General features: G+C 46.5%; 7 protein-coding genes across 13 annotated transcripts; 4 read left to right on the top strand and 3 right to left on the bottom strand.

Moving 5' to 3' along the window:
- Positions 1-1,456: 1,456 nt before the first annotated feature.
- On the top strand, positions 1,457-12,476 carry LOC108937072 (uncharacterized). The gene is made up of 7 exons (XM_018756823.2): positions 1,457-1,697; positions 7,175-7,319; positions 8,285-8,398; positions 8,707-8,851; positions 9,700-9,848; positions 10,809-10,948; positions 11,569-12,476. Exons 1-7 carry the CDS (start codon positions 1,580-1,582, stop codon positions 11,769-11,771), a joined length of 1,014 nt encoding a protein of 337 aa, XP_018612339.2. The 5' UTR covers positions 1,457-1,579; the 3' UTR covers positions 11,772-12,476.
- A 1,899-nt stretch (positions 12,477-14,375) lies between these two features.
- On the top strand, positions 14,376-16,337 carry LOC108937073 (uracil nucleotide/cysteinyl leukotriene receptor). Its single transcript, XM_018756825.1, has 2 exons — positions 14,376-14,399; positions 15,368-16,337. The coding sequence occupies exon 2, from the start codon at positions 15,381-15,383 to the stop codon at positions 16,335-16,337; it is 957 nt and encodes a 318-aa protein (XP_018612341.1). The 5' UTR covers positions 14,376-14,399; positions 15,368-15,380.
- A 1,254-nt stretch (positions 16,338-17,591) lies between these two features.
- nphp3 (nephronophthisis 3) lies at positions 17,592-37,758 on the top strand. 2 transcript variants are annotated; one of them, XM_029254698.1, is made up of 28 exons: positions 17,592-17,843; positions 18,987-19,397; positions 20,550-20,675; positions 20,777-20,927; positions 21,453-21,605; positions 21,712-21,845; positions 22,137-22,297; positions 22,912-23,068; positions 23,280-23,354; positions 24,109-24,285; positions 24,784-24,887; positions 25,039-25,153; positions 25,938-26,081; positions 26,355-26,452; positions 26,785-26,887; positions 27,488-27,570; positions 28,687-28,816; positions 29,602-29,766; positions 30,481-30,575; positions 31,453-31,575; positions 32,638-32,827; positions 33,807-34,048; positions 34,134-34,209; positions 34,536-34,663; positions 35,671-35,911; positions 36,374-36,499; positions 36,960-37,075; positions 37,225-37,758. In XM_029254698.1, exons 2-28 carry the CDS (start codon positions 19,074-19,076, stop codon positions 37,406-37,408), a joined length of 3,921 nt encoding a protein of 1,306 aa, XP_029110531.1. In that variant the 5' UTR covers positions 17,592-17,843; positions 18,987-19,073; the 3' UTR covers positions 37,409-37,758. The 2 variants fall into 2 exon arrangements, with proteins under 2 accessions (XP_029110531.1, XP_029110530.1); XM_029254697.1 differs by having other exon boundaries at positions 17,592-18,058.
- A 253-nt stretch (positions 37,759-38,011) lies between these two features.
- On the bottom strand, positions 38,012-43,629 carry uba5 (ubiquitin-like modifier activating enzyme 5). 5 transcript variants are annotated; one of them, XM_029254702.1, is made up of 12 exons: positions 43,152-43,629; positions 42,746-42,836; positions 42,587-42,649; positions 42,322-42,431; positions 41,501-41,587; positions 41,291-41,375; positions 40,787-40,891; positions 40,340-40,467; positions 39,211-39,346; positions 39,037-39,118; positions 38,687-38,793; positions 38,012-38,607 (listed from the first exon to the last, which is right to left on the bottom strand). In XM_029254702.1, exons 1-12 carry the CDS (start codon positions 43,325-43,327, stop codon positions 38,521-38,523), a joined length of 1,257 nt encoding a protein of 418 aa, XP_029110535.1. In that variant the 5' UTR covers positions 43,328-43,629; the 3' UTR covers positions 38,012-38,520. The 5 variants fall into 5 exon arrangements, with proteins under 5 accessions (XP_029110535.1, XP_018612350.2, XP_029110533.1 ...); XM_018756834.2 differs by having other exon boundaries at positions 42,582-42,671; positions 42,791-42,836; positions 43,152-43,625; XM_029254700.1 differs by having other exon boundaries at positions 42,322-42,671; positions 42,791-42,836.
- Positions 43,630-44,880: 1,251 nt separating this feature from the next.
- On the top strand, positions 44,881-96,009 carry acad11 (acyl-CoA dehydrogenase family, member 11). 2 transcript variants are annotated; one of them, XR_003797904.1, is made up of 22 exons: positions 44,881-45,416; positions 45,538-45,637; positions 46,456-46,581; positions 47,317-47,478; positions 50,480-50,644; positions 50,786-50,927; positions 51,018-51,139; positions 51,353-51,459; positions 51,605-51,731; positions 54,519-54,596; positions 55,934-56,072; positions 57,362-57,469; positions 59,388-59,486; positions 78,363-78,432; positions 80,852-80,937; positions 81,090-81,161; positions 83,016-83,170; positions 84,984-85,100; positions 85,329-85,438; positions 87,857-87,995; positions 94,673-94,760; positions 95,329-96,009. XR_003797904.1 is itself a non-coding variant. In XM_029254699.1 (20 exons), the coding sequence occupies exons 1-20, from the start codon at positions 45,292-45,294 to the stop codon at positions 87,969-87,971; spliced, it is 2,325 nt and encodes a 774-aa protein (XP_029110532.1). In that variant the 5' UTR covers positions 44,881-45,291; the 3' UTR covers positions 87,972-90,618. The 2 variants fall into 2 exon arrangements, 1 of the variants encoding a protein (XP_029110532.1); XM_029254699.1 differs by lacking the exons at positions 94,673-94,760; positions 95,329-96,009 and having other exon boundaries at positions 87,857-90,618.
- Positions 65,733-71,766, bottom strand: ackr4b (atypical chemokine receptor 4b). The gene is made up of 2 exons (XM_029254704.1): positions 71,516-71,766; positions 65,733-67,481 (listed from the first exon to the last, which is right to left on the bottom strand). Exon 2 carries the CDS (start codon positions 67,471-67,473, stop codon positions 66,382-66,384), a length of 1,092 nt encoding a protein of 363 aa, XP_029110537.1. The 5' UTR covers positions 67,474-67,481; positions 71,516-71,766; the 3' UTR covers positions 65,733-66,381.
- LOC108937078 (uncharacterized) lies at positions 90,627-99,030 on the bottom strand. The gene is made up of 7 exons (XM_029254859.1): positions 98,884-99,030; positions 96,223-96,300; positions 94,059-94,136; positions 93,550-93,585; positions 93,066-93,170; positions 92,867-92,977; positions 90,627-91,457 (listed from the first exon to the last, which is right to left on the bottom strand). The coding sequence occupies exons 1-7, from the start codon at positions 99,028-99,030 to the stop codon at positions 91,155-91,157; spliced, it is 858 nt and encodes a 285-aa protein (XP_029110692.1). The 3' UTR covers positions 90,627-91,154.
- Positions 99,031-106,421: the final 7,391 nt, after the last annotated feature.

The following is a 106,421-nucleotide window of genomic DNA, read 5'->3' as shown; positions in this document are numbered from 1 at the left end:
TGTGTTGAGACAGAACTCTGGCAGGTGTGGTAAATAAAAACCATAGTGTTTATTTTTGACCTTCGAGGAAGTCGCTTGATGCCTCAAGCACTCGCACTTCTGTAGGAAAGACTTATCAGAACCGATGACAAACATGGGGCCAAGAACGAGATTGGTGGTCATGTTCAGTATGCATCTGTTATTTATGCCAAGAAAAAGCTTTACTTTTTTCCTTCAATAATCAGAGCTTGCCACTTGTTGAGTATACACTACTTACTGGTTTCAGTGAATATTCTGCTTAAACGTTGAGTAGGAGGTACAACATGAACAATACGAGAGCCGTATGAATACTAATAATACGGGGCACTTCCTCTTTGAACTTTTGCCGTCTGGCCGGCACTACAGAGCACTGAGCACCAGGACAGCCAGGCACAGAAAAAGTTTCTTTCCTCAGGCCATCTACCTCATGAACAGCTAAATGCCCCCCTAGGGAGTAAACTGGTGCAATAAACAATGCTATTAATACTTATATTTATTTTTCTCTTGTTTACTTTCCTTTGCATTGTGTATAACATACCTGTACAAACATATAATGTCTAGTGTCTATTTTGTATATTGTGTACTTTATACTCTATATATTTTTTTATCTTTTATTAGCCCACTCTACTTTTATTATCTGTGTCTTGTCACTGTCATTCTGTCTGTGCTGTAGAAGTTTCTGTCACCAAGACGAATTCCTTGTATATGTAAACATACTTGGCAATGAAGCTCATTCATTCATTCATTCATTCATTCATTCATTCATAATACAATGCCTCCTCAATTTAAGAACTCAGTAACGGCTGTTATTCTGTTTGTAACTCTAGTCGCTTTTACTTCATAACTCACAATGAGTAAAAGTTTAATAATAAAGACCGGTCTCCATTTATTTGCTGATTCACTTCTACTAAAAGAACTTGGATATATCTACGGTAAATAAAAAAATATTCTGCAAGATTATTGGTATATATATATATTTTAACATCAAGCTACATATACACACACACACATTTTCTGAACCGCTTGTCCCCTACGGGGTCACAGGGAACTGGAGCCTACCTGGCAACACAGGGTGTAAGGCCGGAGGGGGAGGGGACACACCCCGGACAGGACACCAGTCCATCGCAAGGCACCGCAAGCGGGACTCGAACCCCAGACCCACCGGAGAGCAAGACCCAGTCCAACCCACTGCGCCACCACACCCCCTGACATTAAGCTGTCTATATTGAAACTGAAACTAATTCAAAATGACTAATTTAAATTGCCCCTCCCAGTCAAAATCAGTGCTGACTTTTAAATATGGGAGATTACGTCGCTGCTCACCCATAATGAATTTCTTGCTGTACACGTGGTGTTTTGTTATCAGTGGTGTTGCATAAGTGGCAAAGCCCAAAGCTTTACTCTGATATCCACTTTCCCGCATGTTTTCCTGCCACTGACAGTGCTGGGGCACATGGGTGGAAACTGGCGAAGAGCAGGGAGTAACAGCAGGCAAACGAGAGGAGTGCAAAGTTCGAAGTCATACAGGGGGGCAGGTATAAAGGTAGGTGAACTGTGAGCTATGGCAGATTACACACTGAATATGGAGGTGAGTCCTGCATGGGTTCACAGTGTCTTCATCGTCCTGGCCGTGTTGAGCCAGATCCTCTCTGAATTCTTCACCACAACCTTCATCAGCGGTGAGTCGCAAGCGGGGGGGAGGGGGGGAATGTGTGAGTTGTCTCATATACACACCTGTCAAGAAAGGACAAATGTAGACCTGTGAACATCTGAGATACAAACTCTCTGAGATACAAACAAGAAGCTGTGAAAATGCACATATTTCATAGGGCTGGTTGTTCTGCTCTAGTAGATAAGGTGAGTGATAGCACCTTGATCATCCAGGAGTTGTAAAGACATTTAAGTCGCAGTCTCATATACTTGCTCTGATCTTTAGCAGCCATATCTTACTGAGTGTTTCCTCCTACTCATCTTGAAGCGTCACAGTACCCTAGTGTTTGTTTGTCTTACCTTCATCTGCCGCGACACTGGGAATCCTACCTGGAAATGCCCCAGCTTTTAGGGATCTTTCAACCAGCACAACTTTCTGGGTATAAACAGCCTAGTATAAGTCCTGTTCATAATGTATGAGGACTGATGTATGTATCAGCCTGTATTGAATTCCAATGTACAATTGATACATGTATCAATTTTAACAACAGGTTAAAAACAACCTAATACAGGTGACTCTATATGTCATAATATAAATGCATTTGAAATGCTTGTTATTGTTGTTATCATGGTTTGTGCAATGTGTACGTATATAGAGAATAGTGATGACTGGTGTGCCTTGGAGTCAAAGTCAATTCATAACGACAACTCGCGTGGTTTCCATGGCAAAAGTGAAAGCAGAAGTGGTTTGCCATCAAATTAAAAGAAGAGAGGTTCCCAGTCACACGACATCAGTCTTCAAAGCACATTACTACACATATCACAAGGCCAGTCTATGAATACATCTGAACAGTGTAAACAAAATATAACTTTCAGTTAGAACAAAGTTAATGTGATCTAACTTCAAAAAGGAAAAAAAAATTGCTTTTACAAAGCACTGATGATGGCGTATTGAGTACGGTGTGTGTGTGTGTGTGTGTGTGTGTGTGTGTGTGTGTGTGTGTGTGTGTGTATCTGACGGAATTAGTGTGAGTGTGTGACTGCTCAACTTTGGACTGGTGTGACATCCAGCATGTATCCTGCTTCTCACCGTATGTTTCCAGGATAGACCCTGGACCACTGCAACTCAGCAGTGGAAAAGCACTTATTGATAATGAATGATAATTTTTTCAGACATTTTTCTAAAATTTTAATTTTATCTTTTATGTTATTATATAAGGGGGGTGTGGTGGTGCAGTGGGTTGGACCGGGTCCTGTTCTCCAGTGGGTCTGGGGTTCAAGTCCCGCTTGGGGTGCCTTGCGACGGACTGGCGTCCCGTCCTGGGTGTGTCCCCTCCCCCTCCGGCCTTACGCCCTGTGTTGCCGGATTAGGCTCCGGTTCCCCGCGACCCCGTATGGGACAAGCGGTTCAGGAAATGTGTGTGTGTGTGTGTGTGTGTGTGTGTGTGTGTGTGTGTGTGTGTGTGTGTGTGTGTGTGTATTATATTCCACATTTCCAGGCTTGAGGCATACCTTTCCAGTATTTCGCCTGTGCTGCACCCTCTATTGCTAGGACAGGTCTCTCTCTAGCTCTCTCGCCATGACTTCGCGAATGAAGATTAGGAAGGATAGGATCCACGTCTGCTGCAGGCACGCCGGTGGCTGATGAGGCCAATGCGAGACAGGCAGGGTCTGCCACAGCAGCTGCATGTGAGGGACTGGTTCATGGTTGCAGCTGTGGGGATAGGGTTCTTTCACTTTCTACTCTTCACCTCCATGCTGGCCCTGCGGTTTATCTCAAACTGTGCAGTAGCCTGCTGGACTATCAGCTGCCAGAAGTCTCTGTCGGTGACCTGGGATGTCCACTGACAGTGATCTATACCACAGAAGGAGGGACTTTTTCAGAGTGTTCTTGCATCGCTTCCATGGTGCCCCTTGGTCGCAATAACCTGTGGACCATTCGCCATAGAGTAGGATCTTGGGCAGGCGATGGTCATCTATCCTGGAGACATACCCTGCTCAGCGCAGCTGTATCCTGAGGAACATGGCTTTCATGCTAGTGCAGTCTGCTCTTTGAAGGACTTCGATGTCGGTGACATGATCCATCCAAAGGATGTTGAAAATGGTGCAGAGATAGTGTTGATGAAAGCACTCAAGAAGTCCTAGGTGGTGATGATAGGTGACCCGAGACTCAGCACTGTACAATAGGGTGGTCAGAACGATGGCTTTGTACACCCTGACTTTTGTGTCTGCTTTGAAGTTTTTGTTGTTCCAGACACGTCTGGAGAGTCTGCCAAAAGCACTATTGGCTTTGGCCAGTCTGTTGTTCACCTCTTGTTGATTTTTGCATCAGAGGATATCACACACCCCAGGTAGCAGAACTGTTGGGCTGATTTTAGCTCTGTCTGTCCGATGAAGATGCTGGACAGGTAGTGAGTCACATAAATATAACAAATAAGCGAACATCCCCTCCACCCCCTGCCCCCCGCCACCAATATTCATGCAAGCCTGTATTGAATTCCAATAGTAAGTATTACAGCTAATATTTTTTGGCACCCCCAGTACCTGGCAAGTTGTCACGCTGGTGTACAGTCAACATTCGTAAACACTCCAAAGAGTGTTGACCTGCCCTGGACCTGCCGATAGGACAGTGTCCTCCATTCACCCTTCCAGAAGCTTGCACAAACACCAAACTAAGAATAAACCACTGTATAAAAGGGCTTGTTTGTTTATCGGATGGGGCGTGGTGGTGCAGTGGGTTGGACCACAGTCCTACTCTCCAGTGAGTCTGGGGTTCGAGTCCTGCTTGGAGTGCCTTGCGACAGACTGGCGTCCCATCCTGGGTGTGTCCCCTCCCCCTCCGGCCTTACGCCCTGTGTTGCCGGATTAGGCTCCGGTTCCCCGCGACCCCGTATGGGACGAGCGGTTCTGAAAATGCGTGTGTGTGTGTGTGTGTGTGTGTTTATTGGACACCCCTGTCCATGTGGTCCTGCAGCTGTATCCTGTTGCACGGTGTTGTGGATGGATTAGGCAACCGATTCATTACCAACCAGTTAGCACTTAATTAGCATAAGTTAACCAACATGCTAACTTAGGTTAGCATAAGCATTTCATTTTTACAGCATTCAGAATGATGTACAGTATTGCAAGAACCCTAATACAATATCAGAATGTGTTCATTGTACCGTGGAGGGCTTCACCCCTCAGAACTTCAAACTTAAGTTCCCCTGAAAGAATCGTTCTGCATCTGTGATATTCAAAGCATGTGGTTTCTACGAACAGAGGATTTTAACGTCACGTCAGTTTTTTTGCTAAACTTTCCCGACCGGTGTTTTTCGCCTCCTTCCCAATAGTACTTTTTAACTTTGTCAGTGTTTATAAGAGTGTACGGTCTTTTATTTGTTTTTTACTGTGATGCAGGATGCTAAGCTTGCTGTGATCTGCGGAAAAGTGCAGATTTTGAATGATTGTGGAGGATGAACATGAAGCTGTGAGGCCGACGTGCTCTTCTGAATCATTTGTTTTGAGGCTAAACCTCAGCCGTAGTTCAGCATCGCAGAGCAGCTGCTGCAGGGGAGTTAGCAGCAGTTAGCTACCAGCTAGCACTAGCTAACATACACATGCTAACTAGCTAATAGACACGCGCTGCACCCTAAAGCTAAAGGTAATTTAAGATCCAGGGACAGTGAGCAGACAAATGCATATGGGATCACTTGCAAGACGTTCCCAGGCCTGTTCAGAGAATGAGCCCATGATGTGGGCTGTAGGAAACACAAGGAGAGCTCGCTGAACAACTCTGGAGCCTTTGCACTTAGATGGGCAACAGGAGCTACATGGTGTTCCTCCTCCCATAGATTTTCTTTCCTCCGTTTTATTGTAGAAAATCACCATTGTTATGTTCAGTACTTTTTTTTGTTTCTCCAAAGGTACATACAGTGTTAAGCTACTTACAGTGATTTACTCCTTTACACAGCTGGCTGATTTTTACTGCATCAGTATAGAGTATGTACCTTAATCAATGGTGGCACAGCAGGCAAAGCTGATGCCTCAGAGCTCCTGAGCTGCTGAGAAGGTGTGGATTTGAGTCCAGCTCAGGGTGTGTGGACTTTGTAGGTTCTCCATGTGTTTAGACCCCCATGTAGACATGCATGTAAGAAGACAGTAGCAAACAACCTCCATTCACGCAAGTGGTTTCCAAGAGTCGGATTCAACAAGTTGACACTTCCACACCCGCCTTGATCAAGGCTATGACAACTGGGATTCTCACCTATTTCATTTGAATGCAAGGTGATGGTTCTGACCATTGCACCACATACTGATTTGGTATCAACAACTAAGACTTGTTGCAGGACATCTGTTGATATACCTTTCTTAACTGACCCCAAGAACAGCTGGATGTCTTAACTGAATTAATTTGGGTGCCAGTTTAACAGCAGCTGGTGGCGTAGTGGTTGGATCCTCTCAAAGGATCCAAGTTTGAATCCCTCCTCTTGGTCTAGTGCTCTTGATCGTGGTACTTACCCTGAGTTGGTACAGCAAAAATTACCCTGCTGTATAAGTGGGTAAATCATTGTAAGAAGCTTAATATTGTGTGTTGCTTTGAAGAGAAAGTGTTTCCTAAAGAAATGGTTACAACAGTAGTGTTGTTTCTCGTTATCTGGCACAGGGTCTTTTTGAATGAAAATTTCAATGACACCCTGAGTGGGATGACCTAAAATAGGTTGTGGGTTGTTATTATCAGTCTGGTTTGGGTTTGCATGAACTGTTGGTTTCTGACAAGTTGTGAGCCTCACAGTTCTCTAGCTTTTACTGTTGAATGCAATAAGCAGCATAGCAATATGACTGAAAAGTGGGAATCCAAAAGCCTACAGGTTTGGACCTTGAGTTAGAGATAGTGGGAAATGAGCATTGTGGCATCTGATAAATAATCACTACCTTTGACCCGAACATACACTTGTGTCACTGCTCAGTACAACTGTGGTGAAAGCAAATTATTTACCGTGGCATTTCATGAAAAGTGCTTTATGAAACAGCTGGAAGTGTAAATAAGTTCTTTAGAAGGCTAAATAAACAGATTTGTTTTCAGACCAAATAGGCACATTGGCCAGTGATTTATACACGTAACATATGAATAATACAAATAAAAAATGAAAAATCAGCATTAAAAATAGAGAAAATTTCCTGATTCTTCCCAGAAATAAACTTTTACTTGAATTAATATAAAGTGATCAGTGTTTTGCTCTTCAGAGGTCTGCATCACATATAACATAAAAATTTTATTCATTCTTGGAGCAACCAAGAAGGTTGTAAAATGAAATTTTGTCAAACAAATTTCATAGGTGTCTCACTGGAACTCTTCTACATAGTCAGAAATGTTATCATATTAATATTTCAACAGCATTGTTTTCTTTTTTTTTACTGGAGTAACTGAGATCATGTAACTTTCTATAGAGTACAACAGAAGAATCCCTCCCTGGACAAGACCCAACAACCTTTTTTTGACCTTAGCCGCTGTGTTTTCCTGCAGGTGTGTACCACAGCTCCAGTGATAATGTCTCTTACAGCTGCTCCATTGATGCCTCCCTGGATGCCTGGGCCAGTTCCATGTGGATCATGCTCAGTGTGTGGAATTTGGTTTGGCTCATATACGCTTTCTCCACAGTACTTCGCAGGTATGAACACCTTTTTTTTTAACTTGCTCTTCGGTGTTGTTGTTTGCTGTTCAGTTCTGGGTCAGATTCCACAGCTTTTGATCTATACACCTATGACCCAGTGACAACTCCTGGAAGCGATACTCCTAATTCCACATTCGTGACACGGCTTTGGAACAACGCACTAAGTGGTAGTGGAATATAAATGAAAAAACTGAACAACCAGAATGTTGCAGGTTCTGATCCATGGAGTAGAATAATGACACTGTGCTCTTGAGCAGGATTCACTACTTATTGTGCTAAATCCTGTGGAATATCTTCAGTAAATTACAGAGCTCTACTGCAAAATTGCTTTAGATAAATCTGTCTCCTGATCAATAACATTACCGGTAAAATGTTATGGGGGTAATTTAAAGTCCAATTTCAGGTGGTGCACCTACAAAACCCAGTGATGTTATAAAACGTACCAGAAATATGTGTATGTGTGTGTGTATATACGTAAATATACATACATATGTATGTATGTGTGTGTGTATATATAAATGTATGTATGTATACATATAGTATTTCATTTTTTTATTTCTATGTGTATAAATCATTAAACGAATAATAATTAAATGAATAATATTATTATTCATTATTATTATAATGAATAATATTAAATAATTCTATTCTATTCTATTCTATAATGCTATTTCATTTTTCCGGTTTTACATGGAAGCTGCATTAGCCTATTTGCATCCGAGTGAAAATGTGGCCACAGGTTTGGACACAAGAAAGGCTTTTACTGGCTTTTCCTAGAGAGAGTGGATTGTTTTGCAGTTCTGCTTTATTTATTAGGCTGCGGAAATATATTCAAGGCTTTCAAAATCTCATTTAAAGATTCAACTTAGAGCTTCAGCTGAAGGCAAATGAGTAAATAGCAAAAGGTGTATTTTTAGAACTTGGCACGTTAGTCTGTGACCATTCTTTATCGTGTTCAACAGGAACGTTCTCGGCCCAGTGTGCTGTAATCCTGAAGTACACCCACCTCTCTTCTACATGACCTGGATTTTCATCGGTTTTGTGAGGGTTGCCTTGTGGTTTCTCGGGAATGATCCGTGAGTGACTTAAAAATCGATTTACCCTCTCTAATTATATGATGTGCAGATTCAAACAGCGTTGGCAAAATATTTGATTTGCTGCAGTTGGCTTTTTTACTGGCCGCTCGTTATTGACCACATCGACACATTTTTAGAACGCTGTATTAAACTGACAGTTATGTAGCAGTGCATTAAATTTGAGAAATGTTCGATATAGTAAACAAAAATATTGACAGGATAATGTAACATATTGTCGGTGATAAATTTGATACTTTGACTGCAAAATAAGGAGCCATTATGAACCATTTCATCTTACGTGTCAACAGGTGTTTGGTCAGAACCTTTGCCCTGAAGATGCTCATTCCAGTGTCAGCCAACGTGATGCTCGGCATTTCCTACAGCAACCTCCATCAGCATCAGTCCTGGCTGGCCGCCCACAGCCCAAACGACTACTGGTTTATTTGCTTTCTTGTGAGCTTTTGTGCTTTTTGTCTGTCTGCAGTTTTAGGGAATTATGTCAACATTATTATTATTATTATTTTTATTATTATTATTATTATTATTGTTGTTGTTGTTGTTGTTGTTATGTTTTTGTTCTTGTTTAGGACTAGTTGCCAGGATTAAACCAATCAAATTTACAAAGTGGGACATGAACCAACACAATTGTTATTTTCAATTTTTTTTTCGCTGAAAGGGATTTTTTGAAAGAGTTGGATTTTTTTACATTGTGCTGAACTTTAGTCCTTTTCCTGAACAAGCTGCTTACTATGCAATAAAAAATGTGCTGACATTCAGAACATTCATTATGAACCCCCTACAGCCATTGTTGAGTTCGGGGATTTACATATTTATCTGCTGCCTTTGTACAAAGTGACTTACAGGGTTAGATTTGCACACTGAGCTGCTTACGCTGATTTACTCATTCACACAGCTGGGTAATTTTTACAGTGTCAGCTCAGTGTAAATACTTTGATAGGGGCTACAGCAGAAGCGGGGAGGCAAATTCAGGATCGATGGGGAGTCAAATTCGGCTTTTGATTGCAAACACCCTCTAACCATTACGCCACCTGCTGCCTTTTTGTGGAGCGACCTCACTCACAATGTTTCAATAAATCTTCAGTCTGGTTTATGTCGGTCATACAGAACTGCATATGCACTATTATATAACTGGCAGTGTTGCTGCCTGTCAGCACAGATAAGGTCTGTTGGGAGGGATGATCTTCTTTCCAGTGGTCACATGAAGCTCACATTTTGTTCTGCTTTGAAAACCTCTTTGGTTTATGAGATTAAGCTGCTGTATTTGTTGGCTTTCTGTCCAGACCCAGAATGGACTGGCCATGTTCGCGACCTGGACGTACCTGGAAGCCATGGTGACCCTGGGTACTGTGCTCAATTACAACACTAGTCTTCAGGATCCCCTCGTCAGCACTGTCGTCCTCACGTTGCTCTTGATGGGCTTGGTTATATGGTGAGTTCAAATCCCAGAATGAACGGCCATCCCAGTTGGGCGCCCCAGATTGATAGCGTACAGGTTCACATCTCAGGAATGAAACTGCCATTGTACTATTGAACCATCATAGACAGGGCCAGCAGGTGGCACTGTGGTTAAAGCCATTCAGGATCAAATCCCACCTCCTGCTGTAGTACCCTTGACCGGGTACCAGAATTGGTAAAGTAGAAATGACCGAGTAGTATGAATAGGATGGAAGTCACTCTGAGGATAATTACCATCACAATGTGGACTTCATTTGTCTTTTAGAGGCAGTCTAAAGTGTGGTGAAGCTCGGCTTTGAAGGTCATAGGTTCGAATCCAGCCTATTGGTGTGGTACCCTTCATTAAGACACTTGCCCTGAGTTGCTCCAGTAAAATTTACCAGTTTGTACAAATGGGTGAATAACAGTATGTAGCTTAACAACACAAGCTGTGTCTAATAAGTGTAAACTTTTACTCCATTACATCTTGCTTGTTGCCTTCCCTTGTCCTTGGTGACTTCTCAATTCAGTCTGCCATGGAAATTTCCAGAATACCAGGCTTCCCTCTTCAGGAGGCCTTACACATTCTGTTTTGTGGGCGCGAGCAGATAAGGGAAAAGGGAGTCTACAAGGCAAGTGGGCAGCTGCAGGTGCAGCCAAACACGATGGGTAACATCCGGTGAGAATGGCACCAGACTGTAACATACCTTTTCTCAGCCTGCTGTGCCTCATTATTGAGACTCCAAAGAATCTCCAGTTGCCTGAAGATAACCAGTCCCAACACTCCAATATAAAATCTAGCGTTTCATCATAATTCTCATGCATTGCGGAAGATGTAAGCACCTTTTAGAACTTCTTTGACGGAGCTACATGGCCACTTCCGCTAAATACTATATAACCATATGTCGATTTGTGAGCTAAGTGCAACATAGCTGTTTTCCTCTTTTCTGCCCAGGTTCACTTTTGAAAGCTTCATCTTTGAGAAGCTCATGCGATACACGTTCACTGTGTATCCCACAATGATCCTGGGCCTGGGGTCTATCTTCACCAGAAGCTATCACTTTGATGACATCGCACCCAACACCGTTTACTGCGGTAAGGCTGTTTGGAGAAGGCAGAGATAGCAGCATTAGCCTGGCATGATCAAGAGGGCATGACAGGATTGCCATCCTGGAGGCAGTGGCAAGGATGACCGGAATTAGCTGGAATTACACCACGTGTAGGCCATGTGTCGTACCTTTGAGAAAGGTGCTGAACCTCAGGATTTTTAGTAATAATTTAACATACATGCAGATGAAACTGTACGAGTGTTATCTATATCTATATATTCATGCAAAGATACCTTCTAGTCAGAATGAATAAAGGCAACAGAAAGGGAGTCCCTGGAATACCAATGGCAGCCTCTTAAGTGACAAGTAAAGTCCCACATGTTATGGAGTTCAGCAGCATCCATGGGAGTCTTATTATTTTTGAGTTTATGTGACACCTTTCTTCAGGATGACCTACATTTTTTTGGCTTTTACTCTAAGCTACTGATAAGGATTTACCCCTTTACACAGCTGGGTAATTTTTCACTGTATCATACAGGATAAAGTACTACAGCAGGAAAATAATTCAAGCAATAAGCGGAATATTCAGTTTTTTATATAATAAGGGGGAATTTTAGCATAACAAGGCCGTGGTCATAACGGTTTTGTCCAACCCACCCCACTCAGGAGTTCTGATGCTCTTTGCCACGCTCCTGAACATCATCCGGTTGATTGCCGTTTGCTGCTACAAAGACAGGAAGCCCTCATTTCTCTCTCAAGACCGGGCTCCCCGGGAAGACGTCTGTGAAACGGTGGCTCAGGAGAAAGACCGTCAAGATGCCGAAGACGGCAACTGGGGCATTGTCAACAGCCAGTTTTCCAATGACTGAGGCCCTGCTGGATGGAAAAGCGTCATGCATCTCGGGCACATGATTGTGGGGAAGCTGAAGGTTAAAAATTCAGTTCCTCTAAGATACTTTGCTGCTACGTAATGAAAGAAAAATTATTGAAATTGGACCAAAAATATACCAACAGATCAATATGTAAAACAGAGTGCAAAAACGCTTTGATGCTTTCAATTTGCTTTAACAAGCTACCAAAGGAAGTACTGCTTTGGCTTCAAAATGCTGCAAGAACCGTAAATGAAAAGAAATACATGGCAATTTACAATTTCATTGTTTTTTTTAAATCATAAGGGAAATGTTAGATGTAACCACCTGATTTCATTGTTTCAGTACACATAAAATTTATTTGAAAATGATATGTACAACATACAATTTGTGAGGAAAGCATGATCTTGCAAAAGTCCGAAAATCTGTGGGGGAAAAAGGGTAAATTCTGTTATGTAAATACCATATGATCCATACCTTTGGCTTTTTATTATTATTTCCTGTGCAATACTTTGCTACGTTCCTTTAATCCACATACACTTTAAAAACTGTCCTGTCTTAGTAATGTAAATCTACGCCCTGAAAATCAAACATAGGCTGATTTAACTTATTTTAAACACGTATGAATTCTTCAGAATTGTCCAGAAATTTGTTGTGAAATAATAAAAAATGACCTTAGGCCTCAATAAAGTATCAGTTTGTAAACTGTGGGAGGTCACATGGCTCATACCACAGTGCCACGCCCACACCATCGGCATAACCGGACACACCTGGGACCCGGCAGGATATAAGGCAGAAGCAAACGTAGAAGAACGCGGAACCTTATTCGCTGACAGCTCACTCGTCCTGAGTCAGCCTACCTATCGCTTCTGCTCCTTGTTCCCTGTTCCTAGTTCCACCTCCCGAGTCCGTCTCCCTAAACCCCTTCCCATCCTGTGATCTGATCGGTTTTCTCGTGTTTGACCTGCTGCCTGTGTTCACCGACCACGATTCTGGATTTTCTGGTATACGACATTTGCAGTCCGAAGACCCAAGCCTGTCCCTGACTACGGTTCCTGTCCAGCCCCTGAATAAACTCCTGTGCACTCCGCAACTGAGTCCGCCTTCTCCTTCCTAGACGAAACCACGGCACACAGAAAGTATTAATAAATGTTGTGCAACCCACATTACTGCTGTCTGACGCTGCAACCATTACACCGTTTGCACTAAATGCTTATTAAAAATAGGATCAACTACACATTACATGAGCTCATACATACATCCATCCATCCATCCATTGTTAACAACCACTTGTCCCGAGAGGAATCGCGGAAAGTCCATGGGTGATCAATGCTCACCTGCTTGGAAAACCACCAGTGTCCTCCTGGTTCATGGCAGCACGACCACTGCTATATAAAAGAACATACAAAATTAATAATTAATATCAGGTATAAAATTTTACCCAGCAGTGTAATCTTTGAAGAACCTTGCTGAGAAATATATTTCAGATCAGAAGAGTTTTAGTTGTTCAAGTGACACGTCCATTGTGATGAATTGTTACAGTCCATATGACAGCCTTCTTCATAAGAAATGAGTAATCCATGAATTATTAAACTTTTTTCTTAATTTTCTTTAAGCATTCTTCAGAGGCAGGGCTCCAGTTGTGTAGAGCTTGTCCTGAAACACAGAACGTGAGCCAGGGTATGCCTTGAGTGGAACACCAGTCCATCAGAGGAGAATGTCACACACACTTATTCACTCACACATACACACACACTATGGGCAAATTAGTGTCACCAGTTCACCTGAAACTTGCCACTGGACAGTGGGAGGAAACCAGAGCACCCAGGGGAAACACACAAAGATGGGAAGAACATGCAACCTCCAGGCAGAATAAGAAGGTAGCAGACATGAAGTCCAGTTTCTGTCTGGTTATAAAATCAAACTTCAAAGCTGTGAACTCCAGATTTGAGCCCTCAGTCTAATATTTTTTTTAGTCATCTAGCTGACACTTCTTCCAGATCAGTTTACAGTGTTAAGTTACCTACCCATGTGGTTAATTGTTACTGGAGAAATTTCACAGAGTAAGCACCTTGCACAAGAGAACTATAGCAGTAGGTGAGATTCAAACCAGCAACCTACTGAGCCAAGGATGGAAGTTCTCACCATGACACTAGCAGGTGCACCTGTGCATCCCCTCTGCCCAAAAAAAGTAAATAAATTGTAAAATTAATACACTGGCTATTCCCTGCAATTTTTCATTGAATAAAGCAGTTATTCAGTAGCTTTAATGTCACACCTACAACATATCGCATGAATATAGTTCATGAATGTTACAAGGCCACTTCTGTTAAGCTTTGTTAATAAGTACTTCTCAGGAGGAGGACGGAGGGTACTCCTATGAAGCGAGAAAAGAGAGAGAGGAACCACATCTCTCTAAGAGATAAAACATCAAGACCGTTCACATGCAAATTAAGAGGAGAAAACAAACCGAATAGCCACTGTCTTTTCACAGCTTTTTTGCCAGAAAAGGATTTGCATTGATTGATCGTATCATAACCTTTTGTCAATAGTTCACTGTTTTGGGTATAAAGCATTTGAAGAGGAAAGCTGTACTATCAAGACTGCCTGCAGTTCCAGTACAACACGGTAAGTCTGCTCACAGATGTTTCCTTCCTGTGAAAGTACCTTGGGTGTATGAATATCCAAATATGGTCATCTTAAATTTTTCAATGTAGAAATAAGAGTAAATAGTTCAAAAGCTTTATGAACTTTCAAAAAGCAGGGAAAAAACTATATGTTTTGCTATATTAAGAATAGGTGAAACCTGCAAAACCAAGGATGCATGTTCATTCATTGTGACATTAAGTTCATGTTATTTTTCAGAACTCGTATCAAAGAAAGCAGAGTTCCAAATTAAAACTTCCTAGAAAATAATAAAGAGTGAATATTATTTTATGTTTTGCAATATATTCACCTGTGTTTTGGTAAATGTTCAGACAGGATCATTTGAGACAAATATTTCCTATTTACTTCCTATAAAGTCTGCACTTATAAAATTGTCTTTTGATGCATTAATAATGCTGTTGGAACTCTTCATTATTGACTGGCATCTTACATTCACATTTATTCATTTAGCAAGATGCTTTTCTCTTAGGCGGACATCTATGTAACTGTGACTTATAAATAACTATTGGGTTTCTACCAGCTGTGTTTGAGGATGTTTAGCCCATTGTCTAGGACACCTGTTGCGGATCTTGGGTTTAAAAAGAACAAAGTAACCTCTATATAAGGTAAGCTGAATAGTGAATATTCACAGAACTTGACTCGACAGGGTACGCCACAGGTTCTGAACCACAGACTAGAGGAAGTGGTAGAAATAGGTTTCAAAAAACCAACACAGCTCCTATTTGTTCAACAATAAAAAGGCAATGGAAAGGTCGTTCCTCTTTCCAGTTAAAATACCCACCTGAATCTTGCAGGACATCCATGGGTTCCTCAGAACAAACCATAGCAGTGTCTCAGAGGGCAGGTTTTTGCTTCCCATAATTAAACGTGAATCTCCTTTCGTTCCATTCTGCACACGCAATGAACTCCTCTTCTCCTTTCTCCAGCAGACAGAACGTTCCCATGATGCTCAACAGCAGTGGCGAGCAGCAGGTCAACTGGAACATCAAGGAGTCCCACCTGGAAAACATCTTCTTTGCCTGTTTCTATGTTGCACTTCTCGTCATTGGTGTGCCGGCCAACACCCTGGCCCTGTGGGTCTTTAGCCAGCAGAAGAAAAACTCCCCTTCCAAGGTGTTTATCACAAACCTGGCTGTGGCGGACCTCTTCTACGTGATGATCTTGCCCATGCGCGTGGCCTACCACGTCATGGATGGATTCTGGCCATTTGGAGAGATACTGTGCCGCTTGGTTGGATATCTCTTTTACCTCAATATGTACTGCAGCCTTTACTTCATGGCCTGCATCAGCCTTGACCGCTTCCTGGCCCTGGTCCTGCCAGTCCAGTCTTTGGCACTGCGGCAGAAGTCTGTCATCAGCCGCGTGATAAGTGTGCTCCTGTGGCTCTTCCTGGGGATCAGCATGATGCCACTGCTCATTACCCATCAAACCGTGAAGGTCAACAACTCAACTTGGACCGTGTGTCTCCAGCTCTACAGGGAGAAGCCGTCAAGCCAGGCGCTCGTGTCCCTCGCAGTGGCTTTTTCAGTGCCATCTGTTGTCATGGTGACCTCCTACACGCTAATCCTGCACAAACTGCGCAGCCTCAGGCAGTCGGAAAGGAGCCCCATGGTCAGGAAGGCCATCAGAACGGTCACACTGACATTGCTCATCTACATTGTGGCTTTCGTGCCCTACCACGTGAACCGCTTCATCTACATTGCATCGTTCGCACACCAAAACATCACTGCTGGTGAAGCAGCTTCCCTTTGGCTCACCAACCGCATCGCTTCCTCTCTCACTTGCGTTAGTGGAGTTTTGGATCCAGTCTTGTACTTCTTTCTGATTTCAAACTACCGAAAATCCGTGGTTCGGCTTTTTTGCCGAACCCAAGAGAGAGACCGGCAAAGTACAACTTGAGTAAAAGAAGTAATTATTAATTCGTTGCTTAGCAGAAAATTACTCAGATGCCTTCCAGAGGTGCATCAGTGTCCAACGAAAGTTTGAGACAGGTTTCTGAATCGGTCTGAATCTCGAAAACTGTGGAACCAGCAGGTGACAAAAATAAACACATAATCAAATAAATAAACTTTGTTAGCAATAATTCCATGGGTTCTTACTAAGTGGATTTTTATATTGTAAATCGTTTTACTGCTTATGTGTTGAACAAGATGCTTGAATGAATTGAAATACAAGGGCTAAATTTAAGGAAGGATAAATTTGGCGAGAGCCTTCAGATTTGCTTTGGAATTTGTGCACCAGACTACTGTAAATTGTGTACTATTTGGCAAGGTACTGGTTGCTGGTATTTGAATGTCAGTTTTCATGAAATACGGAAGCGGAGGATTTCGCACCCACAACCCACACACTGTGTAATTCATAGCTCTGTGTCACCATGCAGCTTGAAAGGTCTTATTATGCTTGTCCGGTTTTCCATTAACCCACATTTGCTGGCGATTAAATGAATTAACCTTTTACAACTTGAGCTGAGAACTGCTGTGTCTGACAGAGGTTCAAACTCTTCACGTGTTGTGTGTACATGCAGATTTTCTGCTGTACTGCCATGTTTCCTTACATTTGACATTATAACTGCTCATGGAAATTTCATCTTGGCCTAAATGTCCTACCAGAACATTTCTACTCCTTTTTCATTCTGTAGCTCAAGGTTTAGATGTAAGCTCACGCTGCAGTTTTGAAACATTTTAAAGTTACTTTATAAGACCATCCAGAAATGAGCAATTTTTAATGTTCATATGGACTGTGCATAACTATTTTAAATGTCGCGGAGGTCTCTGGTCTCTTTCCTCATTCTACTACATTTTAATTATTAAAATAAAAACTAAAGAGATGTGTTTGCTCTGAGTTTATGTGTTGTAATGCATATAAATAAAATGTTATTACACTCTGACAGTGTATCCTGGACAAGATTTATTGAATCTAGAAAACAAGCTGTAAAGTACAGATTCAAGTCTCCTTTTTTCGACCGTTTTAGACTGGTTTGTCCTCAGTGCGGATCCGTACGCGGAAGTGAAGGACCGTTACCGGGGCAACGTGGAAGCCCGACGAGACGGTTCTGCTGCGGGCCTCGCCCTGGTCCCGCGAAATCCTTGCTTAGCTAGGCTTCTCTGAGAACCCCTAGCCGGAAGTATACATTCGTTGCCGGGGCAACAGGGAAGTCCAAGGAGCAGGGGATGTGGGACGTTTTAGGAAATTCCATATTCACATTCCCGTTCAAGACACCATGATAACTGGTCCAAAAAAACTAAGTTTGTACAATTTATGTGTCGAATGCTAGTCGGTACAGTGCGAACGTGTGACGTTAAACGCTGAAGTGGCTTTAAACTTGAAAGTTGATAACGGTCGGGACTGTGGTGTGTGTGTTATCCGGACAGAGTTTTATTCACCCGTTATTCGCCACGTCCCACGGTACGTTTTCAAAACTGAAAGAACGAACCATTCATGTCCACATTTATTTTTTGTTTTATTCCTACTGTTGGTTTTTGGGTGAAAGAATCTCCCAGCAGCAGCAGGCTTGGATGTTAAGAAATTAGGCGAGGAGAGCCTTCCCATCATCCCTTGCCGTTCAGGAATTTCACGGATGTTATTCGTATTTCAGGATTATTTCAATGTTCTGCGTCGAGGTGAGTGTGCGTTGGTTGATGCATTAATGGGAGTTACTGAGGTGACTTGTTTTGAAAGTCTTCAGTTATGCTTTCTTACCCACCATGAATGTGATTATCATGATGGGTACAATTTCTACTAGAAAGGTGAGGGAGGAAGTGGGCAAATTGGTAATTTTTCTTTATTAATCAATAAGGCTTTTATCTTCTTACAAAAAAAGAGTTATTATTCTTAGATAACTTACCTAAGACTTAGTTTGTACAGAAAAAGAACTGCTTTATTGATTAATTTGTTCACGGGTGCCTATTCCCTCATTTTATTGCATCAATATTTGGTGTACGAACCATTTAGCATTTAAGGTTAATTTTTGTTAGGAGTGATGGTCCTGTGGTGCTGTTTTTTTTTTTTTTTTTTTAAAAATTAGTCCAGTGATGATAATTAGCACTAATGGGAGGAGTAGTGGTAGTATCCTTCTTGAATATCGAGTTGTTTCTCCAAGGTGATGTCAGTGCCACACATCTGGGCAGGTGATTCTCAAATTCACAACTGCTTTACTACATCCTTTTTGCACCGACACTCCTAAGATACACAATACCAAAATGCTTTGCCTGTAAAAGTCAGACTTTGATTTTTAAATTTTATTCTTCTCCTTAATCATCGGGGGGGGATGTGGCAGTGTAGCGGATTTAGCTCGTGCCTGCTCTCTGGTGGGTCTGGGGTTCAAGTCCTGCTTGGGGTGCCTTTCACAGACTGGCGTCCCATCCTAGGTGTGTCCCCTCCCCCCCAGCCCTGTGCCCCGTGTTGCTGGGTTAGGCTTCGACTTGCCGCGACCCTGGTTGGGATGAGTGGTTTCAGTCTGTGTGTGTGTTCTTAATGAGCCTTGTGAATGCACCTTGGTCAGGTGTGCAGAATTCACTCCACCTAAGAACTCTGTGTTTTGGTTTATAGCCTTGCCTCGCCCAACCTCTTCTGCTGCTGTGCTCATTGGGGGTCAGAACGTGACCCGGGTAACGTGTGTAGAAGAGTGGAGCCGGAATGGGCACGGCCTCATCCCTGGTGAGCCCCGGGGAGGTCATCGAGGATGCCTACGGGGGAGGGGGTGGGGAGGCCTGCGAGATCCCTGTGGAAGTGAAGCCCAAGGCCCGCCTCGTGCGCAGTTCCTTCCGGCGCGGCCCACGTGTCATCGGCGCTAGCTTCAAGTCTACCGGTTCGGTGGACCTGGAGTGCGCTGCTGAGCTGGAGCGCCTTCGCAAGGACTACGAGATCCTGCGTGTGAGCAAGAGCAATGAAGTTGCTGCCATGCTGAAGAAAGAGGCCAAGCTGGATGAGGAGAATAAGAGGCTGCGTGCCGAGCTGCAGGTGGGGTTTGAAAAAGGTTGTTGGTTTTATGTCCATGTCCAGACTGGGATGCAGTTACATCTTTATTTAATTGCTACAAGATTCTTTCATATTAGTGACTTAATCAGGTCAAAATTGACAGAGTAGTGGTTAGAGCCATGTTTTGTGCTTGAAGGAACTCCATTCCAGTAGCACTCCTGCTGTAGTACCCTTGGTCAAGGTATTTACCCTGAGTTGATACAGTAAGAATTATTCAGCTGCACGAATGGATAAATCAGTATAAGGAGTTGCTTAATATTGAGCATCACATTAGAGAAAAGTATTCATTAAAAAAATTAATAATTAAAGTGTTTAATCCTTCATATTTTACCCATGTTTGCAGGTGGGTAGGATAGGGTAACTGGCCTTGAGTCACAGTGGACTTGACAACCACATGCATGTTTCCATACGGACAAGAATTTTTTTTCCACTGCCTTCTTGCATATGTGTCTTTGGACTGTGGGGGGAAACCCAATCATACACGAGGAGAACATTCAAACTCCACACAGGCAGAGCTGGGTTCAAATGCAGATCGAAAGCCAAGCGTTGCCCCCTGCTCCACCAAGTACAGAGCTGAATATGCTACAGATAAAATTTTCATGTAATACAACAGGAGATGCTGATCTGGTGACCATTTGGGGTCTCCATGTATGGGAGAGGAAGGTAAAATGTGGAAGCTAGTATACTTGAGGTACTGCTTTTGTCCCAGATGGATGTGTTCTCACATTCTTCTCTATCTGGTATCGATGCTACTTGACTGATGAGGTGAATTCATGTTGGGTTCCACATGTGTAACCACTGGCCTGCTTCTAGCAGGCTGTTCCTGACCTTTGGTGGGTGTGACATGTCTGTTTTGATCCTGTCACTAAATGGTCTGTCCTCCCCTTTCTATCCCCTTTGCTTTGCATCCCCTTTGCTGGTGGTATCTGCCCTGTCCTCCTTTTTCTTTGTTCCCTTGATGTTCTCCTCAGTTGGACTTTTTTTGCTGTAGGTGGAAGAGAGCTCCCAGCGGAGTTAGAGATAAGTCTGAAAACCAACGGTAATAGGTCTGTGAGAGGGGGTGCAAGTGGGAGTTGGCAGCAAGGCATTGGCACTCTGTGATAGCCTTTCTGACCTAGCTTTTATCCTCTGCAGGCCCTGCAGAAGACCTACCAGAAGGTCTTGAGGGAAAGAGAGAGTGCTCTGGAGGCCAAATACCAGGCCATGGAGAGAGCCGCTACTTTCGAGCACGACCGTGATAAGGTCAAGCGCCAGTTCAAGGTGAGCAGCCGTAGCCACCTGTGGTTGACCGTGCGGTCTGTCATCAGCTGTCATGACCGTAGCTGTTCACCCATCCATCCTCTCTTGTTCTCGATGCTCAGATCTTCCGCGAGACAAAAGAGAAGGAGATTCAGGACCTGCTGAGAGCCAAACGAGAGTTGGAGGCCAAACTTCAGCAGCTGCAGGCGCAGGGGGTTCAGGTGTACGACCCCGCCGACTCTGACTCGGATGACAACCACACGAGAGTGGAGGGTACGGCCTCATGGGACCTTAGATCTCAACACAGACTGAGCGCCAGCGGGTGGTATAGTGGTTAGAGCCAGGCTCCAGTCCAGGTGCTTAGCTCAGGGGTCAAAGTACTTACCCTGAGGTGGTGCTGTAAAAATTACCCTGCTGTAAAAGTGGGTAAAACGGTATTTTAGTGTACAAACCTAACTTTGTAAGTTGCTTGTCAAAGTGTCAGATAAATGAGTAAACCGCAACAGTGCTGAGAAGAAAACCAAAGTACAGGAAGTGATGTTCCACACCCGCTGAATGCACATTGCTACATATTAAAAACAAAAATAAAAATGTCCCATCTTTAATTTTAGCTGTTTGGAGTGACATGATGTGGAGGCACTGTTTTGCTTCTTGTTTTTCTGCTGCCCTGAGCGATGCCACGGAGATGTATTTCTAAGGCCGATGTCGGTGCTCAAACCGGAAGTAGAGTTCTACGTGTGTGTTTTATTTTTGTTTAAGAAAAAAAAAAGGTGCGATTTCCTCCTCTTTGTTCTGAAGCTCCTGGGGCTCAGTGTGAGTACTGGAGTGGCCCTGTTTTGGGCAGCGAACCCTCTATGGGCAGCATGATGCAACTGCAGCAGACGTTCAGAGGCCCCGAGTTCGCCCACAGCCTGATCGACGTGGAGGGCCCCTTTGCCAACGTTAGCAGAGGTCAGAACCCTTACTTGGAGCGTATGTTGATCACTCGGTCAGTTACTGATGCCTTTCTGGCGCTGAAACTGAGCACTGTTTACGTGTGTCGGTGTGTTTGTTTCAGATGACTGGGACTCAGCGGTGGCCAGCTTGCTGCAGGTCTCACCACATGTGTCCCAGGTGTTGTGGAGCAACACAGTACGCTGCTATCTCATGCACACCTCGGAGACCCAGACTGAGGTGGACATCTTTGTCAGGGTGGGCATCCTCGATAGTATTTATACCTTACATCTCTAACTCTCAACTCCCACCGTAACCATGGATTATATTTGCACATTATATAATCCGTAACCATAACCCGGAATGATACTTAAGCATTATATCCTCTTCCTGTTATGCAAATTTATGTACATGAGACAGCCCCCATTGGTTGAAATCAGTGCTGCTGTGTTTCTGTTGATGCCAGTAAATCTGAGTATTTTGTCCTGCAGACTCTGTCCATTGGAGTGTGCTGTTTTGTGAGCTCATCTCCTTCTCTGTGCGAACCAGAGTTACTCAGCCAGGCTCCGGAAGCTGTGCGAGGGCCTGGGCCATTTCTACGTGACCGCCAGCTTCCCTGCGGAGAGCGCAGGTAGCTATGTGGCAGAGCGTCGGCAGGAGATCGAGCGCAGCTCCGTGTGCGTGCTGCTGCTCAGATCCTCCGTGACAAGGTACCGGTCGCTCTTATACGTATTTTTACACTCCTTAAAAACATCAAGTGCAAGGTTTATTGTCATAAGTACAAGTACCGTGTGCAAAGTACTGTGAAATTCTTGCTTGAATGCTTATCCACAGACTATAGACAACACAATAGATAGTACTATGCACAAAATAAGCAACAAATAATGCCAATAACAATAAATAGCCAGACTAATTAAAAGTTACAATACAAGTTATGTGCTTGGAGGGATCAGATTTGCAAAAAATGGCAGCGTAAAGTCCAATATCATAGTTGATACTGTACATTAGTGTGTGTTGAACACTCTTACAGCATTTAACCACCTTCTGCAGGGCTTTCCTGTCCTGCGTGGAGCAGCTGCCACACCAGGATCACACTGTTAAAACGAGTAAAATGTAAACTTTGCAGCTGTGTGACTCACCTTGGAAAAAGGCAGACGCTAAGGAGCTTAACAGCAGACAATATTTTTAAATGATATTTATGGGAAGAGGAGGGACATTGAACGAAGGAAATCTCTGCTGCCCCCTTGCTGCTAGAGGTCTCATGACAGTGCTGTGTTCAGTCCCAAATCCCAGCTTCTTCTCCCCTGTCCCTGTCCCTGTCCAGCTCACTGGTGGAAGATGCTGAGGAGGCTTTTGTGAAGAACCCCGAAGCTCGTCCCCTGCTGCTGTACCTCCGCGGTGGGGAGAGCGTCTCCCTGTCTGCTCCGGCCAGGGAGTTGGTCGAGAGGGTGACTGCGGCAGACAAGGCCGTCAAAGTCAAGGTGTGCCTCCATGTGGCACTGGGGGTTATGTCATTGTCATTTTCATTTCATGCCCTTATTACCATGGTTTTGAACCTGGGCAGCATCTGGAGTTTAGCATTATGGGTGAATACATACTATGTACATACATAACAAACGACTGATACGTAGTGTAATGAACTACTTGAAAAGATTGGAACTGGGTTGAGTGTGTCTCACATATTTGCTGCAGGTGATAGAGAACAGTGGGGACTCCGAAGAGGGAGCATCTCTCATCCATGCTCAGTTGGAGAAGGTTATCAAACAGGTATGGGGCTGGTGGAGTCAGTATTGGAGCAAATTTGAAAGTGGTGATTGGTGGAAAGGGTAATAAAGCTGGTATTTCATTGGTGGAGGGGGAAACGAAGCTGGTATGGGGTTGGTGTTGGTAATCATACATACAAAAGGGTCTCGTGAAGAAGATACGGGTGGAGTCATAAAGACAGGTGATAGCGTAATGGTTATAGTTGCTGCATTTGCATCCAAAGGTTGCTGGTTCAAATATCACCTGCTGTCATAGTACCCTTGAGCAAGGTACTTACCCTTGGTTTCTCCATTAAAATTACCCCGCTGTATAAGTGGGTAAATATTTGTAGATAGCTTATCATTACAAGTTGCTTCGAGAAAAGCATCTGCTAAATATGTAAATTTACAAACAAATGAAGTTATGAACAGACTTGTGCTCATGTTGGTGAACTGAGTAGGCAGGTTGCTCCAAAAGTCCTGCCTTAGAGCTCAGGCTGTAGGAGTGTGTGAAGGGATACAGAACTGAATCTTCTCATGTAAATTTTATTGGCCAGCTGGTAGCGTAGTGGTTAGAGGTATTGCCCTTGGACCCAAAGGTTGCAGGTTCAAATACCACCTCTAGCTGTAGTACCCTTGAGCAAGATGCCTGCTGTAAATTGCTCCGGTAAAATTACCCGGCTGTATAAATGGGTAAATAAGTGAAATAACCCTTTTCCACTAAGCTGTGGGAAGCACTGTTGTCATTTTGGAACTTATTGTTCCCTGCTCTCCGCCAGGAGCTCTTGGGCCAGGAGATGGCCGATGGAGAGAGCGCCGTCTCTTGCTTGGCCGAAGGGGAGGGGGGCGAGGAGGACGACTTTGGCGACGTGCCGTGGGATCTGCACGACGAACAGGAGCAAGCCGAGGCCTTCCAGCAGGCCGCAGCGCTGCCCACCCCAACGGGCTGCCAGAAGGTGGCGCTGCTGCCCGTGTCTGGCCACAGTAACAGATCACGAGTATTGTTTGGTTGTTTAATGAATGCCGTCACCTGCACCTTTAGACAGCTCGAAACAACACTTTTTACCTTCAACATAAGTTCAGGTTAAAACTTCAGTGTATGGCTACTTTGAGTGATATATTGATTTGTGTATTTATACATGTATATAGGTGTACATGTGGGGACAGCTGGTAGCGTAGTGGTTAGAGCTGTGACCTTTGGACACAAAGGTTGCAGGTTTGAATGTCCAGTAGCAGTAAGCATGGTACTTACCCTAAATTGCTCCGGTAAAATTTCTCAGCTGTATAAATGGGTAAATAATTGTAGGTAGATTAACATTATAAGTTGCTTTGGAGAAGGACATCATCTAAATGAATAGATGTTGCTGTATCTATGTATATATTTGCTGTAATTAACAGCAGACTCCTTGCATTGGAACCTCTTGCCCATAATGCACCCTGTGCTCCACCTGCAGTACATGGAGCGTCTGAACGACATGGTGGCCGCGCCCCCACCCATCCCCCCTCTTCTCATCTCGGGGGGGCCGGGCTCAGGGAAGACCCTCCTCCTTTCAAAATGGTAAACCTAAACCTGAGTACCTCTCCCTCCCATCAGTTTACCTCTGTACACCATCCAGCCCTGGTCTTCATTACATCGTATAATTTTGTGAAGCCTGAGCTTCCTGGAAATTTTGTAAGCAGATCCTCTTATCGAGTCCACTTGTCCGAAGGATCGAGTTCCAGCAGAAGCACTCTCCGGACACGCTGATCCTGTACCACTTTGTGGGACGCCCTCTGTCCAACAGTGCGGAGCCGGTGCTCCTGATCAAACGGCTCACGGTCAAGGTGAGGACCGTCTCGTCCAGCTCTTAGAGGCGAAATCAGAGTTTCGTTTATTCGTCAAGACGTTTCAAATAAAATCAGAACAGGCTTCTACATGTTTTAATCAGTGTGCAAGTCCCAATTTGATAATGTTACCACATAATATTTCTTGCATAATGTTTTTCCTAGAATCCTCCTTGATTGATTTCATCAGGATGTAATCTTGGAATAATTTTTCTTTTTTTTCCCCAGCAAACTTTTTGTATTATTTCTTCTGTGAAATTAGCTGTTGTGGCAGTTTCACTGTCCTTAGCCCAAGTAAAAGATGGTTTTATTAATTTCTCAGATTGGACACATTTTCAGGATTTCTAGAAGGTTGTCTAAGCCCCAACCCCAATGATGTGGTGACATTGAAGGGCATAGAATGTCCTCTACATGATGCTTTAGGACTCAGCACTGTAGAGTTTGGGAAGTACGCGTGAAATCAAAAGTCCTCTAGAGGGCTCAGAAATAAATAGCTAGGTCTCAGGAGGATATAAATTGTTCTATAGTGAAATCGAACCCAGGTTCTAATCCCCCCCATGGAGTAATTCCATTGAACAAGGGACTCACACTGATAATAGAGAGAAAACACCAAGCTTTCTAAATTGTCAAATCATTACAAGTAGTTGTACACTGTAAGTCACTTAGGAGAAAAGTATCAGCTAATTGAAAATATGTGAATTGAATCATTCAAACTTCTATTGATTGATTGATTGAATGATCGAAGGGGCAGATGTGTAAAATGTGTCCTCCTGTCTTGCCCCAGCTCCTGCAGCACTTCTGGTCCATCTCAGGCCTATCAATGGACCCCTGTAAGATCCTGGAGGAGTTCCCGCGCTGGCTGGAGAGGTTGTCTGCACGTCACCACGGCAACATCATCGTCATCATCGACTCCATCGACCAGATTCAGGTGCTGCATCTCATTTTGGAGGACCTGTGACGTCAGCAATGGGAGGAGTTTCTCTGTGGACCAGGGATGTTCACACCTGTTTTAGATTTTCACCTTCCCGGTCATCTTTTTTTTTTTTTAAACAGTTCCAGAACCGTCTTTAAAGTAATAACTAACAATGGGCATTTTTAAAATGTTGGGGTGGTGACAGGTGGTAGTACCCATGTTTACGGTAATTTCCATTTCATAAGACACCTCCTTCAGACTCACCCCTGTCTCCATGTCTCCTGGCAGCATGCAGAGAGGCACATGAAGTGGTTGATCGATCCACTGCCAGTGAACGTGCGGGCGGTGGTGTCGGTCAACGTCGAGACCTGCCCCCAGGCGTGGAGGTGCGTGCTGCGGAACAAAAGAGGAAGCGATGCATGCAGCTCCTTTACTTCCTGTACAGGTTCATATTGCAGAGCAGCTGCAGTTGGGCCTGCTGAGGAGCACTCCTGGCAGACATTGCCTTTGTCAGGTGTCGTTGTGTGGTGTGCCAACAGACAAGCTGAACCTGCAACACTCAAATCCAGCTCATTAACTAATGTGCCGTCATGGCACGACTAAAACGTATTGGCTATGGACTGATCGCATGACCTTTAAATTCATGTCACTCAAGTCCAAGGCTTGCTGTGGCGCTGTGCAGTTAATCTAACTCGGACTCCTCCTCTGCCTGGCGTAGACTGTGGCCCACGCTCCACCTGGACCCCCTGAACCCCAAGGACGTGAAGGCTCTGATCGCTGCCGAGTGCCAGGGGGCACAGGTCAAACTCAGTCGCGAGCAGGTGTGACACCACCGCCATCCGGGCTGCGGCTGGATAGTTCTCGGTTTCGCTGTAGTATCCTTTGGTCGATATGATCATTTGTATTGGCACACGAGTCTGATCTGATTGGTCAGTGTCTCTCATGCTAGCTCTGCTCTGATTGGCCCTGGTCTAATTTGGCTCTGATCTCATTCGTCCATGTTTACATTACATTACATTACATTACATTAATTCATTTAGCTGACTCTTCTTCAAAGCGACTTAACTGTAAACGGCTTAGCGCTCTATTTTCCCATACGACTGGGCAATTTTACTGGAGCAGCTTAGGGTAAAGGCTGAAACACTATACAGTATCCATTGGAAGTCGCTTTGGAGAAAAGCATCTGCTAAATAAATTAATGTAACTGTAAATGTAGGATAAGTATCTTGCTCAAGGGTACTACAGCTGGAGGTGGGATGTGAACCTGCAAATTTCCAAACGCAGCATCTCTAAACACTAACCAGCTGCCCATATCCTTCCCAGGTCTGAGTTGATTGGTCCATGTCTGACCTTATTCTGATTTTATCGGTTCATCTCTGATCCGATTGGTCCGTGTCTGTCTGCCGGTTCTGATCTGACAGGAGAAGAAGCTAGAACGTCACTGCCGATCAGCATCCACCTGCAGCGCACTCTATGTCACTGTCCTGGCCAAAATGATCTCAGAGTGAGTGAGTCTGTGCTTGACGCTTCTCCCCTTAAAGTAGGGAATATTCTGTGGTGGCACGGTGGCACAGCGAGTAGCACTGCTGTCTCACAGCGCCTGGGTGGTGCGAGAGGACGTGGGTTCGATCTCTGCTTAGTCTGTGTGGAGTTTGCATGTTGTCTGCGTGGGTTTCCTCTGGGTGCTCTGGTTTCCTCCCACAGTCTAAAGACATGCTGTTCAGTTTCCCCCATAGTGTGTATGTGACAGAGAGAGAGTGTGTGTTCCACTGATGTATGGATGAGTGACCCATTGTAAGGAGTGTATCTTGCAGTGTAAGTCACTGCGATGAATAAGATGTGTGGGCTGGTAACACTACACAGAGTTCATTGGAAGTTGCTTTGGACAAAAGTGTCTGATAAATAAATAAAGGTAAAAATATCTTTGTAAGGCTTTCAGTTAATTTTTCTACCATTTTCATAATTTCTAACTGTATTAAAACTAAATGACTAAATACAAATACCTTGTCTTCACAAATACGAATTTATTGATCAGTTCATCAATAGCCATTTTCTCGTAACTTTTGTTTCTATAGCAACAGTTCACCTTTTCATATTGGCAGTATTAGAATTACAAACGCTCAGGAACACCAGACCTGGGCTGTAAACAATGTGGAAGTGAGTTGAATTAAGGCAGTTCCACACTCCTGTCCTGTTGCTCTTTACTGTCATTTATTACATCAGTGCATAAACACATTTATTCATTTAGTTGACGCTTTAACCCGTAGCATACAATGTTCAGCTACTTACAATTATTCACCTGTTTATACAGCAGGGTAATTTTGCTGCAGTAATTTAGGGTAAGTACCTTGCTCAAGGGTACTGCAGCTGAAGGTGGGATTTGATCCTGCGACCTTAGAGTCCAAAGGTAGACGTTCTTTCCACAACCATCTGCCCCCACATGCAGGAAACACAGGTTTCCTTTCGCTACACATTGAAATTTCTAAAATAGATAAAGGAAGAAAACGCCTTTGCTAAAATACATTTGTATCTTCTAAAACTTCCAGCCGTTTGGATTGTTCGTAATGTGAGAATCCTGTGAATCAAGTGTCTCTTTGACTGTATTCACACACACCCACAGGTCCCGTGTGCTGGATCGTACCCTGGAGCAGTGCGTGCAGTGCCAGGACACGGTGTCTCTGTACAGACTAGGGCTCCGGGTCATCATGGACACACTGAGCACCGACAGGGAGAAACTTATCATGAAGGAGGTAAATGATAATAATATTCGAGATCTATATCTACTGAGTATCTTTCATTTGAAAAATTGCAGCCAAACAATGAATTCGGTTAAAACTGCTATACCTGGGACTAGGATTGGAATCCTTTGATGGGATGGCATGTAGTGTCAGTTGTTATTGCCTTTCAATAACCATTTGAGTAATCTCAGGTCGCCACATTAGGATGCCCTGGAGGGGTGAGCTGCCACTGGTACTTGGGGCCCGCTGAGTTTTATTTGTCCTTTGCTGTGGGAGCTTTTTTTTTTTTTTTCCTCTCCTCAACTGCCAATTGACATTTACTAATAGTGAATTTTAAACGTCACCACGTTTATCACAATAATTTACGAGTGGCATGGTGGCACTGCGAATAGCTCTGCTGTCTCACGGCACCTGGATGGTGCAAGAGGACGTGGATTCGATCCCCGCTCAGTCTGTATGGAGTTTGCATGTTCTCCGTGTGTCTGTTTGGGTTTCCTCTCGGTGCTCTGGTTTCCTCCCACAGTCCAAAGACATGCTGTTCAGGTTCACCCATGTGTGTGAGTGACAGAGAGACTGTGTGTGTTCCACTGATGTATGGATGAGTGACCCAGAGTAAGTAGTGTATCTAGCAGTGTAAGTCACTGCCGTGAATTAGGTGTGTGGGCTGATAACACTGCATAGAGTTAATTCCAAATCCCTTTGGAGAAAACTGTCTGATAAATATATATTTGTAAATCAGAACAGCAGGGAGTTGGTTGAGAGGAGGTGCTGGGAAAGACCCAGTGTGTCTTCTGCAGGTGGTGTGTCTGATCTGTGTCAGCCACAATGGTGTAAGCGAGTCTGAGCTGCTGGAGCTCTTCCCCGACCTCGCCTGGCCCGTCTTGACCTCGCTGCTGCACCGGCTGCAAAGACTGCGCATCGTGGCCTTCGGCTGCGGCCTCCTCAAGTTCCAGCACCTGCAGGTGGGTCCCAGTACCCGGGCTATTATTTTTTGGGTAAATGGGGGTGATGATTCCAGAGCCTCGCATTGTGCGGAATATTAACATTTATTTACAGGACTCTTTTGTTCACGGTGACGTACAGGGTTACATCGACAACTTTTATGATGATTTACGCGGTTCATACTGCAGGGTAACTTTACCGTATCGATTGAAGGTAAGTAGTTTGATCAAGGGCGCTACAGCAGGATTGGGATTTGAACCCGTGACCTTCGGATTACAAGTCTATGGCCGTGAGACCCGTGCTTTGTTATCTATTGAATATGAGTTTGTGCTGATGTGTCGGGCAGGTTTTAGACTTTCTGCTTCCCAGGTGCTTTTGAGGGAATAGAAAGAAATGATTATTGCGAACATAAGGATGGAAGCAACTCCCCCCACCTCCCACCCCACATTGCCCTTCCAAGGAGCCATCATTGAAGGAGCATGTGCTCAGTATCCATCCTGCCTGTAGATCACTGCTGTGGACCAAGAGCTCAGTAACAGTGTGACGCCAACATCCTCCTCTGGGCCTCTTTGTATGAGCTGTGATCCCGGGAGTCTCAAACCCCCTAGAGGGAAGATGGGATCATAGAAGAAGAAAGAGGCGAATAAATGCGTGGCTTTCCAGTGGGACGTGTGTGGTTTCTGGGGAGGAACATAGCTTCTGAAGAGTGAGTCCGTGCCCTTGTTCCCCTCCAGGCCGGGGAGGCGGTACGACTGGAGTACATGGACACGGAGACCAGTACATCAGTGTGCAGAGAGAGGCTTATCCAGTACTTCAGTCGCCAACTCAGGTTTGCTTCTTATTGCTGTGCACTCCATATACACAATGTGGGTTTTAAATACACCCTCAGCACTCCTTGTGCGGGTAATTAGTTTCTAAAAGTCCCTTTGTGGGGTGAATAGTCATAAATCAAAGACATACTGTTAGTTTCAATTGTAAATTTTCTTATGTGTTCTTGAGCCCCAAAGTAGGCCATTTACACCTAAAATATCACCAAATCCCATTGAAATGGACACAGTTGTTTCAGTAGTTAACATCATATCATAAATCAGTATAACAAGGCAGCCGCCATTCACTAATTACTCTAATATTGGATGACTGTGCACCTGCGCTCATTCGGCTCTATAATAACTATTATGTACAGTACACTTGACAAAAGCTTAGAAAGAAAACATAAAACGCTGTACTCTTTTCATACATTGATTGAACATTTAGTGGGGAAAAAACAAGGATAAAGGCAACAGAAATCAATGAAAATGAATCGACGCACAGCGGACAAGTGGACATGGTTTGGACAGTCCAAACGGGGACATGATCACTGAGATTATAACAGGTGAAACTAGCAAACAAAGAGGATGAGATTGAGAAGAAGACCCCCCCATGGTCGCTCTGGTCTCGCACCACAAGGCTGTTGGGAAAACTCCAAATTCAGTCCTCGTAAATGCAAAGAAATACGTCGTAGGACGAAATCCGGGTATTGAATGAAACTCGTCATAAAATCGAATTCTCGGAACCCGAAGCGAATCTCTACGCGGATATCGTCACTTCCCGGGTAATTCGTGGAGGCGTCCGACGGTCCGTTCGGAAATTGAGCGTTTACTAGATGAACTGAGGTCTGAACAGACTGGTCTGCATCTTGTTACCCATCATCCACTGCGGCGGCACAGGGAGGACAGGGTTACGTGGCGGGTGGCGGACGAGCTGCCGTGGCTCTTCCTGCAACAGGAGGACAAAGCCAAGCTTCAGCACAGCCTGCTCAACCTCTTCGTATCCCAGAACCTCTACAAAAGGTCAGGAGACGTTTGTTTGTCGGTTTATGTCTATGTGACTTTTACTTGAGTTTGTTCATATCTTTTGCCTTTTTGCGTTCGTTTGTGTCTGTTTTCTGTAGTTGCCTTAGTATAGGGGTGGGCAACCAGTTTTTTTCTTTTCATAATTACATTTCAGAACTCTGATACACAAAGTCACATACAGACACCCCTCGACTTACACAAATAGACCGTTCTTCAGCCCCTTACGTAGGTCAACAGTTACGTATGTCGGATTCCTCCTCCTCCCCCACCATTCAACATAATAATTTTTCGTTAATAATGTTTCTTCGTTATTAATGTAGTTTTCATGCTAGCGGTTCCTTTTACTGCGCCTTTATACGTGCAGCATCCTTCACTATCATATTTCTAGTCGATACTGCTAAACCTTGGCTTGTTCCCCTTCTTATAGACAATAATCTTTGTCCTCCTCCATACTTTCTTACTGTTTTCAGTTTCATCTCCAAATCGATTGCCGTACATTTGCATTGCGAATAATGAAATGGGTAAAAAAATATGGGAAAAAAGCACTACACTAACGATAGGAGATGTGGTCAAGGCTCAAAACACGCGGGGACTGGGAAGATGCGGCTTCCCGCCTCGTCTGGTTACGCCGACTTGAGCTTAACGTGTTTCAGATGTTTTGCGTAAAATAAAAGCGCTACCCGTAAGTAATGTGTGTGGAGGGAATTTTTTACGTAAATCCGCGTTTACGTAAGTCGAATTTACGTAAGTAGAGAGGTGTCTGTATATACAAAACGTCCGCATTTGATTGGACGCACTTTTTTTTTTCTAGATGAATTTATTTTGTTTAGATTTGACTGGTGTGGCTCAAAATTCGAACACAACACAGTTCTCAGTTCAGCTGCTTGATGGAGATCGTCTTCATAGGCGACATCGGTTCAGAAATTGTTGGGAATATTTATGACATTACTTGATTATCATTAATCATTTTTACGAAGTCGCCCTGGGGTCGCCCACCGCTGTCTTAGTAGCCATTGACACTTTGTCCCTGTGACTCCCCGCGTCGTGCGCCACTCCCAGGGGCCATTTCTCGGAGCTGCTGTCCTACTGGCAGTACGTGGGCAGGGACAAGGGCTCCATGGCTGCCGAGTACTTTGACTCGCTGAAGCAGTACGAGAAGAGCTGCGAGGGCGAGGACAGCATGACCCGCCTGGCCAACCTCTACGAGACGCTGGGACGCTTCCTCAAGGACCTGGGCCTGCTCAGCCAGGTACATGCCCCTTAGCCCCGCCTTAGCCCTGTATTAGCTCCGCCTTATTTCTGCTTTAGCTCCGCCTTGGCCCCACCTTAGCTCCACCCCGAGAGACCTCATCTTTGTCCAACCACTGTTGTAGTCTTACTCATACAAGAAACCATAGTTGTGGTGCCTGAACTGCTTGAAAAGATGTCTGTAAGTATCAAAGTAGCTTTTATTATTATTATTATTATTATTATACGTACAATGTTCAAAGGAGCATGCTGTATAGTTTTGTTTTCTTTATGTTTTGGAGCTTTGGAGAGAACCATTTGCCAAATTAATACATGTAAATGTATTTTTTTCATTTATTTAAGATACACAAGACATGATTTTATTATCGTTTGTTGCAGTTGGTATTATTTTGTCACTTGCGAATCCGTATTCTTTTAACCACTGCACTACCTGCTGTTCAGTATGACCTGATAGGCCTGCAGTGAGTATAATGGTGTGTGTTTCTCTCTCTGTTTCTATGTAATGTATTATGCTTTATTGCCTTGACACAATGGGGGCGCGGTGGTGCAGTGGGTTGGACCACAGTCCTGCTCTCCGGTGGGTCTGGGGTTCGAGTCCCGCTTGGGGTGCCTTGCGACGGACTGGCGTCCCGTTCTGGGTGTGTCCCCTCCCCCTCCGGCCTTACGCCCTGTGTTACCGGGTAGGCTCCGGTTCCCTGTGACCCCGTATGGCACAAGCGGTTCTGAAAATGTGTGTGTGTGTGTGTGTGTGTGTGCCTTGACACATTTTTACCCTAGTATTGTCCAAGCCATGGTTGAGCAATTTTATGGACAACAGAATTTTGTAATAAAAACAAATAATCAGTTGATTAAAATGTGTACAGTAGAGATAATTAAAGCAGCCTAACAAACTCATACCTCAAATTACTGTCCGTCTTTCTCTCTCTCGCTCTCTCTCGGTCTGTCTGTCTCTGTATGTCTGTGTCTCTCTGCTGGCGCAGGCCGTGGCTCCCCTGCAGAGGTCTCTGGAGATCCGGGAGACGGCGCTGGACCCGGACCACCCAAGCGTGGCGCGCTCCCTCCACCAGCTCGCCGGGGTCTATGTGCAGTGGCGCAAGTTGGGCAACGCCGAGCAGCTGTACAAGCAGGCGCTGGAGATCGGAGAGAACGCTTATGGCTCCGAACACACCAGCGTCGCTCGCGAGCTCGACTCCCTCGCCCTGCTCTACCAGAAGCAGAACAAGTGTGTGTCTGCTTCTCTACGTGCGTGCGCGTGTGCGTTTTCCAGGCCGTGCTATCCAAACGCTGATCACACACTCCCTCCGCAGGTACGAGCAGGCTGACAAGCTCAGGAAGAGGGCTCTGAAAATCCGCCAGAAGGCTGCCCGCCAGAAGGGGAACATGGTACGACAGACGGGTTTTGGAGTGTTCCTGCTAGAAAACACTCCTCTGCTCACCGTTGCTGCGTGCAGCGTTTTCTGGACAGGTTCTGGCAGAGGAGTCTCAGAACAGATCACTTTGAGACCCACTTCTCTCCTGATCTGCTCCATAAACTTGCCTTTAGTTATTTGTTGTATATAAAATCAGTAAATGTGGTTAAACGCTGGCATTGGTGGTACTCTTTTAATCACATACCTGCATCTACATCTCTATTAATGAAATGCAGTTTTGTTTTTTTGTTAACAATGAATCAATGTAAATTATGAGTTGGTGGCATGCCCCCCCCACAGTACGGTTTCACCTTGCTGCGCCGGCGAGCGCTCCAGCTGGAGGAGCTCACCCTAGGCAAGGATTCGGCCGACTGCTCCAGGACCCTTAATGAGCTCGGAGTGCTTTACTACCTGCAGAACAACCTGGAGTGAGTCTGGCGCCCCTTGCTGGTACTGTGTACTGGGGACAGTGACAGCGTTTCTCTCACCGTCCTTTTATTAATTAATATCATTTAATTTCATTCTCAATTAGACATTAACACTTATGCAAGGTGACTCTCCATTTTGTCCAGCGTGTAAACGTAATACAGGTTCCTCACGGTACGAACGCTGGAGTTACAAACATTCAAGATGTAGTCATTTTTCCAGTTTCCAGTTCAGTTATTTATTTTTTGGTATATTTTCTTCACCGGTCAAATATTTTCTAGAATTTGAGCCCAGTTGTGGAGCATCATCAGCCTGCATTTATGCACCTGACCACTAGTTGGCAGTAAAGCTCACCCGAACACAATGGGAGCGTGAGACCGCATTAATTCAACTCACCTCAACAGTGTTTACAGCTCACACTCCATTTCCCTGAGTGTTGGTGATGAATAACACAGATGAGGAATGTTGGATGTTCGCGGGACAAATCAAACACACACACACACACACACACACACACACACACACACACACACACACATTTTCAGAACCGCTTGTCCCATACGGGGTCGCGGGGAACCGGAGCCTACCCGGCAACACAGGGCAGAAGGCCAGAAGGGGAGGGGGACACACCCAGGACGGGACGCCAGTCCGCCGCAAGGCACCCCAAGCGGGACTCGAACCCCAGACCCACCGGAAAGCAGGACTGCGGTCCAACCCACTGCGCCACCGCACCCCCCACTACAAATCAAACAGCAATCGGCAAAAAAATCTATATAATTTTTTGTTATGTTGTGTAAAACATTTGATTTCTGCAGCTTTTATCAACTTAGTGGGAAGAGAGCTTGAATTTATTTAAGAAATGTATAGTTATGACGAGACTGTTTCCCCTCGCGTTTAAAAGGCGAGGAGACTGTGTGTAAGGTGTGGAGGCCTTTTTCCCCCCTCTAGGGGTGTGAACCTACAACCTTCTGGTCACCAGTATGGTTTTGTTCCACTCTGGATGCTGTAGCGCAGCCAAGGTGTTCCTCACACGCTCTCTGGAGATGCGGCGCCGAGTCCTGGGTCCCGACCACCCGGACTGCGCTCAGTCGCTCAACAACCTGGCGGCGCTGCACTGCGAGCGGCGGGAGTACGAGCGCGCCGAGGAGCTCTACGAGAGCGCGCTGGACATCCGGCGCCGCGCCCTGGCTCCAGACCACCCATCGCTGGCCTACACTGTCAAGCACCTGGCCATGCTTTACAAGCGCAGGGTGAGTAGGCGGGGCTCTGAGTGGGCAGGGCTCCTGGTACTGCCTCATTTTTGCCTTCCACATTTAGAATTATTACACAGTTTAACAATTTTTTTTCCATTCAGTTTTGTTAGATTAATCACGCTTTTCAATTTTCTTGAAATTAGCAAATTTTTGTGAATTTTGGCACCATTTTCCAGAATATTCCGGTATGTTTTAGGATCTGGTGCTTTCTAGAACTTTCCAACGGCTGTAAAGTACCAAACTAAAACTGACACTCTAGAAGAACTGGTGGTATTTTTGTAATCAGTAAACTTATAACTAACTGTCATCAATGCAAACATCGACATAGAACTAAGATCTTTGAAAAGTCTTGCTACATTGTGTTATCAACGATCATTCATCTTACTATTAATTATTTTTTGATCTGTTTTGTTTTATTCTGTGGTACCGACCCTAACCGTGGCCGTTGTTCTCGTACAGGGGAAGCTGGAGAAGGCGGTGCCCCTCTATGAGCTGGCGCTGGAGATCAGGGAGAAATCGTTTGGACCCAAACACCCCAGTGTGGCCACAGCACTGGTCAACCTGGCTGTGCTCTACTGCCAGCTGGTGGGTTGGCCTCTGATTCACCACGATCCCACTCGGGACAAGCGGTTGTTGAGATTGGTTGGTTGGTTGGTTGGTTGGCTCACATGACTCAGCGTCTGGTACCACATTATTCCCATCTTATTGTCGGTTGTCCTCAGAGAAAAGCGTTCATGCACAGTGAGGTACTAATAGTCCTGGGGCCGCATGTCTGTTTTTAACACATTTTACTCATGACTCCAGTCACTTTTACCCCCACTACAGTCAAAGATGAGAAACTGACACTTTGGGTCCAAAGGTGACAGGTTTGAATCCCACCTCCTACTGTAATACTCTTGAGCAACGTATTTACCCTAAGCTGATCCAGTAAAATTACCCAGTTGTATGGGTGAATGATTGTAAGTAGCTTTGGAAACCAGCATCAGATAAATGAAAAGTGAGTAAAATATAACGTACCCCCCCCCCCCCGTATCTTCCCTGGCAGAAGCACCACGGTGAAGCCCTGCCACTGTATGAACAGGCCCTGAAGATCTACGAGGACAGTCTGGGCCGCTCGCACCCGCGCGTGGGAGAGACACTCAAAAACCTGGCTGTACTGAGGTGGCCGTGGGGGGAAAAACCCAGAATTTTACCCATTGTTACTTGATCTGTTTTCCACCATTCATATTTATTTAGCAGAGTTCTCTGCTTGCTTGGACTGTACGGTCCAGCGTGGTGTTTTACACGGTGTCTTTCGTGTTTCCCCACAGCTACGAGGAGGGGGACTTCGAAAAGGCAGCCGAGCTCTACAAGCGCGCCATGGAGATCAAGGAGGCGGAGCCATCGCTGGTGGGCGGGAAGGCCCCGTCCCGCCACTCCTCCGGTGGGGACACCTTTAGCCTACGAAGCCCTGCCCTGCACCCCAACGCCAGCCTGCAGCTGGGGAACAGGTGACCTATCCGAAGGCCTCCAGGCGGTTGGCTGTTCCCAGCATGCTCCGCAGCGCACCCAAATACTAAAGCGCCTGTTTTGATGACAGATACCAAGCAACTATGACTCCCGCGTCAGCCTTGAGCTCCTAGGCACGTGCAGCAGGGGTGGAGAGTGCTCGTCTATGAACAGAGCCTGAGAATGTGCCGGAATTAGTCGAGACGATCTCGCTGCTTTTTTAACTTGGATCTACAGCTGTGAGGAAACAGGAGCGGTGTGAAAACTTTGCCATGACAACAGTCAGGAGTTATTCAATAACACTCCCACATCCCCCGTAGAGAACCTGACTTATTTTTCTAGTTTTATGCTAGCTGTGTTTTCTTTCATAAAGTTTTACACTACATTTTTACTTTACCTTGGTCCAAGCAGTGTTCCCCTCCCCTTAAGTGGTGCACTTTGTTTACATGTACAAACATTAAGAGGTGCAGTTATAATTCCAACGCGTCAGTCCCACCCTTGCTGATTTACCACCCCGCTGTATGGACAGTTGCAGAGACAGCGTCCCTGGAGAGCTGATACTCAGTTCCTGCATGTGGAAAAACACACGGTGGCTCCACTGCTGTATGCTGCAGTCCATATAATAAATATTTTATTGGTACTTCAGTATGCAGGTCAATGTTTTCCAGACAAATTCCAGGAGACAGTTGACAATTTCTAGTTGCTACAACCTGTCCAACAGTAAAATATTAAACTCCAGCCTTTAACAGCAATATATGCACAAAGAGGAAAGTGGCTGCTAATAGATTGTTACTATCGATATGACTGCTAATAACGATCATTAAGTACAATCAGTGCTCATCGTTGGCTGTAATGGAAACAAATGTATGATTGACACCGAGCTATTACTCAGGTACCAGCAAGGCTATTTTTATTAAAAGGCATTATTTTAATATCTCCCAGGTCCCTCATACACTCCAGACAGACAGCACACACTTGTGTCTTACTGATCTTATACGTGAGTTACTTTTTACCGTCTCTCATGGTCTCATTAACAAGGGATGTTTAGAGAGTTTAGTTCACCACACAACTGTCTTGGTCTTCAGTATCAGTGAAAAAGCTACACCCTGTCACCATGGTTACATCCTGCTCATCTGGGCCATGAGCTCTTCCAGGCTCTGCTCGCTGTCCTCAACGACGGCGCCGTCAGACGCCGCGTGTCCCTTCTGAGAGAGAACAGGGAGACTTGAACCGAGTGAGAGCCTGAAAAGCCCAGACAGAGATAGACAGAGGGCGAAAACGAACCTCCTCAGGAATGGTGTAGGCCACTGTGATGCCCTCAGGGAGGTCAGGAACAGGGCCAGAGGCAGCTTGAAGCTCCGCCTCTGTTACCTCGGAGACCAGCTCGATGCCTGATGGGAACCCGGAAGACATGAACCGCGGTATCAGTGTTACTGCAGTATCTACTTAGATTTATTCATTAGTATGACACGTCTCCAAAACGAGCTACAGCGTTAAGGTACTTACACTGATTTACCCATTTACAGTATACAGATGCTATTTACCTTTGTCAGAGATGCAGAAAAAATGAAATGAAGCCCTGCTGAAATCTCATCTTTGCGGTGGACAGTAGCGGTCCGAAACACTCAACTCACCCCACTCGTTGTCCTCATGGATCACCTGCTGCTCCTCCATGTCCAGCACCTCGTCCTGTTTGGGCCGCTCAGCCTCCCTTTTCTGCGGGGACATGGTTGGAGCGTTCGGTCAAGGGAAGGAGGGGTACAGCGCTGGCCAGAGGAGGTAGAATTGGGATGCTTGTTGTCACTCACCTGGAACTCCTCCTGTCGCAAACGGCAGTAGCGGTCATCACACTGTGGGTTTGCCTTCATGGACATGCTGGGGAAGAAGTCCTGCATCGCATTGTAGCCCAGGTAGCGACTGACCGTCCCGAAATTCAAGAGATATCTGGAAAAAGACAGCCATTCTCACGTGGGCATCTGCCATCAAGCCCTAGAGCTACTCCACAACAAGGGTCCAGCTGCTGTAGATCCAAAGTCATTTGTAACTGATAAAAGCTGCATAATACACTGTCCCTCAATCCATTCAAAGGTTGTGTAGCCGAAATTACTAAAACGTTAACTTCAGGATACATTAGAAGTAATTTTTTTTTTTTAAATAAATTTAGTCTCCACAAACCCCTCTTCAATTCTGACAGCCTGCAGATTCATCCCACAAACACAACTTTCCTCGTCTCGATACTCATTACCGACACTCAGGAACACCAGACACGAACGGTAAACACTGTGGGAGCAAGCTGAACTAGTCCAGTCCTACACTCCTCTTCTGTGCGCTTTACTGACACCTACGGGCTGGATATGGAAGTGCAGGTCGCTTTTGCTCCACAGCAGAATGTCAGATAGAATGGTGAAAATAGTTTATTTTTAACTATAAACTGCTTGTGTCTGAAAATTTGTAACTAATGTTTATAACGCAAGTGCATACATGGTATCAGAAACTGTTCCAGAGTTACTTGAATACACAGCAAGTTAATACATATTGACCTACTGTAATAAGAGTACCTGTTACCAAATACCTTTAGACATAACTAGTTAACTATAAAATCCCATTAAATTAGTTGTAATTTAGGGGGGTGCAGTAGCGCAGTGGGTTGGACTGGGTCCTACTCTCCGGTGGGTCTGGGGTTCAAGTTCCGCTTGGGGTGCCTTGCGACGCACTGGCGTCCCGTCCTGGGTGTGTCCCCTCCCCCTCCAGCCTTATGCCCTGTGTTACCAGGTTAGGCTCCGGCTCCCCGCGACCCCGTATGGGACGGGCGGTTCAGATGATGTGTGTGGTTGCAAGTGTGTATATATAAATATATATATATATTTTTTAAAAGTCACCTTACAGGATGACTGTAAATGCCAGTGAGTCTGAAGGAACCTTTAGAGCTTTTCTTACTTGAGGACATTCTGCACCAGCAGTCCAGCCACGACCCCCATGGTGGTGGGCAGACTGGCAGCACAAACCCCCTCCCTCTTCAGGGTCTTCTCATCGATGTTGGCTGCCACCACGAGCGGCGGGGCGCACTGCCGGGAAAAGACGAAGACGTGCAAAGTTACTGCGGTACACTGGAGCGGAACAAACTACTGAGGTCTGTGGGGCAGGGCTATGCTGTGCTACACTGACAGGTGTAAATCAGTCTTACCCTAAATTGCTCCAGTAAAATTACCCAGCTGTATAAACGGGTAACTAATTGTAAGTAGCATCGGAGGTAAATTAAAAGATGTAAATCATGTATTACATCTCAAGTTGGGTTAAGTAAAAACAGAAAGCGTGACGCTGCTAGTCAGTGTGAGTAACTGATACACACACCACAGCAGAGTGTGTGACACGTTGAGGACGTACCGCAAAGCAGGCCGTTTCCCCCGGTATGATGAGCTGTATATGTCCGGATACAGCATTCTCACTCACTCCAGACTCCATCCAGATCTGGCCCAGCTCATTACATGCCTGAGAGTGTACATACACACACACATACACACACCAAAGATGACAGCCAGCTTAGGACTGACCTCAGAGCTACAACCAAAACCCAGAAAACATAAACCCGTGTTACATCCCTCACAATGTGCAGTGCTGAATTTACTGGGTGATAACAGGGCACCGGGGGGCATAGCGGTTAGAGCTGTCGCTGCGCAATCTGATAATCCCAGTTCAAATTCCATTCTTTCTGTAGTACCCTTTACCAAGGTACTCACCCTGAACTAATACAGTAAATAATTACCCTTCTGTTTAAATGGGTTAGTAAGCGTAAGTAGATTAATGTACAAAACTAACATTTTAGCATAAATAAATGAATATTTCCAGTGATTTTTCACACGTGTGTGTGTATGTAGACTTGCTACTCACTGTATTAATGGCCATCCGGGCTTCAAAGTTGTCGACACAACTCAGGACGAGGTCTACCGGCGCTCCCTCCTGCAGCCCACCATGACTGCAGTAAAAACAGGAGACACCTTCAATTCACCACCTACAGTCAAAACAGTTAAGGGCATAACCATTGAACCAGAAGGTTGCTGAGACGATCCCAAACCGAAATAACCCAAAGAGGACATGCACCTGATGCGGTCCATGAAGCGTGTGAAATTGTCCACCGTTGTGATGTTGTAGTTATGGGTTTCAAACACCACGTCTGGGTTTATATTCCTGCAAAGAGAAGGAAATGAGACAGAAGTCAAACTAAGCTGGACACATGGCGTTGGCTGCAGGTACCTCTATGATTAGAGCTGGGTTTGAATCCCTGCTCCATCTGTAGTACCGTGATCAATCCACCTACCCTCAATGGATACACTACAGTACGTACCTTTATAAATGTGTAAATCACTCAATAAATCAATAACAAACTCAATCTTTTAGTTATAGACACAATAGAGACCAGAATTCTACTCATAACTCTGTCTGTTCATAACTACAAAGTCACTTAAGCTACAATCAATAAAAGCTACATGCAAATTTCCCTTATATTATTGCCCTAGTAGGTTCTGTGAAAAATACTGAATGCAGCTACAGTATAATAAAGATAGTTTGAAATACTTCATTTTTAATATGTCTGTTACCAGCAGACCACGTTACAATTAAAACTCGTTTTCACTGAGTGGAAATTAATCAATAATCAGTCCTGGGTTGGCGGAGAGGACGTTCATCACGCAACCGTATCGACCACAAATGCTGAAGACCCCCCCGCCACAAGCTGTAAACACTAATGAAGTGAGACGAATCACTGCGGTGCAACACTTCTCTTCCACTTGACAGCATTTTAAAATCAACCTTCTGAACAAGCAACCTTCTGCAAACTGCGAGGACTTGCTGAGCAGCAAAATGAGGGCAGGAGGGTGGGTGCGTGCAAGCGTCCCGCGGGACGGCGGCCGCGCTCCTCGAACCTCAGCGTGCGTTCGGCCGCCTCCACTTTGCTGAGCCCGGCCTGGTGCGGCTGGAAGAAGAGCCGGTTCATGTTGGCCAGTTCCACCTTGTCGTAGTCGAAGAGGAGCAGCTGCAGGGGGGATAGAGAGAGGGAGAGAGAGAGGGAGGGACTGCAGGGGGCCGCCGAGCAGCACACTGATTGAAACTGAGGTGTGTGTGTGTGTGTGTGTGAGAGAGGGAGAGAAACATAGAAAGCAGAAGACGTAAAAGGGTCCATTACCTTACCAATGCCACATCTCGTGAGCATCTCGGCCGTGACGCTGCCGACCCCTCCGACTCCCACCACGGCTACAGAAAAGGTGCGGATTCTCTAAGTAAATAAACAAACAAACGAGTAAAACAAAGAAAAAACAAACAAGGCGCAACCAGGTTCGCTCTGCTCACGCTGCCCAGCTGGAACGGTGCTGAAGATGAGCTGCTCCTCCTCACCTCGTAGTCGTCCACGATGCCCATCCGCTTCAAAGCCATGAGTCGACTGAAGTGAAGGACAAGAGCACGTTTACTGCTTTCTTACTTATATATGACACATTTAACAACTGACGTTATTATTTTACCCCTTTACACAGCTCGGTTGTTTACTCTGCATCACTTCAGAGCGAGCGCCTTAATCGAGGGTACTAGCAGAAGATGGGGTTCGAACCAACAACATTATGGTTGTGCGGCCATGATGATGTCGTCAACCACTACGCCCCCTGTCGGCCCAGGATTGTAAAATAATGATATAAAGAGCACGCGGCTCCCTCTATGGTTTTTTCATAAAGGAAACTATGAACCCGAACGACAGCCTCACCTGTACGGGTTCGAGTCCACCACCTCGGCGCTCATCTTGTCGATGCGCGGCCTGCGATGAGCGCCGCCACCAGCGGCAGCAGCGTCTCCCTCCCCCGCGCATCTCTTCTGTCTGCACTTGATGAGCTCGTTCTCGAGCTCTCGGACCCGCAGCTTGAGCTCCTCCACCGTGCTCATGGCGGACGGGAACCTTAAAGTCCTTCGAACCCGCAACCGATCAGATCCCCGCACGAGAGGCGCCTCCCCGCTCTTGTTTTCGCCGCTCTTTGGACACGTCCGCACTAAAGGTACCGCAGTCCGGCTTGGAGTTCCACTATCAATCGTCCGACTAGAAACAGTAACGCGAGTTCTGGAGTTCCGAAAGTCCGACTTCAACGTGTTCCACCTGATATTTCACTCTCGCTTTATCGGACCGCCGTGTAAAGTTTAAATTACACTAAATTATTCCACCCTCGGGGGTGCGGTGGTGCAGTGGGTTGGACCGGGTCCTGTTCTCCAGTGGGTCTGGGGTTCGAGTCCCGCTTGGGGTGCCTTGCGACGGACTGGCGTCCCGTCCTGGGTGTGTTCCCTCCCCCGCAGCCCTGCACCTTGTGTTACCGGGTTAGGCTCCGGTTCCCCGTGACCCCAAATGGGACAAGCGGTTCAGAAAATGTGTGTGTATTCCACCCTCATATATTTCCATATTCATTTCACATTCATATATTGTGACGCGTCCACGCTCAAGACGACGCTGCCTTGTGGGGAGTTCCCTCATAACTTGTCCTACGAGCAACAGGATCTTTGCAACTTCGCCACACTAACTAACTTCATTTTTATTCCATTGTGTTCAAACACACTTCTCTCCAGACGACCAAACTGGTTGTGCAATACATGAACTGGAGCAAATCGACACTTTTCTCGTACGTTCCGGAGCCCATGACACGTTCGCACTGAACACCAGCGTCTGTTCGAGAGTTCCTCCATATGTGGCCCGACCGGAAACAGAACTTTTTTCAAGGCCCCACGTCAAATACAGACCGATTTTCGTGCGCTCCAACAAACATTTAACTTAAAATTAGCTGACAGCTTGTGTAAAGTCCAAACCGTAACACACAACTTTTCTTACGGAGTCTCGCGGCAATGTTATTTGGAGTTCCTACATAAATCGTACGGTTAGTCCGGAAATGTCGTCTTTCCCAAATTCCCACAACACTATATTTCGATTGCATTGCGTTCCTGCGATTATTTTATTCTAACTTATCGGGGGCGGGATGTGGGGGTGCAACGCTTATACTGAAACGACTCGACTCTTCCCCCATACTGTTTCACACTCTTCTGACATAGATATTGGCACTAAACACGGCTGTCTCGTTTGGTGCTCCTCCATAAGTTTTCCGACTGGAAACAGATCCTTTCACATTTTTCGTACTAACTGTGGGGCGATTAGAGAGGGCGCAGCGGGCTTGGCCGAGTCTTGCTCTTTGGTGGGTCTGGGGTTCGAGTCCTGCTTAGGGTGCACTGGGGAGAACTGGCGTCCCGTCCTGGGTACGTCCCCTCCCCCTCCAGCCTCACGCCCTGTGTGTGTGTGTTGCCGCGTTAGCTCCCGTTCGCCGCGACCCCCCTCGGGACAAACGGTTTCTACCAGCCCGTGTAGCTCCATTTCAGCGTGTCACATCACATTAACCGACAAGTCACGTGACATTTAAAGCACCGCAAACTGACACGTTATTCCTCACTTTGCTCCACTGCCGGCTGCGTCCGCACGTAAATACTTATGAGGTGTTCCGTCATAAATCGTCCGACCTACAACAAGGTTAACGGGGAACCCTGATATAAAGTAGTTGTCTTCCAGCAAATACTTAAAGCTAAACCTGAGCGCTTGTCGCAGTAAATATTTACACCTGCGAGCTTAGCGCTTATTTTAAGAAAAAATGTGCTGTAACATCGCGGCGCATAATTAGTATCGGGGAGTTATTACATAAAAGCTGCTGCCCGAACTTTCCCGACTGTCTCGCGCCGCGGACTTTGATCAGTTCCACGCGTCGAAGAAGTTGCACAAACGCGGTTCCTGCTGCTGCTGCTGCTGCTGCTGCTGCTGCTGCTGCTGCTGCTGCTGCTGCTGCTGCTGTCGTCGTCGCGTATAAATAAAAGTTGTTGTAAAAATGGAAGACGAAATAACTCCTGTCCGGGAGCAACACAAGTTCAACGTGGCGAACTTGCAGCGGTATCTGTCGGGTAAAATAAGGGCCATTTCGCAGGAGGACGAGTTTACTGTGCAGCAGTTCGGGTAAAAAGCGAAAACGCGGTCAACTTAAGTTAATCAATGCTTGCGGATGGATGACTGACTGATCATTGATCACTGATCATATTGTGGATATGATCGCGTTTCGGTGCTCTGTGTCACACAGGAGGGGACAATCGAACCCGACCTTCCTTCTGCGGAACCACAGAGGCTCCTGGGTTCTCCGAAAGAAACCGCCCGGAGACCTGCTTCTGAGGGCGCACCAGGTTATTAGTAATAATATATAATGATAATAATGACGCAGGTGACGAACCCCTAGATGCTAGTAAATGTATCCTCTGTAGCGCTCACATCTTTTACAGAGGGATTGCCATGGCTGCTGCATATTATTATTAATAATATACTCTACGGTTATATAATTTAATTATATTGTTTTGTTACACGTGATGATGTCTGTTCATTGGGGAGAACAGCTGGAATTGTGACTTTTTTTTTTTTTTTTTTTCCCCCCCCCTTTAAACTTGTCGCAGTTACACAAATCTCCACAAGGGGGAGACAAAGACAAAGAAAAGAGACAGTCAGGCTGGACGAGATGGGACATTTTTTCATTTAATTGTTATTGTGATGAGATTTATTTAAACTTCAGTGCCTAATGGGAAACATGCACTTTAAAAGTGTCACACTCCATGGGCAAAAAAAAAAAAAAGACAATACTGCTTAAAACAAACTGGACACTTCAAAGACTACCAGTGTTACGCATCTCAGTTCACATAAAACCCCAAATTAAATACACGCACATTGTTTTGTCTGAATTTGCTTGTCCCATATGGGGTCGCGGGGAGCCGGAGCTTAGCCCAGCAACACCCGGTGACACATAATAATCAGTCGTCAGCATTGTCCTGAATCAACTAACAAGAAAGCAAGAAAACCCACAGTGCTGTAAAATTACTGTAAAACATCACCAAATAATAAAATAGCTTTGAATTCATCAGTCAGTTTGTAAAGTTTCCTAAAGGTTGTTGCGCTGTGCCAGTGTCTCCTGTGCTCTTTTGTGTCCTGTCTCATTCACACACTGTGCGTCCAGGTGGACAGAGAGTTCCGTGTCCAGGAGGCCCTGTTCCGTATCGGATTTCCCGTCCCCGAACCCCTGCTGTACTGCACCGACGTCTCGGTCATCGGGACCGAATTCTACATCATGGAGCACGTGCAGGTGATATTCTCCTAGAGGGCTCTGAACGTTTCAGCCCTTTTTACGTTACTGACCCCCCTTCCAAGCTGATGTACGATGAGCTGAAAATGATTAAAACTTTAATTTCACTTTAATTTGTACAGTACGGATGTGTTTCGGAGAGATTCCTTTCAGCATGTAGACCATGTGGCAGGTGATGATGTCACTGCACCGATGCTGAGAGCAACAGTGAACCAGTAGTGAACCAGTAACCGTACCCCTAGGGCAGTGTGAGTCATTTAAGGGTTAAAATGACATGAATGTCATCAGACGAATTTTTGGAGCAAGATAAAGACAAAGGTTCAAAAGTGACACCGTAAAAATAAAACAGGTTCTGATATGAATATTAATCCCCTTTTGCTGATTTATTCGTTGATACAGCTGGACCATTTTTACTGTGTCAATTCAGGGTAAGTACCTGGATCAAGGGAACTGAAACCTACAACCTACAGATCTAGAGGAGGCATCACTGACTGCTCTGCTACTTTCTGGCAAACCGTTATCCTTGTGTTTTCTGATATGAAGCAGTCATTGGAGCGGTTATGTTTCTGTGGTTAAGTACCTCGTTTCCATAGCGACCTTCGCGTCACCCCCCCCCCCCCCCCCCCCGTCGGCCCCACACGCTCCGAGTGAGGCTGAATGTTGCGTGTTGCACGAGGACGGTTGAGCATCGGTGCCACCGGGCTGCCTCACGCCCTCTCCTTTCCGTCGCCGCAGGGCCGCATCTTCCGGGACCTTCGGCTGCCAGGGGCGAGCGCGACGGAGCGGGCCGCGCTGTACGTGGCGGCGATTGAGGTCCTGGCGAAGCTGCACCGCGTGGACGTGACGGCCGTGGGGCTGGACGGCTTCGGGAAAGGGCCCGGGTACTGCAGGAGGCAGGTAGGGGGTGCGTGGAGCCACGTGGGGTCTTAAGGTGCTTGGCGGGTCAAGGACACACTGCTCAGGTGGGGGCCTGAGGTTCGAGGGAGGTGTGTAAACCTCAGCGGTGTGTTCAGTGGACCGGTGGGGTGTCACACAGCGAGCGTCTTGCTGGGCTGGGAATGAACACCTTGTCCCTTATTGGTGTTAATATAGCCTTATACTCAGAGAAATGGATACAAGTAAATGTACGTTTTTTCATTGATCTCATGGTTTTATATGTATTTATCTAGCAGATGCTTTTCTCCAAAGAAACTTCCAATGAACTGTATGTAGTGTTATGAGCCCACACACCTCATTCACCATGGTGACTTACACTGTTACATACACTACTTACACTGGGTCACTCATCCACACATCAGTGGAACACACGCACTATGGGGGGACCTGAACAGCATGTCTTTGGAGTGTGGGCGGAAACCAGAGCACCCGGAGGAAACCCACTCAGACACAGGGAGAACATGCAAACTCCACCCCGACTGAGCGGGGACAGGCGCTGGGAGACAGCAGCACTACTCGCTATGCCAATGTGCCGCCCCCTTTTCTCCAAAGTGATGTACAGCTCTCAGGTACTTACAGTTATTACCTTTTTATACAGGTGAGTAAATTGTACTGGGGTAATTAGAGTGAGTTCCTTGCTCAAGGGTGCAACAGATGGAGGGGGATTCAAACCTGCAACCATTGGGTCCAAAGGCAACAGCTCTAGGTACTATGCTCACACACATACACACACACACACACACACCAGGTCCGTCCCATGAAGTGTAAACGAGAGCAGGTGAGAAAATCCTCTTACAGTAATTAGCACTTTTGATCATCAGGGTTTCAACCTTAATAATCTACCGAAACTTTCTGTGCCGTCATCTTTGCCTCTTTAATGTGTTTCACGACGATTATTTCAAATTACTTCATTTTTCCCTTCTTAAGATTTCCAATAAGATGCTGTTGCAGTAATGAGAACCAGGGCTGTTCTAGGAGTTCCGGGGGGAAAAAAAAAGATGTTTTCAAGGTCTGAAAAACAAAATTCGTGGGGACTCGGTTATTCTTCGCTTCTTGGAAGCGTCGTGGAAGAATCGGACGTGACTTGAACCGTTTGCAGCAAAGACAGACAGACAAACAGCGGAAATGGGAAACGTGTTTGGATGGCATAATTTTAATGGAAATTAACAAGATTTTATCTGTTTTGCTGTAAAAAAAAAACAAAAAAAGTTATTAAATTTTCACTCAATTGTACATATCTTAAATGCAGACACATTATAATAATGATATTTTTATGAAAAAAGGGGGTTTTCAATTATATATATATATATAAATAAATTTTTCCTATGTATTTATACACACACACGCAGTCTGAGGCCATTTGTCCCATTTGGGGTCGCGGTGAGCCGGAGCCTATCCCGGCAACCCAGGGCGCAAGGCTGGAGAGGGAGGGAACGCACCCAGGAGGGGACGCCAGTCCGACGCAGGGCACCCCAAGCGGGACTCGAACCCGAGACCTGTATGTTTATACTATATATATAGGTATATACGTATATATTGGGGGCACGGTGGCGCAGTGGGTTGGACCACGGTCCTGCTCTCCAGTGGGTCTGGGGTTCGAGTCCCGCTTGGGGTGCCTTGCGACGGACTGGCGTCCCGTCCTGGGTGTGTCCCCTCCCCCTCTGGCCTTACGCCCTGTGTTGCCGGGTAGGCTCCGGTTCCCCCGTGACCCCGTATGGGACAACCGGTTCTGAAAGTGTGTGTGTGTGTGTGTGTGTGTGTGTGTGTATACGTATATATTTCCTTTCCTTTTTTCCTGTATATTTTAAAATAAGAAATACTTATATAAAACAAAATATCCCTTTTCTCTATATACTGTATATACACACACTTTTTTTATTTTTAATGTGTGTCTCTAATATGATCGCTCACAGCATAAATACTCTTTTCTCGATGCCGTCGAGCGCTGGTAGCTGCTTTAATGCTCAGCGACTGAAATGAAGCGCGGACCCCGCTCGCCGCCGCTCCGCGAGATCGACCCAGATGTGGCGGGCTGCGACCCAAACTCCGACGCGTCCGGGGAACAAATGCGTGCTCTGCCTCTGCCGGCTCATCGAGATGTGTGAATACGGGAGCTTTCCTCCAATGCGGTCGACCTGTGGGTTCATCTCCCTGCGACGCGTTCGCGCCCCGTGCTACGGTGTTTTACACAGGAATGCGTTGAGGGGGGTACAGCAGGGATGGTTTGGAAACATACCTTAGAAATGCAGTCCGTTTGGCACGAGGGGTAAAAATCTGGGCCGTCGCTGCTCCTTGATCACGGAACCGATTTTGCGCGGAGTCGGCACGTTCCCCCTGCGTTCGCACGTGTGTCCGCCAGATGCTCTGGTTTCCTCCCACAGTTCAATGCATGAAGCTGATGGCTCTAATTTGCCCTTTGTGTGTGTTTGCCCTGCGATGGACTTGTCGCACCCTACACTTCCAGGACAGACTCCGGATCACCCTGACCTGCACTGGACAAGTGAGCGAGTGGTTAGTGACACTTATTGCGGTTATGATTCCGCACATCATGACGGTTACGCTGCTGCCGCTGTTGCTGCCGATACTAGTTCAGGGTCATTTTGTTGGTCTTTGATGATAATCTGTTTATTTATTGAATATTTTCCCTAAATATCGTTAATAGATTTGCTCCTCCTGTGCCTTGCGAATAGAAGTGTGTACAGTTGTCATGCCAACAAAGTGCTCTAAACTGTCAAAAAACTGACAAAGGATGCATGGATGGATGGATGCACGGATGGATGGATGGGACTTGATCCACTAGTCCTCGGCGCACGCTCACATGTGTTCGAGCCTCATGCTGCTGGCTTTTCCAGGTGACCCAAAGGGCGCAAACTCCCCGCTGCTGGACCGTCCTTCACCGCAGCTGCTTCGGCGATACTCCGAAGCACGTCGTTTATGGTATGTTGTGTCTGGCGCGATGCAGGTGTCCACCTGGACGAAACAGTACAAAGCCACCGCCCACAGGGACATCCCGGCCGTGGATCGGCTCTCCGATTGGCTGACGAACAACCTGCCGGCCGACGACACCGAGACGACGCTCGTCCACGGAGACTTTCGAGTCGACAACCTGATTTTCCATCCCACCGAGGTACCGGCCGAGACGCGGGTTTCTCTCGCCGACGGATGCCGGCGATCGAAACCGTTGCGTTTGTCCCTCCGGGAAACTCCCAGAGCGTCCAGATGAATGAAATCGAGCGTACGCGTGTCCGCCCTTCCTTGTGTCCTCCAGGCGCGCGTCCTGGCGGTGCTCGACTGGGAGCTCTCCACCGCCGGCCAGCCCGTCGCGGACCTCGCCTACTTCCTCTTGCCCTTCTACTGGCCCGGTACCTTCAGCATCGCTGACTCCATGGGGGGGCTCGGGGGGGCGGAAGGTGCGTCTTCCCCGCACGAGCCGCCCGTCCGCTTTGCGGTCTCCTCCGAAGCCTTTCCATTTCCTGCCGTCTGCTCTTCTCCTTCGACAGGTAGCCCCGCCCCCGATGACCTGCTCGCCATCTACTGCCGCTGCAGACGAATCCCTCCCGTCGTGCCCCGGTGGAACTTCTTCCTCGCTCTCTCCGCGTTTAAGCTGGCAGGAATAGCTCAGGTCATTAGACGTGTCTGCTGGCTTTGCGTTTACTTTCTTTTTCTAGCTCTGTTTCTTGGGGTGCCTTGCAATGGACTGGCGTCCCGTCCAGGGCGTTTCCCCTCCCCCGTCAGCCTTGGGCCCCGTGTTCCCGGGATAGGCTCCGGCTCGGGACAAGCGGTCGTTGACGTCGGTCGGTTCACGTCGCCGTCTGTTTGTATGCCTGTGTGTCAGGGGATCTACGCTCGACACCTCCTGGGAAACGCCAGCGCCCCAGATGCCCACAAGTTCGGTGACAGTGTGGAGCCGCTAGCAGAAGTGGGTCTGCAGGTCGCGAAGAGGTTCGTCCTCAGAGCACTTTGGCTCTCCTCTCTACCTGAGGGTGTCGTGGAAAATTACCCATGAGCCTCGGGCCCTTTGGAAAAGGGGGTATCTCATCACCTTACTGTGGTACGGTTACGATAAGGGCCGTTTCCTTGGCGACAGCGTCAAACCCGGTGGCTCCCGGCCGCCCGCGGCGGACCCCCGGCTGTTCCAGCAGACCCCCAAGGGCCGGGAGATGCTTCAGAAGGTCAGGGAGTTCATGAGGCTCCACGTGTTTCCTGCGGAACAGGTTAGTGTGTGTCGGGAACCCGCATCCACACTGCGAGGGGCTGTGCGCTTCACGTGTTGCGACACGTCGTGATGTTCTGATAAAGAGAGGGTAACATCTAAAAAAAAAAAAAAAAAAAGTTAATTGCACGTGTTTGAAAAAAGTCAACACATACTTTGTATCCGATTCATTGTATGGGATGGTGTTTGTAGATATTTTCTGGAATACGCTGATTTCACACACACGCGCACACGTTGGCTGAAGCCGATGATTTGCGTTTTCAAAAATACAATTTCAAGTTCGTTTATTTTTAATGTGATTTTCTTCATTTATATAGGTCTTAAAATTCGTAGCTGAGCAAGTCTGACTTGCGTTTACCCTCCGAGCAGACAGGTGGCAGTAAAGAGCATCCAGAAAGAAGTAGGAATGCAGATCCACCTTAATCAAACTCGCATCCTCAGTGTTTACAGCTCATACCTGGTGTTCCAGGCTGCCAGCGATCACTGTAACAAGGAGACAAACACTACACATGTCTATCAAATGACTCGCTCGACATCTTTGAACGGAGAACATATTTTAATTTTCAAAGTTTAGAAAAAGGTGTTTTTACTTGTTACGTGAGATTTTTGCTGACTAATTTAACAAATAAACGAAGGGGTGGCGGTTATCTGGCTTTTATTGATTGTGACTAAGTGCTAATTTTAGATTGATGAGTAAACATGTTAGGGAGGCACGGTGGCGCAGCGGGTGTGGCCAGGTCCTGCTCTCTGGTGGGTTGGGGGTTCGAGTCCTGCTTGGGGCGCCTTGCAATGGGCTGGCATCCCGTCCTGGGGGCGTCCCCTCCCCCTCCAGCCTTGTGCCCTGTGTTGCCGGGTTAGGCTCCGGCTCCCCGCAACCCCGCTTGAGACAAGCGGCTTCAGCAAATGCGTGTGTGTGTGAGTAAATCAAATTATGCACGGTCTTCCTGTCTTGATAATTTGCAAGTTGAGGATCCGCTGAATATTGAGACATTCTTTTTAAATGTTCAAGAGGAATTTGAATATTATACAGTTTGTTTTCTTACTGCGGGTTTTGCAGTCTGTCGCAAATTCAGCAGTAATGATACATTCAGTTTTCTTACGTGCCTGCGCTTGTTTTTTCGCAGCGCTGTCCCTTTAAGACGGCAGGTAAAAACTCAAGGACTTACCTGCATTTCCTTTATTTTTTACACCCTGTTCCGGTGAGAATCGTCCGGCTGCGAGTTTCCGTCCAAAAATACATCCTCTTTGGCATTGTAACACGTTTCCTATTGCTTCATGCAAAGGAGCACAATGAAGACTGTAACTTGATACATTGCTGACACTTTATTTACCTCCATCTCAATGGACCGGGACCATCCCTCTGGGGGGTGGGGGGGTTTGGGTGACCGATGAGCATATTGTCTTTCCTTTTCACGAGAAAAGGCTTTCAAGGCAGTGCGCCTACAGAAACTGCTGGGATTTAGTGTGTATTGTGAGACAGGAAGGGCGCCTCTCGCACCTTGGGTTTCGGGCGGCACCTCGGATTCACAGAGAGGAACTGCCTGTGTTTTCAAACCCTTACAGCTCATCTTGATTTTTCTCACAGCTATCCGGTGGCGCACTGCTGCTTTTTCTCCCCCAGGGTAGAAATGGGTCTGAAAATGATGGATTTGAAACCCTTCTTGAATGCTGGAAGGGATTCAGCAGCTCTGAGGAACGGAGGGATTTCTTTCCGCGACACTGGGTTCGAAACCAAGTACCGGTGAAGCGCAGCGCTCTCGCTGGTGCGCCGGGATTGATCCGGACCCGTGGGGGTATTGATCCCGTAGCCGTCTTGTACGCCGTAACCGGAGACGTAAACTTGATACGGATCGTTAGCCACCTTCCAGTTTGGTAAAGTCTGTTGGAAAAATACCCAAAAGCCGCTGTTCGTTAAACGGGGTTTCTCTTTCCGAAACGTCAGTGTTTGAGAGAGAAAATTTCACTTGTGCGCCACACTTGGCATTTCAGTGCTAAACGTCTTGGATCGAGGTCCCCAGAGCGTGAGTGTATGTGGGTGGGGTCGGGGGGGAGGGCACTTCTGGTGTCTAATCGTCGAAAACGGGGCTCTCGGAACGAACGGGGAACATCAGGCTTTGAGGAAATACGTACGGACCTGTACGCGCACACGCACAAGTTCGCCCGCACGTGCAAATTTGCTTTCTGAAATAGCGGTGGCCAAGGCCTCGAGCCCCCCCCCCCTTCAGATACCGTAATGTCATTGTTTCAACTCTGGGTTTGAGCCTCTACGCCTACAGTTTCTGCCCCCCCCCCCCCCCGGATCTACACGGCTCCCTCCCCGTAACACCGACGCCCCCCCCGTAAGATCGACCTCCTCGCTCTCGGCCCCCGTCGGTAGCATTCAAGCATTCGCGTGGCCTCCTCATTTATCGCGTAATATTGACACCCCCTTCCCCGTAGCATCGACGTATGAACGTGGCCTCCTCCGTCTCTCCGTAACGTCGACCCCGTGACATCGGCACAGCCTCCTCTTTCTCTGTAACGTTGAAATGACCCCCCCCAAGTGTCAACATGACCTCCTCTCAATCTGTAACATTGACTTGGCCCCCCTTCTCCATCCAGCATGAGCATGGCCTCCAGACCTTCTTTCAGAATCACTGACATGGTCTCTCCTCTCCCTCTGACACCAGAATGGACTTCTGTCCTCCTCTGCTCTCAGTGCATCGTGGGTAATTTTCCATGACGCACATTGACATGCACCCCCCCCCCCGTAATGAATGTCTCTTAACATGGTCCCTTTCCTCCCGAGGCGGTGGCGGAGTACTACGTGAAGAATGCGGGCTCCCCGCTGAGATGGAGCACGCCTCCCGTCGTGGAGGAGCTGAAGGTGAGGACGCCGGGGGTGGGGGTTGGGGCGCGACCCCACTGGAATCTGGCGCAGTCTGATAAGTTGAGGTCCGGAGCAGCTCAGCTTGAAGCTAAGAATTTAAATTGGGGCCTCAAGTGTTTCTAATAAGTCTCAATTATTTATTTATTTAATTTTTTTTTTAAATTTATTTAATAAATCCGACGACGGGAAACTTATTTGACTCGACTGTTTCTGGGGCGAACGCTATAAACTCATACCCTTACGTGCAGAATTGCATCACTGTATGGACGAGCGCGAGGAGCTCATAGCAGGCGGCCTTACCGCGTTTTCGCCCTCGAGGCGCGGTATTCCACTCCGTTGTGGCGCGGCGATGCGGTCGTGCGTTTGCGCGTTCGGCGAAACGGGCGCTCAAGTGCGATTGAACACGACGTTTCTTTACCAGGCGAGTTGCCGTGATGAAGAACCTGCTGTGAAATCGTCCTCTTCTGCAGATTTTCTCGACCTTAGCCTTTTTTTTTTTTTTTTAAAAAACACACTAAATGAGGTAAAGGTAAGGTAACGAGAGGGACTTCGGACAGCGCTGGTAAAAGTATACCCTCAAAGAGCAGTCCTGTCAGGAGAAATCTGTGCTCAGAGAAACGCATAAGTTGCAGTGCAAGTATAGTGTCAGTCAAAAGTTTGAGTACGCCTGCTTGGAACCGAAGCCTTTTTTACATGGTTTTGCACAACTGTATAACTATATATCTATATGTGTAGTAGGGGCAGCTGGCAGTGTAGCGGTTAGAGCTGTTGCGTTTGGATCCAAAGGTCACGGGTTCGATCCCCACCTTCGGCTGCTGTACCCTTGAGGAAGGTACTTTCCCTGAATTGTTCCGGTAAGAATTACCCGGGTGTACAAATGGGTAAATAATTGTAACCTTAACGATGTAAGTGGCTTTGGAGAAAAGTGTCAGATAAATGTATGATTGCGTGTCAAAATATTTTTTGTATAAATTTAAGAATCATGTACATTTCAATTAAATGCCCCCCCGATGTGCACTAGCATTCAAAATTTTGGAATCGTGGGGAAATTTTCATGTTTCAAAACATATGGATTATATTTAAAATATAGTTTCCAGCAAAGGAAGTGAAAGACTGGAATTTTATGTCGTCGAAGTGTTTCCCTGCGGGGATTTGAACCTGGCGGAGGCCCTTTTTGGGGTGTCTGAGAGCCGGTCTTGACTGATGTAGAGGGAGAGTGCCCGCTGGTTTGTGGGATTGAGACCCAGCTTTGAACTCGCCAGCACACTGGCAACAGGGTGTGGGACTGAGTCCCTGTCTGCGTGTGTGTGGGTGTGTGACCCATCTCCCATCAGGCCAAGGCTCGAGCCGCTGGGCTCTGGAACCTCTTCCTGCCCGCCGTCAGCGGCCTCAGCCAGTTGGACTACGCCCACATCGCCGAGGAGACTGGCCGATGCTTCTTCGCTCCGGAGCTCTTCAACTGCCAGGCTCCAGGTCAGGGTCGTGTGCCGGTGTCCTGCCGGTGACTTTGTTGCCTCCTTTCTACATGTGCTAGACATTACATTGTGTAAGGAGATGTTTCAAAGTTCTTAGCGATGTGGATTTTTGCGTTAATGATGATGATGATGATTAGTTATAAGCTTACTAATTACAAAAATACCGCTAGTTCTTCTAGAGCGTCAGTTTAAGTTTGCTATTTCAAAGCCGCCGGAACATTCTAGAAAGTACGGAAACATTCCGGAAAGCATCAGATCCTAAAACATATTGGAATGTTCAGTGCTTGGATCCCGGTGCCAAAATTCAAAACTGACATATAGTACAAACTAAAAATAAAAAAAAATTGACGTAATAAAATTTTTGTTGCATTGTGTCGTTTTTGCCACATTTCTACCAGCTGACATTATTTTCTCATACAGTCACAGCTCTAAGATTTTACTACTCCCTGCTACCTGCTGTTACCCTTTTAAATTTTTACGGGGCATCGGAGCATCTCCGGTATTGTTATCACTTTCCACGTACTGGTTTAGTGAACTGGTTTGTTGGACTGGTGAAAATTCTTCGACATAAAGACACACGTTAACAGAAACCGCTTGTCCCAAGTGGGGGTCGCGGGGAGCCGGAGCCTAACCCGGCACCACGGGGCGCAAGGCTGGAGGGGGAGGGGATACGCCCAGGACGGGACGCCACTCCATCGCAAGGCACCCCTAGCGGGACTCGAACCCCAGACCCGCCAGAGAGCAGGCACGGTGAGCCAGAACCTAGCCTGGCAACACAGGGTGCAGGGACACACCCAGGACGGGACGCCGGTCCATCGCGAGACACCCCAAGCGGGACTCGAACCCCAGACCCGCCAGAGAACAGGACCCGGCCAAACCCGCTGCGCCACCGCACCCCTTTCTGACATAAAGACATTTAAATTTATTTTAAGTCATAGCAAAGGAGAAGTCCTATGACGTTTACGTTTAATGTGGAATCTGATAACGTATGTAAATCCCGTCGTACTGCGTGACGTTGCTCCCGCAGCCCCACTCCAGAATCCCCGTGGGGGAAACGTGGCGATTAGATGTGCGGACGGTGATCTCCGTTTTCCTAACTCGATTTGTCGGGATAGCAGGCAGTACAAGGCCGCGGATCCAGCCGGGCTGATTTAACGATAAGAGCATTAGAGTGGGGTGGTAAAAAAAAAAAAAAAAAAACGATCCAACACAGCTCCGTCAAACCAGAGCAGATGGTGGCAGAACGTGCCGGAAGCACGTGCCTAAGAAGCCTCCTTGTTCCCGCAGACACTGGAAACATGGAGGTGCTCCACATGTTCGGCAGCGAGGAGCAGAAGCGGCGATGGCTGGAGCCCCTGCTTCGAGGAGAGATCCGCTCCTGCTTCTGTATGACAGGTGAGCGGGGTGACGCGCTGCGGGGTCACGGGGTCGCGTTCCAGGAGAAGGGCCGCTGTTGGGCCGGCAGGGGGCGCAGTGCTTAAAACTGCAGCCTTTTGAACCCCGAGGTTCGATCCTCACCTCCATCTGTAATACCCTTGAGATCCTTACCCTGGATTGCTCCAGTAAAAAAAAATACCTTGTTATTTCAATGGGTAAACTGTTGTAAGCAGCTTAATTATTTAGAAGCACCTGTTAAATGTGAAAAAATTAAATGAACGTAAATGTACTTTTCAGAAGCTGTAAGTCAAAAGTAACTAAGCTGTTCAGCCTGTTTACAGTGATTTACCATCCATACAGCAGTGTAATTTTTACTGTATCAACTCATGGTACGCACCTTCATCAAAGGTATTACAGCAGGCAGGGGGTTTACACACATTTACACACGTTCGCTAACACATCCGCACATTAAGGGCCGTTTAGAGAGTCATCGATTCACCTAAAACACAGACGTTCGGTTTTGTGAGAGGAAACCAGAGCGCCCGGACGAAACGCACGCAGAAACTGGGAGAACAGGCAAACTCCACACTAACCGAGGCAGGTTCGAACCCGCATCTGAACCCGCAGCCCCGATGAGCCGTCTACGGAGGGACGGTGCTCCGGTTAGCCCGCGACAGATGGTTCCCCACCAGAACGGCATACCGGCGAGAAGTTCCTCCCATTGCGGCCCATATTGCGTGCGGTTGTGTTCCAGCTGATTAAACACTCTTCGTTCGGCGAAGGGACAAAAAGAATCGATGGAATAAGCGGAGCAATTGTCCCGGCGCCAAAAAGAACAGCGTGGAAAAAGCGCAGATTCTTCCTTGACACGTTGCGACCATATGTGGAACGTGTCGAGCGCTTCCAGAGCCACGCCGGGCAAGGAACCTATTTGGATGCGGGCGACCCGGCAGGTGACGCTCTCCAGAGAGCGGCACGTCAAGCGTCCGTTTCAGCTGCGCTCCTCGGGTTTGTTTGCGCAGCTGCGTGCCTCTTCCACGTGGGACGGTTTTGAATCCCAGATGTTTTTGGACGCGGGTCAAGTTTGTCTAAAACCGCTTCGGCATGACGGGTCCCGCATCGTTTCCTGGGAAGGCTCTCCCGTTGTTTTCTCGAGGCCTCGGTAACACCCGACCCTTCTGCTTTCTACGTTTCGTAAAAGCAAGAGCGTGGGTTCCAATCCGGGCGCTCTAGTTTCCTCCCATTTGCAAGGACATGTGTTTCCGGTGACTCTGAACACCCTTTCGTGTGCGATTGTGCTGTGATGGACTGGCGTACTGTCCGGGGTGAACCCTGCCTCATGCCCTATGCTGCTGGGATAGGCTCTGGACCACTGTCACCCAGCATTGGACAAGTAGTTTTTGGGAATGTATTATTAATGAATAAAAAGATTTATTATTTTTTTTTAAAACCCTGATTTTATTTTGTTGGGTCACCGTCAGTAAAAATGATGTAGAAGCCCTGCTGTAAACGATCGGAAGATATAATGTAAATCACTCGTCTCTGAAGACCAAATGACTGCAGCTATTAAGCTCTCACCATGTGGACCGCAGTCCCACCAAGGTTTTACCCTGGTTTACCATATCCCACACGGGGCTGCGCTTTGATTTTCACTTTTTCTGAACTCTTTGACACATGCATGCTGGGAGCTGCTTTGCCCGCTGTTCTTCAGACCTATTTTTTTGAAGTTTTGTCAGCGCTTGCATCTCTTTCATGTGTGCGGAGCCTCCTTGCGCTGCTGCGCTTTCTAAAACATCTCGTTGTGTCCCGGGGAGACGGTCAGAGAGACTTCCAGGGAGAGACGATGTCTACGCGCTGCTTGTGTGTCTAGTGTCTCAACCTGTCCGTGTGGTCCTTCTCTCTCCCCGTTGGTCTTAATCCCTCTCTGATCCCCCAGAACCGGACGTGGCGTCTAGTGATGCCACCAACATGGAATGCTCGCTGCGGAAGGACGGCGACCAGTACGTCATCAACGGGAAGAAATGGTGGAGCAGCGGTGAGTCCAGGCCACGCGGGCAGTCGGGGCTCAACGGCGCAACATCTCACCCACTTTCTCGCCCGCCTCGGTCCACACCTCCTCCCGTATCTTCTCCTCTAGCTTCTCACGCACCTTCTCACAAGACATCTCCTCCATTGTCTTCAACGCACCTTCCCCTCCAACTTCTCACATACCTTCTCACAAGACGTCTCCTCCGTTGTCTTCAACGCACCTTCCCCTCCAACTTCTCACATACCTTCTCACAAGACGTCTCCTCCGTTGTCTTCAACGCACCTTCCCCTCCAACTTCTCACACACCTTCTCACAAGACGTCTCCTCCGTTGTCTTCAACGCACCTTCCCCTCCAACTTCTCACACACCTTCTCACAAGACGTCTCCTCCATTGTCTTCAACGCACCTTCACCTCCAACTTCTCACACACCTTCTCACAAGACGTCTCCTCCGTTGTCTTCAACGCACCTTCCCCTCCAACTTCTCACATACCTTCTCACAAGACATCTCCTCCGTTGTCTTCAACGCACCTTCCCCTCCAACTTCTCACATACCTTCTCACAAGACGTCTCCTCCGTTGTCTTCAACGCACCTTCCCCTCCAACTTCTCACACACCTTCTCACAAGACGTCTCCTCCGTTGTCTTCAACGCACCTTCCCCTCCAACTTCTCACACACCTTCTCACAAGACGTCTCCTCCATTGTCTTCAAGGCACCTTCACCTCCAACTTCTCACACACCTTCTCACAAGACGTCTCCTCCATTGTCTTCAACGCACCTTCCCCTCCAACTTCTCACACACCTTCTCACAAGACGTCTCCTCCATTGTCTTCAAGGCACCTTCACCTCCAACTTCTCACACACCTTCTCACAAGACGTCTCCTCCATTGTCTTCAACGCACCTTCCCCTGTACCCTCTCCTGCCCTCTATGTTCTTCTCCACCATATAACTTCAGTTTTATCAAGCAACATTCATGAAGCCCATATTGTTAGTGTCGTCTAGGCTACTTGTTCTTAAGTCTGCACGACTTTACAGTATATGATGTAGAATAAATATCATGAGGTTGCAATGCATCCCTCTACAAGTGTCTGAGAGGGTCAGGTGGTGCATAGAACTTGCCAAAAGTGTCAGAGCACTTGCTGGAAACCTTTTTTTTTTTTTTTTTTTTTTTTTTTTGGTTCAGTTTGAGACACCATGTCCAGCTCTTTTGCAGCAGGTCCCAGAGCTGCGGGACACTTGTGTGCCGTTTGGCTTTCAGTCTTCTGTCCAGTTCCCCTTGTAAAGGTGTCACCCAGATGTTGCCCAGATGTGCTCACACTTCCCACTGGTACTGTAGGTGCAAAGGCCATCCCGCTTAGCACCCATATGTCCGTGTCTTATGTGTTTTAGCCGTTTAAACGTGTTGTCCAACCGTGGACTGATCCGTTGTCTTTTTTTTGGGTGCATCCAAAAGGCCCTTGTTGGTTTCCAAACAGCTTCTGAATTATTTTAGCATTTCCTGCTTCTTTGTCTGGGTGTCCAAGTCAATTCCAGTGTGAGTAACCATAAAATATGCGGGGGAAGGGGGGGGTTTCCTCCGTGACAAAGAACACAGACACTTGTTTTCATAGAATTTTTATTTTTTTTACACTTCATTCAAGACACGCTTTCAAGTCCCACAGGAAATACAAAAAGCAGATTTAGGAGCCGCCCAGCTGAATACGTGACCCAGGAGAAGAGTGTGTTCATTGTAACGTGAATGAGTCACACTGTGATCTAATCCCGGGGTGTTTCTTACCGCGTCGGCATCGTAGATCAGCCGGAATTCACCCCAGTGCATCCAGTGGACGGCTGGTGTCGTAGTCATAACGGTTAGCGCTGCTCCCTTTGGACCTAAAGGTCGCAGGTTCGAATTTTGGCTCTTGCTGTAGTACCTTTGAACAAGGTACTTAAAAAATCCGTTGCTTGCGATGGGCCGCCGTTCCATCTACGGCGAACCCTGCTCAGCCCGGCGCCCTGTGTTTCCGGGATGGGCTCTGTATAAATAATTCTAGGTAGACTAACATTATAAGTCACTTTGAAGAAAAGCGTCAGCTGAATGAATAAATGAAAATACAGCAAATTTTTATCGCTGGTAAAATTTCAAACAGAAGCTGATCTTTATTTAAATATTGCATTTATGGTCAATGCAAACACAAGAGTTTGCATTGACCATAAATGCAATATTTAAATAAATATCGTGAAAATAATGCAAATATCTTTATTTATCAGACACTTTCCTCAAAGCAACTTATGTGTTGAGTTGTTATCCCAATTGTACAGCTGTGAATTCCCCACCCCCCGGAGCAACTTGGGGTAAGTACCTTGCTCAAGGGTACTACAGCCATCGGTGGGATTCAACCCTGCAACCTTTGGATCCAAAGGCAGTAGCTCAAACAGCACATTGCCAACTGCCCTTTTGCACAGCGCTGAGTTTATTGGTTAGAAAAGCAAACGATTTGTTCAGATTCCCGGTTGGAGCCGAACTATGAACTCCTGACCTTGTACTCGCTCATATTTCATGTCATATTTCACGTCAGTCTCTTTGTCACTCATTGTACTGTCCTGTTGACTCTTCTCTAGGGGGAGTGTTCCTACGGCAGGTCTCTTGATATCTCGGCGCACTTTCGCCACAGCTCTCCTTGAGGAAACGGTTGTTTATGTCCTGAGCAATAAGGAAATAGTGGCTAAATGATGGTCGGAACGCCAGTGAAAAATAAGATGCGGAGACGCCCTTATCCAGACCGTGTCGTTATCACCGTGCCGCTCTACGGACCCTTTCTGCTGCTCTGTGAAATAAGTCCTCGCGTGCGTGTCCAAGTCACACATGTGTAGCTGTTCAAGTTTTTTTTTTTTTTTGACTCATAGCCTCCAGTGGAACTTTCCAGATGTTCATACTGTTAGATATTGTGGTTTAGGGACTTCCAGAAGTAAACATTCTTAGATGTGGGAGTCTCTGGGATCTATGCCTACCGTCCCTGCTGGGAGCTCGCTCCGCATCCGGCCTGTGGGACGATACTCCTGCAGCGCGGCGCTCCCGAACCCTCCCTCCGTGAGCACGCTCTCTGTCGAAGGCGTCTCGTACTGCCTGACTCTTGTTTGCGGTCTTCCGGATTAAGGTAAAAACGGAGGGATTTGGACTTTGCGAGTGGGACCGCAACAAAGTTAAAGTCAGCGAAAAAAAATAAAAAATCTGTTGCTTGCAATGAGCTGCCATTCCGTCTACGGCGAACCCTGCTCAGCCCAGCGCCCTGTGTTTCCGGGATGGGCTCTGGACCTCCGTGACCCTACGTTGGGATAAACGGTTATTGATGATGAGCGAATGAAAAAATCTGCTGCTGTGGACTACAGATTGTCATCTCATGCATGTAGGGTTCAAGGTGAAGGTTCCTGAGCCTCATGTGTGGACCCCCATTGGCGGTGAAACACCGAACGTAGACCAAACACAGTTCAGAGAGTGTGTTTAGCCCTCGCAGTAGGGCTGTAGTGCAAAGTTGCTGTTTCAAGCAAAGCTTCCACTTTTGCTGTATCGCTTTTGATGAAGGTACTTATCGTGGACTGATAGCCATTGATACATCTGGGTATTTTTACTCTATCAGGTGTAAGTTGCTTAAAATAAGGGCATCATCTGAATTACGAATTAATAAAAATGATTCTAGTACCGTGTTCGTATTCCGCATCCCATGGATGTGTTGAGTGCTCAAAGCCGCCTTGGGTCGACTTTTAAACCCAGGGGATCCTCGGTGCTTTGAAGTCCCCCACAGACAGGATTAGAGTTTTTTTTTTTTCTACCACAACGTTGTGCCGTTTGCCATTGCTGTGTGGTGATGTCAACTGGAACCATCTATAGGTCCATGGAACCATCTTCGACAGATCACTTCTTTGCCCGTCATCAAAAAGGTCATGTCCTTGACGCTCATCTCACTCATGGTTCGACTTACGATTTTTTTCGACTTTACAGTGGTGAGCTGGCAATAGACATTCGGTAAAAACTGTACTTTGAATTTCGATTGTTTTCCCGGGCAAGCGATATGCGGAGCGATGCTCTCTCATGATGCTGGGCAGCGGCAGCAATCCGCATCTCCCAGTCTGTCACGCAGTTGTGTTTTGTGCATCCGTAATATTTACGAAATGCCCATCTGTGTCTCCTGCTACTTGCAAAAAGAAGAAGAAGAAGAGGAAGACAATTACTCTTCAGGAGAAACTCAAGATAATTGCTCTACACTGTAGGCCTATGGAACCACCCGTAATGGCCATCGCGGGTTTGCTAGGCTATGATGTTCGGTAGGTTAGGTGCGTTAAATGCATCTTCGACCTATGATATTTTCGACTTATCATGGGTTTCGTGGAACGTAACCCAGTCGAAAATCGGGGACCACCTGTATGCGTATGTAAATAAAGATATCTGAACAAGGGATAATGGCATAATAACCACGTATTGCTTAAAAGCTGCTTCCTCGGAAGGCTGAGCTGTGGTAATTACTGGAAAGGGCTTTCCCATATTTGGCACCTTTTGGTTCATACCCATGTAAAACCTAGCACTGGGTACTGTCTGCACCTTGTGGTAATGACAGCTGCAAGCGTCAGCATGAGGTGGGAGTGATGTTTATTGTTCCGTCTTTATTTTGGACTTTTTTTTTTTTTTTTTGGATCGTGATTGCATCAGCAACCCGCATCACTTGGCTTTCCATTAGCCTTGTGACGTTCACCTGAATTTCAGTTGGTTGGATGCCAGGGCCTGGTGTGGGAGCCGTTCTCTGGAAGTCAGATGGTGACAACAGGCATTGTGTGCACTGGTGTGTTATTAATGATATTATGTTGGGTACGTTTAGTTACATCCCATTATGAAAGCGAGCGGTACGTGTTTTCCTGTGTCATACACAAACAGTTCATATCTACCCCAGAATTAATTTAAACAAGGAAAGCTGTGATTCATCATTATGGCCAATTTCCCTGTGTGAGGTGTGCCGAAAATTGAAAATGTGCTCGGTGTTTATGCAAATATTCCATCTTCAAAACTATCTAATATGGGCCAGTTTCGCTGGATGAAAGTGCCTTCTGCACAACTTGATGACATATTTCCCATCCTTGTGTGGCTCTTTGACTCATCTTTTTGAAATTTATACTGTACATGCTTTCATCAGTTGTCTGTGTAGCGACATTGAGTCTTTACTTACCTTCTCTATGTTTGAAAATGGGATACGGGAGACTAAGTGGGTCAGAGGGGCTGCTGTTGGAGCAGCCAAAAATAACAAGCGGGTCTCTTTGGAGAAATTCCATGGACTCGGTGAACCGGGAGAAGATCTGAAGTCATGCAAGGAAGATGGGATGATTCCACATTCCGGAGGGAAAGCCTTGTCGGAGGTTGTTGAGAACCGACTGGAGCGCCGCCTTCGACCAGATGCGGGTTAAAATACCTTCAGCGTCTCTAAGACCTTCCGTTGGCTTCAACCGCAGCTCAGAGATGCTTAAGTTACCTTGAACAAAGCTCGCTGGGCATCCTCTGTGATCAAGCTCAAAGAATGCTAGGATATCAGAGGCTCTTTTACATTTGATCCCTGTTTAATACCATCCCGCTGTCAAGCAAGTATTGCGTGCAACAGTGGAGACAATTAAAATGTGCTTCCTCAGCGGAATTGTTGGAAAGAGCTGAAGTGCTGAATGTTTTCTCATTCAATGTACAAGCCAAGAAAGGCTTCACTCGTGTCTTGGATCAACCATCCATTAAGCTCCTGAAATATGCATCTGCAGCCTGCCCTTTCCAAGTCCTTTGTGGTTCCTGCAACCTTCCGGCAGCTTTGTGAAGCCCAGAGCTCATAAGCAATGCTTGGTTTCATCACGTCTTCGTCTGTTCAATATTTCGCCGAAGGAATTTCTGGGAGAGTCAGTCTTGTGTTTCCGCTATTAGTCAGGCAGTAACTGAAACATGTCTAAGTAAAAGGTCAAGGCTTTGAGGACCACAGCTGAGCGATGAACCTTTACAGTACCAGTCAGAAGATAACCTGAGAAATACCTATGAGAAGAACTGGAGAGGAGAGTGAGAGCAAAGCAACACACGAGCGCCCTGCATCTCTGGGAACTGCTGGACGAGAGCTGAGAAGACAAGGTGCCTCATTTCCTCATCGAAGTTGTTGACCAGATGCCTCTTAGAAGCTAATTTTCAGCAAATGGACTCAAACTTTTGACTGCTTCCGCAAGCGTTTCGTCCTTCTGGAGCTTCGAGTGCAGAGGGTAGTTAGCGTGTGTCCGTTCTTCGCTTCTGCTTCAATTGTTGGACCTCCCACACGGAGCACATCGAAGTTGAGGCCAAGCCGCCAAACGTCTGCTGAAGGCCTTCTGTCTCAGTTTATCAGCTTTCTGCCATCGTTTTTCCTGGCAGCATATGTCCCAAATGGCCCCAATTGCCGTTTCTGTTCCCCCCCAAGAGCCGCACCGCACTTACAAACGCGAATCGCATGTTCCTTTGATTGGCGCTTTTGCGGGGATTAGAAACATGTTGCAGAAGAAAAGAACTTCGATCCTGCAATCAGTGAGACGGAGGCAAGAATAACACAGAAACATCTGAGGGTCCGTGGCAATTCCCTCCGTCCGCTGGTTCTCCTTCGACGAGCTACGCAAATGTACTTTATTTTGTTTAACGTGTGCAATGTCACAAGGAGCAAATAGCTTTTTTTTATTTTAAAGAAATTGCCGACATACAAAATTCCAATATCCATTTTCAGATTTGATATACAGACATATAAAAATATACAAACTCAAGGTCTCAATGATACAAGGTGTGTAATAAATGGGTGCGAAGAAGTCGTCGTCGACGTCTGCTTGGTGAAGGTTACCTCGCTCGCGTACGAACGTTGGGTTTCTCCTCGCCCAAAAGCCTCTCGTTCATATGGTGAAGTGGCTGGTCTCCTCGGAGGGCGTGTGGGAGTCGAGCGAGATCTCGACCTCCGTCTGCTGTTCCTGCTGGGGCCGCCCCCTCCGCCGCTGGCCGAAGGTCTTGAGGAGTTTGAGGAGATGCTGTCGGAAGGAAGAGCCAAGGAAGGCGTAGAGCACGGGGTTGAGGCAGCTGTGGCTTAATGCCAGGCTCTCCGCCACCTGCATGGCCCGGTCGAGGCCCTTGCTGAGCTCGCAGTGGGTCACCAGGGCGTAAATGACATCCATGGCGCGGCAGAATTTGATGACGTTGTAGGGCAGCTGAGTGACCACAAAGACACCCACCACGGCCACCAGTACCCGGAAAGCCTGCTGCTTCTTCCCCCGCCTGGCCTCCGGGAGACGGTGGAGGGCTCGAGCCAGCCGGGTGTAGCAGAACACCATGACCAGGAAGGGTAGGAGGAAGCTCAGCACCACATCCAAGATCTCCAAGGCGGCCTTGGTGGGGGCAGCCATTCTGTTTGAGTAGACGGCCATGCAGGCCTTCCTGTTTGCGGCGATTTGCCTCACTGTGGAGAAAACGATGTCGGGGATGCCCAGCACAAGGGCGGTGGCCCAGACAGCCATGCACACCGCGGTACGCTGTCCCCGCCGCAGCCCGCGGCCCCGTCCGGCCCCCAGCACGGCCAGATAGCGGTCGACGCTGATGCAGGCCAGGAAGAGCATCCCGCAGCCGAAGTTGATGGCGTACATGGCTGAGGTGAGCTTGCACATGGCCTCGCCCAGCTCCCAGCCGTGCACGGCGTCCGCCGCCCAAAAGGGAAGCGTGAGGAGGAGCAGCAGGTCGGCCGCCGCCAGGTTGAGGATGTGCACGTCCGTCATGGTCCTCAACTTCTTGTAGTGCACGTAGACGGCCACCACCAGGGAGTTTCCCGCCAAGCCCACTACCAGCGCCAAGGCGTAGATGGCGGGCAGGAAGACCCTGGCGAAGGAGCGCACGTCCTCCTTGTCGCACACCGTGGGGTAGTCCTCGTAGAAGCCGTCGTAGGTGCTGTAGTTCTCGTGGTCGCCGTAGTCGAAATCCTCCTCCTCTCCGTCTGCCATTGGCGAAACTGCGACGTACGGAACAGATCAGCAGTGGTGAGGGTGAGGAGCACGGCGGTAACTGAAAGGCGATTGTGCCCAATAAAGGGGTAAATCATTAAGTAGCTTAATGTCATTAAGTCACTTTGGAGAAATGCCATATGACACAATGTAACAAAATTGAACAAGTTCATAGTTTTGACGATTTCTGCGTTTGATTATGATCAGTTAAAGTTTACCGATTACAAAAATACCACTAGTTCTTCTAGAATGTCAGTTTTAGTTTGATCCTTTACAGCTATTGGAAGATTCTAGAAGGCACCAGAGTGTTCTATGAAGCACTAAAATATTGTAAAAAGCATCAGATCCCAAAAGGTACCGGAATATTCGGCGCTTGGAACCTGATGCCAAAATTCACCTAAATTTGCCAATTTCAAGAATGCGGAATATTTTTCAAAAAACTCACATATAGTACAAACTAACACCAAATGTCTCATTAATCTAACAGAACTGAATGGAAAATGCAAAAAAAAAAAAAAGACAAAACAAATTTTTGATACATCACTTAATGCAACAACGAAATAAATGTAAAGAAGAGGGACAAGCAGAAGTTATTAAAACTGACAAAGCTGTGAACGTTGGAGATGCTCCCTTTGGAGTGGCGCCTCGTTGTATCATTACTTATTCACTTATCTCACACTTTTCTCAATAGAGTATCAGTTTGCAGTTTCAGGCTTGTGCATGATGATACACTGATTTACCTATTTAGGCAACGAGGTAATTTTTTACTGCATCAGTTCGGGGTAAGCACCTCGATTAAGAGTACTACAGCAAGAGCAGTGCTTTTATTTGAACCAGGGACCTAATTTACCTTTCAAGACGATGATTCTCAACCGTCTTTATCTCAGTTTGGAACACGCAGAAGTTTTTTTTCTAACGTTTGCCTTCGCTATTTCACCGCCTCGAAACCTTAAAGTAATAAAAGCTTTAATTTCTTAACAAAGGTCCTGTTACTAGTCGATAAATTCGGTACAGGAAGGACAAAATTGCATATTTTTAATTAATTATGTTATTAAATACTGCGGTATGGTCACACAGCAAGTAGCCCTGGGTCCTCACAGCTCCCCGCCTGTGGCTTTGGACGTGGGTCGGAATCCAGCTCAGTCTCTGGGGAGTTTGCATGTTCTCCCGTGTCCGCATGGGTTCCGTTCATTTGCTCTGGTTTCCTCCCACAGTCCCAACACACACGTAGGTGGCTCTGAATTCTACGTGTGGTTGTCCGGAGCCGGACTCGTTCTGCATCCTAATGCTTCCGGGATGGGCTCCAGAGCACCGCAACCCTGACTTGGGCGAAACGCTTTTAACAATGGAAGTGAAATAATTTGGTAATAAAATGTAGACGTAGAATATGGAAGCCGGGCAGTTTGAGTGGAGAGAAGGATGGGAAGAGGGTCCCTGTACTCGGAGTAAAATCGGCGTGGCGGATGGGCAGAGTCGGTGGGGTTTGTGCGTGTCGGGAGAGGATTAAGTCTCCAGCCGTAGATAACGATGAGGGTTAGAGAGCGCTCTCGGCAAATTGGATCCACCTTTGCTTTGCTCCGTGAATTACAGGATATCCCATTAGAAGAAATTGGCTTTCGGTTTGCGAGTTCCCCCACGAGCAGTTTTTTTGTTCTTTCCCTCTTTGTGTGTCTTTTTTTTTTTTAATTACAGTAACCGCATTCGATCAGATCTCATTTTCTCTGTCATTTTTTAGAGCGCCGAGGGCAGAGGCCCGGTCTCACTGTCTGTGTGTCGGCGGAATCGCTCGTGGCTTCGGGGCGGGAAGGATCGTACCGCGGGGGTTGGGCCTCCCTCCGCTTTCCCCGTGCGCCTCTTTACCCAGTTTCTTTCAACCTAATCTTTCGCTTCCCCGCTGGCGTCACGCGCTTCCTTTCTGGTGAATTCACAGCTTTGGAAGAGTGCGGTCGAGGCCGAGGAGCGGGGAACTTTGGGTTTTGCCTGTTGGCCTTGGCTCGGGGAGGTGCCCGTTTCCGTCCCTCGATGTCCTCCGGAGTGGACGTGGTATGATGCCGAGACCCGTTTTGCCGGAGACGGAGCCATATGTTTGGCAGGCAACCCAAAAGGCTCCGTGCGCACGACGGGACTATTAGAGGTGTAGCTGTTCGCACGCTGGCCTTCGATCAAACTTGGTGCCCACGGTGGTCTTTTCAGAAAATTACAGAAAGTTGTAGAAATAATGCGAAATCTGAGACGCAGCTGTGCTTTTAATTTAATTTTAAGCCTGTCGGTTCTCAGTTTTCACGCCGGTGTGGTGGAATGAACGTCCTCTGCCCCTCAGAGCTGCTGAATCCCTTCCAGCATCCGGTAAGGGTCTCTAGCCCATCTCTTTCAGATCCATTTGCCCCCGACAGCTCCATAAACGAGTCCAACGCCATCTGCTACGATTATCCATGTATTTGTTATTTGAATAGCAACTCCTCTATAGGCAGCCGCTTGAGGGATGCGAACCAGCAACATGGCGGAATCAGACAGACAATGTGTCCGTCGATAATTCCGCCTCTGTGTCTGAAGCTCTTCTTCTGTTGTCGATGCACTTTTGTTTACCGAGTTATAAATCGCTTTAGAGAAAAGCACCTGGTAAGCAAATGAAATCAATATATGCGACAATGTATATGGCAGTTTTGGAAATGTATCTGCCCTATATTACCATACCATTTATAAAATATAAACAAAATATATGTACATGAGGGTAAGTCAAAGTATCTAAGGAATCACAAACGAATACGTATTATGAGTACATTGTTTTGGACATTATTTTTGATATGCGTTCAAAATATAGAGGTCACTGTACTTAATTTTTTGCATATGTTGCATATATACATACTGTATGCATACTTCAAAAAGTGTCTGCGAGGAGATTCAAATCACTGCAGGCTTACATGTGTATATTTACGTGTGTGTTTGTGCGTAAGAACTACTGCAAGTGTAAAATCTGTGCATGGTTTAATAACAGTGGTACCGGCGGTATAATAATGGTATAATAACCCGAAAGAAATTTAGTTTTTGTCATTAATTTTTCATTCTTGTTATTGTGGTTTATTACGAATATTTGTGACTGTAAGTGCATGAATTTTTTTTTGTCCCTTTGACACTTTTTAAAGGTTTAATTTTTTCTTTGTGTAGTGAATTTTGGGAGAAAACGTTCACTTAAATTTACATTCTAATGATATTGTCCTGTGCTCGTGTGACGATAAATTAGTGATATTTTTCCACTGTTACCTCCTTTTCGTGAACGCAGAAGTCGACTCAAGGCCGACCAGATTTGCAGTAGGCGTTTGCGTGAAAGCAAACAAGGAATCTGACCACCACTTCAATGACATTGCTCCCATTTCCCAGGATTTAGGCACATTTCAAGTGGGGGAAAAAAAATTTAAAAGAAAAAGAATATATATATATATTTTTTTTTTTTTTTTTTCTATATATACTTTTATAATATACATATTATAAATAGGCCAAACTGCGTTCTGGGAAATGTGCCACAAATCTGAATAGCATTACACATACAGTATATATTTTTTTCCCTGCTGTGAAATTTACATCAAAAATTGTTCCTTTTTTATATACGAACAGAGGACACTTTGACCAGACTAAAAGTTGTTATTATAAAGTTATTATTGTTTATAAGGTGTTATCATACGGTTATTGTTATTTATAAGGTGTTGTCATATATGTGGTTGTTTTTTTTTTTTTTTTAGACGCTGTTATTATTGTAAGGTGTTATTATTATAATGAGGTTATGATTCATAAGGTGTTTCCCATCAGTTTCGTGTGTGTTAGTAAGCAACAAGCACTCCGTACACCTATTTATTTCCTGGTTACCTGGTTGGAGAGCGGAGTTGAGCAGCACGTTCGCGCGCTCAGCCTCCGACCTGGGATTTGATCCCTGTCGGAACGCAGCGGCCGAGTCGCCGTTCGCGCCTCTCGGACGGCGCCGGAATAAACCCGACTCGCGTTCGGCATCCGGGAGCCGCGGGAACCGAGTCGAAAAGGCAGGACTTACCTGTGCGCGCGTGTGCGTGCGCCGCGCTGGGGTGCGGGAGGTGCGCTCTGGGAAGAGCGGTGCGTCAGGGCGCGGAGCTGGGTGCGAAGGCGCCGTGTCCCGCGGAGCTCTGCCTCCTCTCGCTGGCGGCTCCGGATACGCCTTCCTTCCCTCCCTCCCTGGAGTGTGGGAGCACCCGGCGCTGGCGGGCTGGCGAGCGAGCGAGCGAGCGAGGAAAGGAGGGAGGGAGGGAAGGAGGAGGAGTGTTGGGGAGGGGGGTTAAAGGTGAGGGGTTCAGGTCCCCCGAGGGGTTCAGGTCCCCCGAGGGGTTCAGATCCCCCACAGAGGGAGCAGGGCGCAGGTCCAGCCACCTGGGTGTGGAGCTGGTCCCCGCTGAGCTTTCCGGGAAGTTCTGGGGAGCTTCTGACATGCCAGGCGGGTGGAGACCCAACACGGCCCGGTTTTCCTAGCAACGTGTTTGTGTTTCTTCCATGTTTCTGCACTGTTGGACCCAGCAGCAAAATACACACACACACACACACCATACATAACAAAACTGATCTGATCATGACTTCTTATTGTCTAGTGCAGTTTTTTTTTTTTTTTTTTTATCGCCCCTCCGACTTGTACTTTGTCCCGTCATAATGACACGTCTGGCGACGGCCTTACGAACACGGTGCGAGTCGGAAAATGCCGTTCTTCAGCTTCAGTAACGCAGCTCTTGCGGCATTTCCTAACGCTGCATGTCGCGAAGATTTACCTTTGGGAACAGAGCTCAGTCCAGCACGTTTTGTGCTTTTGTATTTTCTGTTTGCCTTTTCTCATCTTCCAACTAAAACTGTAGAAACTGCAATTGTAAATATTTCATTTCACACACTGTCTGAAGCTGCTTGTCCCAAGTGGCAGCACAGGCCGTAGGGCTGGAGGGGCAGGGGACACACCCAGGACGGGACGCCAGTCCATCACAGGGCACCCCAAGTGGGACTCGAACCCCAGACCCACTGGTGAGCAGGACCCGGTCAAACCCACTGCACCACCGCGCCCCCCTCTTTCATTTCTGCGTATATTTAATTCAAATTCAAGTCGTAGATTTGAGAAGCAACGTGTAGAAATGTTGCGTAAGCTCAAATGCGAGTCCTCCTCCGTCGATGCATTGAACCAGAATCCTGCCGGATTGTCGTATTTCCAGATTATCATATGATTATTATTTATACTTTATCTTTTAAATCGCCACATGCTGGGCTCACACCCCACGGCGTCTCCGTGTGTTTGGAATAACTGTGGCTCGGTGGACTGCGATTGATCGTTGCGCATGCAGAGTCATCGTTGCTGGACGCCGTCTGTCCTGCTCCTCATCTTTCACCATATTGCACAAATAATTTTTCCGCTGGACCCCGCTCTCTGGGTGGTCGTAACAGGGCTTCAGATGCCAAATTCTGGTGTTGCCACAGGGAGGAATGCGGGCATCTCTCCACACTTCAGCGCGTCAGGTTTTCCTGGCTGCGGGAGCACGCTTGCGTGTCTCGGTACTGGATTCGCACGGCACGTTCCATTTCCTATGGACGAATGATCCGTCCGCTCGAACCCTGGCTCCGAACGACACGGCCGAAATGTGCGTTGTTTCCGCTCTGTCTGAATTGTGGACGGCAGCAGGGAGCGTCAAAGAACACGAGTTCAGATCCCCTAGGTTTCGCCTCTTGCTGTAGCACGTTTCATCATGGTACTCGCACTGAATTCATAGAGTAAAAGGTACCCCCTCAAGGAAGGAAATACGAAGGTGATCGTGATGCAAGGTTATGGAGCACATGGGAGAGAAGTGGCTCTGAGACTCTCCTCGAATGATGAAAGGGATTCAGCAGCTCCGAGGGGCGGAGGGAGCTCGTTCCACCGTATCGGAGCCTAAATCAAAAATCTGCATGATTTCGATTTTGGACCTCTCGTGAGTGGACCCGGTGAGGAGCCAGAGAGGGAGGACCACAGCACTCTTCCCGGGGTGCAGGGAATGATCAGCTCATAAATAAGGTGGTAAAATCAGGTGATAAATAGTAATAGATGATCCTTGTAACAATGGACTCATTTTAGGAAGCCGGTGATGTTGTTTTGGTCACTTCTTGATATTGGGGTTCGATTCTCACCACGGGAGCAGCAGATGGAGAAGTGGTTCGGGGTGTAGCTTTGCAGCCAGAAGGTCGTAGGTTTGAATCCCCGCTCCTGTTGTAGTAGCCTTGAGCAAGGTACTTACGCTGAATTGATACTATAGGAACACACGACTCTGTAAGTGGGTAGATAGTTGTAATTAGGGTGTCGGCACACGAGGAAATTTAATTTAAAATATGTTGCATGTGTTCGCACTCAGCACCCGCAACATGAGCTCCGTACCGTCTCAACTCTTTTGGCTTCCGTGTTTTTGATGATGGCACTTGTCACGTCAGGGCCGTCCCTTGCCAAGGGTTATGCAATACAACATTTATGCGCATTGCAACCCTTTTTTTTTTTTTTTTTTATTTTTTTAATTTTAATTACGTCCTTTTCGGTTTCCCTTTTGTGAAACGTGCCACAACTTGTTTGTCTGCACTGTGGCAGGATTTATGGAATCGTTTACGCGAATGGGCTGCGGTCGACATTAGTCACCTTCCTGCGAGGAGCAAGGTGGTTGAGGGCCACGCAGCACGCGGTTTGGGGTTCAGGGTGCGGCCCGTAGGGATGCGTTGGTCTCTTTGGACCGCGCCAAATTTCAGATGCATTCTGGGAAGACGAGCGTGATCGACGCTTACGTGTTTGTGTCCTTACTCATCATCGGTCAAAGTACATTTAAATCACAGCGGGAAGATTTTATAAACAGTATCGTTTCTGCGGATATTGTGTGTATTAATGCCCTCGTTCACATTTGATGCTCACGCAGAGGATCTGAGAGTGTGGCTGCAGGCGAAAATATTGGCACACCGGAACTTTTTGCAAGCAGCTCAGATTTTTTTTTCTGTGAGAATAAGTTGAAATTGACCAAAGTGTTTGGTCTCCAAGATTCTTTATTTCATTCTTAATACAGACATGCGTCGCTTAATGACGGGGTTACGTTCTGAGAAATGCGTTGTCCAGACATCATAGTGTATTCATACAAACCTAGATGGTATAGAAACCTAGATGGTATAGCCTCGATCATAGTGTGTACTTATACAAACCTAGATGGTATAGCCTTGATGCAGTCAAGAGATGCTGTAAACACAAGATTTATGATGCTGCTGCCAGCGTAACACAGCATATTGTTTTACAGTAAACATTTTTATAAGTAGAAAGAGTACACTGTAAAATAATGATAAAAAGTACAGTATAGTAAATACATAAACCAGTAACATAGGTGTTTATTATGATCATTATCAAGTATTATGTTCTGTACATAATTGTATGTGCTATACTTTTATACGACTGGCAGCACAGAAGGTTTGTTTAAAGCAGCACCACCACGAACACGCGAATAACACATTGCGCTACGACGTTACGACAGCTGCAGCGTCGCTAGTCGATAAGAATTTTTCAGCTCTGTTACAGTGTTGTAGAACCACTGTCGTATATGTGGTCAGTCGTGAAGAGGAATGTCATTAAGCTGCGCATGACTGTACTACAGAATCTTTAATGCGTCTTTTTAGATCAGAAAATAAGGTGAAATGGTGCTGACAAAATTATCGACACCTCAACTCAATGTTTGGTTGCGTAGCCTTTGGTTGGACTCTCAATGGAGACCAGCGGCTGCACTACCAAGATAACAACAGTCAACCGACTGTTTTCTGTAGCCGTCGACGAGCTTCCTTTGGTGCGAAAGAGTACTGTCTGTGTTGTACCTTGACAACGGTGTGAGTTATTTTCAAGACAAAGCGCAAGGGTGCCAATATTTTTGCTGACGACTCTATGTGGGTGTTGGGTCAGGGGTTGAGAGGAGCCCATCCATGAGCACACATGGCGACAGCTGCTTTGCCGAGGTCCTCCGTGCCTCTCGCCTCCAGCGTGTTGTCGCTCTGTCCACCTTGGCATCATGCAGGAGACCTCAGCGTCCCAGCATGTCCAACTTTGATCGCCCACCCCGCACCGCCGAGGAAAGGACGTCTCGTCTTAGACCCGAAAACACCACATTTATTTCTTCATTGTGCATGTCAAGAAACTGTATCTGGCCAGATGACTGATGGCCCTTTTGCCAGTTTTCAGAAACATAGTTGTTTTTCCCTCATTGAGCGTTTGACTTCGATAAATCATTGTCAGGTTTCGTATAAAAAAAGTACATTTACATTTATTTATTTAGCAGACACTTTTCTCCAAAGTGACTTCCAATAAGCTCCATCTAGTGTTATGAGCCCACACACCTTATTCACCGCGGTGACTTACACTGCTAGATACACTACTTACGCTGGGTCACTCATCCATGCATCAGTGGAGCACGTGCACTATGTGGGAACCGGAACAGCATGTCTTTGGAGTGTGGGAGGAAACCCACGCAGACACAGGGAGAACATGCAAACTCCACGCAGACTGAGCGGGCATCGAACCCACGTCCTCTTACACCCCCCAGGCGCTGTGAGACAGCAGCAATGCTCACTGTGGCACCGCGCCGCCCACAGCGTCCCTGTCGGACATCGGACGGCACTAGGACTCCTTGAACGATCTTTAATGACCACACCGAGGTCTCTGTTCAGAACAGCGCTGCAAGACAGCGCCCCCACCCGGCTGCACCGAGGTGTCCGTATTTTATTGGACCCCCAGTGAAGACTCCCTCCTGGTCGAGCACCCTAACCGTGTCCAGCCCCTGCTTGGCTGTGAAGCTTCGCAAGGTGTGATGCGTGTTGGCGAACAAAGGCTCGGGAAGTTCGACGGTGGAGACCGCAGCCGAAAAGCCCTCGGGTTCATCCCGGCACCGAGCCCCAGTGCGATTCGCTCCTCCGGTAATCGCTAAAGATCTCGACACCACAGGAATGCGCTGCTTGAGAACCTGCATGAAAACAACAGGCAGCAGAGGACCGTGTTCACGTCCCACAGTCTCTGCCACTCAAGTGCAGAGTTTTCGAAAGAAAGAGCTTTGATTTTACTTACTTTTACCTTACCATGTTTTCACTACGTAGGACAGCAGGGGATGTTGTGCTTAGCGCTGCCGTTTTGAAATTAAAGGGTCCGGGTTCAAATCGCACGCCTGCTGTAGTAGCCTTGACAGTTAAAAGCCATCATTGCGCGATCTCAAGGTCCTCGGTTCACATGAAATCCCCGCTCCTGCTCTCGTACCCTTGATCGAGGAAGTACTTTTCTTGAATTCATAAAGTACTTAATTCATGAGTAAGAATCACCCTGCTGCATAAATGGGTAAATAATTCTGAACAGCTTAAAACTGTTTAGTCACTGGAGAAATAAATGTAGGAGTTTGCATGTTCTCCCTGTGTCTGTGAGGGTTTCCTCCCGGTGCTCTGGTTTCCTCCCACAGTCCAAAGACATGCTGTACAGGTTCACCCCTAGTGTGTGAGTGACAGAGTGTGTGTGTGTGTTCCACTGATGTATGGACGAGTGACCCAGTGTGAGGAGTGTATCTAGCAGTGTAAGTCTTTGGATGCTCTGGTTTCCTCCCACAGTCCAAAGACATGCCGTTCAGGTTCACCTATTGTGTGTGAGTGACAGAGAGAGTGTGTGTGTGTTCCACTGATATATGGATGAGTGACCCAGTGTAAGGAGTGTATCTAGCAGTGTAAGTCACCAGAGTGAATAAGGTGTGTGGACTGATATAACACTACATAGAGTTCACTGGAAGTTGCTTTGGAGAAAAGAGTCCGATAAATTCTTACATTTATTCATTTTCAGTTTATTTCTTTATTTTAACTGCACTTTCTGCACTCATCAGTTTACTACACTTTCACTAGCAGAGCACAGGAGACACTCGTGTGCCAAGCTCACCGATGGCGGTAAAGAGCCACCAAGCTGAATAGGTGCCACATCGATTAAACTCACTTCCACAGTGTTCACAGCTCCCGTGTGGAGTGACTAAGTGACGTTTTTGTTTCCATGTGATGAATCCGGTGATCTGCACCGTACTTTCCTTCAGTTTGAGAACCAATTTTTTTTTTTTTTGCAGAGCAAGTACAAGCCAGGGGGGCGCGGTGGCACAGTGGGTTGGACCGGGTCCTGCTCTCCGGTGGGTCTGGGGTTCGAGTCCCGCTTGGGGTGCCTTGCGACAGACTGGCGTCCCGTCCTGGGTGTGTCCCCTCCCCCTCCGGCCTTACGCCCTGTGTTGCCGGGTTAGGCTCTGGCTCCCTGTGACCCCGTATGGGACAAGCGGTTCAGACAGTGTGTGTGTGTGTGTGTGTGTGAATAAAAGCCAAATGAATTTAGCTGACTGCACTTTTTCTCGAATTCCACTGCCGAGTGGGGCGATGTGATTTAAAAAATGTTAGGTATTAAAATACTTCTGTTCACTGCAGCAGCGTTCTCATTCATTCCAAAACCGTCGCATCGAAGGATATGCTTTAAAATCCCAGAAGCTGTCGAGAAAGTCGTTTCATGTTGCCCCCCCCCGCTCTCTTTTTATAAGCTGCACTTTTTTTTGGAAGCGTGTTGTTTGTGCACTTTGTTTTTTCCGGAATATTTCTTATGAACGCCACGTAGAGGAGCGAGGGGGAGTGTCGGAACGTGTTCTCGGCGGGAGGAGAGCGTGAGCAACAAACGCGAACACGACGGCGTCCAGCAGCGTCCGGCAGCTCCTCTCCCGGCTCCGCAGATGGTTCCCGAAAGCCGTGCGTCACCGGGGTGTGGCGTCGGCAGGCGGGAGGGTCTGCTGCCATCCTGAGTCACTTAAAAACAGCTTCTTTAATTGTTGTTGTTGTTTTCCTGCATGTCGCCCCAGGCGCTGGCAGCCCTCACTGCAAAGTGGCCATCGTGATGTGCAGGAACAAGTCACATGACCCCACGTACAGGTGAGCCCCCCCCCCTTCCCAGGTGGGCCCTCAGCTCACCTCAATCCTTTTTTTTTTTTTTTCTGTAAATTATGTATGAACAGTGTATAATATGAACAGCAGGGGGTGTTTTAGTTATCAGTTTATTTATCTGTTAATTAATGAAACTATTAATAGGGTTGCGGTGGCACAGTGGGTTGGACCGGGTCCTGCTCTCGGTGGGTCTGGGGTTCGAGTCCCGCTTGGGGTGCCTTGCGATGGACTGGCGTCCCGTCCTGGGTGTGTCCCCTCCCCCTCCAGCCCTGCGCCCTGTGTTGCCGGGTTAGGCTCCGGTTCGCCGCGACCCTGTTTAGGGCCAGCGGTGTGTGTGAGTGTGTGTGTGAGTGTGTGTGTGTGTGTGTGAGTGAGAAACTATTAACGCGAAAGTAAAATTCCACTTGATTGCACCTCCACATATGCCTTGCGACGGACTGGCGTCCCGTCCTGGGTGTGTCCCCTCCCCCTCCGGCCTTACGCCCTGAGTTGCCGGGTAGGCTCCGGTTCCCCGTGACCCTGTATGGGACGAGCGGTTCTGAAAATGTGTGTGTGTGCACCTCCACATATACAGAGACGCGTACAACATACAGACAAAGCACTTCGGACGCGTCCCTTTTACCTGAAGGATCCCAGCTCGAATCCCCACCCCAAGTGTTTCACCCTTGCTCAGGGTACTTGAAGTAAAAGGAGATTTCAATAAGTTTATTTCTCTTTACTAGTCAACCTGCATTTATTTATTCATGTGACAATTTTTTGCAAAGCAACTTAGTGTTACCTTATTTCTGTTGCTTCATCCAGCAGGGTGAATTTTACTCCATCAGTTCAGAGTAACTTCCTTGTTCGCGGGCTCCGCAGCAGGAGGTGGGATTTGAACCTTGATCCTCCGAGTTAAAGGTAGAGCTGTAACCGCTACGCCACCTGTTGGCCAACCCTAAAACTACCGCTGCGCTGTGCTCGGAGAAAGGCGTCACGTGAATGGATTATGTTTGGATAAATATGATAAATCGATAATGACAGCTGGTGGGCGGATCATTGGAGAAAGTGGCGATCGGGTGACGTTTCGGAGGATTTCCCATCCGGTAGGCGCGGGTCACGCAGGATGTGCTCGGAATTCCATTTTGACAGCGGCGTGATCGACACGTGCGCGTGTAACGGATGTAACTCTTGTTACGCTTCACGCGTGTTGACGGTTAGTTGTTGGGCTCAAACCCCCGTGATGCGCGGGCGCTAGAATGAATTGGCAGACGTGTCTGGAAGGGAGGGAACCTGCAAACCCACAAGCTTCTGGAAGGAGTGGGGTTGGGGGGGTGGGGAGCAGCCTCGGTGCAACGAAGACCGCATAAACCCTCCGCTCCCGACAGAGCGGCGTTGACCCTCCCGCTTCCCCCACGTCTGTTTTTGATCGCTGTGCTACGAGGGAATCGTTGGGCCGCGCTGCTTTTCGTCAGCAGGTGGCGCAGCGGCTAAGAAACGATGCGAAAGGCTGCTTTTTCACCCCTGGTGCTGCGGTTTTCACTAATTAAATTTATTTCTTTAATTTAATTTAACCGATAGTCAGCGGGACAAAGAGGTGAGGCCGCAGCGTGCGTGAAGCTGCTTCGCCTCGAACCCTCTGCCAAGCAAAGCGAACGATGTCTAATTAGAGGGAACCTCTTTGTGGAAACGGACCGCCCTCGAACCCGAAAGCAACCGCTGCGTCAACACCGTCTGCAGTCTAATTGCGTGCGAGAAGGTTCCGGTAAACCAGTTTTAACCGCAGCCGAGCCAGACCGGTCCCCACCCTGACAGCGACACTGACACTAATACCAGCACTGAGCCTAATTTACCCCAAAAACATACAGTAAAAATGACTCTGCTTTCTAATTATTATTATTATTATTATTGATGATGATGATGATGATTAATAATTGCTGTTGTTACTATTATTATCATCATGATTATCATCATTAACTTATCTGATGTCTTCCTTCCAAGCAACTACCACTGTTAGATGTTTGCACTCTAAGCTCCTCCCATTTTTTTTACTCACGTAGTCATTTTTACCATAGCAGTTCAGAGTAAGTACCTTGATGAGAGCCGTTGTACTGGGAGCAGGGGGTCAAACTGCACCGGTTCTAACCGTCACGCCACCTGCCGGCCCAACGGAGAAAGCGGACGCTGTTGCTTAGCAACCGGTTCCTAACGACCGCCGTAACGGAAGCGATCCTCAGCAGTTCGGCAACATTCGAGCGTCTCGCTCCCTTTGAAACGAGCGAAACGGACGAGTGGACCGCCATCCCCGGTGAGAGCGGCCACGAACGATCTTGGCACAAACTCTCTCCGTTTCAATCTCTCTCTTACTGCGTCCTTCCGAGGTCTCCTCTTTCGTCCTCCTGTCCGCTGACGTGTTTTATTTCTCCCCCAGGCACCGAGAGCACAGCATGGTCCTGGTCCCCATGGACACCGCCGGCGTGGAGCTCATCAGACCGCTGACCGTGTTCGGAGAGGACGGTGAGAGGCGGCGGGGGGGGCGTCTTTCATCGCGGTGCCAATGACCTCCTCGACCGGGGTTCGAGGCCTCGGCGCGGACTCGACTCTCCGGCGGCGAAGCGCCAGCCTGCCGGAGGACGCGCCTCCGCTTGACCGAGACCTTGTCGTTGCAGATGCCATCCACGGCGGACACTTTGAGATCCGCTTCGACGACGTGCGTGTGCCGCTGTCCAACATTATTTTAGGTGAGCTGCTCGTCCCGAAGGACGGTCTTCTGGGGAACACGGTAGCTGCTGGTGTGGGACTCCCTGTGGGTGGACGTGACGTACGGTGCTGCTTCAAAGTATGTGAACCCCGTAGGGACGCCCAGTAATCTTGTATAGAATATTGACATAAACTTGTAAAATCGAAATCTTAAATCCTTAAATGAACTTATACAATTAATAAATGACTCTGATTTACACCCCTGATTCTACCTACCCAGTACGCTTAACCGGTACAACCTGGGCTTCGCTTATTTTACACCGGCACTATTACCGTGTTTCTACCACACCTTTCCTCTGAGCAACATGTGCAGTTGGTTGTTACACCTGTTATGCCACATGAGAGACACCGATTCCCACCAATAACCGTTTCATGGTAAAAGTAAGGGACGCAAGGACTTCACATACTTTGAAGCAGTGGCTTGCAAAAGTATTCAGACCCCTTGACTAAATCGCACATTTTACCGGATAACAAAGTGATGCTTTAAGATTTCTTTGCATGTGATATTTTAATTCAAAATAATTAAAATAAAAATGTCAAGATGAATTTGCATCATAAAAAAAGCGCAAATACACTGTTTGCAGAAGTAGCAGAAGGATGGATATTAGCATATCTCAGTTTTTGTTTTTTGTCATGCAGCACTATGAAGTTCTGAAAAATGTGATTACATCTTCCAAAATTAATAACAATCGTGATGCAGAAGAAATGCTTTTTTCCAGCAGAGTTACGTTCTGGAAAACATTTTACCCCGGTGGACCACACGAGACCCTCCTTCCGCAAATACCCAGCGTTCAAAATTTGGAATCACCCGGAAATATTCTCGTTTTTGAAAGAATTGATACTTTTTTAAATCAAGGTACCGTTGGATTAATTTAGAATATAGCCAAGATGTCATTAATAATGTTTCCAATGGCTAGTACTGCTGGAAAAGACTGATTTATAAGCTGTTATTGACATGTGACTACAAAGCCACATTTTCAGCACCAGTTACTCCGGTGTCCCAAGTTCATTTCTGGGTGGCACAATGAGTAGTGCTGCTGTCTCACAGTGCCTGGGGGGTGCGAGAGGATGTGGGTTCGATCCCTGCTCAGTCTGTGTGGTATTTGCACCTTCTGTCTGTGTGGATTTCCCCTGGGTGCTCTGGTTTCCTCTCACACTCCAAAAGCCATGCTGTTCAGGTTCCCCCATAGTGTGTGAGTGACAGAGAGTGTGTGTTCCACCGATGCATGGATGAGTGACCCATTGTAAGTAGTGTATCTAGCAGTGTAACTCACTGCGGTGAATAAGGTGTGTGGGCTCATAACACTACATAGAGTTCGTTGGAAGTTGTTTTGGATGAAAGTGTCTGATAAATAAATAAATGTAAAAATACCCAAAGCGAAAGTTTCCCTCTGGAAACATGTCAGTCTGCTGTTGTTTTGCGAAAGAAAGGTTATTCCATGCATCAGATTGCTGAAAAAATGGGGCTTTGCAACCATATGTGAAGGATGTGAATAAAATTTCTGGGTGATTCCAAACTTTTGAATGCCGGTGTATTTGCGCAAGGAGCGTCTCATGTGGTCCAGAGCGGTGAAATATGTGTCCCTGAGTCCATATCTTTGTCCGAAACGAAATTGGCCTTCGGGTTTAGTAGGGGAGTAGGAGACCTGCGATCAGTAGTTGAAGCACAATAACCAGGGGAAAACGGGGGCCGTATAGTATAAGGGATTTAAACCAGCACCCTTCTGGCCACAAGTGGAATTCCTTCACCACCAGGCCACCCGCTGGCCCCCATGTAGTTGGCGGGAGCTTTTTGCCCCGCTGCACTCCTGCTCCCGTGCCGCGTGTTCCCGCAGGCGAGGGCCGAGGGTTCGAGATCGCCCAGGGGCGCCTGGGGCCGGGCCGGCTGCACCACTGCATGCGAGCCGTGGGGTTGGCCGAGAGAGCGCTGGAGCTGCTGTGCCAGCGGGCGGCGGAGCGACGCACCTTCGGCAAGAAGCTGTACCAGCACGTGAGTGCAGGGCGTGCGTGTGTTTGTGTTGTGGGTGGAGCTCAGGCAGGTCCAAACACACACACACACACACACACACACAACCGCAGGCAGTCCCCCTCCATAAGACAGGCTTCCTCAGATGCACGGTTGTCTCCTGCTCGTCTGTTTCTTGGAACCCATCTTCTCCTGGGATTTGACCAGACCCCAGTTTCCCATCATTCCAGTCTTCATCCAGGTGCTGGACCTGCACGTCTTCTCTTCGGGCCCCTCTTTGTTTCCAATTTACACGCACGCTCTTCTCTCCCGCCACCCGGCTCCGCCCACCTCGCCCCCGAGATCCTTTAATGTCGCCCCACCGGATGTTCCTTCAAAGAGTGGCGCTCAGCGAGGCCTACCGCGGTAAATCAGCACGGCGACTCACCCACCTGCAGCGGCCGTGGATTAACTGGCACGGGAATCCGGTGCGGAACGCAGAGGCTCCGCCCACCCGGCAGCCACCGTCCCATTTTCATTTCTACGCCGTTTAGCTGTTATTAATATTTGGCCGTTTTACTTCTTCGCCGTATCATTAAACAGCTTTGCCCACAGCAGAAGAGGGAGCATTAAGAGAGATTAAGAGCAAATGTTTCGCCATCCGTTACGGGGAAGCCGACCCAGACGGAGCCGTTTACGTGGGCGGGAGCCGAACCCGAGCCGGGGCCTTTTTTTTTTTTTTTTTTTTTTTTTTTTTTAAAATGAGCCGAGTCAACGAGAACATCCCCTCGCTTTACCGCTGGAGCGGACCGGAGCCGCCATGGCTGGGGAATCGGGAGCCGCGGTCGCCGTCGCTCCGCCGTCCTCGGCCCTGCCAACTCAAACTTTCGCCTCTCGAGCAGCAATCTTCCCCACAAATCTCGGCGCCGGAACCCCAACCGTTTCTGTACGGCGGAATATTGCAGGCGTCGGGTCTGCGAAAAGGCACAACAAAATTTGGCAAGGAAATTGGGGGGGGAAGAAGGGAATTTGGGATCCAGCTTGATGTGGTGACTTGACGGTTAGGGTTAGGGTTAGGACGCATTAAGTTATGTATTAAGACCCCTGGCGGGTCCCTTCGGGGCCCCTGGATGGGTTTTGAGCCTAACGCAGCCCAGGTGGTGCCGCTTTTGCTGCCTATTGTTTGAGCGTTCACATACGTAGTTTGTTTGCGTGTTCGTCTTTATCGCCCGCATCTTAAGTGCATTTGCGTCCCGCGGTATAATGCTCAACATGTGTGTCCGACCGGGGTCTTTCTGTCACCGTTTCCCTGTTACGTCCGGATAAAAAGGAGTCACTTCACAAATGTGACAGCAAGCAGTTCATCGGGCCCTTTTTGCGGAGCGGATGACCCCCCCGGTCCAAAAGCCCCATCTGCGCAATGCCGCCCTCTAGAGGCTCGAGGGAGGAGTGGTGCGGGCGCCTAAGCGCAGGATGCGTTCTTGTTTTTAAGAGGTGGTTAACTAAATTAAATACGTAAACTGACTGACATTAAAATTGTTTCACTACTTTTGAAAACATCCTGCTGAGGTCCAGCGAAAGAAGATTTTTGGATTTCTGTAACCTTAGCCAAGCGCCCCTCAACGTGTCCTCGATAGGGTGCAGTGACGCTCCGGGTTAGGAGATGGACGGAAGAGTTCTAGGTTTCTACTTGTGACATATTGGAAGAGTGCATTTGCATTCATTGTGTGTACACACGCACACACACACACACACTCTCTCTCTCTCTCTCTCTCTCTCTCTCTCTCTCCCTCCGTGTGTCGATGTGCTGATCCACTTACCCCCTCCTATTATACATTGTTGTCCCCCTTGGCCACAGGAGGTAATTGCCCACTGGATCGCGGAGTGCCGCATCGCCATCGAGGAGACTCGCCTGCTGACGCTGCAGGCCGCCCGCTGTCTCGACGTTGGAGGCGGCAAAGCCGCCCGCAAGCAGGTACTCCACCAAGTTTGCGCTGCTCTCCTGCCTGCCACACACAGCTTCTGTAACCGGTCGGGGGAGGGTGGTTAAGATGTCAGTACGCCCCAGGAGAAAGCGCAGTAGGTGGCGCGGCGGTTAAGGGTTTGACCTCGGAAGCTGAAAACTCCCGAGGTTCCCATGGGATGGTGCAGCGGTGATAAAATGCGACCCCCCCACGGCGGCCGGTCTTACTTCTCTCTGCAGATCGCCATGATGAAGGTGGCTGCTGGGAGGATGGCCTGCGAGGTGGTGGACCGCGCCATTCAGGTCCACGGGGCAGCTGGGGTGTCGGACGACGTCCCCCTCGCACGGATGTAAGTACGGAGATCCAGAAGCAGCCGCTCCCTCGCATCATTGCGTGCGACGCCGTCCACGTGGAGACCTGCTGTACTTCCCATAATCGAAGTACTTACCTTGAATTACTCCTGTGCAAACGCCCCACTGTAGCACTAAGTAAATCGTGGTGAAAGATGTCTTCTAAATAAATAATACCGCTGTCAATGGTGTTGATGAATACACTGGCATCTAGGCTGAAGGGCTCATGAAAGAAGTTTATTATTATTATTATGTCATGTGGCGCTCTGGGTTCGGGTAGGGCAAAGAAGGACACACAGGCAGCGTTCATTTCGAACATTTTATTAGAACGCCGGCACACGGGGAAGTAATGCTCTCGGTCCGAGGACCCCGTTTCCTCAAGGACCTGCGCCTCAAACCAGTCTTCCCACCCTGCTTAGCGCCCCCAGGCTCTCTTTCTTCTCACTGGCAAACACAGTCACCTCTACATTTTACCCTTAAGTCCCCCCAATGGTTGCACACTTCATTCACATTTTTCCCATAATTCAACTGTTTACAAAAGACCTGTTTCCCGCTCAAACTTACAGTAACCTGTGTCGTTACATTATTATTATTATTATGATTATACTAATTCCAGTGTAAGTGGGGGTGCGGTGGCGCAGTGGGTTGGACTGGGTCCTGCTCTCCAGTGGGTCTGGGGTTCAAGTCCTGCTTGGGGTGCCTTGCGATGGACTGGCATCCTGTCCTGGGTGTGTCCCCTCCCCCTCCAGCCTCACGCCCTGAGTTGCCGGGTTAGGCTCCGGCTTCCCGCAACCCTGCATGGGACAAGCGGTTTCAGAGTGTGTGTGTGTGTGTGTGTGTGTGTGTGTGTGTGTGTGTGTGTGTGTGTGTAAGTAAGTAATTCTACTATCCGTATTACCAGTTTGCCTTTTGCGAGGAATCACTTCCTCATGAGTGACCATTCTCACGCAAGTAAAATGATGCAAGGTTGTATTTAAACACACACACACACAGTCAGTTTGCATTGCTTCAGTCTACGTGAACTTGACACTATAAAATATGTTCCTACACAATGAAAAAAAAAAAAAGCCCTAGAGAGGTTTATGGGAATATACACCTTTTTTTAATACAACAGGCTTATTATGCAATACAATGGCATTTTTAACCGTTATGTGGTCATTTTGCTTCCACAATGGGTGGAAAAATTTGATGTAAGCACGCCGGTTGCCTTCACTCGGTTTTCACGAAGAAAAAGAAAAATTTATCCCCAGGGTAACACTCTTGCTGTGCAACTTTGAGGCTCCGGTTCACACTGGGGAAGGGAAAATCCTAAAAACCGTACACCATTAAACTGATTGATAACAGAAAACCACTTGAATGTATTGTATGATTTCAATCTATTGTTTTAAATGAAACAAACGGGTCTGTGGGAAGCACAGTTGTTGCACAGAGTGACAGCTCGATAAAAACGCAAACGTTAAAAGAGCGACCTTTAAAAGGAGGTAAAACACTTCCTTTCAGGGCCTCCGTGTGTTTGTTGTACAGCAACATCTGCCGGGTTCAAAAAAGCTGTTTGAAGTGAGTAAAAGGGAGTATTGAAAACCCACATGAAACAGCAGTGCTGCAGAAACGGAGCCTTTCGGTAGAGGTGTGTGTTCGGTTCAGTTCAACACTCGGCAGCGAAGCACTTTTTCAAGGTGGGAAGCACACAATTTAAAACGGCCGCTTTCCAGGAATGGGATAAAACAACTGCTTTCTTAAAAACGCTGCAAGATATAAAAAAGACACTCAAGGAGACTTGGAAAAAGCACTTTCTTCCAGCTGGGACAGCCGGAAGCGTAGCGGTTAGAGCTGCTGCTTTTGGACTCAGATGTCGCAGGTTCAAGTCCCACCTTCAGCTGTAGTAGCCTTGAGCAAGGTACTTCCCCTGAATTGCTCCAGTAAAATTACCCACCTGTATAAATGAGTAAATTATTGTAACCTTAACATTGTAAGTCGCTTTGGAGAAAAGTGTCAGCTGAATGAATAAACGTAGATATGTACCCTGCTTTGGGGTCTCCGTGACCCTGCACGGGAGCGGTTATAGTTAATAGGTTAACGAAAATACAGCATTAAAACCGAAGCTACAAACAACACCGATGGCATTTTTCATCCAGGAAAAATTTCTTTTTTATTTTTCCCGTAGGAAATAATAAACTTGATCACGCCCCACACCTGGAATTCACCTAACGGAGTCATTTCATGAACGAATTGACCCTGGTACGAGAGGATTCGGGGTATTTGTGTAAAGGCTGTACTTCAGCTTTACCGCTGTTTTTGCGCACCCTGAGTAATGCTCACATAAGCAGTGTATTTTTCTTGATTGAGTGCAGTGTATTCGACATCAGCACCTTCAGCATGTTGTCCAGTGTATTAATCATGTGCCCCCCCCCGCCTAGGTACGCTTACGTGCGCACGCTGCGCATCGCCGACGGGCCAGATGAGGTGCACCTGTCATCCATCGCTGGCATGGAGCTGCGAGACCAGCTGAGAAGGGTCAGCGCCAGGCTGTGACGCACTGCCTCCCCCCACCTGCTGGTACACACTCATCAGACTAGTTTTGATTCATACATTATTACACACTGTGGCAAAGGATGGATCTTTGCCTCTCTCCGCTAGGACAGGTCATATGGATTTTTCATCCCGTCACTTTGTCGCGTGGGGGCTGTAAATTGTGTGAAATTAATTCTGCATTCTGAACGAGTAGAACAGAACAGGGGACTGAAGAATAGTTTTGTTTGGAACTTAAATAGAAAAATGATTAGCTTTGGAGAGTAGCTCAGAAATGGAAAGCCAGAAATATTTTACTTATAATTGCACCTAATAAGGTGTAAAATTACAGCTAACAGTGGTGCTATAAGTGGAGAGAATATATTATTATAATTAATGAAACACTGAAAATCACTCAAGAAATATTACAACAGATGTAGAAATTATTCGCTGCATATGAAATTCCTCCCGTGCACTTCGGGCTTTATAATTTGGTGTCAGTTTATGAACGGTGTGCCTGACATTCTGTTTGTCATTCTGGAGATGAACAACATAATAAAATAAAGACTGCAATATTGTCTGACATTCAAAGCAAACGGCAGCTATATTTTATCCAATCCATTCAACTGCCATCACTTTGTAATATTCAGCTCAGTTTGATTATACCGCATATATGCAGGCCAGCAGGTGGCGCTGTGGTTAGAGCTGTCACCTTGAAGGTTGAAGGTTCATTCAAATCCCAAATACCTCCTGCTGTACTCTTGAGCAAGTTACTTACCCTGAATTGATGCAGTAAAAATTACCATAATGTACAAATTGGTAAATCATCTTAAATTGTTCAGTCTGCAAACTTTGGAGAAAAGCATCAGATAAATTAATTATACATACATGCATACATACAATACATATGGTCACAGTGAATAAAATTGTGGACATGCATTGAAGGGAGCGATGACAGCTCATAAACTAACTTATTGTTACTTCGTATTTCACTGGTACCTTTGTCGACAGCACTAGACACACCACACCAAGCTTACAGTTATCTACCCATGCACAGACCACCAACTGCCCCATAGGAATTGTCCCTGCCTCCCGTTGTCTCTAACCAGCTTGGAAGTGACCCTCAGACTGTAGCATTGTTACATTTACATTCACATTTATTAATTTAGCAGATGCTTTTCTCCAAAGCAACGTGCATCTCATAGAAAATACAATTTACGCATTATTGTGCATAAAATAAAGAATGCAATTTGTGCATTCTTTATTTTAAAAACCAGGTAAAACACACTACAAGCCCCACACCTGTTGCAGAACAGCAGCCTTTTAGTAGCAATGTGTTTTTAATTCAAAAGGATGAGAACAGAACACTCACTGGTGAAGCACTTTTTCAAAATGAGAACCACACAGTTTAAAACACAAGCTGTCCAGGAATAAGTTGAACAACTGTCTTTAGAACAAAATATTATATAAAGAAGATTTTAAAAGATTATAGAAGAAATTAAAAGCTTTCCTCTGTTGCAGAACAGGAATGTAGCTGCTTCTTAAACTGGCATTCAAACCATGTTTAAAATATTACAAAAATCCATGAGTCCATAAATAATCAAAATGTCTCCTCTGCACTCTGTCTCTTGCCCAATGCTTTCTGGACATACTCTGGACAACTGTGACCCTGCATTAGGATAGCAGTTATAGATAATGAATGAATAAGTGGTAAGCTGTAAATAATAATTTTTGTCACATATAAATTATGTTGTTATGCATAAAAGCATCTTTTATTCTGGTATTTGAGTTTAGGTGACTTATTCTTCATCTGGAAAAAATTATTTTTCAACTGATGGATGTCATCATAGGAATTCAGAAAGGGATATTTGGAAATGGTCATGACGCACCCTAATTGTCATCCTTTAGACTCTGGGCGCTGAATGTGAGGGAATGTTGCAGTTTCTCTTGGAAAGTGTCCAGGGTTGTGGCTTTGAATATAGCTCCCAGCTCGAGATTAGAGATTGAATGTTGTCTCAGTCATCGTGTTGGTTTCCTCCGGATCCTCCACTCTCATCCACCCTGTCTGGGGGAAGTAGAGACTAAATCACTCTGAGTGTGAGTGTGCATGCATGTGTGCGTGTTCATCTCTCTCAGGATCCCTGTGATCCTGACCCAAAGTTATTGAGAGTTAAAGGACTGATGGAAGGATTGAAACACTACTTCAAAACTGCCTTAAAACATGTAACTTGGTCCGAGGTTATCCCACTTATTTCTGCACTGTAGGGTTTTTATAATTAATAATCCATAAATATAGTCGCATCTAAAACAAAGCTCTGAAAACAAGCACTGTGGTAGAATGTCCAATTTATTGTATTGGAAAATTGGAGGGAAAAGTGTGGAAGGAACCACAGAAAGACACCATATCATAGTTGTGTGTTTATATATATATGCATATATATTTGCTTGATGTTATTGTCTTTGTAGATTTAGGATGAGCGAAAACTAAAATGCATTCCTGCTTTTACAGTTGTGGAATGTAGGTAATTCAGTGGGAAGTGTGTGTGGAGTTGTGCTGTGGGAACAGAGGAGCCCGCGCTTCTGGACTCGACGTGTTGATGCACCTGCATCTTTCTTTACTCATGATGCAGACGAATCCCTTGCGTTGCTGTAACTGCAAAACCCTCTTGACCTGTAAAACATAGACAAAATTTGCTGTTCTCACTCTTTTACCTGATTGCCTCAGAAAACGTTGGGAATTTGTAGGTTGTCCAACATGTCCAACAAACCTCAAGCGGGCTGGTGGAAAGTGGATAATAAATGAAGGCTGAGTTACCTTGTGTGTACAGTGCCAGTGAAAAGGTTGAGTACACTTAGTGCAAACAATTTTTTTCTGTTACTGACAGTGTTTTATATCTAGGTCATTAGTCTGACTTGTCCTCCACTGTCGTCCACCTCTTACACAACTTTTGAGGTGCATTTTGGGTCAGTATCTTGCTGAGGAATGAAGCAGTGCCTAAACTAGCCATAACCCAGATCATGTCTCTGAAGTATACTATGATAGCCATGCTGGTTGCGATAATCATGAATTTGGTAAAGATCCCCCAACCCTGTGATCAGCAAAGCAGCCCCGTACCATCACACTCCCACCACCATACACTCACCCTCTATGTATGTCTTAAAGTCATTTGCTAGTCGGACCCAAATATTTCACTTTGACTCGCTGGGCTATAAGACCGACTTCCACTCCTCAAAAGTCCAGTTTTCTGTTTTTTTTTGGACTGACACGTTGCATTTCCAGCAGATGTACTCAAATATTTGACTGGTTCTGTATGTAACCTTGCCCTGGATCAGGCATTCGAGAAGTGAGGGAAGGAAGCCAGATTCCTGCTGGTTTCCATCGACTTTCACTGCCACTGTTCCCTCGCTCACCTTTAGAGATTCACTTTCACCGAAAGGAGTCCCTGTTCTTGGACGCTTAGGCCTCTTCTCTCTCTTCTCATTGTTCAGCTGCCTCCGAACCCTGGTGACCTAAAGGCCCAACAGGTTTTCAATACGTCATTATATATGATATATTTCTGCATTTTGCCTTCACCTGTAAATATTTTATTTATTAAATATCTATTTATCTGAACCAAAGCTGACATTTTTAGGCTACTGGGTGTCTTTTCACAGCAATTCATTACAAGTCCCCTGCTCAGTGGTACAACAGCTGGACTCTGACCCTGTCTCCTCTCCTACTGCCTGCACCGCATATGAACTGGTGCATCTAATATATGGTCTCATACATCAAGCACCTGGCGGAAGTGATCTTTTTTTTTTCCAGATAATTTGAAGTTCTTGGAGTCTCAACGATGAGGTACAATAGACCTTGAAAAAAGGTTTTATTACTGTCCTGCAAATTTTACCAAGGGTTATCCATAACTGATATACACACTCTTGCAAAGAGCATGTAGATGTGCTGATGTTAATGCCCTTTTTGTCTTCGATGTGTCTTGTCTGCTTGCCTGTGTATCTCTGTTTCGTGGTTTAAATACAGTAGCAAACTTACTTATCCGTATGTTCTTAAAACAAACACTAGTCATTGCCTTCTAGCCTGTGTGTGGGAAATCCCCACATTACAGAGGTGCTTTGTATTCCACAATTACAATATGCGGTGTCACGGTAAAATATGTAAGAATAAAGAGAATACAAAAGACAAATTAATAATATGATCAACATGTAATGAATGATTCAGAGTACAGGTGGTCCTCAAGTTCTGACAGGGTTTGATTCTGATGACCTCAAGATAAGTTGACTTTGTCACATATCCCTTTATACTTTATTATAGCAACCATAAGGACATATAAACCATTAACATGCTCAAATGTTACATTGCATAATAAGGTTTTGTTTTTCTCACTAATTTCATACATTACTATATTTAATTGTTGCACCATTTACACTTTCATTTCTAAATCTGTTTTTTTTTTTTTTTTTTCCCCACTTTTTCTTTTCTGTACCATCAGAATTCTCACATGTTCACCTGCTAGCCATCATAAAAATTAATCTCAGTGGAATCACAAACAAAACATTCTTTATATAAAACGATGTTTTTGTAAATAAAACACAGTCACTGAAAGGCACACTGAGTCAATCAGAAATATGGTGTCCTGCACCCAGCCAATGTTATCGTTCAGCAGATGGAGCGGTTGGTGTTTGACGTTACAATCAGACGTCGGGACTTAAAATAATAAGGTTGACTGGATGGCTGCCATAAGTTCGGGTCATCCTTAGCCACACATGTCATAAGCCAAGAGCTACTTATAACTAATAAAGAGTAAGTGATGATAATAATAAAGTAATATAATGAAAAAGTGAGTGCACTCCATGAGATCTGTCCAACAATTTGGTTCCTGATCTAACAACCGACACCCCTGTCATGTTGCTGTCCGTGTCACCTGTGGTCGGGTGTCTGCATTGTTTGTGAGCAGCGAGAAAGACCCGACTCTAGCTTTGCGTTTGGGCTTCTTCTTGCTTCCTGCTGGCTGGAGTCTCCTCTCCCACTCCGTCTGCAAGAAGAAGGAGCCAATGAGAACAAGGGGTCAAGGGTCACCTGGTTGTTTTGCCCAAAAAGAGACGGGGCGTCGCAGTGCCCACCGGGAACGGATGTTCCGGATGCATGATGATGGCCGCGGCCCCGGAGTGGTGAACTGATTTGAGGGGAGCACTGATCTTCTCCAGCAGCTTCTTCGTGCTGGACGTCTGGAACAGTATGTCAAGATTATGGGCCCATTTCTTTGTTCTTTAGCCTCAAATATGTAGAAATATGCCAATACAAAAAACTGTAAGAATAAAAAAAAATGTACCATTGCGTAGCTACCTGGAAGCTGGGTCATTTACATATTTATTTAGAACACATTGTTAAAACAGTTCAGGTGTTGATTTTACTTCAGTTAAATTTATTTTTGGACAGTGCTCACCCAGTTCTGCACGACAGGACTAAAAACACTTAGCTGAAAAATACAGGACAACGTTCCCCTGAACCAGCAGTTCAGACAGTTGACAGCTGTGGTGTTTAGTGCTGTCACCAGCACTGAGTCAGAGCGAAAACACAGTAATTTTCTGAGAAACTCCAACTTACCGGTGAGGCCTTTAACCATTCTGGATTCCACGTGATCTGTGGAAACAACACACTGTTGATACAGTTGATGACTTTATTCTGGGAGGGTGTCTCACTGACTGAAGGGTAAGCAAAGCTTAGTCAGCCTTATTAAACAGCAGGATCTTGTGGGCAATGAAAGCCCAGCTTTGACCCCCCCAGCCCCATCTGTCCATTTCCAGTATCACAAGGGTTTGCTAAAGGTTTTCTGCAGTTTATTACCTCTGAATAACAGCGAACCTCCTGGGCTACTTAAATTCATCATAATTTTCACCATGGGTACATAAGACTGGTGTGACTAAGATCAGAGTAGATGGGTAACATCTGGGAAATAGTACTATACAGGAAGTACCACTTGAATCCAAGTCTCCACATCCGTTGTGTCTCCAAAGAAGCGGGATGCACCACGACAAACAACTCAACCCAGCATTAACAAGGAGCACACGTAGGAAACAGTCATGTTGTTAATTACAAGCCAAATATGTCCTTACGTTAGACGTGGAAAAGGCTCCTGTCCTCATTGACTTCCTCTTCTTGTTAAAGTCAATCTGTCGCCGTACCCTTGGCATCTGGAAGAGAGTTATCAACAAAGATGAGGAAAGAGGCATCTGATCCTTATTTTAACCCAAAACAAAGACATGTCAACATTTGTATACATTTCATGAAATAATAAACCATTAATGGGTAAAGCAGTAGTAAGAGTTCAAACCAGCAGAGGGGCCCACTTTTGTTTCTTTGAGAAAAGTTCTCAACCTGAATTGCTTGAGATCTAGCAAAAATTTTTCTTGTACATATATTTCCAGCTTTTTATGGAATTTTTCCAAGCCCCACCCCAATGTGGTATTATGTGAAAGCACAGAATGTCCTCAGTAAGGTGCATTAGGACTGCAGCTATGTACTGTCTGAGAAAATACATTTAAAATGTTTGTCCTCTGGAGTTGACAAAAATGCATTACTGGCTCTTAGGAAGTTAAATGTATAAAATGCAGATTATGTGAATTGCTTTAGGTAAATAAATAATACTTAAATATTGTGAGGTCTCACCTGGGTTACTGTGTATCTTTTGAGTCATTTCCACTTAAAAACAGTATTCTATCTCAAATAGAAACAATCCCTGCTGCCTTTTCCCTACCGAGACACCGGATCTTCTCACTGCTGACATGACCTTTTCAGAAGCCTTCAAATCCTTCAAGGTAAAGACATGATTCATCCATAGCTCTATTTCCACACTGAGAAAGAGGATGTGGGGACATAACAGGAGCGACTGCGGAGTTCATTTAAGGCAGAACGGCACATACTCTGTTTTTCCCCAAAGGGTAATAGGGTTTGGAGCCCACGCCCCAGCAGTGCGGTCAGGACCAAATCTCTGGACTACTTCCAAAGGCATTTGGTGGGGAAATTTAAGGCAGCGGGCTATTAAACAGATGAGCAAACAAGATGGATGAACATGAAGGGCCCCTTTAATGATGGGTCTTTATTAACCATTTGCTTATATCTACCAAGCAACAGAGCATGGTAATGACTGTAGCCAGAGGGAGGTGCTGTGATACACAAACACACTTCCTACTGCAGCTTTAGACACCTAAAGCTGCAGATGCTATGTCTGTTGTCTGTGTTCCCATAACGCCTTGGAGCAACAGCCTGCTCTCACCACAGGCATTTAGGTTTCATAGTCCAACAGCAGGCTCTCGACACAATCGTGCCACAGAGATGCAGCTGTTCTAACTTTCTTCTTTTATCTTTCTTTTTTCCTGTTTCCAGAATAACAGCAAGCCAAGGGATGGTCAAGGTTCAGTACTGTTTCTTGAGTGGGCAGAGCACGCTGCTGTCTGCATCCCCACCCTACCCTGCCTGCGGCCATGTCTGGACTCCATCCTGATGGCTGAAAATAACGTCACTCACAAGTCTGGCTTTTGAAGCCTGGGAGCAGACATCTTTGCAGCTGTTTCATGAGCAAATGAATTTGTATAACAGCCCTACTAATGTTTTAATTACTGACAGAGCAGTAGCGCCGAAACCAAAGGATTAGATGAACAAAATACGGTTTTCAGTAAAATTTGTTTCCTCCGTTGTGAAACTCCAGTTCAGTGTTCTTTTTTTTGATACACTGAACCCACATGTTATCAAGTGCAAAAAATGCCTGCAGGTCCTTTACTCATGTGAACATTAATTAATTATTCTTATTTTTAGAAGATAAAACATACAATAATTATAGAAAGTTTGCCCCCAGTGGTTACATGGGTGTATTTAGTGTATGTTCTGTCGGCCTCTGACTATTTGCAATGGGTGAACTGGACATGAAAATGAAGCAGAATGCATATCGTTATAAGTCTCTCATTTCATAAAATACGCTATGTCATTCACTGTCACTGGCAATTTGTATGCAAATGAACCAGCATGCAGACATCCAGTAACCATTTTCAGATACTGATACAGCCTGGGCTCCAAGTGTGACACTGATACAGTATATTAAGAGTAAGTTATTAAATATAAATGTAATATTATAGAAATTACTGTGACTTGATATTAGATTTGTTGGATGTACAGAATATTAGCTTTCCACACAGAGTTATTACACCATTTCCAATAGATAGTGGATGCAAATTAAAGATGGCTGTAAAATGGCCTGCAGCATCGAAAGGTGAGGCTCCTTACCCGTGTCAGCTGTACTCGGCCGGGGAGCAAAATCGGTCGGAACTGCGTCTGTACTGCTGGCAGTGGGGGTACAGCTGGCTGAGAACAAAACATTTTTTTAAATTAACCTCTTTATATGGAATGAGTTTTATTTTGGTCTTGGATACAGACTGCACAGTATGTGGAGACACTGACTGCTGATGAGTACTTAACACATGAGGAGTATCTAAGACACTCCAGCTTCTCTAAACCCTGCTTACACAGGGTAGCAGGTGGTGTAATGGCGAGGACAATCGCCTTGCAATTGAAGGAGCTGGATTCAAAGCCCTGCTCCTGCTGAAATTCTTTCGATCAAAGTACTTACCCTGAACTGATACAGTAAAAACTGCCCTGATGTTTAAATGGGTAAATCACTAAGAAGCTCAGTGTAGAAACTTTACTTTGGAGAAACGCACCAGCTAAATGAACAAAAATACAAAGCAGAATGAAACCAGAGGATTGCAGGTTCAAACCACATGATCGCCAATAATATCCTGAGTGAGTTACTCTGCAAATGGACGAACCCAAAGGTTACATTAGTCACTGTTGAAGTGCCTGGTTGGAAAACAAACAGGCCCCATTAACAGGAATGTACATTAAATGGATGTCAGTGATGTCACGAGGCCGACCCGTATCATTAATGCGGCAAGAACAGAAAACAGAGGGATGGATTAATGCTGAGAGGAAAACAACACCCGCATCTATTAAACAACAAATTCTGTGTTATTTACACATGTAAACAAGGTGAGTGACTAAAGTTGTATTTCCGGTTGCGTCACAGCAGTAGGTGAACTGCTCCCGTTTCCTTCGGCCACATCCAGAGCTTTTGCACCTTTTCCATTCTTAGTTCCAGAACAGCTTCACACTCTGCTCTCAAACCTCATTCCATGTCCTGGTGGGGGGGGCTGCTCCCTTTACACTTGAAGGACTCAAGATCCAATCCCACCTGCTACTATAGTACCCTTCATCAAGGTACTTACCCTGAACTGATACAGTAAAAATAAGCAGGCTACGTAAATGGGTAAATCACAGTCAGTAGCTTAACATTGTTCAGCTGTTTCGGAGAAAAGTATGAGCTAAACAAATAATATGTAAATAACTGTATGCACATAACCCAGTCAAGCCAAATGTCCGTCAGCCCAAGTCACCATCTCACAACCCTCTTTTGCATTGGCTGTGTAAGTTTCTTGTTAGAACGTCTGCGCAAAACATCTGGTGTAAGAACTTTGGCTGAAAGTGAGAATCTCTAATCCCATATGGGGTCAGAGACAGGGAGGCTGTATAGCCCAAAATCAGGGGGCACTCTGATGGTAGAACCCCTCCTCTCCAAGACCGCAAACAAAAATAAGAACTTTTAGTAACCCTCAGAAATATGTCTTTAGGAAAAGTAGAGGAAACTGGACCTTGTGGCCAAAATAATGTAAACACACGTCTCACACACACACACACACACACACACACACACACACACGGAAGAAAAGAACAGAGTCCTGGACCGGTCCCCGGCCCTGGTGGGCTTCTAACTGCAGAGCATGCTGGGACAATGCTGACCTCGGAGCCGCCGCGGCGCACCACCACCACTGCATCCTCTTCAATTATGCGCGGCGGCAGCCAAGTTCCGAGGTCAGCGGCACCGGGGATGGAGCAGGGCCCGGTCTCTGCTTGGGTCCTTCAAAATGCCTCCCGGGTAGAACGGTGGCTTTGGGGCCTCACAGCGGCCGCAACCCTTCGCTCGCCCTCCGATTAGCCGAGGCCATCCCAAAAGAAGGTCTGAGGTTTGAACCTCTAAAAAGTGCACAAGCTGCTGAGGGGCCCTTTAAGGAAAGTGTCTATAAAGCAAATTGAGGGGATGAAGCTACGGCTCTGACCAGGGAAAAATGGAGCCCATTTAAAGTAGTGCAGCGGGTGCCATGGGAACCACAGTGCACTTGAGTATCCTTCATCCAACCAAATGCAGCAGGGAGCGCAAGAACAATATTTATTTTTATCGTGACATTTTACAGTTCAACTCTCACTTGTGAAAAGTGAGGGACAATGCCATGCCTCTATCTATTGTTAGTCATTCCCTTTGAAAATATACATTTCATACATTCTTATGGCTACAGGTAGGTTGGAATATGTTCAAACCCCACTCCTGCTACAGTAACTTTGATAAAAGATATTTAGCCGAAAGTGATATTGTAAAAATTACCTGACTGTATGAACCAGTAATGTTTGTAAAGTTGATTATCTAATATCTGGCATGCCGGTTGTAACTAAATCAAGGTTAATACTGCTTTAGACTATCTTTAACGATGACGTTAATGGAAAATTGCTGAAATGCTTTATAAAATTAATAATATAATAATTTAAAGCATCCGCTTGTGGAGTGGTCTTAGTGTGGCAGCGCGACTGAGGTAATGGTCTGTGAGGCGGGAACTTGAGAGAGCGGACATGTTCGAGGAATACTTGTACAGCATGCCATGCGGAGAAACAGTGACTGAAAGGCTTGAATGAAAACGTCTTCAAGTAACCCCCCCCCCCAAAAAAACGAACAAAACAAAAAAAAAAACACACAAACACACACAAGAAAACAAACGAACAACACCACGGCACGAGACGTAGCCGCAGAGCACGCGCCACCTGAGCACAGGTGGCCCTTACCCGCGCGCGGCTGGCCGAGGAGTCCACACACGCGCGCCCGCCGCCTCGCGACGTGTCCCCAGCGCCCGCGCAGTCCGGCTTGTCCAGGGCGCCCGCGAGCAGCCCGCCGTGCAGGCAGAGCAGAAACACCAGGACGGTCCCTTCCATGGCCACGCAGTGCGAGCCGCCCCGCCGCAGCTCCCTTATATACGCGCCGCGGTAATGAGGAGCAGATGGAGGAGGCACAGGATGCCAGCCCTGTCCGGACCCGCAGCGACGGCGGCCCAGGAGCGGCGGGCCAAGGCGCTGCGGCGCTCGCAAACATGTCAGACATTCGTCCGATGGCTTCAAGCCAAACCGGCCCCCGCGCCCGAGACCCGGGGTGCGTTTCGCCCTAGTCACGGGCCGCAGCTGGAGGTAAAAGTGCGAAGGCTGCGGTTCTTTTATTACTGTTCGTACCGAACACTCGCGCGACGGGTATGAAGCATCGCTGCTATACGGAATTTACCAGCCATCCTCAAAAAACTGCAGCACGCGCTTATATCTTTCATTCTTTGTGTACATTTTGTAACACCTCAGCTGCGCTTATTGGCCTCGGACCGGCTGTGACGGCGGGTCCAGATGTGGGCTTCAGATGTGTGGGTTCCAGGCCCGCAGAGAGTAACAAAACCACTACTGTGAAGTAATAATAATAATAAGAATAATAATAATAGCAGCTCCTCTTCAGCAGCTGCTCCAGCTGGCGAGAGGACGCAGTGGGAACCTCAGCAACTCGTGTTGCTTCACGCGCAGCGGCACGCGGCGAAGACGCGTCTCGCGTCCATTTCGCGCCAATTTCTCACACCAGTTGGCCAGTGACGCGCAGTCGGTATTACTGTTAGCTTTTAATGAGTCGCCTTCTAAATGATTAAAACTCACAGATGACAGGACTGTGAGGGGCTCAACTCCTAATTAACGAGGTTGTTTAAGGTTGCCCTCGTGCAGCTTTGAAAATATACACAAATGTTCACAAATGTGGGCCTGTTATGTAACCAGGCCACACATTTTCAGAGAAAACACAGTCATCAGTGTATGTTTGCAGGGTCTTTTCCTTTTAAGTAAATATTCTTCTTATTATTTAACATGGCAGTTTATTATATAACTTCTGTTTATTGTGAAATAGGTCAATTATTGTTACTTGAATTAACTCACTTTTTATAGTCTTGACAATTTCTCAGTTCCAATATATTTGCAGCTGTAATATTACAGTTACAATGACTGAAAACTTCAGTATCCAAGCCCAGATTGTTCAAGTCCCACCTCCTGCATTGCCCTTGATCGTGGTACTTATCCCACATCTACAGGTTAAAAGTCAGCCAGTGTTAAAGATGGGTAAGTTAAGAGTTTTATCAATGTAGTGTAAGTCATTTTGGAGAAAAAAGTGAAAGGGAAGTAAATGCAATCATGTAGAATAACTTGTGTTTATGGGGCATCGCTGAGCTGAAAGGCGGCGGGAGATTAAATGGGATGAACAGTAATAAATGGGCACTGGAAAGGGAGAGGTGGGGTAACGGGTGGAAAGTGTGAGCCTCGACTCGCCTCGCTGTGTGAAGGTGCCCTTTGTACTGGCGTTGGCTCTCGCCCCAGCGCTCCTGCAGGGTTTACAGGATCTCCAGCAGTAACTGGAAACGCTTCGGCACAGTTTTGGACACCGACCCAGCTCCTCGGGCCAAGGGCTTCCGCAGGGAAGTGTGTCTGAGACGCTGTCAAAACACACATATAACAGTGTCTCCCAGCCCCAGAGGTGACAAGCCAAACATATGGCGTCCACTTGAATAGACTCCACCCTAAATGTGATCTATGATACCGGGATATTATACGCTGTGATAACTTCACATGTTGCAGCACATCACGGACAGAAAGATGAACGCGCGGGTCAAGCAGTGGGTACGGGAGTGCTCAGCAGTATCTCCTTTCGAATCCCACTTCCTGCCGCAGTACCTTTGATCGAAGTACTTAACCTGAATTTATACAGTAAAAATAACCCTGTTGTATAAATGTATAACTTTTAGTAAATCTGTAGTGTTGTAAGTGACCTCCAACAAAGGTGCTGGCTAAATTAAGGTTAATAATACGGATGTTATATAGCAACAGAGACTATTACTGTGATTTTACTTATGATTTGAAGACACTGGCATGACCACAGCAGTGGTTAGAGACGTGGGGATAATTTTGTTCTGCTTTATTCTCTTCCGTTGGTGTAAAGGTGGTTGTATTATTTGCTGAGGTGAGTGCAAACAGAGGAAAATTACAGTTCCTCCCCACGTCTGCATGTGCCCTGGGACCAAAAAATAGAGCAGTGCAATAACTGTATGGAAGTGAAGGCTGATACTGGCAAAAGGAAGCTGTTTGTAAACACATTCATGCTGATGCTTTTCAGCCAGGCGTTTTTGGTCAGGATCATCAGTTGTTCTCATCTCAGCAGAGGTAGGTGCCATGCTGTACTCATACATTCACTACTCTAGAACTGTGGGGGAAATACTCTAAAAAGCAGATATTTTACAGTTGTTTCATATAACATTAATAGGGGCCGGAAAAATGCTCCTTATATTACAGTAATGTATAGCAACGCTATTCTTTTCACAATTATGGAAAATGCTGTCAATGTTGACCAAGCGTGGGGGGTGAGGTGGTGCAGTGGGTTGGACCAGGTCCTGCTCTTTGGTGGGTCTGGGGTTCGAATCCCGCTTGGGGTGCCTTGTGACGGACTGGCATCCTCCCTGGGGTGTGTCCCCTCCCCCTCCGGCCCTACACCCTGTGTTGCCGGGTAGGCTCTAGTTCCGCACGACCCTGTCTGGGACAAGCGGTTCAGGAAGTGTGTGTGTGTGTGTGTGTGTGTGTGTGTGTGTGTGTGTGTGTGTGTGTGTGTGTGTGTGTGTGTGTTGACCAAGCACTGCTTATCTTTCCCAGTTTAGTGCTAAACTTCATTTTCAATCAGTACCCAAAAACCATTAATACTAAAAACTAAATACCAAAACCATTTTCCAATATTTATGATTACATTTGTGGTGAAGATGTGTGTTTAGGATGCTGTGTGCACATCATGGCAGCACAGTGAGCTGAACGCAGTAGTAGGAGGAGGTGACAACAAGCATCTTTAATAATGATGCAAAGCAATAATGTTCAAAATTAATTTAAAAACACATTTTTCTTTCTTGTTGCTTTGGATTTTAAGTTAAAATGCATACCTCTCTGAGTTTGGTAAAAGATCAGTGTGGATAAAGTGTTTTATAGGGAAAAATGGCCACAAAAAGAGTAAGAAATGGGAGCATCTGTACCATGTTGTTTCTTACGATCCATATTTTGTTGATGTGAACATATCACCTATCCCAGTTTCCTTTTCCTTTCTCAGAAACAGTAATAAATAAACTGTTTCTACTGTTAGCGTTCATCTCTCGGCTCAAGTTCTGTTTACCCTGTTTGGCAACGGAGGGTCTGTGTGAACGCTGGTAAGACTCTGCGCTTGTGACCCTTGTCATAACTGAAATCCATCTCCCCATTGGGAATTGCAGAGGCAGACATGGCAAACTTACGCTTCAATGCAGTTTTTCCAGAGAAGAGCATCGCTGGACACACCTACATGGTAATTTGTATAGGGGCATTGTGTGAAGGTGCCGCGATGACTCCTTCACACATATGTCCAGCTTAACCCATTTGGTGCAGGTCATTGCAGCCCTGAACGAGATACAGGCTCTACAAACACCAAAAATGTCTTCCTGTTCCTGTATTTGAACTGCGCTTCCATGATATATTGTTGCAGGTGTGCCCATAATGAGACAGAGGATGATGATTACGCTGCGACATTCTTTTTGGTTTAGCAGAGTTTTCCTTCCACATGTGAAGACGTCCTTGGCCTCGATATGGGGCTGCGCATGCGGCAAAATTGTCGTGATTTATGTGGACTTCCCAGAGGTTTGAAACCCCAGCGTCACCTTGCTGTTGTACCTTTGAGACGTTTTTGAACCACCATCATTCTAGTAAAACACAGAGTTGAGTCGTGAACTGCACAGTATGGTAATTGTTATTTTTTTAGCTTCTTCCAAGGTGCTCCCACTGTGTCCTTGCGGTGTTGCCACTGCATACTTTAGGGCGTATGAGCTCAGCGAACCCTGCAGTAAATGGACCGTCTACTTGCCCAATTTATGCACGGACCCTGGTGTCTTTCTCAGACAGGTGGCGTACTGAGATGCCTTGACAGAAGTGTGTCTGGTCCCCTGCCGTCTCCCTTTGTGCCACTGCGACCTGTTCACCGGATGGCAGGTTCAAAGCAGGGCCTCGATTCCTTCTACACTGGACAGCGGAGCCACTTTGAGGTTCAGTCCAGTGCTCTGGCATTTAGTGCTTTGGGCAAATAGAAAATCTGGTGTATTTCAGCAAAGATCCAGGCTCTGTCATCCCTTGTTTCACTGAACACCGGTTTAACCCAAAACTGTCAAAAGTGCCGGAAAAATGTCCTACTTTTTAGATGTATGAGTCTAGACTATTCATCATTCCAAAAGTGGAGATCATTCCAGCATGAAATGCTTTAATTGAATTTTTTGGAATTGTTTTGGAAGATCTGAAGTTACGTTCAAGACAAATGTTGCATTGGGGAGGTCAATAGCCACGCTAACACAGGGTACTTTTATTCCATTCAAAGGCACATTTAAATTGAATTTCTGCCTCCAGTTTTATTCGATGCGGCACTTTGATTTATGGGTGTGCTTTGCCGACTGTCGCATATGTGTCAGTTATTTTACTGTTCATTTAGGAAATGAAAATGCGGCCTGACTGGATGAGCGACCAATTGCATGGTTGACCAGATAGGCCCAACTCAGAGCACACTGACTTCTCATCTCCTGCAGATGACATTTTCAGTCTGTCCCAGGTACGTCCGTGACTTTAGTCACAGGCAAAATCCTTAGTTGGTAATCTGTTCCTCACTTTTTAAAGATCACCTGCCATAGGAGTTTTATTTAAGTACACTGTGCTTAATTGTCAGGATCCCCAGGAGGATTTCCCTGTGACAACCCAAGAGTTTCATCTCCCCCAAGGCCAGCAAACCAAGGTGGGTTTTAGAAGGGATGCTGGCAGAGGCAGCTCTTGTGCAATCTTGCTTAGTTCACACATACCTGCAAAGTCCTTGAAGATCCATTCCACACACACACACATTTTCTGAACCGCTGGTCCCATACAGGGTCGCAGGGAACCGGAGCCTACCTGGCAACACAGGGCGTAAGGCCGGAGGGGGAGGGGACACACCCAGGACGGGACGCCAGTCCATCGCAAGGCACCCCAAGCGGGACTTGAACCCCAGACCCACCGGAGAGCAGGACCCAGTCCAACCCACTGCGCCACCGCACCCCCCAGGTCCATTCCATTCTGGTATATTTACAATTGCATTTATTCTTTTAGCAGGTGCTTTTTATCCAAAATGATGTACAACAAAAGGATAAATATCCAAAAACTGCATTTCATCGACATTTAGAGAGATACAGATACACATTCACGATTTTCTCAGCAGCTGTTTCTCCCAGAATTCTGCCCCAAATGTTTCTAAGAGAGCAACACACTTGACTGTAGCTCGTGTAAAATATTACATCTCCTTTAACGGATGCCAGCCTCCCTAAGCAATAAATAGATGCAGAAATTCAAAGTGAATATATGTCAGAATAAGAATGCTTTGAATGGCTCCAGCTTCATGGTCCAGTGTGATGTGGATATTTATGAATATAAAAGCAGGGATTTGCTGTGGATTAGCAAGGAGAAGTTCTGACACCTGCCAGTCCGTTTGGATGTGCCACAGTTATTGGAGGGCAGCATGGTAATAATGGGAAACACATAAACAGATAACAAATAAATACACTCCTTCAAATGGGGCAATGACATGGGAGGATTCTCAGTCCATGAGGGCCTGTATCCCAACCCCTTCTTCTGTCTCATCTTTACCATCATTTGCTTCTTGGCTGACATTTTCACCCAAAGCAGCGTTTTGCACTTTCTTAATTATCTGACACTTTTCTCCAAAGAAACAATGTCACCCTGATTACCATTATCTACCTATTTATACAGCAAGGTAACTTTTACTGTATCAGTTCAGGGTAAGAACCTTGAAGACAGGTGCTGCAGTAGGAGTTGGAATAGGAGGTTGGGTGTTTTGAGTCCAAAGGCAGCAGTGCTTTCCTTTTGTTCTACTTATTAATTTAATAATCCTATTTGTTGGGGGCGTGCTGGCGCAGCGGGCTTGGCCGGGTCCTGCTCTCCAGTGGGTTTGGGTTCGAGTCCTGCATGGGGTGCCTTGTGACAGACTGGTGTCCTGTCCTGGGTGTGTCCCCTTCTCCTCAAGCCTTGTGCCCTGTGTTGCTGGGTTAGGCTCTGGCTTGCTGCGACCGCACTTGGGGCAAGTGGCTTCAGACTGTGTGTGTATGTAATGTATGTATGTATGTGTGTGTGTGTGTCCTATTTATTTGATTTTGTTGTTGCAAGTTGGGCGTTTTAACTATCAATTCAAAGTACGTACCTTAGTGAAGAGTACTACAGCAGCATCAGGGAAAGGGATTTGAACTGGCAGCCTACAAATGTTCCAAATTGCCTGCTACCTGTCACTTTCATAACAGCAACAGGCTGAGAAAGGCGCTGGGATCCCCAAGACCTGGTCATGGCAGCTTCCACTTTTTTACTTGTCACTTTAAAGTCCTGGAAATTGTGGGAGTTTTTCCACAAATAAATGTCCAGCTGTTAGGGCTCACAGCAGATGGGCTTGTTAAACCCAGCACTCCAGCCTGCACAATTTAAAAGTAAGTGGCTCTAGCAGAATGTTTGCTTTTTTTTTAAAACCACACATGACCTTTTTAAGAGACAAGGCCTTTCTTAAGGCTCTGTAGAGGCAGCTGTAAATGTAGGCCTAAAGGTTTTAACACCTTGTTTGGACTCACATTCTCAATCTGAATTTATATTCGGGCGACTGGCATCTCAATCTGAAGGCGAAAACAGGCTCACACACTAATTTCCCTGCTGACTAACCTTGTATAAAGCCTTTGTGACAGTTAACCTTAAAGAGGAATCGCATGAGGGCACAGCCAGAAGGCTGAAAGAAATCCGTTAAAATGGTGCTGACAAGGGTAGAAAATTAATTGTAAGAAGTTATGGGTTTTTGGTAGAAGCTCGACTGAAAATCTTCTGAAGGCAGCTTCAGTATATGGAAAAAGCACCTAAAGTTTGTGTTGCTGTACACTGCTTTATTCATTGTATCAAAACATTAGCCCATCCCATTTTTGGTGGGGTTTTCAGCAAAATAATGTTGATTAAATTAATTTTCCCCACTCACTTCTGTAATTTCGGCTGGCCACTGGGGCCTCGCAGTGAACAGGGTGTTTCACGATTAAGTGTAGTTATTTCTCACTACTTGAGACAATACATTGATCCATTCATCAATAACAGCTGATGCCCAGTAGAGAGCCGGGATGGTCTAGAATCAGTCCCAGAAGTGTAGGTTGTGAGACATGCAACACATTCTGGGCAGGACGCCAGTCCAACACAAG

The sequence above is a fragment of the Scleropages formosus genome, chromosome 9 (assembly GCF_900964775.1).
Source record: "Scleropages formosus chromosome 9, fSclFor1.1, whole genome shotgun sequence".
Taxonomy (NCBI): Eukaryota; Metazoa; Chordata; class Actinopteri; order Osteoglossiformes; family Osteoglossidae; genus Scleropages; species Scleropages formosus.
The sequence above is the reverse complement of the archived record's forward strand: the minus strand, read 5'-3'. Positions and strand labels throughout refer to the sequence as shown.

Excerpts from the sequence above, each read along its gene's own strand:
- ackr4b (XM_029254704.1), bottom strand. The coding sequence starts at position 67,473 with ATGGCAGACGGAGAGGAGGAGGATTTCGACTACGGCGACCACGAGAAC.
- LOC108937073 (XM_018756825.1), top strand. The coding sequence starts at position 15,381 with ATGATGCTCAACAGCAGTGGCGAGCAGCAGGTCAACTGGAACATCAAG.
- nphp3 (XM_029254698.1), top strand. The coding sequence starts at position 19,074 with ATGGGCACGGCCTCATCCCTGGTGAGCCCCGGGGAGGTCATCGAGGAT. Across the intron at positions 26,453-26,784 it reads ACCTGCCCCCAGGCGTGGAG|ACTGTGGCCCACGCTCCACC; the intron begins GTGCGTGCTGCG and ends TGCCTGGCGTAG. Across the intron at positions 29,767-30,480 it reads TCAAGTTCCAGCACCTGCAG|GCCGGGGAGGCGGTACGACT; the intron begins GTGGGTCCCAGT and ends GTTCCCCTCCAG.
- LOC108937072 (XM_018756823.2), top strand. The coding sequence starts at position 1,580 with ATGGCAGATTACACACTGAATATGGAGGTGAGTCCTGCATGGGTTCAC. Across the intron at positions 1,698-7,174 it reads CACCACAACCTTCATCAGCG|GTGTGTACCACAGCTCCAGT; the intron begins GTGAGTCGCAAG and ends GTTTTCCTGCAG. Across the intron at positions 7,320-8,284 it reads TTCTCCACAGTACTTCGCAG|GAACGTTCTCGGCCCAGTGT; the intron begins GTATGAACACCT and ends CGTGTTCAACAG.
- LOC108937078 (XM_029254859.1), bottom strand. The coding sequence starts at position 99,030 with ATGGAAGGGACCGTCCTGGTGTTTCTGCTCTGCCTGCACGGCGGGCTG. Across the intron at positions 93,586-94,058 it reads GAGCCTTTTCCACGTCTAAC|ATCACGTGGAATCCAGAATG; the intron begins GTAAGGACATAT and ends TTGTTTCCACAG. Across the intron at positions 93,171-93,549 it reads AATGGTTAAAGGCCTCACCG|ACGTCCAGCACGAAGAAGCT; the intron begins GTAAGTTGGAGT and ends ATACTGTTCCAG.
- acad11 (XM_029254699.1), top strand. The coding sequence starts at position 45,292 with ATGGAAGACGAAATAACTCCTGTCCGGGAGCAACACAAGTTCAACGTG. Across the intron at positions 78,433-80,851 it reads TCACATGACCCCACGTACAG|GCACCGAGAGCACAGCATGG; the intron begins GTGAGCCCCCCC and ends TTTCTCCCCCAG. Across the intron at positions 80,938-81,089 it reads GACCGTGTTCGGAGAGGACG|ATGCCATCCACGGCGGACAC; the intron begins GTGAGAGGCGGC and ends TTGTCGTTGCAG.
- uba5 (XM_029254700.1), bottom strand. The coding sequence starts at position 43,327 with ATGAGCACGGTGGAGGAGCTCAAGCTGCGGGTCCGAGAGCTCGAGAAC. Across the intron at positions 41,588-42,321 it reads GCGGCCGAACGCACGCTGAG|GAATATAAACCCAGACGTGG; the intron begins GTTCGAGGAGCG and ends TTCTCTTTGCAG. Across the intron at positions 38,608-38,686 it reads CCTACACCATTCCTGAGGAG|AAGGGACACGCGGCGTCTGA; the intron begins GTTCGTTTTCGC and ends GTTCTCTCTCAG.